The sequence below is a fragment of the Vanellus vanellus genome, assembly GCF_965231255.1.
Source record: "Vanellus vanellus genome assembly, chromosome: 5".
NCBI lineage: Eukaryota > Metazoa > Chordata > Aves > Charadriiformes > Charadriidae > Vanellus > Vanellus vanellus.
This window is the reverse complement of record NC_138910.1, coordinates 7,888,301-8,012,263: the sequence shown is the minus strand read 5'-3', so window position 1 is coordinate 8,012,263 and position 123,963 is coordinate 7,888,301. Positions and strand designations below refer to the sequence as shown.

Below are 123,963 nucleotides of genomic sequence, written 5' to 3'. Positions count from 1 at the left end.
TGAATATATAATGTGAACGAGGGGGATATATTTATTCCTCCTCAGGTTGGATTGATGTAGTTTATTGCATCCAAAATCAAAGATGGTAAAAAACCCAGTTTATGCAGATTATAATATTCCCCTCCTCTGAATAGCATGAGATAAGATGACTAACACACAGGTTCCGTCACTGTCTCTTGCCAATTTCCAATACTACTTTAATCTTATGGTTTTAATCCTGTAAAAGTAGTTAACAGATTAAAGGTTTATAGCAATGGATGTCACGACCCAGAGAGGCAGCTGCCTCCCGTGGCTAACATTCCAGGACAAGAATTTTCATAGATGTAGAAGACTAGTCAGCTGAGAGCTTCCATCTATTCTGAATGACCTAAGAACTAAATCTAACATAAAATCAAATCGTTTCCAAAGGATGCTGCATGACTTGCTTCATTTAATAAACTTTTCCCATAATAACCAAAGAGAAGAAAATGTAACAAGAGGTAAGCATGGGGAACACAAGCAATCCAAAGAAAAGGAGGGGAGCGATACACTGATTAGGAACAAGGCCCAGCAAATATTTAATTCTTAATCAAGTTGTAAACTTGAGTGCAAATTGCCCTAGAAGGAAAAATTACCACATTTAATAAGCCAGTTGTATTCTAATCCTGAATCTGATACTTACCTACAATTACTACCAGGCAGGCCACCCTTTCTGAGTATGTTTTCCTCTCTTAAAATGGGCAGTTACATATTTTTTTTTTTATCTGGATGTGCCAATACAAGCCACACAGATAGAATTAATGGGACTTTGGAAGCGTCAGAGGCCTCTGATGTCTACGGTGGGCACAGAATTCATGTATTTATGCTTTGCAGTCCTGTTTGTTACTGATTTTGTGCTATTTCATGCTGTCTCTAGTAAGTGAACAGTGCATAAACTCATCTAACCAAGACCATTTGTACCTTCCTGGCTTTTACGCTTCTGCTCCTTTTGGTTCCTTAAAACACACAAGACTGGGGACTGTGTACAAAAAAACCCTGAAAGTAAATTTGTTCCATAAATTTGTATCATGTTCTAGAAAGCAAATAAATGCACTTTATGGCATGAAACAGACATTGTATGTAAAGAAGGTATTCTCAAGAAATCTTCTAGTGCTCTAGTGTATTTCAGCTTCCTATCATTTAACATTAAAGCCATTTTTAAAGTAAATAGTGGCAAAAGGAATTAAGTGGGGACTTAAATTATATTGCAGTAATTTAATACACTTCATTTGGTTGGGAACATGTCATAAATTTTTAAGCTGAGAAAAAAGCACTGGAAGAATAACTATAAAAGCCAAACAAATTTGGCTATTACGTACTCTACCAAAGGCTGCTATTTCTTGACTTTAACTAATATAGTTATATAACTGTGCAGAATGCATCCCTGAACTGTGAACAGATTCAGTGTTATTTGTGATACGACGGGGAAAATGATAATGCAAAATTAAGAAAAAAAATTTAAGCTCCATACTCTGGGAACACTCAAAACCACACGGACCCATGGTTGGTATAAAGTGAAATGTTGGTAATAGGCTTCTTGCATCTTACCTGAGACTCCTCCCTGAGCAAATTTAACTTACTGTAACCTGAAATCCTTTTCTTTCACTCCCAGATACACTTAGAAAGTGACATAAGAAGAAAAGTAGCGGAATATCTACAAAGAAATCTAGTACTGTGGTGTACTGAAGACTGTAGCACTTAGGTGTTTCTACCTGCGACCATCCCTCATCCTACTGGCCTTTTGTAGAACACACCTTATGTTTCAAGATCCAGGTGGTAGAGGACGCAATACACAGATGGGAGTTCAATTTTGCCAAAGCACGAGTAGAACTGTTTAGCTTGATGAATCAAATAAGGTACTTCGATACGCAACATGCCTTTCACGGTATGACCATTTTTAATGTCTTGTGCTATTCAAATAGCTCTATACACTCTTCCTATCTAGTAATACAAGCCAATTCTCCCTCTCAAGATGGAACAAATAGTTATATTCTCATGCGGACACTCATTTGTGCCTTAAAACTTCACATTTGACACCATTGTTGTTTTGAGTTAATCTTGTACTAACTTGTTTGGATGTCTGAAAGGGAGTCGTAATTAAATTGCAACTATCTTCTTTTACAAATACCTATTTTAGCTCCATGACATATTTTACCTAGAAAATTGGTATGGGCTGTAATTGCCTGTATTTAGCCCTGAGGCAAAGAATATTTAGATGAAGTTTTGCAGAAAACTGATCAAACCACTTTAATCTCATGAAAAATTATGGTAGCTGGAATTTTTATGTATTTCCAGCTGAGAAAGGGCTTATTTCAAACCCTTCAATGTTTCTACAGCTCAGTCTTCATGAAGGTTGATGTGCTGCTCCTATTTACATTTAAACTGTTTGGAGGTTGGGTACTTTTGGCTATTGATGTCAACAAGTATAAACTTAAAGTGCACAATGTCAATGTGACTTCATTTTGGAAGCCTTATTTCTCGAGTGTAGACCAGAACCCTTAAAAGAGCCTAATTTCCAAAACATTCTGAAAATTCAATCCCTTTAAGTTCTCTTATTCTGGAACCTGAGAGCAAACTCACTATTCGCATCTGAAAAATTCAGATGCAAGGTCCACTGTAAATGAAGCTGCTTCCTGGCTGACTTGAAAATGTATGCAATTATGTCCTTATTACAACATGTATGAGCCTCCTTTTAGTTCAGTGTCTGTCTTGTGCGTTTAGGCTTGTAGGGCTGGAGTTTGGACCTGACTCTGTTTGGCAGCCCCTTATTAGCAAGGTTTATTTTTTGTCCTCTTGTAACTAATTGACATTTTGCCATGTTTGTTTGCTCTTTGTCAAAGTTTGTCAGGTTGAAAGTGGATCTTGCTTAAGAGATGATTAAGAAGCATTAAAATTTGGTCCAGGGTACAAACACTTTAGTGTTTGCTGCTTTTTTTCATTTTTCAGTCTTGCTGGTAAAGCACACGAGCCTAGTCATAATATGGGATGCGTGCAACTGCAATGGACTGTTTTTGCACTTCTGAAGAGAAACCTGAACGTCAGACAAGACTAGTGCTGTAAACCAAAGAGCTATAAAGGAAAATCTGTATGTTGCTGATAGTTGTATGCTTTTAAAACTGGTATAAATTATAAAAATAAACTGTGCTGCTGTGGATAATGCTTAACAGTGAGGTTTATTCGTAATTCAGTTCCCATGCCACATTTAACTGAGAATCTGAATTAGACTAAGGATTGATGATAATACACTGTGCTGACAGCAGTGAAATTTTCCAGATACAGGTGCAACAGCGGTGGAAAGCATGCCAGAAGCTGGGCGCAATATGGACTAGCTTCAACCCTACGTGATCAGTTACATCCGAATTCTCAAAATTACATGACTTTAAAAAGAAGAAAAAAAAAAAGCAGTGATATTGCACATCATACGTGAATTACAGCAGACCTCCATTTTGAACTTGAGGGGAGACACTGGCATTCTGCTTCTTTTTAATATCTTAACTTCTGCACTAGATGGAGGGTTAATTAGGGAGATCGGTATGCAGCACATCCTTGCCCTTCTTATGGTTTCCAAATTAGTTACTCTAAGAAACAGCATTATTAAGTGTGCTATGATAGTCTATCACATTGATTCATAAATCCTAGGAAATACACCAGAACTTGCCTCCATGTTTACTCAAATTTGTTGCCTTTTTACTTATCTTAAACTGATACTTTGATTTGTTAATGAACCATTGATTAGTGTAAAGCAACAATGCAATTAAAAAAAGTAATTATCTGATAAAAATATCGTTTTTAATCCAAGTAGATCTGTGTGGTTTTGGGGGAAAAAATTAATCTCTTAACATGGAAATTAATGTTTTGCATTGTTTCCCATATTGATTGCTGGAGTTGGTTTTGTGTATTAATCTTGGCAAACTAGCTGACATTTCCACAAGAATAATAGATTTAATATACACACACACCCCCCCAACACACATAATTTGCCTGAGTCAGACGGGGACTTGGCAGCACACCAAGGAACTGAATTCTGGGTAATGCTTCAGCTATCATATTATTTTTCCTTATTTCCTAATAAAACTTTCTACTTACTGGTGACTCCTCCCTTTTCCTAGGCCTATTGAAGACCTCTGCTGTTTTCCAGGGACACCTGCTCTAGGAGCTCTCAGCTCAATTACAGCAGCAGAGGCATGTGCAACAGCAGCAACTCAGGGACCCTACAGTTAAAGAATTATACGTTTAAAATTGTAATTATTTGAGAGTGTAATATAAACAGTTCCTGATTATGTAAAAGATTTTACACCCTCGCAAAAGTTACTTATCCAGTCATTAGTAAGCCTTTCCACTTTTAAGTTTAAACAAAATGTCTTCCTTGCTTGAAATGGCATAGACATTTTTGAAAATCGTATCTGCAAAATAATTTCCAAAAAATATATTGCTCAACACTTCACTCACCCTTCTCAGGCAACTTGGCTTCCAACTTAGGGTTTCAAATGACATGCAATAAATGCAAACTACAAGCTGGGAACGCCATGAGAATTAGTGCAACACATGCAAATTCTTCATAGAGTTTAGGACACTAATACACATTACAACGTAACCTCTTTGTCTATGTGCATGTGCATAACAGAGATGTCTTTTTGTTCTTCTCCAAAAAAATGATAGTTTAATTTAATACTATCCAACCTTTGGCATTGTTCTTAAATCTGTTTTGTTCCATGAAAAAAGAAAATACAAAAAAAATACTAACATCTCAGCGGAAAACCTACAGCGTTCTGATGGTTACTTCTTAAAAAACTTGAAGAAGCACAATACGTGTATGCAAAGCTTACCCAGTGACGAGGATTGCTACAACACATTTTCCACATGCTGCATCTTGACAGAGATAAAATATTTTTTTATATTGTTGATAACATTAATTTGCTTCTTTTGACAATAGCTTTGTAGGTTTTTTAGTTGTCATTATCCAGCGACTTTTCTAATTAAACTCCAGGTTACACAAAGTACAACAGTGAAAAGCTTTCCAGGCTGACCGACTGTGTATTTTTTGGCCTTCGTGTTTGACAGTATCTGCCTCAGCAATAGTTACCCAGAATACATAGGCACAGTCCTGTGTTTCAGAAAAACGTTGTGCAGCTTTTTTTCCAAAACGTTATCATCAGAGCACTTGTAAGAAATTGTCCTGTCCTCGTTACTGTGAAATCTCCAAAGCGACTGTCTACCTTTGCTGGCTGCACCCCTGCTAAGCACTAAGGCTGTGCTGTAAACACCGTGCCGCCACAGCCTCTCACACAGTCCATCCCACCAGGGAGCACGGACAATGTCTTGGCCTCATCCCATACCACTTGCAGAGGATCTGTGCATGCCAAACTCTCTGCTTTTAACATATCTAGTGTGGATTCCTGTCAAACAGTTACCTCCTCCATCATTTTTCTCCTCTGTTGCACCCTTGACTTTCCCAGGGTGGATGCTGGGGCCAGGGTTGACTGAGGCCATCCTGTCCTCGCAGCACCCCCACCGCCGGCCCTGGGGCGCAGGAGGTCGCACCCTAGGTGCGTGGGCCCCTTTCTCCGTGCAGCTGCCGCCGAGCCTGCCTCAGCCATTTCGCGGCAGAACCCAGCTGAGGGTCCGACGCGCTGTCCGCGGCAACACGCGAAGCACCGAGGCGTCAAGATGGCGCCCGGCTAGGGCGAACCCGCCGCCACCCCGCGCGTGGCCGAGGGGCGGGCGCGCGCCGCGCCCAGGCGCCAATCAGAAGGCGGTGGGCGGGCGGTGGGCCGGCGGCGCACGCGCGGCACTCGCCGTTGGTGGTGTGGCGGCGGCGCATGCGCCTGGTGGCGGCTGGCAGCGCCCGGCGGCACCATGATGTGGTTCGGCGGCTCCATCCCGGCCGCTATCGCCGCCGCCAAGCAGCGGAGCTCGGTCTTCGTCGTGTTCGTCTCAGGTACGGTATGGCCCGGCCCGGCCCGGGGAGGTGGGGGAGGGTGGTGCCGGGCGCTGGGCCCTGCTCGCCCCCGCACTGACACACCGCCTGCCGCCGCGTCGCGGCCGGGACCGGGGGCCGCCGCCGCTGAGGCAGGCCTCTGGGCTGCTGTACCGTTCCTCAGGCCGGCCGGGAACGGCCCCGGGCTCCGGTGGTGCCCGAGTGGAGCGTAGTTGCCGGCCCGGTGAGGTGCCTTTCCCCACCCCGGGGTGGGCCCAGCCCGCCCGCGGCCCTGTCAGCCGGCGCCGCGCGTTCGCTCGCCCCCGGGCGGGGCTCTCCGCAGGCTCCGCAGTGCCTTCGCCAGCTGTTGCTTCCCCGCCTCCCCCTCCCGCCGAGCCGGGATTTCTGCTGTGTCAGTCCGAGTCCCCGCTGCCCGACCCGGCCCGGTGGTGCGGGGCTGTAGAGGCGTCCCAGCCCCCGGCCTTGCCCTTGCTGGGGTATGTCGTGGCTTTACGCACTGCTCTGGGGCAGCGAAATTTGTTGTTTCGCGTTTCCCTTTGTTATATCCGTGCATAAACCCCCATTCAGGCTTAACTGCTCTAACTTTTCTTAGCTGTGTTCTTTTTCTTTCAAATTCCTTTTTTTTTTTTTTTGTTCTGTAACTGAATGGTAATTGAAGAAACCTTCAGAAACTGGTATTGTCTTCGTGTCCGTGGTCTTTCTGTCTGGGAAAATGAGAGTGGGTAAAGGGAAAGGAGGACATTGGATGTCTCTCTAACGTTTTGTGTGTATGTTGTTTCTTTTCTTTTTGCTATTGCCTTAAGTGCTTGTGGCTTGAAGTCTTTCAGATGCCTCATGGAAAAACAAGCACACTAAAGGTGTGACTGCTGTTGTTCCCTTAAGAATTATTGAACCGTGGGATTCACTTAGCTTCAAGGAGAAGTTCACTCCCAAAGGGGGTGTGAAAAGAAAAGTGAAGAGCAGCTAAGTTCCTTTGTTGACACAACTGTCCTTATACTCGGAGAACAGCATTTTCTACTGGATATTAAGCATACTGCTAGAAATCAAGATCGCAGCCCGCAACATGCTGTGTTGGAGGAAGGGATAGGGTAGTGTATGCAGGCTTTAAGACAGCATTTTGAAGCCCACAAACCATCATGGCAGGTGGGTGCTGTTATGTGAAAGCCTTTAACCATTGGATATTTTTTTTTTCATAGACATACTTTAGTGTGTTTACATACAGTACCTGCCTGGTAGCTATCTGCCTTCATAGTCAATGAGATGATCACAGTATGTTGTGTAAAATTAAGTGGAAGGCTGGGTGGTAAACAACAAGAAACTTCCTGACACAGGTGTTTTGCTATACTTAAGATCTTCACGTGTGAAATGTTTTGTGCTGTGACTTGTGTAAAGGCTGATTTTCCCCTCAACTCCCTACTTGGGGTTAAAAGTTCTCTACTAAATATTTTGGATGTTTTAAATGCTCTGTATTGGTTTTATGAGGCGAGCTACAGGGGTGGCTTCTGTGAGAAGCTGCTAGAAGCTTCACCTATGTCCGATAGAGCCAAACCAGCCATCTCCAAGACGGATCCGCCTGGCTGGAGCATATTTGCTGGCCGGACTTGCGACCCCATGGGGGACCCACGCTGGAGCAGTCTGTTCCTGAAGGACCACACCCTGTGGAGGGTACCCACGTTGGAGCAGTTCACGAAGAACTGCAGCCTGTGGGAAAGACTTGTGTTGGAGAAGTTTGTGGAGGACTGTCTCCCATGGGTGAGACCCCGTGCTGGAGCAGGGGGAGAGTGTGAGGAGTCCTCCCCCTGAGGAGGAAGGAGCAGCAGAGACAACATGTGATGAACAACTGCAGTCCCCATTCCCCATGCCCCAGTGCCACTCAGCGGGAGGAGGTAGAGGAATTGGGAATGAAGTTAAGCCTGGGAAGAAAGGAGGGGTGGGGGGAAGGTGTTTGAGGATAATAATTTATTTTTTTATTTCTCATTATATTACTCTGACTTATGATTGGCAATAAATTAATTTAATTTTCCCCAAGTCAAGTCTGTTTTGCCTGTGACAGTCAGTAATTGGTAAGTGATATCTCTCTCTCGTTATCTTGACCCACGAGCCTTTTGTATGTTTTCTCTCCCCTGTCTGCTTGAGGATGGGGAGTGATAGAGTGGCTTTGGTGGGCACCTGGCATCCAGCCAGGGTCTACCCACCACAAAGAGTTTTTTAATAGTAATTCAGTACCTATGAGTATTTTGAACTTGATACATATATATGAGGGGTTGAGAAGTGCATGTTGTAACATTTCCAATATTTTTTATGAAACTAAATTTCTACACAAAACTAGCCTTTTAGATGTTATTGTTGACTAGGTGGATGTAGAAATATGTAGATATGCATAGTGGAGAGAAATTTATGATTGCAGGTATGTCACCTTGTTTTGATGTTGTAGTATGCTCTAAGGATTTGTTTTGTTTGTTGTTATGAGTCCTGAAAAAGGGAGAGTGTTACTTTGGGCAGCCATATCTCCAAAATGAACGTTTGAGAGCTCTGCTGAGTTTTGGTCTACTTGAGGAACCGTGGGATCAGAGCAGATGACCTGTGATGGAGCTGATAGTGAAGCAGTTCTGTTATGTCTGCTGGGAAAGGGAACTGGGAAGCCCAAGAACTTACTTTCTCACACTGTGTGGAAGCAGGTGTGTTTGAAGGATGCCAGGTGCTGAAGAATAGTCGGTTTTTATGCTAGCAGTGACTGGGTTTGTTGTTAGGGTAGATCCATGTTTAAACCCACACCGTTGGTGGTGATCATAGGTTTGAGTCTTTGCCCTATGTGCTTGCCCACAGACACCAGAGACAAGCATTTGAAAGCAGCTTTCTGAGCAGGAAAACATGCTTTCAGAAGCGTTCAGTGTTTCTGTTTTGATTTGCATACTTTGTCCAATAATGTATATGGGGACAAAAAATTAATAAAGAAACAAATTTAGTGAAAGAAATGAAAAATATAAATTAACTGTAATTTTATGGTGGCCACTGCTGAGGATAGCTATTAGATACAGCCTTGACGAAAACTACTGAATTCTGGTAGGTCCAGCTCTGTTTGGTTTCTGGTACCATCTGTTCTGTCCCTCTCTCTTTGCTGCACTTCTCTAAACAAGCACTAGAAAATGAAGACCTGGCTTAGTCTTTCTGATTCTAGAATGTTTTCCAGTCAAGCAGGGAATAATGTGGCTATTTATCTTAACAATGAGGTGGTGTTTGTGACTGCAGTTGATTGCATGCTGTTCAACCAGGTTTTTTTCTTTAATGTTTTTGTTTGCAGCTATAATCTTAACACTTCTTATTTCAGTTTTTAAAACCTTCATGGCATATTCTGGTGATGCAGTTGTGTAAGCGTATTAAAGATTGTATTGAATTCCTGGGATGTTGAAATAAAAGGGGTTGCTCCATGCTCTCCAGGCTGCTTGAGGTAAAGCATATCTGTCTTACAAAACTGATTTTTAAAGATTAAGGTGACGTGTTAGATTAGAGGCTTTCATCCATGCAAAGCAAGGAAGTTGTGTTTGGGGACCAGACAAGTTACTTTGTGGCATCAAATAATTGCTGGTAGGTTCTGCTGCTGCACAGGGAAAAGGGGTTCTGATACTGAAATAGGTCTGGTAAATGCCTCTGTCTGGTTGGTAGCTGTTGTGTAGATGATTTTCTAGCCCGCGGAGTTAAAAAACTTGTCTCATTGAGATATTAATTTAAAGTTAATTGTTCATTTGTTATGAAACCCCCTCAGATACCTCCTCTGTTCTGATTGGGGTTTTTAACGTTATTCTTTCCAGAAGTTAGACGTGTTCTGACCATGAAAATACAAGGTCTGTCATAAAAAATGCTTTTCAGAAGTGGAAAAAATGAAGGGAGGAGAAAAGAAAAAACTTAAAGCTAAAATGTTTGCTTTGCTTTTTAGTAACATTTGTAGAAACACTCCTTCCTTTGTTCATAACTTTATTTTCAGATTCTGTTTTTACAAAGCACTGATTTGCAATCAACACGCTATTCGTTAGTATTTTGTAGCCAAGCTGTATCAAAGCACTTTTCAAGTTAAATATGTGAAACGATGCGAAGGAGGAGGAGGTGAACAGCTTAATGTCCTGGCTTTCTGTCATCTCCAGAATGGGCAACTCTTTCCGAGTAGTTATGAAATGTTGGACATCGAGAAGTCAGCTGGGCTTATCTTTCTTCCTCTAAAAGGAAAACACTTTTCCCTAATAACTGTGTGCTGAGGAATGGGGGGATCAATGTCCTTTGACGACTTGTGATATTTTTGAATAAGTTCCTCGTAGAGGAAATAAATCATTGCAGAAGAAGAGTCTCTTCCAATTATCTGAATCACCTGGCCAAATTTAAGAGATGAGCAAGTTTGACTGCGAATTGTGTACAGGCCTTTCTGCTAAGTGAAATAAAGTGATGTTTTTGAGAAACAAGAAAGCTGAGAGTCTTGGGAACTGGGATTCTAAGGCTGTTGCAATAGCTCAGGGTTTAGCAAAATTATGAACTATGTCAAGTTCTGTTCAGCTTGAACTCTTGACTTTTCTGATGCTTTTCCTGTGACCTAGCAGTTTTCATTTCAGGATCTAATTAATACTACAAAACTGTAATAAATGAACCTTAACCACCCAAATGAGAAAGGGTTATCAAAACAAAAAGATGTATGAGAATAAGGAAGTATTCTGTGGGTAGTCGCGATATTAAACTGTGCTTCATGGCATAGAGCTTTATAAAATGTGAGTTATCAGCATTTTCAGTCATGGGTCCCATCTCCAAGACTGTAGTGTGAACAGTCTCTGACCTGTTTGTGTCTTTCAGCATTCTTCTACAGCAGTTGTTTGTATGGAAAAGTTAGTGTTAGGCAAGTATTTAGATATTTTTAGTAGCCTAATCGGATGAGCACATGTCCGTCTGAAAAAGCGTGTGGTGAAGCAGCTGCCTGTCTCTGAGTGTTTGGAAATGGGGGAGGAGGCCAAACCACCCTTGGCAGAACAGCTGCATCCATTCACCACAGGTGGAAGCACTGCACTTAAAGGAAGAAGAAAGGTTCCTACATAAAATATCCTAACCACTTACTTGCTTATGTAGAATAATAATAATAGAGATAAATACTTTCTTACTTGCTCCAATGCTTCCAGGCAAAAATCACTGGCTGGAAAACACTTTTCCAAAGTTGGGGTTTTTTTGATATGTGTGTCTCTCGGAATAATTGTGGCCAGACAGTCATGGCTTTAAGACAGCAGTGCTTCACCAGGGGACTCCACGTGTAAATCCTGATCTTTAACAAATGAAAAATACTGCATGAAATCGCAGCTAGGATGAAACAAATGGTTTGTTGTTGTCATTGAATAATGGGCTACTATACTTCTATACTTGTGACTCAGATTCTTCATCAAGACTGCAGTTGATTCCAAGCTGCTAGGAAGTAATACAGATTGGAGACAAACAAGCAGTTTCAGGCCAATTTACTTGTTGAAAGATGGTTAATATTCATTGGAATCTATTTATTAACCTGCATCCTCACTAAACTGGTACTTTGGAAGATAAATGTATGATTGACATGTTTCCTCTGATTAAAATAACACTTCTGAATCTGTGGCCCCAGCGCACTTTTTCATACTTAAGTAGCTTCTCTTTTACTGTTATTCTTGTTCCTCTGTGCTCCTCGCTCCTATTCCTCCTCTCCTTCTCTTGCTGTTCATGGCAGGAACTAGAATACAAAACTAAATTACAAATAATCCTGCAAACAAATGTTTCTTGGTTTGTGGTGTTTGGTTTTGGTTTTGTTTTGTTTTTTTTTTAACACTATCAAACTGAAACCTTGTCTGCTGAATTATGTATTTGCAAGGAGTGGAAAATATAGTTTTACCTATTAGCAGCTGGTGTACCAATATGTAATTAAGTTTATAATGAGAGGTAAGCAGTAGATAGTTTTAGCATGTTGGCAGGTCAAGCTTAATGTCAGGGAGAAGCAATGGTTCCCTCTGTGCTGTGGGATCTCCTTGTGTATTATGAGAGTATACTGAAGTAAAATACAAAAGCATAAGCATACACGCTCTAACATGAAAATGAGGTCCGTTGGTAGTTGTGCAATTAGATGATGCAATCAAGCCAATCTTCGGACTTGCCATCACCTCCATTTCGTCTATCTCTGTTCCATCTGTGTGGTCCAGTCCCTTCTGCTCCCTTGGATCAGCTCACCATGCAGTTGAATGACTGTGAAAGCTGCATGCTCGCTGGCTTGGGAGGATTTTTGTTATATATTAGGTTTCTGGCATGTTAGCAGGGTGAATCAGCTGGAGTGAATTGTCTCCAGAGTGTTAAAAAATAAAACCTATAAACTGACTTGAAAAAAATCACAAGGGTGTCTTTCAAGGGTGATTTCAAGCAGTTAAAGCAAATCTAAAATCAGACCAGAGACAGTAAGTTGTGGTGGGTTTAGCTTCACACATATGCTGTATCTTGCAGGTGAGGATGAACAATCTACCGAGATGGCTGCAAGGTGGGAAGATGAGAAGGTGACTGAAGCTGCCTCAGATGGTTTTGTTGCTATTAAAATCGACACCAAAAGGTTTGAGCCTATTCTAATTCTGTCTCTTCTACAGTCTTTCATTGATGGTGATGGGAGTAAGAGGCTTTTGAAGTCTGTGCCCTGATTTGGAGGTAGTCTAAATACAAGGTTCCAGAGCATAAGTGAATTCAGTACTCCTGAAGCCACTAGAGCCTGAGAAAATTCCAAATTTCAAAATTTACTGTTGTGTTCTGCAGAATATTCATTGCGTATTTCGGACTGTCTTTTAGTACCAGTGAAAGAATGCTTGAGGCTGTCCTTATTCAACAGGAAGAGACAGAAAAGTTTCATGTAAAAGAGCTGGAGTGAGAATGCAAGTACTCTGGAGGCAGTTCTTGATTTGCCAAGTTACATAATGAATTTAAAAACTCTCATGAATTCAGAAAGATAAGAATCTGTAAAGCCCCAGAGAAAATGTGTCTGTGTCTATTGTAACACCTAGAACAGAGAAGCATTGAAGTTCTCGGGTAAATTACTCGGCTATTTTTGTTATGTTTAAATGTTCCAGTCCATGTGCAGAAAGTGCATTGACATTTCCCAAACTGGTATTATTCTGAAACGCTCTACAGACGTTTTGTTAGACTTACTATATTATTTGCACTTAATAGATTAGATGTCTTTTTCCTGAATTGCTTCTTAGCACTGTTTCCCTAGATCTTATGTAGTCAACTGTGATAACCAGGGATTGTCACCATGTCAGCACTTATGCAAAATGTTAATGAGAAGATGCAATGCAAATTTGCTTTTAGTGTTCTCTCAAGTATTTAAATAGTTTTGTGTGTGGTAGTAGGACAGTTATTTTTATGATGAAAGACTTAATCTGAAGTTGTTGTGAACTAACTGATTGCTCCTCCTAAATGTATCTTTTCTTTTAAACAGTGAAGCATGCCTGCAGTTTTCTCAAATTTGTATCCTTTGAGATCAGTTTAGATGCTACATTATGATTACAGATAATTCTCTGTACAAGTTAAATACTGTTCTTAAGACAAATATTTATAAGCAAGATTACTAGAAATACGTCTTAGGGCACAAAAATAAGCAATAAACAGTGTAGATAAAAGGTACCATCTATGTATTCAATTTACTGTCAGTTCTTAGAGAAAGTGAACAAGTTGGGGTTTTTTAATGTTAATCTTCGTAATTCTCCGAATAGAAAATTACCCAAAGCTTTATGTAAACAAAATAACTTATTGGTATTACTAATCAGTATTAGAAAACAAACAAACAGTGCTTTAAATTATTAGCTGGAATTCAGAGTTACAGAGGAGGGATAACAAGTAGTGGACTGGGTTCGATCAGGTACACAGCTATGAACTTAAGTAAACATCTACTTACCTTAAGTAGGTCGCATATAGCTCAGGAATTCTGTGTGATGCTGAGCAAAGGAATTCAGTACCTTGGATTTTCTCGCTGCTGTAAAGAATTCATTATTGTCTACATAACATTGTCTCACAATGAAACAACATCTTTCAGGTCAAAGCATAATCAGTTGTCGGATACGTGCGTGTTGGAGAAACATATTTTGGCTTAAAATATTTCAAAGAAAAGAAGGAATACTAATCAGTTGTATGTAATGTTTTCCAGCACTTTTGTTAGTACCTTTTTTTTTTTTCTTCCCTTGGCACTGACTACTGGTGACCGGGTGGAGATAGAGTATTGGGCTAGAAGCTTCTGTAGGAAAGACTTCTGCTTTTCCTTTTCAAGTTACTTTATAAACTTTTGTCATTTGTTGCACTTAACTGTTGCTGTGCAGATCCTGTAGTGTGCGTTCCATCCAGTTTTTTCATAGGAGACAATGGAATCCCTTTGGAAGTTATTGCTGGCAGCGTTTCTGTTGAAGAACTTGTTAACAGAATCCATAAAGTTAAACAGGTAATGCTTGCTAATGGGCTGCATCTTTCGGGTTGAGTTGGGTAGCACATGCTTAAGACAGGAGATGTCCCTGGCCCTTAGCATGTGCCTTGGGGAAGTATGAATTACTGGTTCTATGTCCTTCCAACAACAAAAGCTGCAAACTTAAATTCGGTACACAAATTAAACAGGTTTGAAAGCACTGTGCAGAAGTGCTATGTTGGTTTTTTTTTTTTCTGTTTCACAGCTTGTTTTAGATCATCTGTGTAACACCTACAGTACTGAAGAAATATGGCAAGAACTCTAACCTGGAGTGACATACCAATTACTGTTTCGGTTCATGTGTGGCTTTGTAATGCTGTTTTGTAATGCAGATTTATAAAATTATGCTATGGAACATAATATAAATGTAGATAGTTTTAGTACTTTGATTTCAAATGTAAGGCTAAAATTAGGAAAAATACAAAATGTGTGATCGCATTGCACTCAACAATGTGTGATAATTTTAGTTTTATGTTTTAAATAGGACTGATTTTCCAAAAACAGTTTAGTCTTGACCTGTGAACCTGTGAAAAATATTCAAAGTTTCATAGTCTTGGTTTTTTTCCCCACAATTTCTTAGATGCACACAGTAAAAGGGCAGCCTTTGGAAAATGGAAGTCAGTCATCTACTCCCTGTCCCTCCTCTCAGTCTGATGGTGCTCCAGAAAATACACAATCCAGAGCAGTGGAGTTTTGTGACTCTCCTGAGTCTCTTATGTCTGAGACAGTAAGAACTTCTGCTGGTAATGGTTAGTATTTTTAGATAAAGGCTAGCTAATTGCTTTTGAAATAATTTTCCTTTTCGTAAATTGTCATATGATAGTACCTAAAAGGCAATGTATTGAGCGGACTTGTTGAAGAAAAACTTGGTTATGCCAGAATGCTTCTTCCAAGTCTAGAGGGAAGAATAACCTGTCATTCTGCTCAGTTTTAAGGAGTGAGAAACCTATGGTTTATAATACAATAAAAATTGTGTACGCTTTCTTGAAATAGGATTCAATTTTAAAAGTTTATTTGGGTTAGTAACCTAAAACCAAATTGTTTGGGGGGTGTCTAAATAGCAGAACCTCATATCTCTTTGAGTTATCCTAGTTGCTGGAAATTATGGCTATCAATAAGCATAACAATTTTTTATGGTAAGAAGTATGCTTTTTCTTATGCATTACTTTCTTGTTAAATCCCTTGAAGATGGAGCAAATTCAGGTCAAGCAAGCCAGGAAGCAACTAATTCTTCAGATGAGCAAGTGAGTGATGCTCAGCCTGTGAATGATCTTACACTCAAAGTGGAAAGGTAAGTTGTCTTTTGCAGACTTCCTAAAGTGTTGTATTTGTTTCTCAGTTGAGGCAGTTTTGTTGGGTTTGGGGTGGTTTTTTTTTGTTTTTGTTTTTGTTTTGTTTTTTTTTTTTAAAAAAAACAGACTTTTGGTGCTTATTCTGTTACCATCTGGCAAACATTTAGGTGGTCTTATTTTTGTTTAGGTGTCTGTGACAATACTAGGGTTGATATAAAACCAGCTTTTAAATTAATCTCATTTTTCACGTACTCTGAAAGAAAAGGGTAATCTGGAAAACTAAAAATGTTCTCCTTACTTTCATGTAACTTGAATACAGACAATATGTTTGCTGCAAACATATTTTTGAAGGAGTTAAAACATTGAACTGAAAACACTTGAAACTGGGGTAATAAAGTGCTAACCTAGGTTTTGTACAGAAATGCCATCTTATTTCTTTTTCTTGTCTATTTGATGACTGTTTGTAGTCTAGGCATATTGAAAACACCAGAGGGATCCTATTCTGAGACTCTTTTGTTCAGTAATGAGGTCTGAGCAGTGCTAGTTCCGGTATTTTAAAGTATGGTTACCAGAAACATCTGGTTCAATACATGGTCCGTTGGTAAAATTGATTGGTTTTAAATGCAAGATTTTGTGTACAAACTTGTTTTTAGCATCTGTAAGACTGATACTATTTGTAATATCCTATGTAAAACCCATAACGCATACTTAGTAAGTAGGATTATTTATTATGCTAAAATAGGTTTTAAAACTTTTTCATGTTTAATTTCAGTTTTCTTACAAAGGTGTTGGGCAACAAGTATAATTTTTTTACTTACTACTGATAAGTAAGCACAGTCAATATTTTAAAATAAATACCAAAGTTCCTTTCTAAAATGTGCATTAATCTTAAATTATGCCATATTTGCATATATCTGGAGCATTTATTTCAGTGGAAAAGAGGCAAAGCTCTGCAGTAATTACCATTTTTTAAAAAAAAAAAAGCAAACCATCTACCATACAAACAACATTTTTCTGATTATGTGACTTCTCATGCTGTTTGGTCATGCCTGCCCTTTCCCCAGGCTTAAAATCAGTCCTCATTCTAAGGCACCTTTTTGGATAGATGAGACAGATGCATGTGCGTCTATGTCAGTGCTGTATATTATTTGCTCTCCTTTTTAGGCAGTGATGTGGAGAAGAAACCAGATGGCTTAAATAGCTAAAAAGAGATTGAGATTTAATGTTTCTGTTATCACAGATCATAAATCGTATTTGCTTATTGTATGTCTTACAAGTTGATTCAACAGAATATGTAAGATTCTTTTACTGAGTGGAAAAGGACAGAAGGAATATGTCAGAACTCCATTAAAAGTTGGAAACTAGGTGGTGAATCACCACTTCATCTTTTTATGGATGGTACACCCGCGTGTGAATGAATCATTACTGTTACACTAGGTATTAACACTGTGTTACAGTTCGTGTTCATTTTCATGTGTTCTGTTCTTCTGTGTTTAAAAATGCAGTATCAGTTTTTAACATTTTAAAATTTTCACAATGCAATTTAAAGACTTTTCAATTTATTTTTAAATTTAGAATAACAAAAAAGCTTGAAGAAAGACGGGAAGAGAAGAGGAAAGAAGAAGAACAGGTAACACAAAAAATTAAAACTGCTTGCAATTTTTAATACCCTTATTTGTATAAATGCTTAATTCCTTTTTAAACAAACGTACTTCAGTCTTGTCTTACTCTTGTCCAAGGCAATTTTGTGGTCCAATTTTTATGTCTCGGTTGTTTATTCAGAAAGAAATTAAGAAAGAAATTGAGCGGAGAAGAACTGGTAAAGAAATGCTGGAGTACAAAAGACGGCAGGAAGAAGAATTGACGAAACGAATGTTAGAGGAAAGGAACAGAGAAAAGGCAGAAGAGAAGGCTGCTAGAGAGCGTATAAGACAACAGATTGCAATGGTAAGTTTTTTATTTTGGAAGATAGTGTGCTGCTTCTCTCTCTCACAAGGGCCACTGGTGTACTAAAAGGATAAATTTTCTCATTTGATGAAACTTTGAAATATTGTCCATTTTTCTGTTTGGAGTCCTGTGGCCTCATATTGTAACAATTTATGTGTTTGGGGTTTATGTAGCATTTCCCTTGTATAAAATGAAGCTTCTGCTTTCATATTCATGATGATCTCTTCTGTCTGAACGAACATACCAACTTTTCTGCCAAACTGCTTGAGTCCAGTGGAGAATTACCATTTAAACATAAAACTAATTGCAATTTAAGCATAGTTCTGAAATGGAAGCGAGGGGATATTTAATTGTGGAACACGTAGAAGAACACTGATCTCAAAATGGTGGTGAGGATTATTTTCTAAGTTTGTACATAAATGGATATAAACGATTCATAACAATTGAAATCCCTCCTCATTATTAGGTTTTGGCCTAGAACACTTAGAACTGTAATCGTGTAACTTGTCATAAGACTTTTTACTTTATCTTCACTGGAGTGTTAAACTTGCATGGGAAGATCATCTGTTAACAACTATTTGCATGAAGTGACTCGTTGAAAAGTGTGTCATCTTGGCTAATGACACGAGCTTATGGATTTTGGCAGTGAATAATTCTTTGCAGCACTACTGTCTTTTCTCCTAGTTGGGTACTGAGTACAGACCATAGCTCTCTGTTTTAATGAATATTAAGCTACAATATATGGTGAAAACTAAGGTTTCTCTTTGGTGCTTTCACAGGATCGTGCTGAGAGAGCAGCTCGCTTTGCAAAATCAAAAGAAGAAGCAGAAGCTGCGAAAGCTGCAGCTCTTCAGGCTAAACAGGCTGAAATAGAGGCCAGAAAAGAAGCATCTCAAAAGGAGCGAAGGTGAGTTGCTGTAGAGAAAGAAATGTAGGTAAAGAAAGGTAAAGAAACTTCACAAAAACTTTTAGAAGACTTGCTATACATCATAATCTATTAATTGATGCTGTGTTGAACTGTTAAAATAGTGGCATAAAAAGTTGGCTTTCTTTTATATTATTTGTAGCTATTTACATGAATATTATGTTCTCTGATAACTTTCATCCTTTTGACATTGCTGATTATGAAACACTAACCACCTTTTCTTTTTTGTTATTTTAGTTAGATAAAAGCTTTTTCTGTCTGATTTTTTTATTTAAATACCAGGTATAACAGGGCTAGGTGGGGAACTAGATAAGGTGAGGATGTGATAGATAATGACTAGAAAGAACGACTAGGTAATGTCGTAACTGCACGGGGGAGCATGATGTCAACCCAGCCAGCTGTTTGGCTGTGTGTCCAATCAGCTTGGATTCAGCAAGGCTTGATTGGGCTCATCAGCTGTCCATGTCAGAGCTGTCTCCTGCTTGGCCCAACACTGCTGTTCTAAGACATATTGTAACCCGTAGAGACCTTACGTGGAGTTACGGAGCCACTGTGAGTCTAGTACTGCCCCTGACAGAGGGCAGGTACAGGCGTAGCAGCCTGTGTTGGTGTTGAAGCATGAACAGTAATACTGGGCCGTAGCTAGTTGAATATAGAAGTACTTGCCAAGCCAGCTTACATATCTGTGCTCTCATAATACAACTTCTTGAAAAAAGAACAAAAGTAATACAGGATACACAAAAGAAATACGGTATAGCTTTCATTCATCTATTCATTTTTTGCATGATTAATGTAAATATCTTCTTTGAATGATGGATGGGTCTTGAACTGTGATTAAAAACCAGAGGAGATGTGTTGTGAGATATAAGCAGGTGGATAGCAATGGTGGATCCAAGCTTATAACCCATCTGCACTGCCATAAGTAGGATGACTGCCCCTCTCTTCCACATTTCAATACTACCAAGCTAAAGCCCCAGGAGCGTTTGTAACTGCTCATGTGCTGACTGACTCCGATCTGTGTCTGCAGTGCAATAGCCAGGATTCAGTTCCGCCTACCAGATGGTTCTTCTTTTACTAACCAGTTCCCATCTGAAGCACGACTGGAAGAGGCAAGGCAGTTTGCTGCACAGGTAAATTGGTGTTCTGTTTTCTTAGCTACATGCTGATTACAACTTGGTGTAGGATCAACTAGTTGTTGATCGTGGTGGAATTGTTGTCAACTGCTTTCCTTTTGTTTATTTGAAGGGGGTTTTGGTAGCAGCCTTTTTCAGTGATACCAACTGCCTTTATTACTGCAGCATATCATTAGTTAGAGATAGTAGGATATGAAAAATCCTTCATTTCTGTATATGAAGATGACTGATAGTTTGATACAGAAGTGTTGGGTCAGTACAGCAAGGTACACTCAACTGGCAAATCTGCAGTTGTTTGAAAGTGTACAGTTACAAATAAAATGTTTTCTTTGTGTTTTCACAGACGGTTGGTAATACTTACGGTAATTTTTCACTGGCAACGATGTTTCCCAGAAGGGAGTTTACCAAAGAAGATTATGGAAAGAAATTACTGGAGCTAGAGTTAGCACCCAGTGCTTCAGTAGTGTTGCTGCCGGTAGGTATTGGTTTTCTGTTTGTTTCCTTTTTGTTTCCTTGCGAACAGCAGTACTGTAGCTGTGTATCTGCTATTAGTCAGACATGATAATATTTGGCTTGAATTTTGGTCTTTTCTGTGTCTAAGACAGATGGCAAAATTACTTTAATTTTTGTCAAGACTGATGTGGAGGAGGACTTTTTCTGAAGCAGATAAATGATGGCATAGATATTTGTCTAACCTGTAACAAAAGGAGTTCACTTGTGTCTACTGAGCTGCTTCTAAACTATGGACGAAATACTCTGTCTACAAGAGCATGACTTTAATATCTGATTGGTTTGCTCTATGTGTTCTTGTCCAGGCGGGAAGACCTGCTACTTCTGTTGTTCAGGCTTCAGGCAGTGATCTGTGGAAGTTCTTGGGCACAATACTTTATCCCCTCTTAGCGGTTTGGAGATTTATTAGCAACTTCCTGTTCACGAGTCCACCCCCCTCACAGTCTACTGTGAGATCAGCTCATCAGCAAGACCATTCAAATCCTTCAGCATCTAGCAGCGCTGAGCAAAGCAGGTAATCAAAACTGTTCAAGGCAGCTGTTTCTCAAACTGCTTGTGGAATCGTTTACAGTGTGTAGTGGGGAACTGAGCTGTATCTGTCTCTTAACTGCCACCTTTTCTTTGCAGTTTGTGGCCATCACCCTTCCATCTGGTTAAAAGGGATAACCTGGTGGCTGGTAAACTGCATGGCAGTTCTGACTGGGATTTCTTAGTTTTTACATATATGATTATGCAAGATCCTTATTGTTTGCTTCAATTTCCAATTAGTAGAAAAAACATTCTTGCAGTCACTTATGAATAGGGAGTTCAGCTGTAACTACAAATGTGGGCTTCACTTGAGCTGATACTGTTTGGAAGATAAACATTTTGAAAATTGGATGTCAAATTGTTATGGTATGGTTGCGCAAGAAACTCAAGCAACTGAAGTCTGATTTTGACGGTTAAGGTTTTGTGTTGCCTAGAGAATGAGAGATCTGCTGTACCAGGAGAGTTGCTGGGCTGTTTCGCATGAAGCAGCCACGTATTGCTTCAATGACAGGGGCTTTCCAGGGGAAATGAGATTCTGTCAGTTTGTCTGACTGCCAAATGCCAAATTTTCAGCTGGGTATTGCTTCCCAAGGAAACAAAGGGCTGAAGAAAACTATTATTGGGGATAAGAGAAGGAAGGATGTATGATTTGTATTTACTGCATTCACTTCTCTTGTGTAATTGTTACTGGGGAAACTGTCAAACCTCACTGTCATTTGTACCCTAGGCAAGCAGTCAGGAAACGAGTAGTGGAAAAGCGGGGAGAAGACTTCAAAAAAGAAGGCAAAATATATAGACTGAGGACTCAAGACGATGGAGAAGATGAAAACAACACTTGGAATGGAAATTCTACACAACAAATGTAGTTTTGAGTAACTGCAGTAATTGCTGTCTGGCTTTTTTTTTTTTTTTTTTTTTCTTATTTGATCTAAGTCAACTAAAGCTTCTGGACAAGTGGGGCTTATTTCACACTGACTGAATTACTTAATTCTTTTCCTGCAGTGGAGTATGGAATAAAGTCAGCGAAGTCAGAAAAATCAAGTGGGCATAGCTGAGGCCTAGAAGCAAAGAGTTAAAAAGACTGAAAATCTCCATCAGCTTTCATAATCATTACCCTACTGCCAGAGAAAGGCACTTTTTAATCTATAAATATTCTGCTATATAAATTTAAGGGCCACATATTAATATAAAGGTCATGGTAGACAATGACTGATTAAAATGAGGGTTTCAGAAGCACTATAGTAGCAAATCAGGTAACTAATTTATGTTTAACTTTTTTCTTGCTTCTGCAACTGCAAGCAAAATCTTGTAGTTTTTAATTCCCCAAGCACTCAATAAACTATTTTCCAGAAAACATAACTATCTTCTCCTTTTAAAGTTCCTCTGAAATCTTTGTGTCACAAGGAAGCAAGCAGTTAGGATCATACACTGAAATTTAAAATATAGTGGACAAAGTTTTTGTTGCAGGTTAAATGACCTTACTCAGGAGTTGTTCATATCATCATGGAAGGATACCAGCTTTCCCTCCCCCCCTCCACATACTGGGCATCTCATTGTTAGAGACCTGAATATTACAGGTGTTCTGTCCTGCTTTGGATTCCTGGTTAAAGGAGATAATTAAGTATCACACTCTTCAAATGGGAAGGCATAGTACTAGGGCTACTTCCATTTTATTTTTTTAATAATTTATGGTACATAATTCAAAAAAATACTGTAGATGACATAAAGGAAAGCAGAGGGAGGAAACAATCTGTGCAGCAGCTGCAATAGAACATTCAGTACATTCTCCTAGCCTAGTTCTCACCAGTATAGACACTAACTTGTCTTAAAAGCACTTAGAAGCAGTAGAGCTGCTAGGGGCTGCTCTTGGGTCCCTTGAAGAGACCTGCATCATCCAAGGGGAGATGATGAGGTGAGAACAGATTAAAGTTCAAGTTCAGAATCCTTACACAGATAGGAACAAGCAATTTAACTTTTGTCTTTTAAGAAATCAAATTAATAATGCCTGGGGAGAAAAGAGACGGTTACTGTAGAAAAAAAAAAATTCTTTCATATTTTAAAGTTGGTAAGCAAACAACAAAATGATGAAGAGTCATCTCTGAGGCAAGACACAGTTGCAGTAGTTTGAGCAGGTTTCTTTTCCTAGTGCTATAAGCTTTTTTTATAAAAAGCAAAATAAACACTTTAGCAAGTGGAAGCTTTACAGTTTATGAAGTTCCATGGGTAATCGCTTATGAGATCTCTTGGATAACTTTCCATATTTAAATGCAAGAAGAGCCAAGCCCAATGCTCCAACTGCAGAAAGAGCAAAAAGCACGTACAGTGCTATTTCTGCACTATGTGATGTTAAATCTAATCCCAGAAAGTGCACACTGTCAACTGGTTCTGGTGCGGTGGCCGTTGGTGTCACTGTCCATGGGAAAACAAAAAGAAAGTATTAGTAAACAGCTTGGGGGCAGCTCTGTCACACACGTGTGTGCACCACTGCTTCCTGCCTCGACAAGGCTTTACACATGGCGATTCAGTACTCTGGCAGTAGCTGTATTTCTTTGGGATCAGTGACTTACACAATTCTAGCTCAGAGTAAAGGCACAACTGAGGCTTATAGTGTAACTCCTGAGACTCCAGGAATGGCAAGTATTTTCAGGCAGCTGTGGACATCCCAAAAAGCTGATAAAAATGATTATTTAACAACCCATTACTAACAGTGGATGCTGTTCAGTGTACTCCTCTAGTTCAGAGAAAGTAAATGACAAAAGAACTGGTATTTCCAAAGCCTTATCCAAAACACAGATTCATATAAAGTATTAGAAAGTGTTTAGAAAAAATGTGGGGATCCTGAGTGCGTGTAGTTTGGAAGACATCTTAGGCAGTTCTGTTAAATTATTCCATTCTACTTTTTTCTGATTATTTGCTGCATTTTGGAAGTGGGCATGTATCGAGGTGCTATCACATAAAATTCAGTCATAGCTCTGGTTTTGCATGCAGAAGACTGTTCCACATCAGTGTCTTCACTGATGGTTAGCGTGCTATTGGAGCCCTTAAAAAGAATACTGCAGAAGATGGTGGTGTCTTTAAAGACTACAGATTATGGAAATATTTTGGGATTAAAATCAGATGTGCACACACACAAGGACAATTTATGCTGCATCGCTTACCTTCAGGTTCCAGGTCCAGACAGGGATGTGGGCCCGTTGCTGGGTCTGGAAACCCGTTGCAGTTTATGATCTGCGAGTAAAACCTGGCAGAGGCCTTGGGGTGCCGTGGCAAATTGGGGTCTGTGAAATTCACATGATATAACCCAAATCTTTCATCATAGCCCACTGCCCACTCAAAGTTGTCCATCAGTGTCCACGCGGTGTAGCCTCGCAGGTCAACACCATCGAGCACAACAGCTGTTACCAGGACCAGAGAGAACAGGTTAGTTTGCAGCCGGGTGACAGGAGGTGTCACCACTAGGCCAGTGGTGGCATGAAGATGCTCCAGGATGTTACAGAGCAGCTGAGTGGGGTGAGGTTATTGCCACTTCAGCCTCATTGGTTTCACCATCTCCCCATTCCCATCTCTCTTGCGTTGCCTTAGCTCAGTTGTTTTGAGGTAGTTCAGCTGCCAAGTTACAGCTAAGGAGTGACCAGGGTAGCTCAGTCAGCCTGCTGGTACTGGAAAGCACTTTTCTCTGCCTCAAAAATCAAAGCCTTTGTCTGATAAACAAAGGTTTAAGAACAAAGAAAAGCCATCAACATGCAAATGTTGCCTAAACAAGTGTTTATGGGGCCTTGTTGCTAAAAGGCAGTAAACGAGCACTTTCTGAACATCTGGCCAGCAGCTCCCAGTACATTAGAGAAGCAAACTGAAAAAGCCCTTCCCCGATGTTGCTTGACCATTACTATAATTAAAACCAGTTTGTGGTTTGTTTTTTCCCTCTTTTTTTTTAAGAAGATGCAGATTTCAGACACAGCAGGAGTCAAACTAGAAGTCAAAATAGGTATTCATCAAGTAGCAGTACCTTCTCTTGCCAGATGCAGCTACACAAGGAGGCTGCAGTACCCCTGCTGAACCCAGGGCTTGTTCTTCCTTCAATTCACCTTTCCCTGGCAAAGCCGTGGCTGTCCACGGACAGTTTCTGAGAACCCCAGAGGTGCTCAGAAATGGACACGGGGTAAACCCATGTGAGTGGGTAACTTGCAAGTGTGAGGGCAGTGGTCTTTCAGCTCTTCACAACTTGCTTTGCACACGTCAGTCTTGTGGTAAGACGCTGCTACTCTCTAGAGATTTGGAGAATCAGATTTAAATAATCATTCCTACCTTTCAGTGCTTCGTTAATGTAACTCCGATAGTAATGTGTTCGCCAGGTGTCATTGAAGTCTAAGGCTCCCCTTTCTGAGACCCCATTTTCAGTCACGTAGATGGGAGGGTCATTGTACTCCTCCTTTATCCATCTCAGGAGCTTTCGGAAACCAAAGGGTGTCACCTTTAGCCAGAAGGAACCAGAGTTGAGCCAGCTGCGGTCAGTTACTGAAGCTGCACCCCTGTGGAAGAGGACACAGTGATGAAGGGACCAGTCCCAAGTGCCTGCCACTGCGCCTGGCACTCCGTTGCCGCAGGACTGAGAAATACAGTGCCGGACTCTGCAGGAGACTGAACCAGAGGTGACGTTGTGGCAAGCTGGTGAAAGCACAGCAGGCTGAGGTGGCTCTGGTGCTCACAAGCCTCTAGAAAACACTTCTCATACTTCGCTTTTTATTCTGCATAAAAGACCTGTGGCTGAGGATGTGATGATGTTAGCTCCTCATCTTTGTCCTTTGACACCATTTGTACTGTTCAATGTATAATGCAGTGTTTGAGCACACAGAATTGCTGTTTACCCCTACTCCAGGGCTGAGCCCAGTGTCCTTCTACAGGGCTAAACGGCAGGGGCTGGGATGCAGCAGCAAAGGGACGTTTTAATAATTTTATATACTCTCTGTGGAAACGTTTCAGAAAACAGCCAACGTTCACCCCTGTGTGTGGTCCCACCATTATCTTAATTCTCATCAGAAAAACTAGTAAGCTCCTACTGTTCACCTTTTGAAGCTGGGGAAAGAAATTGGTATCTAAATAAAAATCTTGACTTATGTATACTTAGCCATGAAGTGATTTAGCTATTTAGGCTTTGAACTTATATTGGCCCAATGTGAGGGAACTAACAACTCTTTAACAGAAGATGGAGCGGTGTCCATAAACCAGGATAATCTAGCAGTTCAATATGCAGATCGGGGGCAGGAATAATACTGTTTATAGCCGATCCCAAACCATTGGGAGACTCACAAGTGCAGATCCTTTAGTAGATCCCCTGATTTTCTTTGTTTTGTTTTAAACTTTCATGTTTATCATCAGGTCTGTAAAAAAAGGGCTGTTGCTGGGCTTCTGTGAAAATAACAGTATCATCACAGATACTACTTGGGGTATTTTCCCTGTTATTGATTATAACAACTTAAAATATCTGTCTCATGGCTTTATTTGCTATCAGTTTACATTGCTCAGTTGGCCCAGGCTGCAGGTGCACATATTTTACTTGACCCGTAATTTATGTTCATCTCTTACCTATCAGAGTCATAGGACAGAACACCAGCAGGATAATTTACGTTGTATGTTAAAACTGTAGTATAATGATTTAGACCAAAGTAGTCATATGTGCCTTTAATTCTTTGCTTTTCACTTTCAGTAAATTCTGGAAGCCTGCAATAGAAAACAGAGAAAAACATAAACCCCTCAAAATGTCAGTCTTTTCAGGATTTCCCCTTCTTTTGCTCCCCAGTCACATTGTATAAACTCAACTAAGCTTTTGCTTGAATATGCAATTCATGCTGCCTGATCTAATGTTCTCCGAGAGAGGAACAGACATTCCACTGACCAGAAAAGAGACATCTGATGGCTAGAGGCCCTGCTCATGGCCAAACAAGAAGTTAGTGGTAGAAACAACCTCAGTGCAGAGCCGTTGCCGGGCTCTTGGGTCCACCAACCATTAAGTAACGCTTGTTCTGGAGCAGGAAACAGAACTAAAGACAAGGCTGCTATTTACCAGGTCTCTGTGTTTTATCTTGCTGTGCTTGAGCTCAAAAGTACTTCTAGTTAGAGCAGTCAGAAATTCTTTTGCCCTAAGTGCATCTGTGAAATGGACACATGACCTTTTTCCCTTTAGACATGGGTTTCTTCCCAACTGTAGGTTCCAAAAGGGTTAAGTTTGCACAGGGTCTGCCTTCACTGCCCCAGTTTGTTGAATATAACATTAAGGTGTCTAAAAGACCAAAGGAAAGGGGAAGGAAGATAGCTAACAGATGTATAAATGGAAAATACAGCTCAAGAACCTCAAACTACACTAAGCAACCCCTTTTTCTTCAAGTGCTTCTTCGTAAGCGTGTTCACGTAGGGCAAGAGGCTCTGATGCAAGGATATAAAGTGGCTATGAGCATGAGTCAGGACAGTGCTGATAAGAAATGTTGGAAGCAAATAAGCTCTAGAACAGGAAAAAAGAAAATCAAAGAAGGTGAATGTGGGGCACTTCTGGAATGGTGACTCGGGGACCTGCTCTACTCTTCAGCTGGGTGACCAAGGAGGGAGGTGGAACACAGTGGCTAAGGCCCCCAGTCATGAACAGATGCAAAGAGCACTGGAGATGTGCAACACAAAGCTGTCCTCGGTGGTAGTAAGACTTCACAGAGGTCCCTGCCTTAGAGAGTGGACGTGACAGCTTGCCTCATTGTTCCTTAGAAGACAGGAAAACAGTGTGTGCCCAGTCACAAATGCGGTGGGAGGAATCCATGACTACCAGTTCAGTTGTCATGTGCTCACCACATCTCTACGGAGACCCAGAGCTGCAGTGTTCATGGGCAACCTCTCTCAGCCCACCATCCTGCAAGAGCATGACTAGCTCTGACAGAGGGAAGCATGAAATGGTGCCTCCCAGCAGCCAGTGACATCCAGAGGGTCCTGTCCCTGCTCAGGGGAGCTGTCATGAGCCCCTTCAACATACACTGCACTCCTGCTTGCGCGCCCTAAAGGTGCAGGCAGCCGTCTGTGCTAAGATGGCTCGGAAGGGCTTCACAGCAGCAGGGGAGCAGGCATCAGCTACAAGAGGAGCCCGTCTTTGTGTGACAGCAGTAGTAGTACTTGGTAGGTCGTAGCAGAGGCTGATACAGGGTTGTCTCATAAACTCTGGCTTCTACACAGGAAACAATAAAAACTTCTGAGCTTTCTCCCTGAGAAACACACTCCATCCTTTGAACACACACCGTGTGTAACGCTGGTATCCCTGTACCAGTATACCACAAGCACAAAGGGAGGTACCATGATCCTTCTGGAGGAAGACAGGAAAACCCAGGAGAAACTGGTAACTAGGCTCTGTGTGTGGACTCTACCATTTAATCCCAAAGTGCTTGGCTCCCTTCAGAAGAGAGGCCTCCTCAGAGAAGAACATCCCCCTTTGGGATCTGCAGCCCTACACAGAGTAAGAAACGGAGTCAGGAACATCCAGGGTACCCTGGAGCAAGGAGTGAGGTTTCAGCTCTTTTAGCTAGAAGAGGGAGAAAATCCTCCTGTGAATTAGGTCCCTAGGCAGCCCCCGCTGAAAATGCAGGCAGTGCTCCTGGCAATTTGGTGATGCTTGAGAGCTTTCAGTCTCACACTGAGGACAGGACTTCTTCCCCAGACGGAGATGCTGAGACATATTATCTCATAAAGCAACACACAGCGACTTTGCTGTCTTATTAATGGCAGCAACCGCCAGAGAAGAAATAACGTGTCATAAAAAGTGCCTAAGAATGCAAGTGGTTTAGGCACGTATAAAGGCATAACTTGAATCTTGAAGAGACCTGCCATTGCTGCAGAGCACACCTGACTCTTCCACCATCTCCCTCATTTCAAAACAAGTGGGCTTTCACATTTTCAGAGGGGAATGATCAGGACTAGCCCCAGATCTAACGTACCCCATTAAATTGCTATTAAGTGAAGAGGGAACAAAGAGCTTTCCTTATACGTGCCTAGAAAGAGAGAAAAAGGAAAACCATTCATGGAGCACTGCTACCACAATAATGTTAGGCATAATAAATGCGAATGGAAAATAAGAAACATAATTCAGAGGGACCAATGAGTTCCCAGTGCTCGATTTCAGTACATAGTTTCAAGAAAAGTTAAAACACATGTACCATAGTCATCTGGTAAAGCACCGTGTCTAAGGCAGAGCGTTTACTGTATCACTCTGAGCTGCCAACTTACTACCCCAAAGACATGTTATGTGTAGATTTAGTTTGCAAGAGAGCTAAAGACAGGGAACAGGCAAAATGTATTCTGTGAGAATACAGTAAGACTTTTTTACAGTAACATTGCAATAGAATCACTGAAATTTAGCACTTCTGTCAAAAAAGCAGGTGTAAGCACAGCAAGTAGAACAAAAGCAGATATGTGCCTGGGCTCTTACCGGGACTTCTTGAGACCCTGAGCCAGACTGCGTTCCCGAATCCTTGTTTTCATCACTTCATTATAATCACCATTTTTGAAAATGGGATGAGCAAACCAACCTAGAAGAAACTAAGCCAGGAAACAAGGGAGAAGGATAAATCATGTATCAAACAAGAGATGTAACCATTTCTCTTTCATGTGCTGCTTTATAGGTAGTACCTGAATTTATAACAGAGGCATATGGAGATACCCAGGGATGCCCGTATAATGGCAGTAAGTTTAATAAGCTTATGTCACTACTACCATATTTTGTCTCATTTCTGTTGCATACTTCATCAGCCACCAGAAGAGGGTGATACATTTCCTTGCAGCGATACCTCTGGCTCACCTTTTTTTTTTTTTTCGTGAAATGCTGACCTGGGTTCTGGGCATCTCCAGCACCCAGAGAGGGGGTGCCACCATGAACAAACCCAGGAGCAGCAGAGAGACCTGTGGCAGGGTTCATCCATACCTGCAAGTACCGTCTGGCAGCATCGATGTCCTCCTGGTTGTGTGGGTTCCTTGGCTCTGCCCAGTCAGAGTTGATGGTGATAGAGATTAATCCTCCTTGTTTTGCCCGGTAGGTCTCATTGTAGACGTGCCAGGCTTCTGCATGGGCCTTTATTAAGTTATGCCCCACCATGTAGGGAGCTCGCCCTGGCCGAACGGAGATGCCTGCAGAGACAGTGACAGCACAGACAGTGGAGCAGTAGTTCCCAGCTTTCTCACTGGCTGCTTCCCAGGTTAACCCAACAGCCAGGACACCCAGAACTGCTCGCTAGTAAATGAACAAACGTGCAGCACCTGGTGTCCTTGGGCCCAGCCCTGGGCTTAGATTGCAGCTTCAGCAGAGACAGCTGAAGGCGCAGCTGCGGTGGGCAGGCTGTGCAGGACCCCACACTGCCTCGTCCTCCCCCTGCAGCAGGACATGGGCTGGTTCAGCTCTCTGCCCCGTGCAGGGCTGTCAGTCCAAGGAACAGGCTGCTGCTGCAAGTATGGAGAGCAGAAAACTGTGTGTTCAGGCCAGCTCCCATCCCTCCCCTTCCCCTGCTTCTGCCCTGCAGCTGAGCTTGGCCCTCCTCCAGCTCTAACCCTTCTTCGCAGTCCCTGGGGCTGGTCTGGAAATGGGGTCTGCTCCAGGCAGCAAGTGTAATCCAGAGGTTGCAGAGGAGGGGTGGATTGGAGGGGCAGAAGAAGGAGGATGGGTTTTGGAGGGGACAGGCAAAGAGAAAGAAGTACCTGTTCACCACACCACAGCAGTCCAAACCCCATTTATCCCCACCACACTGTCTTCCTTGCCCTACCTTTGCAAGCCCCTAGCATCTACCCTGCAGCAGCATAAAACAAAGTTGAGTCTACAGTGCTGTGAAGGCTCTGAGGTTATGCCCAGCAGTCTTACCTGGAGCAGCTGTGCCAACACCGTAGCCACAATATGCAGTGTTGTAGGGTTCATTGAGGGTTATCCAAAATTTCACTTTATGTCCCAGTCTCTGGAAAAGGAGCTCAGCATATTCCTTAAACCTCTGAACTATAGTATCATTCTCCCACCCACCAACGTTCTGCAGCGCCTGTGGGAGGTCCCAATGATAGAGGGTTACCTGTGGGGAAAGACAACAAGAGAAAGGACTCAACCAGTCACTCTTACTTTTGGAAATAAGGACAGTAACCCGGCCTTATTTATGAACATAAATATACTGTGCTTTGATCTGCAGCTACCTTTTCCTAATGGTGTTTGATTTTGTAGAGATCACTCATGTACTCAAATAAAATACCTTTTTGCCAGTGATGTTCAGTTTCTGTAGGACATGGGGAAATGACTCAAACTCTAGGGACTGCCTGCTGGTGAAGATGAAGCTTTTACCAAAAGCCACCACAACCTTGTGATAGCAAGAACTCATCAGTGAAGAAGTGCTGCATCTGCACTGACTCTCCAATGAAATACAGTCCAACAGAACACCTGTTTGGGCTGGTACATCCTTTGGACCAGTCTAGAGCAATGCCATGGAGGTACAGGTTTGCTCAGGCATGATCTGATGGTTGTGTAGATATTCCTGGGTTGTCCCCTGTATGGTATGCATGCACAGGTATGCAGCGTTTGGTGCAGCCATGTGCACTCTCTCCACATACCACATGGTTTGGGGAGCACAGGGACAGCCAGCAGTGGGGAAGCAACAGGCAGAAACGGAAAAAAGCTACATGTGCCCAAGTCTATAGGGACAGGTCAGATTCACTCAGCTGCCGAAAGAGCCGATTGACGTAGCGGTGAGGTCACTGTCCATTATATGTGATAAACCATGCTGATCAGTGGAGCTTCCTGACTCCTGGGAAAAGAATAATGTTACACCCATCTCCAAGAAAGGCAAGGAGGAGGATCCTGGGAATTACGAGTTGGTCGGCCTCACCTCAGTCTCTGGAAAGATCACTGAGTAAGTCCTTGTGGAATCCACTTCCAAGCACATGAGGTACAAGAAGGTAATTGGAAACAGCCAACAACAAGGTTAATTTGATCTTTCTGGGTAGCAATTTCTAACATATCACTATATTCCCAGTGTATTTGACTATGCAAAAAACATGTTTCCTTGCAAAACACAATGAAAGACAATTTCTCCATGAAGGAGGGCGTGGATGGAAACACACGTGCTCTGAGCTATAGTTACCGGATTTAGTTACCTGAGGCATAATGTTAGCTGCCAGCAGAGCATCGATAAGCCTTTCATAGTAGTTCAGTCCCATTTCATTGATGTATCTGGTGGTCCCATCTGGGAGAACACGGGACCAGGAGATTGAAAAGCGATAGTGAGACACCTTGAGGCTTTTCAGCATTTCCACATCCTCCTCAATCTTGTGGTAGCTGTCACAAGCTACATCTCCAGTGTCATCATTACTGATTTTCAAAGGAGTGTGAGAAAATTGGTCCCAAATGCTAAGTCCTTTTCCATCTGCTCTCCATCCTCCCTCAATCTGTAATTGAAGATGGGGGGGAATTGTTAGTAAACCCCAAATTTAGGTCTTGGCCTAGCAAAGATTTCAACATGCTAGTCTTTGTGGCTCCACGCAATATTTTGACTTATCAGCTTAAGACTAGAAATAGCAATGTTTTTGCTGTACCAAATTAGTAAGACCCCTTGAGCCTCCAGGCAAGACATATTAGCAAAGTACAATGTCACAAAACAGGCATTGTTTCAGTTCACCTGCTGCTCCCTGTTGACTGGCTCTTGTGAAGCCCATGCTGCTGTCTCAATTCCTATGGTATAACCATGCCCTCAAATATCTCCAAGTTCCTCCCTTTTACAGCAGTTATTATGCTAACCCCTCAATTACGGTAAAAACTAATGTTGCAGAAGCTGCAGGTGTCTCATCCAAAATGAATTAACTGTCCACAGATATTTTAAGAGTTCATCTCGGTTTCCTAACCTGATATGCTGCAGTTGCTACACTCCACCAAAAGTTCTTTGGAAACTCTCCATATAAAAATTCATCTTCTTTTGGTAATGGGATACCATTATTGCGGATGATTTCTGCATAGTACACAGCAGAACTCTTTGGGGTTCTTGGCCTGTTGAGATTGTCAAAATCAACCTGGTGCAATCCAAATCTTGGATCATAGCCATTCAGCCATTCGAAGTTATCCATAAAAGACCAAGCATTGTATCCTTTCAGATTAACTCCATCCAACTTGTAAGCTGAAAGACCAGAAACAAATGGAAAAGCATCAGTAGTATAATCGCACATTAAATAAACCACAAGAAACTCATATGCAAACATATACACACTTCTGGCTTCGTAAAGTTGGCACTGGTCAACTAAGATCATTAAGAGACTATTTGGAGGATACAAAGTACAAACGGTCATGCAAAGCGGATCATACAAAGAAACGCTATGCTTATATTATGTTCTGAATATTTAAAGACTGGTATCAATCACTTTTAAAAACTACTCTTTAGAGGAATAAAGTAGCCAGAAATCTAGAGAGGAGATACACAACACCAACAGAACAAAAGCAAACACTGGTACCTTTTAAAGCTTCATCAATATATGTTTTGTAGTAAAATATCCTGGTACTGTCGTCAATATCTGATTTGGTCTTTATCCCCACCCCATTCTCAATTACGTATATTGGGGGATTTCCATATTCTTCTTTGATCCAGTTCAGTAGCCTCCTCAGCCCCCAAGCCACAGCTCGATGGCCAGTAATAGCTGAGGAAGGCCAGGAGATGTCAACCTTTGTTAAAACTTCCTGGTCATACTCGTAAGAGAAGGGCCTCAACCGTGTCGTTGCATGGGTTACAATTTTGGAGGTGTAGGTGTTGAAGCAGAAAACATCTGCCGTGCCTCTGATGTATTCACGCTCCTCCGCTGTGAAAACCGGTAGGCGAGATGATGGCAGGTTCTGGAGTTCACTCCTGTTCCCAACTTTCCACTTCATAACTTCGGGGTAGTCTCCATTTTTGAAAATCGGGTGTGTGAACCACCCCACCAAAAACTGCAGGTACCTGTCTGCAGCTTCTATGTCCCTGGGGTCACTTGGTGTCTTCGGCTCAGCCCAGTCAATATTGGGACACAGAGCAATGACCCCTCGCTGACTCGCTCTGTATTTGTCATCATATGTGTGATAGACCCTAGCGTGAGCTTTCAGTAAGATGTGGGCAACCCGGTAGGGAGCACTGCCAGGGTCATTGACATTGGGTGGAAATTCCCCAGTGCCATAGCCAACCCAGGCAATGACTTGGGGTTCATTGAACGTAATCCAGAACTTCACCCTGTCCCCAAAGGTCTGGAAACAAAAGTCCGCAAAACTATCAAACAGGTCAATCAGCGTGCTGCTCTCCCAGCCACCAATGTCCTGGAGAGCTTGTGGCAGGTCCCAGTGGTAGAGAGTGACAATTGGAGTGATGTTGTTTGCAACCAGTCCATCAATGAGACGGTTATAGTAGTCAACTCCGTGGCTGTTTATTGAGTTGTTCCTTCCGCTGGGGAAAATTCGAGACCAGGACAAGGAGAAACGATAGTTCTTTACCCCTAAGGCTCTCAGCAGGTAAATATCTTCCTCCACCTTGTTGTAGCTATCACAAGCTATATCTCCAGTATCATTATTCTTTATATTCCCTGGGACATGGGTGAAGTTATCCCAAATGCTGGGTCCTTTGCCATCAGCATCCCAACCTCCTTCTATCTGGTAGGCAGAAGAAGACACACCCCATGTGAAGTCCTCTGGGAATGTCCCATAAAAGTATGTGTCCCTTTCAAAGTCTGTTTGAGATGAAAACTTATGCCAGACAACCTTTGCCTTGGAGGGAACTTCTGATGCTGGTAAATTTGGCAACTTTGATGGCATGGGTAGGTCAAACACCACTGGCGTAGAAACTCTGTCCAAGACTTTGGATGGGAAACCATTTTTTTCAATAACACTGGAATAGAAATAAGCAGATGCCTTGGGAGTCCTTGGTCTGTTACTATCTTCAAAATTCACATGATGTAGCCCAAATTTTAGGCTGTACCCCTCTGGGCCTTCAAAGCCATCAACCAGGGATCGAGCAATATATGACCGAACATCAACTGCGTCTAGTTTTACCGCTGTTACAGAAACAGTACAAGACACTGTTATTCATTTGAACATTTTCTGAACACAGCATAGCATAACGTAAGCACCACAACTGGGGGTAACAATGTGATAAGCCAAACGCCTATGAATGTTGATGGAGTCTTTTAGGCAACCTCCCACCCAAAGCACTTAAGAGTATCTGGCAAGTAAAGCAGTCAGCACTGTAACGGGAGCTGGTCAAATGCTTAGTGATAAAAATGCATGAGAAAAGAAATAATAGTCAAGACATATTTGAGTACAGGACACTTGTGCCACTGGTATCCCTTTCTCTGTGTTCTTGTTTTCAAGCACAATTCATCAGCTTAGGTATATGGTGATACACTGATCACCAACAAATTTAATGCAGCATATTTAATAAAGTTTTTCTGACAGTATTGATTTGTGTATCTCAAGACAGTATCGGTCAAATCTCTATTTGAAATCTCAAATCTCTATACCTGCCCAGAACTTCAGTCTCTAATATTATTTTTATAGCAATTGATAAGCAGTTTGCAAAGATACAAGCATACCTTGACCCTTGCCCAAAACGATTGAGATGATACAAATATCTCCTTAAAAATTCTAACCTGAAATTGTACAGATTGCTGTCAGTTAGATCTGCTTAATCAGTAAAGACATTGTTCAGTCCTGATCTATGTAGGCAAGAGCCTGTCTGCAGTCAAACCATCTTCCGGGAAACTGAATTATAAAAAAACACTGTTCTCACTGAGGGACTGACATTAAGGTCTAGGTTCCATTAGTCCATGTATATGAAAAATCTATTCCCATATCTAAAAAAAACAGAGACTTCCATATCTGGACACCAGATAGGCTGATGTATGTGAAGTCACACTTCATATACAATAGGCAGCTGACCTCATATCACTATGCACGTGATGACGTTCTAAAGCTAACCGCCGTGGAAGAGATAGAATAACTAGTTGCCATTATTAAAAAATAAATAATTTAAATTTCTCCATACCTTTTAGAACCTCATTGATGTATTGACGTAAATAATCCACTCTCAGAGTATCATTAATAAGATCCCCTGTGTCTTCTGTTGGCATACCATTTCCTGCTATGTAAATTGGGATCTTTGTGCCTGTATATGCCTGGGAGACAAACTTCAGCAGCCTTCTTAATCCCCAAGGGACCACATGGATCCAAGAAGAGGCTGCCTGTGGCCAAGAAGGATCTATATACAAGGAGAAGTTACCAATGCCCTCGTAGCTTGGTGTGCAGGTCCTATTAGTCACAGCACTGACCAGGCGGGAAGTGTAATGGGAAAGACCAAAAAAATCTGCAGTCCCTTTCACCCAGGACTTCTCCTCTTCTGTAAACAGAGGCAGCTGTGCAACTGTTGTGGAGCACTGCTGGTTTACTTCCTCGATCTGAGCCTTCAGGATATCTGGGTAATCACCATTAACAAATATAGGGTGAGCAAACCAGCCAAGCATGAACTGGAGGTACCTCTCAGATGCCCTCAAATCCTCAAAGCTGGTTGGATTCTTGGGTTCAGCCCAATCTGAGTTCAGCACCAGCCCCACCTTTCCCTGTTGCTGAGAGCGGTATTTGTCATTATACAGGTGCCAGACCTTGGCATGAGCCTTGAGTATTGTGTGAGCCACCTAGGGGCAGAAAGCAGAGGAATATGTGACACACTGCTTTGCACAGGAACACTTAAGCGTTGAGATTATTGCTATGTGAGAATGTTGTCTCCATCCAAAAAAAGAAACATTGACAAAACAAATAATCATGGCAAGAGAGTGCAGTAGGTTTTGGAATAAGCGGAAGAATCTGGCTATCCATCAACACCAGCCTTCAGGATAGAAAAATAAAATGAAAACATCTAGCATCCATTAACTAAACCATTTTTTGCAAGTATCATAAATCCAACAAGCAAATAGTTGTCTCAGAGGCCACATTAGGCTTGAACATAGTTATAGAACAGAACCATCAGAGGAAAAAAACACAACAATGGCCACTGCAGGATCCTAGTTATTCTTGTGTTCCTACCTTGTAAGATGCTACTCCGGGATCAGTGATTCCTGGAGGATGCTCTCCGGTGCCATAGCCAGCATAGCTGATAACCCAAGGCTCATGGAAAGTAATCCAGAACTTGATCCGATCCCCGAAAGTGGAAAAGCAGAAGTCTGCATAGTTTACAAAAGCATCTATGATACTGTCATTCTGCCAGCCACCAAGAACCTGAAGAGCTTGTGGGAGGTCCCAGTGGAACAGAGTCACCATGGGCTCAATATTAGAGTCTAGCAACCGGTTAATTAATTGGCTGTAATAATCAACACCCTTGGAGTTGATGGTCTTGTTAGTGCCAGCAGGGAAAATTCTAGGCCAGGATACAGAAAATTTGTACAGTTGAGGATGAAGACCCCTAAGTAGGTAAACATCATAGCTGGTTTTATAGTAGCTGTCGGATGCCACGTCTGCTGTTTGGTTCATGTAGACATGACCTGCATGCCCAAACTGATCCCAGATGCTCTCTCCTTTCCCATCCTCTGCCCAAGCTCCTTCAATGTTAAAGGCACCTGTGGATGTGCCCCAGAGAAAACCACTTGGGAAAGTATCTTGCAGAAAAGAATCCCTCTCCAATTCAGACTGTTTAGCAAACATTTCCCTAACTGTTTGATAGCAGGAGCGAGGGGCATGAACAGCATCTGGATTCTCCTGTAGAGTATATGTTTTGCTGGAAATAGAATAAAAAGTAGTTAAAATCTCCAAGGTGGATGCTAGTGCCACAAAACTTGCAAACACAGAGGATAAAAGAATCATTTGCTTCCTATTCAGCTTACATAAGCCACTTAGGGTATAGTTCCTTTTGCCATCTGATCAATCCAACCTGCTGCCATCCAGCTAGCAGATGAAGGTGGAGTGCAACAAACTGACTGCAGAGCAGCTCAAGAGCTGTATGTCTAATGCATTTCTTTGCAGGTACAGTCTCACAATTCAGTACAGCTATGTCAAAGGTGCAAACAAAATCCTTGCAGTGTGTAGCAATTTCACATGCTAAAACCACTCTCATGAATTTCCGTGGGATAAGCCAAAACTCATCAATCCTGCTTCTGTAATCCTTAGCATCTCCTTGCAAAATGAAATCTGTAGGCACAATTGGCTTCTCTTCTAGGGAAGTCTCTATTTTATTTTATTTTATTTTATTTTACTTATTCATTTTTAACTGTTTTGCTCTTGAAAAGAACAGAAGCCTTGGAGAATCTACTTGTTGCTATTGGCTTGAGGGTGCAATCTGGGTAACCAAGGATGAGAGAGAGGATTACATTGCCTGTAACAGTAGGATAGAGGATTGCCTGTAATAGCAAGAGACTGGTCTCAGCAGAAAGGCATTCCTTGCCAGTCCTTTCAGCAACGAACAGCAGACTTTACCACTAAAACTGTCTTGTGCCTGCCTGCACATAGGTTTCTAGAGGACACCATTTTATTACAGTATCTGATTTAAGGGACAAAAACCGTACCTTAAAACATGAGATGATGAGAAGTCCAGGAATTCATTAACATCATACCCAATCATACGCGTCTCTTCTTTATTAATAGCTGAAAACAAACAAATGCTAAGTGATGGACTCAGTCACAACACAGATGCCACGGACTGCATGACACTACTTGTACATACAATTACACCTTTAGAAACAAGGTGCTTTTCATAACAGCTATTTTTCTCAGATCAAATATGTTGGGTTTTAATTAGATATTTATAATTTCATGTTAAAAATTATAGAATCATAGAATCATTTAGATTGGAAAAGACCTTGAAGATCATAGAGTCCAACCGTTAACCTAGCACTGCCAAGTCTACCACTAAACCTTGTCCATAAGCGCCACATCTACATGTCTTTTAAATACCTCCAGGGATGGCCACTCAACCACTTCTCTGGGCAGCCTGTTCCAATGCTTGATAACACTTTCAGTGAAGAAATTTTTCCCAATATCCAATTGAAACCTCCGCTGGCACAACTTGAGGCTGATGAAAATGATAAGAAGCTTTGGGGTATATTTCCTGCTTCCCCTCCCTCAACACTCATCATCCACCCTAAATTTTCCAAGAAGGCTACGAAAGAAACCGAAAAGTTATTTCATCTAATAGCAGAGGTCTGGACTGGACAATTTTGAATTTACTCTATAATTTGCCATGCAGAGCTTAGCTAAAAAACTCTCTTCCTTCTTGAAATATGTCACTCACCTGTGACAATGGCAGCTACTGATATGAAAGGATTCTCTTCCGTGGAACCACAATCAAGGAACTTTAGACTAAAAATCAAGATGTCTATGTCCTTCCAGACATTCTGCAAAACCAGAAGTCAGAGACTTGTATGAAAAGCAGCACCAGCCCACTAATAAAACCATACTCTTGGCATTTGTTGCTTTTAACACAGAATAGGAAATACCTAGAAGACTGAGAATCGGTGATAAAGTTGTTCAAAGTTAAATTCATAAATTGACACAGTAGGCATTAAATACCACCCACTATTTTTCTCTGATCCAAAAAAAGCCCAATGCAAATCAAAGCAGAAACCCTAGAAACTTTCAGTGTTCAACCTCTCACTGAAAAAGCACAAGGAATTATGTCCTTTTTTGCAAGTTTACTTGGTAAGGATTTGTTGCCACAAATGTTTGACCCGCTTCAAATTTTTAGGTTAATTGAAGCATGCTGAGACCCTAAAGGGAATGAGTCATATGGGTAGCTCCTTATTCTGCTATTCAGTTGCTTGATGACTCTCGTCTTATGTATTTTAAGAATGCAATTCACTACCAGAGGTTTAATATCAGATACTAGCCTATAGCATCACTGACATTGTTGCTGGCATGTGATCTAATCCTTTCACAAATTCATCCTCATTAACATTTCTAGCACTGCCTCTACTGATGAGGAGTTGCAAAATTTGGTAGTACCATTGCAGGACCCATGCTAGAATAAAATAGTGTCTTTTCGTGCAAGGGTATTAGCCTGACAGCTTATCAAAGACTTAACATGTGAAAGAGAAGGTTTTTCAGTCCTGGACAAAATAATTATGCCATTCCAGTTGTTAATACATCAATAATGAGCACTGACCAAGATGAACCTTTCCAGCACTTTCGAACACCTGTTTTTAAGTCAGAATAACAACAGAGAAGTAAGTGAGCAGTATGCAGCTGTTTCCTAGTGTAGCTGTTGTCTGAGCTCTACAGTGAATCAGAACTGTTTAGACATGCATGAAGAAACATGAAATTCCCCTTCTATTTATGGTCTGTTGTCTGCTGCTATAATTTTAACACTGTGCATAATGTTACCTGGAATACACTCAATTTCTTGTAGAAATCTGTTTCATTTCCGCAACAGTACTGAAGGCTGAGAGACAGAAAGTCTACTGAATCCTGGAAACAAGAAAAAGAAAAGAATTATCCTGGATGCAAAATGTATTTTTTGCAGGTATTACATTAAAAATATGTAAAGTTGTAAAATGTTTGATGCAGATACATTGCTGGAGTAAGAAAGCATACAGCTATATGGGACACGTGGACTGGATACTGTATGGGAAGATGCATTTTGTATCTCTCCTTCTAAACAAAGTAAAATTTAAACAGCTAAATTAGATTCTAGGAGTGTTTTATGAATTTTATATTAAGGTTTACAGATGATTTTTTAATTAGTAAGACTGAAGAAATCTATGATTAATCAGACAGAGAAACCTTTGCAACTATGTGATTCAGGTAGGCCTTATCAATAATCCTTTGGGGAAAGGTCACTTCAGAAATCTTTAATCATTCCAAAGTACAAGCGCTATTCCCCTAGAAGTTATCATGTTCAAGGGAATAGATCATATTCTTTTATTAAACCAGCTGCTAAAGTTGGAAAGAAGCTGATAAGCTTTCAGTTTATTTTTCAGACCAGGTTTTTTTCTAGTCTAGTGAGCTCATTTAATAAAACATCTTTCCCCTCCCTACAAACCACACCTTGCTTATATCCTTGAAGTGTCATGCCTACAATATTCCTTACCCTATTACTAAATTTGGAAGGTTTGTGAATACAAGCAAAAAACCTGCACTGTCATTTGTTCACTACACCCTACATCAACAACCTCTAGGTGAAGACTACTAATACAGCATTTGGTCTTTACAGAAATTATGTCATTGTCTTTGTAGAGATTATGTTCTCCTCATGTTGTGCCATCCCTGTGCAACTAGGTCGCTTTTAGCACAGCTCCATCTGTGTTTTAACTATTATAATAAGCAGATTTTTTAAATAGCAGTTATTTAAAATAAAGTATCTATTTCTTTGGTGGTGCATTAAGTAGACTTGCAAAGAAAATAACAATGGGCACACTTTTTGCAGACGCCTTGTCATTTAAGCATGTATATTGCTAAAATTGCCAATTATGAGATCAAATGTGTCTCCATACATCTTAATCAGTGCTTACTAGCCAGGAAATGATGCTGAAGTAGTTTTTAAAATCAACGAGCTTCACACAATCAAACTAATCAAATAAATAAAATGTACCAAATTGGTGAATTTGTTAAAATTTTATATAACTTGCAATATGTCACTTGATCCTGTATATAAAAATCAAGTTAAATGAAATCAAATTTATATAATTTTGGAAATAATTTCTATTAAGGAGTTACCTGAAGAGAAGCTGAAAGAAATTCTGATGAAGCACTATCCAAGATATGACCCATTCCTAAAGCAACGGACAGTTTTCCACCTTGAAAAAAAAAAAAAGAGGCAGTCTATTAGTAGTGTGCTAAGGACAAACAAAAAATTTCAGTTCACTTCCATTTTTTTAAAATCAGTTGAAAATTTTTGAAGATCTGTATCATCAGACAGACCCTAGGTAGCTGATTTCAGAATACCCACTACAATTTCAATGAAGAGTTGAAGGTAGAAATTCAAAGATGGAGTTCAAGAAGTCTTTGTCAATATATCTTGTGTTATCGTGACGGCTCAAAACCATTTTAGCGTTGTTGCTTGCAGGAAGGCGGATCTGAATACAGCTATCTATCTAGTGGGTGTCCTTCCACTCCATGCATAATTATAAGTAACTTCTTTAATTTTCATGCTTTTGTGGTGGTTCTACAGTGGTTATTTTTTTTTAATCCCTTCTGTGCTGGATGCTGCTGAGCTGCTGGGAAGCTGGGAATCTGGGCGGACAGGCTACATATAAGGGAAGCTGGGCAGCTTCTACAGTGTGAATTGTACTGCAAAGTATTTCTGACAAATGCAGGAATTGAAAACAAATAAATTAATTAAAAATTTGAAAAAACAGGACTCGCCCAGCTCCACCGGTTGTCTGCCTGGAACAGATAAATTCCAAGCCCAAAGGCAGCAGAGCCAAGAGGACAGCTGCTTAGAAAATCCTGGGTGCCCATCATAGAACAGGTGAAGTTCTCTTGCTCTGTGTAACACGGGTAGAGTTAAGATTTAATTACTTAAAAATCCCAGTGTCTGCAATGTGGCAAGTCAAACAAAGGACTTTGCAGACTTCATCACGCTATTATTAAGTCTCAGCAGACTTCTTGTGCCTTGTTTCTTCATGGTTTGAAGTACATTTCAGGAAGTTTTTAGTCTTTCCTCTATGAGTCAGGACAAGATACACAAAAATACATCTACAAAACAGCTTGACTATTATAGCTTTGTCATTGTACACAGCAAAAAAAAAAAGAGACTGTATTTGAGTAACTTTGAAGCATTTTTAACTGATAATCTATTTTCATTTTAAGCTAAAAAGTAAATATTTTGTTTCATGTTGGTTTATTTAACTGTTTAAAGTTAAATAAAATAATTTCACTTCAATTAAATGAGAAATGTCATTTTAAACCACAATCTGTTTTGTTTAAGTGGATTTTGTCAATACGTTTTCAAGGATTTCCACCTTTTGGGTGGAAAGCTGATAGTTGAATTTGATGTGATTCTTCAGCTAGATCTGGACCTCCAAAGCTGTATGCCTTGGGAACACATCATGCCTTAATGAAAAAGCCCACACCCATCGTACATAAGAGATGATAGCACAGCCACTGACTGATGGCATGATCTTCCTCTCTTAATTGAAATAACAGCAATTGCAACCCCAGTTTTCAATGACATTGAAAGGTGTAATAAGGCTTTCAAAATGAGATGACTGCACAGGAATCAAAGATTCTTAAGTCTCAGTCCCACTTTTATTATAGAACACATTTAAAGTTTTGTATATGAACAGTATTAGACTACAGTTCATCAGGGGCATCTGCTCATCTTTAAATTAAGAGCACATGGACAACAGGCCTTAGAGAAAAAGCATATAGAGATATTACAACGTTTGGTTTTGAAGTACTAGTTTCTGCTGCTCAAATTAACCAGAGGCTATTTAATACTTTCCTGATGCTTGAAAGATTAAATATAAATACACACACATACACATATATATTATCCCCAACTTTTTTGGCTATCATTTCAAGTAAAATGCAACTACTAGTAAATTATTAAACAATTATCAAAATAAGCGCTTTGAAGGAACCTGTTACTCAAGGATTTCTATGTAATTCTGAGAGCACTGACAGCATATTCACAGAAGAGATTGCACGGAGCATTTGCCATTTAATCCCATCACAAAATATTTGTGAAAAAGTCATGTAAAAAAATTCCCTGTCCCCATTCTCCTTACTTGCCAGCGAATATTTCTTGTGGTAGATGGTGTAAGCTCTTTCATGAGCAGCAGCTAGGGCCTGGGCTCGGTGCTGGGGATCGTCGTAAGGCAGACTTTTAAGGACCTCTGGCAGGTCACTGAAGGTGAGCCACACATCGACCAGGGACCCAAAAACACGGAAGCTGAACTCTGCATATTCCACAAAAAGGTCAGCAAAAACATTGGCTTTCTGACCCATGGCCTGCACGACCACAGTGCTAGGGACACGCTGGTGATGCAGAACTACCACCGGCCTGAGGTCTGCAGCAACCAGGGTCTTGAGCAGCTCCTGGTAACACTGCACTTGAGCTTCATCTGGCTTCCTGGCATCCCCCTTCGGAAGAATACGTGCCCATGGCAGGAAGACTTTGTAATGCGTCACCCCCATCTCACGAAGGTGGGAGAAGTACTGGGGCAGCTCAGAAACCACAAGATCTTGTTGGCACACGTAATCATGGTCTTCAGCCACCGCAGGGCCCTGATCTTCCTTGGGTAGGACTTGGTTCTGTAGATGCCATCGATTTACTAACTCGCTGGATAGAGGTCCAGCAATGGCAATGAAGTTCTGAGCAAATTCCTCATCTATCCCAAGGCTGGGAGAGACTAACAGAAAGAAGATGACTGTCTTACACACCAGCTTCATTTCTGGACCTGCTTCAGAAACAGTTATTCCACACTACTTATATTACAGTAGAAGTAATATTTAACTGGAATTACCGATTACACAGCTAAACGTTCCCAGAACTAGCTGACACCGGAGTGATAACAAATCAGGACTTCCAATTAATAGATGAGCGAACAAATAGGCGAATACAAAACCCACTGTGAAACAATTAGTTGGAGAAAGGTCATGTGGAATCATTTTCTGAGACGCCCAGGTTCCCCTTTATGCTTGAACATCAATTGACATTTGCTGATACTGCCTCCATTTCAGAGGAAGATAAAATAAGTAGACAGTACTTTTCATCTCTTCTTGGCCTTTTTTGGCCAAAGAGGAATCCCAGGACAGCTCTGGATACAGAAAATAGCAAGAGCAGAGTTATCTGCATTGCTGGGGCTTGGTGCCACTATGGCTCAGGGTGGGCAGGCCAGCAAGAGGCATGTTTGCACTCTAATTCTTGCGTGCATAAAGGAAATCTGAGACATGGCATCTTATCCTCTTGAAAAATGTGTCCTTGTGCCAGGTAAAATGGAGGAATTTGAACAATATAATTTTATTGCTTTCCAAAGTACTCCTTCCTTCAGCCTTGAGAACATGTGCTCTCTCAGCAGGGTGGGCACATCCAGATCACATATCTGGATTGCTGCAGGGAAGAGATAGTTCGACTGTGCTATATTCAAATACAGCAAAACTGAAGAGCTAACATTTACCTGAAGCTGCTGTCTGTGTTGCCTAAATACAGAACATGTTTAAATCAACTGAACACAAAATTCTACAAAACTATATTGAAAAGTTAGTTCCATCTCCCAGTTTATTTCCTCTAAACCCAACGTTTTTGTCTAAAACATACCTGGAATCATCTGAGCAACTTACTGCTCTGTCGAGCAATATTATCTTTAAGTTACAGTAGAAAACATCACTAAACTTTTGCTGTTACTCAAATAGCCAATCTTATAGCTTATACATGGATTGTAATTTGTGTACTTTGACCCAGCCACCCAGGTGGCTCTTTCTTTTTTTCAGGAAGCCTTGAAAAGCTCACTGAAACATTGCTGTTCTGAACGACTAAGTATTGTGGTTGCCCCCCCCCGCCCCGGCGATGTTTGAATAACAAGTTTGAATAGGCACTTCACAGCACCACCTGCTGCTTATTTTTCAGTAGAGCAGTGTCAACTCAGAAAGAGAACACCCTTCCTACCCTATGAAGTATATAGAACTGGGGAAGAAGCAGAAAAACTACTTAACTTTCTCCATGTGAAATATATTTAGTATCAAAGATTGGGGGGAGAAGAGGAGGAAACACAGAATGAAGTAGAAACATCTTCCTGTCCTTATTTTGAAAGTAAATTATGAACAATATAGAATAAAACGAATAGGTGGGTGGCAACTTTTAATGAAATGTAGCATTTGCCAGAAGCAGTTTATGAAAGAAATTAGTGGAGAGAAGTTACTGCAGCTAGAGTTTGTATCCAGTGACAGAGCAGCGTTCTTGGTGGAAAATATTTATGATTCCTTCCATTCCATAAATGTAACTGTAATCTTTAATTATATGCTTCGTTAGACTGAGGTAATCTTTCCAAAGCTGGGGGAGACTAACTGGAAGAAGACAACTTGTCATACAAACCAGCTTTGTTTCTGGACCTGCTTCAGAAACAGTTATTTCACATTATTTATACTTACAATAGATAGCTGTTCTATCTTTCATGCTATTGCAAATGTTTCTTGGGTGATAGTATCAGGTTGATATGACAAATATTCACATATTTTTAATTCTTAATAGATTATTTAATAATCCCATAGCATACAGCAAATATTTGAGAACAAGAGAAATTTAAGTAAAACTTTTGTATACAAAAATCTACAAACAAGTTCACGAATTTAGCCTTAAAAATCCCTCAGAGATTATGGCAGTTTTCAATTCACTTACAAGTCAAGGGATTCATGAAGATGGGGCTTTCTGACCTCCTGACTTAAAGCCTTGCTTTGGGCTTGGCTATTTTCAATTATTTATTTTACATATGCAACAGGAGCATACACATCTTTAGTCCATCTAAAAAGAAAGAGAGGCAGAGTTTCTCGTTACTCGTTACTAGAAGTTGAAAAAACTTCTCCACCCCCAGATAACTCCAGACATTTAATAATCTTTTATTTATGTTAATAAGAAAAGCAGTAAAAACCTATAGCATAAAAAGTTTACTAAATACAATAGAAGAACAATGCAAAATTCCTCATTTAAAACAGAAACCCAGAATTAATGACAAAAGTAATATATAAGCGTGTCATTTCTTTAAAAATTTTCCAAGTATGCTCAGTGTAAATGAGCAATCGTGCACATTCCACAGTAAAGCATTCATATGCATTTAAGATGTTAGCTATACAGCAACCATTGCAAAAATGCAGAGAATAATGCATTTTCCAACATGTAACTAGTCAGTTCTACAGTCCAGTTCTCAACCCTTAGTCTTCCAGCAGATAGTTTGGGTTGACAACCAGGTATGGATCCTCATCAAAAGTCTCCTCTTCTCTGGATCCTCTCAGTCCCGACTGGGACAGTTCTATCAGAATGTGGTCCTGCAACAGACAAAAATTTGTATTCAAACAAGAACAAGAAAGGTTTGTTTGTACTTTTTGAAAGGCATCTCCTTTTTAAACTGGTAGCACCTCTTACTAATGAATTATTTAACCCTTTTAATTGTGAACTCCCTCTTTAATAGGTTCCTAATCTTAACAACTATGTTCAGTGGAAATCTCTTATATGTTGTACGCTTTCTGGGAAGACTTCAATCTAGTGGCTTTGTACCTTTCAAAATGAGAAGTATTTTACATTTTCATACTTCTTCCTCCAAACTGCCCTAGTGCCCCTGTGACTTAAAGCTATCTCTTGAATGTATCCTAAGGTATAACTAACACTACAGAACTACAAAAAAATACCACTTACACTTCTATAGGGACATAATATGGTGCTCTGAACAATTACTTATACACATCTCTAATTTATTTCAGTGTTTATAATTATTTTAAAAATATATTAAACAAAGACGACACACTGCATCAGTCAATAATATGGAAGCACAAAACACATTTCTCTAATTAGCAATGTATTCTATTAAAAATGAATCATTGCACTCTGTAAGTTAAAACCCTTTTTCACTATCCACACATCTCTATACATACATAATGTGTAAGTCGGTGAATGACTCTCTCTATGATCTTCTTTTTATTTATTAGTTCTTCTTCAGATTCTATTTCAGATTCAATTTCCTTTAGATACCAATTAATAAGTTCACTCTTCTTTAATGATAAATCATCCTCTTCTGTAAAGAAAATAATTTGCATAAACAGCAGCAGTAAGATACCATTCAAACCGTAAGAGAAAAGGATTTCTATGTTAACATCTACAATGCTGAAGAGAGAAACATGCAATAGCCCATCAGACTTTCTTCTGTTTCTTAAATCAGCATGTTTTGTACAGAAGGCTGTCTGATCATGGTTTAACTAGAGATACCTGTCTGGATTGAGAATTGGAAGCTTTCAGTTCTACGCATCCATGTGGCTTACAACTTAAAATGGGCAGTCTAGCAACTGCCTTCAGCTTCAAGAAAAAGCAGTTGTAAAGAGTTACAGAACTTTCCTCTAAGGGCAAAAGAAAATCACTGTCATCCAATGCTGAAGACGTCATCCTTCTACAAGTACTCAGCATTTTGAACAGATATTGTAGTTTCTGCACTCATCCAAAAACTTTGTAGCATTGGTGTATGCTATCAGACATCTGCTGCATTTCATCACAGGAACAGCCTCACTGCAACTGAAACATTTTCTCTCCCCAAGACAAGATACAGCCATTGCGAAAAATTGGTTCAGTATATACTTTAGCGTGTGGTTGCTGGCATACATTAAAGCTTTTGCTACAGTTTTCATTACTGCTGACTATTCTAGCTAGGTTAAACCAGCATATGCAACAAATCCTTTTCTGGATCTGCTTCTGTAGAGGTTACTCTGTAACACGTCTAAAGTACTTCAGGATGTTAAGCAGCAAAGATTTTACTCACACAGTAATATTTACCAAACTAACACTGAAAAATGCACAGGAGGAAGTGGCAACTGTTGTTCAAGGATCTGTGATCATAACCTTCTATCCAAATTTTTTAATACATGACATGCTCAAGCCCTTTCTTGAAAGAAACTGTCTGAAAGATACAGCTTTCTTCATAGCTGAAAAACTCCCTTGTGAGGTTCAGGTGAATTTGTTTTAGTAAAGAGCCAATGCACACATGGCAACACAACTCAGGGTCTACCATCTTTTTAATAAACAAATTCTTACCTTCTTCTGCTTTCCTGAGGTGCAGCACCAGGAGATTAGAAATTCGTCGATACTCAGAGAAGCCCAGTCTAAGAGAAGCTTTGGGTGCAGCATCCTTGTTCGTGTCCTCAGAATGGCCGTTGATCCCATTGACAAGACCATTGGCCCCAGCTGGAGCTTCTGCCTCACCTGTTTGGACACATGCTCAGGTTTAAATCTGCAACATCTTTTAACTGTTTAATACTTTGAGCCACTGAAAAGTGTTGCATTGACCAGCCAGGTGAGTGGACCCACAAAGAGGCTGAAGAACTAAGAGAGTTAAGAATGGGAGTCAAGATTCCTCGATGCTATTAGATGAGAAATAGTTGAGAAACTGCAGAGAAGCGTATACTCAAACAAGGTAAACTGTGAAGGATGGAAGTACTTTCCTTTCTGAAAAAATTCTCTACAAGTACTTTACCATTGACTCCATCTTGGTCCTCTTGATCCTCCATTTGTTGTTCATCCTCTTGGTCTAAATTGATGTCAGGAGTCTCAACTCTAATGATGGACTTATTTAAAAGCCTGAAAGCTTCCTTCACGTGTTTCGGGTGAACCTGGGAAAGATTTCAAAAAACATGTATTAAATAGGCATAGTGGTTCTTCTAGTGTTAAAAGCTTTTTTCCCCCTAAGAGCTCCAGAAACTTGCCCCTGACTGTCAAAGGGTCTTTCTACCCATCTCACCTGATTAATCCCAAGCAGTAGAGACTCTGCAAGTCAACCTATACCCCACTATAAATACTCTGAGTTCACATAAGGTTATGGAGGCAATAAGCAGCCTGATGGATCTTTCAGGCTTCAGCAATCATGCGGAGTCAATAAAATTTTTACTTAAGCCAAGAACATTTTGAAGAAAGATCAGTGGAGCAAGAAACATGAAAGAAATGGGTCTGCACAGAGACAATATGAAAAAAAAAATTGTAATTAACGAGACTCCTCTGGAATTGAAAAGCAAAAGTTGAAAAAATCATCTCTAGCTAAGCCATAAGCTCAAAGCTATCTGTTTCTTTATAAGCTGAATTTAATTAAAAAGAACTCAACTGGTGTCCTTCTTACACAATCAGTAAAAAAGTTTCTATCACTGCATGCATCACCTAACCCCTAATCAACATTTCAAAAAGCCTACTGAGTTTTAAAGCAGGGACTAGATGAATAATAGTCATACTACAGTTAATAGCCATAATACAGTATGTGTTCCAACATTGGTTGACATGAGGACGAGCTCATATCACAAACACAAGTACTCTTAGCTTCAGACACGTTGATGAACATTGGCTTTTTAGACTGAAGGTGGAAGAGAGCAGTGGGAGATTACAAACTATGCAAGATTAGGAGAGAGACACTGCCAACAGCCCTGTCTGATACTAACAGATGATTATTCTTCCTCTTTGTCATAATTTGACTGAGAGTGCTGATACAACTGGAATGCAAAACCATGCATGTTCTTGGTTCGGACCAGCTGATCTCAGTTTTACAAGACATACCTTAAAAACAGTATTTCTGGCATAGAAATTCAGACTGAGTATGACCACATCACAAGTGAAAAGTAGGTCACGGCCAGCAGGTCGAAGGAGGTCATTCTCCCCCTCTACTCTGCACTGGTGTCCAGTTCTGGGCTCCACAGTTCAAGAGGGACAGGGAACTGCTGGAGCGAGTCCAGCGAAGGGCAACTAAGATGATTAAGGGCTTGGAGCATCTCCCTTATGAGGAAAGGCTGAGAGAGCTGGGACTCTTTAGCCTGGAGAAGAGAAGGCTGAGGGGAGACCTTGTTAATGCTTGCAAGTATCTAAAGGGTGAGTTGAAGGAGGATGGAGCCAGGCTCTTTTCAGTGGTTCCCAGTGACAGGATGAGGGGCAATGGGCACAAGTTAGAACACAGGAAGTTCTGTTCAAATACATGGAAAAACTTCTTTACGGTGAGGGTGCCAGAGCACTGGAACAGAATGCCCAGGGAGGTGGTGGAGTCCCCTTCTCTGGAGATTTTCAAGACCTGGCTGGATGCAGTCCTGAGTAATGTGCTCTGGGCAATCCTGCTTTAGCAGGGGAGTTGGACTAGATGATCTCTAGACGTCCCTTCCAACTCTGAAAATCCGTGATTCCGTGAAAACGTGATCCAAGCTCTCCTCCTCACCCACAGGATTTAAATATGTATGGTACCATAGTCAAATAGCAAAGCCAGAACTCCCACAACATTTTTATAAATGTTTACACAAACTTTCATCAAAAAGCTGATACCTCATCACAACAGTGCATACGGGCCATAGCTTCAGACAGCCGAATCATGCTTTCCAACTGTCGCACTGTGATTCTCCAGGACGACTTTGTCACTCCAGAGCCGTCACGCTGCCGTAGTCGTTTATACTGCTCCACTATAAAGTCCTCAGACTCCTTAGATATCTTTGTGACATGAGACAGTATGACAGTTTGCCATGTTAAAAGTATTAGTTTACGTTCTTTACATTAGAATGGCAGTTCCCAGACTGCTTTTCTCTGAAATATTCTATGCTATATCCATACTATACATAAAAATAATGACAATCATATTATGTTAAAATTATACTGTAAAAATGATTACAGTAACAATATTACAATAAGTACATTGATACTTCAATTATTTTTGACAATTTCTATTTTTCTTTTCCACCAACTTGCTTCATGTCTGTCTCTACTAGTTTGTTCTATGTTTATTTACCTTTCATTCTGCATGCAAACACACACACAAGCATACATTCAACATACTAACACCAACTACAGCTTTGTGTACATGCTTTTCAACCTGAGTCTATCTGCACATACACAGACCCAAATGGAAAGCAAACTCCCCACCACATGGAAATGAAATGGGAGTTTTCAAAAGTCTATGAGGGAGGGTGTCCTCCCATTCCATTTGAAAAGAACTACGTTAGAACAACCTCTCAAAAATCTAACACACAGCCCATCCAATCTGCTATTTGGATAGACCACAAAAATTTGTACTTTGAGCAGTTTCCCATGTTCTGTATCTTACTACAAAAAAAGCAAAGAAATATTGAGGAACAATACCCTTTTAAAATAAAGCCAAACAAACTGTTTGATTGAGCAGTAAGTCAATAAAATACAAAACTCTCTGCAGCAGCCGTGTTGAGTAACCCATGCCCTTGAGGTATGAAAAAAACTATGAAATTACCCCTCAGTTGTTCTAGACAGAGTTTAAGAACTGCCACCAAAGTGGTTAAGACTACTGATTATAACAGTTTCATCTAGGCTGGCTGGGTTTCTGGAGTTAAAAAAAAGTACATGGTTCCAAAATATGCTATATTTCTAGATAATAACTGAGTTTACAACTCCTTTCTTGAGAGAACACTACAGTAAGTGTCTTTGCATTTGCTAGAACAAAGCATGATAAAGAGTCACTATTCCTTTGGATCACCTCATACAGAGCAACTTATCTAAGAAAGTAGAATTACCTTTGGTTTAAACTGTCTTGCAAACAGCAGATACCTTCTGATATCATCTAATGAATAGACACGATCAACAGATTCTTCCACTCTGGAATGCAGATCCACTATGCGTCTGGCAATGGCATAATCTGTAACCTGGGATATTATTACTCTGTCAGATCACTTTCACAACATCAATGAAATATCAAAATAACAGCTATATTCTTCCTTCCCACTCCTTTCCCTCACTTGCACTCCTCATGGCTATTCTTTCCAGAAGCCAGGCTCTTCCAGAAGACCCAGGAGAATGCCCTGGAGGTTTTTAACACAAGGAAACATAGCAGAGAAGGGATAAAAGGCAGTTTTAGGATTTATAACCTCTTGGAACACTCCTGTGTTACAAGTTAGCCATAAAACAGGCAGAAAGCAGCACTTTAGAGCGTGGGAACTGCTTTCTTCCTTTTCAGCCTACTCTGTCTCTTTCATCAGTCCCTTCTCAATTAGAATAATCACTTTGAGCAAAACAGTAGAGAGAAAAGCACTGAACCAAAATTAATCTCTGTATCTATCTCATGCGTTCCCAAGGCAAATGCCACACAGACAGGTGGTAGCAGTCTTAGCCTTAGTGACCAGCGACTTGTAAAAATGACTAAGGGTTTTAAGTTTGCAGGTCAAATCACTACAAGATGAAAAGGCAGTATCTTTGTATTCAGCAGAGCATGTTCAAATTTGTACTGCCAGCTTTTAACTTTGCAGACAGAGGAGCAAAGCAGAAGCAAGATACTCTCATGAATTGAGCTTCACCTAAAATTTCAGAGGGCTACCAAGATGGTCAGAGGGCAGGAGCACACGAAACATGAGGAGAGGCTGAAGAAACTTGGTTTGTTCAACTAGAAAACTGCCTCATTGGCAAGTATAGATGTGACAGAGCCAGATTGTTCTTAGAAGTACAGATTGACAAGAGGCAACCAACACAAACTGAACCATGAGAAATTCTGATTAGATATAAAAGTTATTATCTTTTAAACATAAGAGAGTTGTCAAACATTGCAGTAAGGGCTTATAGAGGCTGTAGAATCTCCATCCTTGGAGATACTCAAAACTCAGCAGATCAAGGTCTTGGCAACCTGTTCTTAATGATCTGCTTTGAGCAAGAGGTTAAACTAGAGACCTCCAGAGGTCTTTTCTGACATAAATTATTCTACAATTCCTTAAAATTACCTCATTACATTCATCCACAAGGATGAAGAAGAGATCAAAGCGAGACATGATGGGAGCTGACAGGTTTATATTCTGTTTCAGTGACTTGGATCTGTCATAGCGCCCACCAACTGGGTTTGCTGCAGCCAAAATGGAGGTCCTGGCATTCAGGGTAGCCTGACAATGAAAACAAATAAATTATAAAAAAAAAAGAATTATATCTGTGACCACTTGCTAAACCAACTCATTGCAATTCAAATGGGTCAGCATAACATCTTTTAGATGAAGTTTCAATGGAGGTATTACAACAATCACTCCTCAAAAGCCCAAACTCTTCTAGCTAACCCTTTCCCAACAGGTCTCTGCCCCAAGACACAGTTTGATGAATCAATATTTTAACATTGCCACACTCTTGCCAACAATACTGAAACAAGGCCTTAAAACTGCTTTTCACAACACCCTGTTTTTAACAGTGCAAATACACACTTCTACAAATACACATAAATCTATATCCTCTTTTGGGGTTACTTCAAAGCTAGAATTTTTCCATTTTCTGTTTTCTACCCGCTACTATCTCTTTTTTCATTTCAGTAACATTTCTGATTCTTTGTAGGTTGCTTGGCACAAAAATTTTTCAGATAAGTGTTCTCTCTCCTGCCACAGGGAGGCAGCTGCAGACCCGACACAAAAGTTTGCCTGTTGACGCTGGACAACCAGTCAGGTGATCATACAGACTACGCAAGCAGAGGAATAGCGCAAGCTACCTTTACTCCTGCTTTAGTAATGGATATAGTCTGCTGCTCCATTGCTTCATGAATGGCTACTTGATCCCGCATGTCCATTTTGTCAAATTCATCAATACAACAGACCCCCTGCAGCGGACGAATAAAAAATATTGTTACCCAAATTCAATCAACTTTGGCAAAAAAAGCACCATTAAGACAATTCGGGTCAATCATCAAAACAATTCCAGGGATGCAGGAACCTCTCTAGTTCCTGGACTCACATTATCTGCCAGCATCAGTGCTCCAGCTTCAATGACAAATTCATGAGACTCTTCATCTTTTACAACAGCTGCTGTTAGACCAGCAGCACTGGAGGCTTTTCCGCTGGTATACACAGCACGAGGACTGAACTCATCCACATGTCTATGGAGAGAAATTACAGTGAGGAATTGTGTTGCACAAACTTTAAAAAGTCAGATTAAAACCCACAGAAACAAGGTAACTGTAATGCAGTGTCACTTTCAACCTCTCAGCCAGGACTTATCCCTTCCTTCAGGAAGCAAATAATATTTAGGTAGGCCCTCCTACCTCTAATGATGTTTGAGCAAGCCTTGGAAACTAATCCTTATCTAACTGCAGTCTATCACAGGTCTGTTATTCACTTGTGGTTACACCAGCAGAAAAAAAAACACCCAGACCTGCTTCCACAATTTTTTCGATGATTTCACAAACTAACACTGCTCCTCGCAGGTCAGGTAAATGTCAGCACAAGGGACCAAATAGCTTCATAGCAGGAAGCAGCAAGACTGACCACAGGCAGCCTAAGGCAGCTTTTGTGGTGCCTCTATATTTCTGAGTCGCAGTTGTTGAAGGACCTCAGTTTCATGAAGAACAACGCAGAAGTAAATGAGCAGCATAATAAAATAAAACCATATTAAATAGCGTTTCAAATAAAAAAGCATTATAGCATAAGATGTAGCACAAAACATAATTATTTCATAATTATTTTTAAGGATTAATAGCTGTCTATTTGTCCAAAGTGTTGGGACCTACCAATTTAGACTAAGCTAAAAATAGAAAAGAAAAAAAATATTTCATCTATCTCTGATATTTTAATATATGCAATATTTTTTATATTTTTAATATTCAATGTATTTTGAAAATATTTGGAAATCCATACTTTCATAACTAAAGAACAACAAAAAAGTTTTAATTCATTCTTTGTTATTAACACGGGGCTTGTTGAGTTTGCTTCAGCCCTATTCAAGCAATTCAACCACATCTAAATAATTCCTGGAAAATGTTCTCAAATATTTTACTTTCCTTTCCTCTGTTTAACTTAGAGAAGGCACAGTACACATTTATAGCTCTAGTCACACTGGACAGTATTTAAATACTGAATTTTAATGAGATGCTTACTTCAGAAATTGACTCTTGGCTGTACTTGGATCACCAACAACACAAACATTGATGTCCCCACGCAATGAAGTGCCTTCTGAAGTGGTCTTAGGAACTCCTCCAAAAAGCATCAGCAGAACCCCACGTTTCACTTCATCATTACCTGCCCCAGAAAAGACACTCAACTGAAAATCCAAAGAAAACACCACGTTTTTCCTATTTAAAAAAAACCCTTCAGCCCACTAGAATTTTAGAGCATTTCGGCACATCCGCTCAGAATTTACTTATTTGCTAAACATCCACTAAAACTGCATTTATGTGCTTGATACAGTTTCAGGGAAGAATGACTCAAAGCAGCAGAATTCCTTTATGCTATAGTGGCTCAGAATATGGACCAAATTCAGCTGATCAAACTTTTCAGACATTACCAACACAAGTCCTCAAACTAGCTCTGAGCCAGAAACAACTGCAAACATAAACACACACACACACACACACACGCACAACAGCATACAAATATTTGGAACCCTTAAATCGTTTGAAGGACACCCATAAAAATTAAAGTTTATATCCAGCTGTCAACTGTAGGGTTTAGTAGTAGATCACCCAATAACAAAACCAACCATTCTGAGCAGTCTCGCAGGCCTTAATGATTAAACACAGCAAGTACTCAGGAAATAGTTTCTCCTTTTCTAGCATAACCAGTGCTGGAAGGGGGAATTTGTGGTAGCTGGCACAGGGCTTTCAAACTTTCCCAAAATGGCACTACCCAGACATCAAGAAGAAGTAATATTTCCATATGAGAAACCTTCCCTCTCTGAGGCAACAACTGGACTCATACCATGGATAGTGGGGAAGAGGCTGGTGCACAGATTATGGTAAAGGTTCTTATCTTGGCTCATTTCAAACACCTTTTCCCACTCTTTCACAGACATTTGGTTTTTAATGCTTTCTGCAGTCTGTTCTTCATCTCGGAGCTCTTTTCCACCAAACTAAACAAAGGAAATAGAAAGAAATAAAAGGAATAAAAATGGTCACTACTGAATGTGAGTACTGCAGACAGGTTACACACACTTGCTCTATAAGCTGAGTGGGAAGAACACATTCAGAAAAGCCAGAAGCTCATCACCTTATACCTTTAAGAACCAATAGGCAATTTCCTAGGTGGGAAAATCAATGGAGTATAACTTCAGTTAGTGAGAAAAACCCAGGAGAAATGTTTGTCCAGAGATAAAAAAGAAAGTAAACCAGTACGGCTTCCTTTGGCTAAAATTTGCCTTTGTAAGCATCCTTCATTAACTGGAATTTACAAGGTCTTTCATTACTCTGGAATGAGGCGGGAAACTTCTACACCAAGAAAATAACAGACACTATTTTTATGCTATGTGATGGTGAAGCTGCTAGCAGAATTATAGATTAAAATATCATACCATGCTAAAACCCAGACATAGTCAGCATTGCTTATTATGTTGTAGTTACATCCTAAGATGTTATGTGATAAACCAGGGGGAACAAGAAGGATCATTGTTTTCCCTGTGAAAAAATGAAGCAATAGGATTTCCTGGAGGAAAAGGAGATGCTGCAGAAATGGATGAAAGCTGAATGGAAATAAATGGACCATTTAGCTCTTTAGAATAAGTTGGTAACATTGGTAAATAATCACATCTGTGAAAACTGCTACGAAAAAATAAGAAAAGAAAAAAAACCTGCTATATAAATCCAATCAGAATATAAAGATACTCAAATGCACAGGAAGGTGGTACACATACATGTTGAAATTTTTAACCATTCCCACTCCCTAATTTGAGGTAAAACAATACAGAGCAGATATCATCAAGAGCTTTAAATTTATTTTCTTCTCAGACTCACCCGTGGATTTGTTGGTGCAACGTAACAAGCTAGAAAGACTAGCTTATATGACAGCTCTCTGACTCCAAGGGCACGAAGTCCTCGGATGCCTTCGGTTTCATAGCCCTCTGTCCCGCTCACCCGGGAGCCAGTTTCTGCACGCACCCCTGCCATTAAAGTGAGAGTCAGAACAGCAGTTCCCAGAACAAGTAGGAAGGATATGTCATCTAGGTCATGAGCAGTAGCAACAAACCTGGTGTTGAGAGCTGGGACACATCAGGCACAACAATCAGCGACCCTGTGAAGTCACATTTGTCACCTGCCTGAGCAGACTCCACTGCTTCTGCACGCAAGATGACTTCCACGCTGCGAGGAATGCTACCGCGTGGCAGCTCGGCCTGTGTCTCCTGAATGCGAACCTGCAGAGGGGGAGACCATTAAGCACTTAGCAGATGTCACCAAATTTGACACTGCTTCAAAAGCTAAGCTTCCAATAAATACAGTAAGTAAGCGGCATTTGCTTTCCGTCATCCATGTCAATCATGAAATCCCTCTTACAATAAGACAAACAAGTAAAAAAACCCTTCACTAATCAGTATCTAAGATGAGGATGTACAGGGGCCACAAAGACAATTCCGAGGTCTAGGAAAAGCAACTTGAAGAGTCTAGTTAATGTGACTGACACAAAAATATTATTGTGGGAAGTGATGTGCTGAGGATTTGGCAAAGTAAATCAATCTGGAAGAGCAAAACATTGCAGCTACTAAAGACACCTCTTTTCATACTCGTATAAAACAACTACACGTGATGCACCTGTGATAGAAGACTGACAACAACTTGAATACAGGGGCTTTCAGTAGCTTACTTAGACAACAAATGTCATGCAAAAACCCCTTTGATGCTTAAAAGCTTAAACATAAGCCTTCCATGGACAGAGAGAAACGATTTTCAGAAACTCCAATGCCTTTTCTTGAGGTTTTTTCTTGATGTTGACAGAACCAAAGTTAATTATCTTCTGTGTGTAGCAGTACAAACGACACCTTTCAACTACCACAAGAACACCACTGTTCATCGTCCTCCTCAGCCTCACCACTGTACCTTTTGGAAATCAACAAATCTTGATTTGTTTGTGTCCAGCAGGAATCTCCTTCTATTGGCACAGACTGGGTTTCTGCAGATGTTTGGCTGCGTGTATTTAAATTGCTGTTCCACATCTTTAATCACTGTCTGGCAGTCGAGGCACAGGAAGGTTCCACTTACAAGCTCAGGATGGACTGGGTGGGTACGTACCACCTGTCCACTGATACGCATCAGTGAGCCAATTTTTGCTGATGTCAATTCTCGAATTCTGTTCAAAAGAGAAATTCATAGAGTTCAAATTCTTGAGTTGACATTTTTAGGCCTGGGGTACTACCCAAATACAAAGATGCAACATAGTTTCATCCAGTCTGTAACTAGAGAACAGTTGTAACAGACAAAAGCAGCAAAGTTACTAGAATATTTTCTCATTTTATGATTTTACGTAAACTTTTAGATTAATACTAAAGGTCAAACTAATGCAAAAGTTACCTCACTGGTGCTTCAAAAGCAACATACTCTAAATCACTTTTTTGAATTAGAGAAGTTACATTTATTTGTGGAATATGATGAATGTAAGTACCTGAGTATGATTCACAAACGAAAAACTGTATCCAAAAAATATCCTGCACAAGATCAGGAAACTTCTTCACAATCCTATTGGTCAACTGTGTATTTCAGGCTATATAACCAAAACATTTTCAGTAAGCTTTGACACTTTTTCCCCAGTAGTAAAGAAGCACAAGTTTCTGGAATTAATAACTGTCTTACTTGTGTCTGGTAGGTAGATCTTGGAATGCAACATAAAAGTCCTTGTTTGAAGGAATATTTCCATGGTCTCTAGCAAAAGTCTTGACTGCTCGGCAGAGGTAAGGGTAAACCCTGAAATACAGAAAAAAAGTTCAAATTTTATAGAAGCTGTCAAAATGCCTTCTTTGCTTTAGGCTACATCAAAGGCTTGTATCATACAATTCCAGGTTCTGTTTTTTACTGCCTCATTATGTAAGAACACACAAAGCTAATATAAATATGCTACATATGAAATTACTGCATAATAATAACAACGCCATTTGCTATATTGCCTGAAAACACACTTTAGTCTCATTTTATCACATTTTTATCCTTATATTAAGAAGCAGATGCTCAAAATAAGCCACTGGCTCAATAAAGTATTTTCAGAGCAAGAAGTTCTAGAGTTTCTTCTGTATTCCCATACTGACCATCTACCTCTACCAGAATAAATGCAATTGCCTAGTTAACTAATGGTTTCCAGAGAGGAATCCATTAAGAAGTAAGTTTTGATCCAGTAAAAAAGAAAAATATTCTTAAATGTAAGTGTGTGCAGGATACAGAAAGCAGATAAACCTCTTGGTTTTTTACATATAAGACGTTATGGGCCTGAGACTGGAGCATTGTGCATCTCTCAGGTAATCTCTACACTTTACCTGTAAAATTCCTCCTGAATAGTGGTAGAGAGCTGCTGATTGAACTGCTCCAAATCCGCAAAGCTCACAATTAAAGTGTTCCGCTCTGGCCGAATCAGTTCCTCAGCATCACGCAAGTATTTGACCTCCCCATCGCTGTTCTGGAACCTGAAAGTGATGCAGGAAAACGTTTCATAGTTACATATCACGATGCAACTGAATATTTCTGAATTCAGGAGAGAAAGAGAAGGATTGCACACGCTGAGGAGCGTGCATGAGAACGACAGCATCCCACAGTCCCTTGAAAATGTCTTTTCCAACAGTATTTTCCCTCCGCCCGCCTTGCTACAGCTGTTATACCAACACCCCAGCGCAGACGGACTGGGCCTGCTTTTCATACAGAATTTTATTTATGGTTTAACGATGACTCTGTGCCAGCAAAACGGGTTTTGTCCTGTGCTCCTCAGGGCAATGTTAACAGTTTCCCTTACCTGCTGCTGGGGGAGGCAAAACACGTCAGTCGGACGTATTAACGTGCTAAAACCAAGCCACGAAAGTGATTTTTTCAGCCTGGCTGTCACAGCACTGTGTTTAACAGGGCCAAATGTCCCCTAGCAAAGTCCCGCCGAAAGCTCTCTGGAAAGGGTTTTGCCATACAAGGCGACACCTCACGGCAGGGCAGTGCCTCAGCGGCGGGCCCGGGCCATAAGGGGCGCTTTTCCGACAGAAACACGAGGGATCGGGACCACAGGCCCTGACAGGATCTCGCTCTCACCAAATGGCGGCCAACCCTCACCCCCTCTCTGAGGCGCTTGCGGCCCTGCCCGCCCGCCGCCAGGCCCGGCCCAGCCCGGCCCGGCCCGGCCCCCATCACTCACTCCTCTAAGAAGTCCTGGAACAACTTCTGGCATTTCTCCGCCACCTCATCGCGGAGCTGTTGGTGCTGCTGCGCCGCGCCCGCGTCCCCCGCCGCCACCGCCAAGTCCATCCCGGCTGCCGCCGCCTCAGCCCCCTCAGCCCGGTTCGCGCCACTGCGCACCCCACGTGCGCCACCGCCCCGCCACGTCGGCCAATCGGCGGCCGCCATCCCGCAGAGCCCCACCGTACCGGCCAATCGGCGACCGCCGTCCCGCAGAGCCCCGCCTCCTCCGGCCCCGCCTCTCGCTTCCCTCACGGGCGTTTTCGCGCCAAAGGCGGGGAGCGTTTCGCTGAGTGGGCGGTCGGGCTGAGTCTCCGGCTTCGGAGGGACCCGCCTCAGGCGGGAGCGGGGCAAACTCGACCAGGTCTTCGTGCGGACGCCGTTCGTAACGTTGCGTCAGCGGCTGGCGGGGTATGAGGTGACGTTTGCCGAGTGACGCCACGGCTGGCAGCCATTACGGGATGGCTGCTGGCGGGCAGAAGCTGCCTGCCAGCGGGAAATGTTTCGATGGCTGTGGGAAGAAGTCGCTCAGAAGCGCTCAGCCACCTGCAAACCTGCAAAAAGTCATTAATCTTTGCTGAACTTGAGGTTGTTTTTGTTGTTGTTTTTTTTTTTTCTGTAATTGAGGCGGCTGAGGGCTGGCGCTCCCCGTCTTGAACCCCGTCACAAACTGCCCGCAGGAGCGTTACCTCGTGTTGCGCCGCACTTTGCCACATGGAGAACGGGGTCTTAATTGCAAAAAACAAATGGTAAAGGCCGCCTGGCAATTTGTGGGTCAGGATTTTTTTTTGGGTGCAGAGGGGTTGAGCCCTGCAGGGTTCGCCCCACTGCAGAGGTCGGGGCAGAGGCCCCGGCTGGGTTGGACGGGTTTGAAAGTTGGTATGTTTTAAGGCAGGTTGCTGTGCTTTGGTACATATTACAGCTTTTTGAGGGTTGGGTGTTTTTTTTTCTTCTTTTTGAAAATAACTAAGGGCTAACGAGGTGGTAAAATAGAAGAAAAACGGCCCAACTGTTTATAATTTATGCTGTGCTTATGTGCTCCTCTAAATCCAAAGAAAATAAGAAATTAGCAGAACTCAATAACTTCTAAACAAACTTGCAGTGAATAAATTCCATATTTTGTGAGATTACACTAGCAAAAAACATGCACAAGCACAAGTTGGTTCTGAGGCTTGTTTATTTTAAAACAAATAGTAATTCACCCTGGATAATTTCTGCTGTTTTTTCATAATTTCTAACAACAACAACAACAAAATCTACGCCCACCCTGCATGCAGATAATGATAACAGCCAAACAAAGAGCAGTAAATAATTAAAACCTGTTTGGGCAAGTTGTATACTCTAGAGATGGCTGTCAAGAAAACCTGCTGTTTCTCCAGGCGCTCTCATTTTCCCGGGCTCTCTGTTTTTGGCAGAGAGGAACGTGCTCTAAGGGGACCCGTGGCTGGCTGCAGGTGCGTGGGGTGGACCCCCGTGGCCTGGATGAAATCCTGCTACCATATGGGAGGTGCTGGAACCCCAGTAAGAACTGGAGTCCAAGTGGTGTGCCACAGTGGGTACTGCTTTCTCCTCCATCCCTCTGGCAGCAGAGTACAGGCCAGTGGAGGGAATGTCCAATACACCTGGAACTGTCCAGCCCCAGGGTGGAAGCACAAAGTCTTCCTGCTTTTACTCTTCCTTTCCTCTTCCCCACCAGTACGCAGCCGTGTGGTGTTACCCACCCCCACCCCCAGGTGTGAGCAGCCGTGGGGAACCAGTCCCACACTTCGCTGCCAAAAGAACAGCCCGAGCCCTCCTTCCTGCTGGGCGGATTCAGAGAGCTCAGGGAACACAGATGGGTTTCACAGGAAAATGTTTTAGTTAAACTGCAGAAGCAAATGGGAGCTTTGTGGTGTTTGTTTTGAGCAGATGACTCCCTGGCTATTCCTTACCAATATCCTTTATAGTTCCTTATTTGAGAAAAATTGCATGACTGTAATTACCATCTGCATATCATGAAAGAAAAAAAAGGGAAAACATTTTAACTGGTGGAGAAGCAGCAGCAATGTGGACTCCATGCTACGCTTCCTGCAAGTTGCTGGAAATAAAGGACTATACGGGTTTGATTTTTCCAGAACTACCAAACCAGAGTCACTACCTATCAATGCAACACAAAGTTCCAAAATGACTATTTGCAAGGTTTCAAACTAAGTTCTAACAATGCGCAGCTCCCACTAAAGTATCCTGTTAAGATGACACTCAGGACAAATGCATTTTGATTTATGATCATAATTATTTTCAGCTAGCTGAGAAAACTGCATGAAAGCATTCTGCATACAAAGGAATCACGGTCTCCATCCGAATTCTTGTTCTTGTGCAGCTACTGTGAATAAATCAAACTACAACATGAGCTTTAATAACTCTTAACAGAATTAGGATAAGCACAGTTGTTACAGCAATGTATGCACAAAAATTGCTACCAAATTTACAGCAAGAAACATCGTTCTCAGAGTAATTTTTTTTTTGGTGGCACAAAATCTAAGTCAGTAATTTTGCTCCTTATTAGAAGGATGCACTTCTGATGTGGAATATATTACCAGTTCCATATGAAGTAATTAAATTAAATTAATTCCAGTTGGCTTAGCTGAATAAACAACTGTTTTGAAACTTGGATTCATCAGTAATAAGTCTGTGATGATAAGCTGTGTTTATAATCCACTTAGCTTTGTAAAGTACAACTGGATACACTGTAAGATTTTAAAGTTAATAATTTGGGGGAGATTCCATGGTAAATTAGTTACAACAGACTCATAAGCAGAGCTGCAAAGTATGTTATTCCTTGAATTGTGTGACTTCTAAACAAAGTTTAACTTTTACGTTTCCAGTACTTTACCTAACTGACCTTTAGTATGATTGTTTTCTAATGGAGAACTCTTGCCACAAAACATTAAAATTAAGTCTTGTTCAATGGCAGCTGCAAAAGATGATTTGCCCTTTTGTGAAATTCTACACAATTTATACACAGCCTCACTGACCTTTTTGTAGCATAACCGATATGTGACTTCTCTGACATTTAAAAATCAAGGTACCAACAATAACAGACTGTCTAAACCATACCTCCTACTGAAAGCTCTTTGTCATGTAAAATGTTAAGCAAAAATTAAGTCAGAAATTACAAATATGAATGAATATTAAAGTAAGTCTATTGCAGTACCCAAGTAAGGATTTTAATCCTTTGCTCTTTGGCATCCATACTTAAAATTTTTTTTTAAATTTGAAAAACAACTATCAGATGCAGTCCATAAAAGGAAGTTTCAAATACACTGGTTCTTCTCCAAATGCAGGGCACATCCTTTGGGTTGGGAGGAGGAAGAGAAGTAGCTTTGCGCAGCACTGCAAATTGAGGAGGTTGAAGTAGGTGATTCATTTGAGAAAAAGGATGTCTACAAAAAATTTTAGTTCTCTGACTTACAGAAACACCACATTTCTCTAAATATACAACGGTTGGGCTGTTCACAGCACTTATAAAAGAAAAAAAAATGAAATGGGTTGACTTACATTATTTGCTTCTCTTTCATTGGCAACAGATACACGAAATTCTTGCCCATTTGTTTTGTTTGTTATCCTAGAGGCTGGGTCAGGCAGGAAAACACATGACCTGCTCACCGTCCATTTATCTTCTGAGAATATTATATATCCCTTGTGTATTCCATGAATGTGTGTAACCTTCTATCCATTCTCCAACAGTAATACAAAATAAAGAATACAGGTCTATGGCCTGTATACAACTTTTTTTTAAAAAGGGAAGAAGATAGAAAGAAAATAAATTTAAAATCTAGGCAGTTACTGCATCATTAAAAAAAAACCCAAACCCTTATCAATTCATCATTATCTTGTGAGGATACAAAGCAAAAACCAGAAAGACAAATATTGTGTCTAATTTACTTTGAGAGATTTATTGCAATCTATTTTCACAATTTCATATGAAGACTTTTTGTTAAGAATGTTCTCACCTGCTTCTCTACCTGACACTCATGTAAATTAACAACTGGCTGGTTTCCTCCTGGTTTTTAAATTGCAAGCATCCAGTTATTTTAACTTTGAGCCAATTCTGTACTTCAGAATATTCAATCTTGCTGACATAAGTTAAAAATGCAGAATTTTTATTGCATAATTTATTAAAATGTTTAGAAACATGATACAATTTAATGTGACACTAGAATACTAACTCAAAGTATCACATTTTCATTAAAAATACGCACAGTTGCCAATACAAAGAGTCTTGATCCGTTAAAATATTTTCTTTTAAATAAACACCTAAGGATAAAAAAAATTATTGTGGCACTTTAGTAAACGAGATGTTCCTTTTTTTTATTGCATACTATAATGTTCAAATCAATACAGGTTCACCAGTAGCAGGGGATATGCTCGCAATCGTATCATGTTTGCAGGGCAAATCATCTCAGACTTTCAAAAGCAGCTCATGTTAGGGTGTCAGTCGTTTGGGATCCCGTGGGAACATGGAGGTCTGACGAACGTTGTGCAGCCCCAGGTACAGCATGGTTACTCTTTCCAGCCCTACAACAAATTATAAAAACCCATCAGTATAGTCAGTCTTTTGTTCGAAACTCTCAGGAAGCTAAACGTACTTTATACCTCCAGCCAGCCTCACGTAGTAGGGTGACCAAAGACCGAGTAGCTAGTCTGACTACAGAAAGGAGCCAGAACCAAAAATCAGGGATTTTACATACAGTGCCTTCTGCCATGAAGAGGCTTTGTGTGGAACATGTATCAATAAGCAATGGTACTAGAGACTCAACCCTGCTCTGAATCACGTCGGACTTCCAAGAATAATGGTATAGAAAACTGAAGTGGGAGGTGGGTAATTGGGAGAACTGGATCTTGAATACAGTAACAGAAGTATAGTCCAAACCAGTCTTAATAGCTTCAGAGTTAAGTGCCATAAGCAACTCCAGTAAAAACCGGAGAAGCTTATCCCAAACCCTCTACGGTACAAAACTGCAGATTCAGTAATATGTACCTGTGTAACTATCTGCTGATATCTTTATGATAATAAATATGTCACTGGTCATTATGTTCTTTCTTCCGGAAATCTTAGAGGTTATGTGTGTACTGTAGAACGTGGAAGGATTTCCTAATCCATGGGGCACCCCAGCCATGCTGAGATGAAACCCAGATGCATACTAGTTTTCACGGACTGCCCTACTCTGTTATGGTTTCCATCTGAAACAGCTACTGTGAATTCTTACAGCATCTCCTGTTTGGTACTTGGCCTGGCCTCTGGCATGTGCCATGAGGAGCGCTTACTCTGCAGAAGAGATGTAGCTTCAGCTTCCTTGAATACAGTTCTGACTGGCCTAAACAATTTTGGATCATCTGCAAATCCTGCATCTCCTCTGATCACAATTACTGCACAATCATCGACACATCTTGTAGGTATTTCAAAACAGTTGTCTCGGCATATCACAGATCTAATGCATTTACTGAAGGCACGCACTTAGAAAGTTGTTCTGATAACATGCTGGGAATGTACTAAATATACTTCACAAAAGTAAAGCAAATGCAGAAAGACTGAATCAAAGAAATCGTGTTTATTGATCAGGAACTACAAAGTGTCCTATTTCCATATGCATGAACATATTTCATGCTGCTAACGAAAGCAATGGGCATAACTGTAAATTGTTATCATTAAGATGCCTAAAACATATCTTTTTTAAAGTTTTATTACGTAAAATGCACCCAAGACATGAAGCCTCAATACCTTTGCTGAAACAATTAGCATCAGCCAAACTGATCAGTGACATTCAGTCAAATCACTGAATAAGACAGAAGCAATCACTTATTTCTCCTCACTGCAGAACATCTCCATCAAATGCACTAGGAGACCAGTGGCTTCCGGAATCAGTAGACTATGATAAATCCATACATAATACAGTATTTTCTTGCTTCCTTAAACTTTCCTTACTGGTGAAATTTGAAAGTGATGTGCTCAGCTAATAAATCGGCATTTTTTCTTGTGATCACCTACTTCTTAAACTTACCAAACTACGCCATTAATATTTTGCCTGTTTTACGATGATGCTTACATTTTAGCTTCTCTCCTTAAAATTTTCCAGGAAAACATCCCCACACTTTTACCTTAACAAGGCTACTATTCTGAATTTTATATGGAACCCTGCTTGAGACTGAGCCGTTTAATTTAAGCTCAGGCTAACACAGAACAAAATAAAATACAGATACTTACCTATTCCACCACCTGCGTGTGGAGGTGCACCAAAACGAAAGGAATCGATATAAGCCTTTATCTTCTCCAAATCTAGGGAGGAAAAAGATATGTTTCTCACCTGCTTAGTGAACCCTAAACCAAACACACAAATGACTAGATGACTGCAAACACAACAAAAAATTTACCAATTTAACTTACAAACTGACAGTGGGGTTTTACTCATTAAACGTATAAATTATCCAGGACTATCTAGAAATTATGACTATAGCAGTTTTGGTTTATAATTTTGTTGATAACTTAATCAGGGAAGAAATTCAAGAACAGAGTAAGAGCTATGCCCAACTGTTTATTGTAACTTACAGAAAATGGTGACTTCTTGAATAAACTGCAGTGAAAAAGCAAAGATTTAGCAACTATTTTTCTATCTTGCTACAGTGAGAGCTACTCCTTTTTTGCTACTGCTGACCTGCCACTTCACTTTGCCATTCACTGAAAGCATAATTTTAATCCACGTTTTACCCTCAGTATCTCCACCTGATTTACTCTTTTACCCTTCTACTATTAGCTGGCCTTGTCCCAGCTGAGTCTTTCGTGTTTTGCTTTGTTTTGTGTTGTGTTTTTTTTTAAATTTCACCAAGGGAGACTTCTTGCTTATTTGTTCAGTTCAAGATTTAAAGAGGAGAGCCAACCAAGATTCTGCTAGAGTACTCTGTAAAAAGTTTGTGAGAGTACAGAGAAGCATGACTGAATGAGACTTGTCTACCCTCATTCTGTTGAAGGCATTTCCTGCATTACATTCGACCTCGGAAACAATTCCTTTTCATCAAAGTGTTGCTGGGAAACTAACTAGTTTCTTAATAACCCCACTCTAGATTAAAATGATTAAACAGAATTAGATGGATTAACATTATGAATTAAACAGTACTGTGATTTTAGCACTACTGCCATATAGCAAATTCTGTCCCAAATTCTTTCTCTTAAGGAAACAAATCCAATCATGATTTATATTCTTTCAAATTCAGTGTCATGTTGTTTGACTTGTTACCGATGCCGTGATGCTGGGCTCTTTCTGTCAGCAGCTGAGGATCGTGAATTCGCTGAGCTCCAGACAAGATCTCTTCCCCTCTCATGAACATATCATAAGAGTTAGAGTTTTTCTGGAAAAACAAAGATGAGTTTATTTCCTACCTACAGTTGCTCTATACTTAGGTGGCAAACATGCACCTCTCAGTAACTTCACTTATGAGATCCAAAGTTGTGGAGTAAGAGTGCAATGTATTTGCATTCTGCCCGGGAATTACAGCTCATTGGAGCAAAGTGGCTCCTCTCATTAGACTCGAGTTGATTTAAAAAACTGAAGTTCATCCACACGTCCTTTGAAAAACCGTTACATTTGCATGTAGTTATTTCAGCAAAAGAGGCTCTAAAGATATTTACCCTGGATTTAGGAATAAACTGGGGAATTTCTAACAATGTTAAAAAGCGCATTTTCTGTTAAAGTGTCTGTTGCCTTGGAAGAATGTTTTTGCCTCTTCTCAGTGATGGCAGCAGTGCTCTGACCACGGAGGTCTCTTCATAAAGCCCAATTTTAGCTAATTTGTTTCTTTTTGATATGTTTTCACCAGTGAAGAGTAACCGTAAACATTTTACAAGTCATGTAACACTGACCTAATCTTGTTATCAGAATTTTAATTATAACAGCAGATCATATAAATATAGTTTATCTATTTTGTCAAGTTATCCCTACAGAGAATAATTGAAACTACAAAAAAGCCCCATTGACAACAACAAAGAATTTTACTTACAGGGTTTACTGGGTCTGGCATTGTATAAAAAGGCCTCACAGCAAGAGGGTATTTGTCAAGAATATAGAAGTCTGTGTCATACTGAAAGAAAGTAATTTAAAACAGTTAGTACAAGAGAAAATGATGTACAGAACAAATTACAAGAGGAAGACACAATCACTGAATCTGTGAAATAAAAAAAGATCTCCCAATAACTTCCCACAAATTTGATAGCACTATCATAAAAAATAAGTTATCAATAAAAGCAGTGTATTATTTTTCAATTTTCCAATACTACTTCTAGTGTAAACTTAGAAATGTTTAGCAGTAAAATGTCTTGCTGTAGCAACGGGTACTTTTTTTTTTGCCAAAGATCTCATCTTCTTCTATAGATTTGGTTGTTTGGTTTATTTTCTTAAATTATCGTAAGAACTGGTTTTGGAATGTACTATCCTGTTTAGTGTACTCAGTATAACAGATGATAGAAATAAATACAAAAGATTGAAAATGGTTTGAAACAGCTTATTAATGATAAAAACAAAACTGTCAGTAGATTAAATAAGCAGCAAAATGGGAATGCAGTCAGACAATTAAAAAATGCTTATGCTAATCACAAACTCTTCACAATTTCTACATGTTCTGACATACCATATTCTCAATCAGCACGTAAAAAGTTGTTTTACATGAAGCAGGCATTTATACCAACCCAATGACTTCATGACATCAGGTTTCAGATTCAACGACAAATTTATTTATTCTAAAATGTTACCTTTTCCTTTACCAGGCGTCCCAGGAGCTTTTCATTAGGTGTGCTGAAAAAGATTACCACCATTAAAATCAAGTGATTTACACTTGCACCGTTTATATACTTCATAAAGCTAAAAAGATTTCAAGTTACATATCTGCTGCACCTCGCCCTTTATAAAATCTAGTACTTTTTTCTGAATGTTTTGGATTGTGCAGACAGAAATTTCAGAAATAAAGGATATTTATTTCTGTTACAAAATATTTTGTATTTGTCCTAGAAATCCCTTAAATTAACTGATACCTAAAGATATTCTTGCTTTTAGTGTAACTACTTCCTAACCTCCATATTCCGATTACTGAAGAATTGTGTACTCTATTTCCTATTGGCATACACCTTGTGCAGCCATTTCTTCTTAGGCACAATAAGTGAGAAACAGCATAAGCAGTTGCTGAGGAAATTATTTTGCTCTATCAAACTCTTACAATTCAAACTTCTTTGACGCACAGATAATTTAACTGTAAATTCACACATTATCCTAATTGTACTGGATATATTATGGGAAAGAACAGAAATGGTTTAACTTAGTGTCTTTAGAAAACTTTAACCAGTTAATTAAACCCATCTTTCAGTAAGTCAATGGGAATGCAATTCTTAATCATATTCCTGAAAGGTGGAAAGAAGAAATGTGAAGGTCTCACTGAATAGAAAGACCTTCAGACTGAAGAATCTTTTTGTTTAATCCTATTCAGAGACATGTGACAATTCACATGAAGGACTGCAATTGTTAGAAAAACAAATGCTTCTTATCCTTAGAAGGTTCGTTACTCTCACTTTATGCTGTAAGTTATTTTCTTTTGGATTTCAGAGTTTGTACGTATAGTCTATATTAAAATAAGGCCTTTTTTCATATCCATTCATTTATTTGCCAAGAGATCTGGATATGAGTACTGTTTATTTCTCTAAAAGCCTGTGGTTCCTTCTTGAGGGCTGTCAGTTGCACAGGACAAAACTGACGCTTTACTACCACTTTCACAAGACTGACATATTTGTGTACTGCCAAAGTACCTCAGATCTTCCTCATCACCCATCTCAACACCAGCTTCCCTAAGCATGGCCACAGCTTCACGGTATTCCAGCCTCAGAGTTGGCTCCAAAAACTTAAATGGCTCACACGGGAACTGTTTGTTCACTGTCTGAATTTCAGTTTGGAATCTATATACAAGGCAACAAGAAGAGAAGCAAAATATGAAACAATCAAGAAATGTACTCTTCTGGCATCTAACAACGATTTTGCAATGGCAAAACAATTTTGCCACAAGAGGTCCCTCTTGCAACATAAAAAACTGTTTTAAAGCCCCTTCTGGAGAAATTCTGTACAATCCTGATGAAATGTTTCATGTAAGTTAATGCATCTACTTCAGTGATATACATGTTAATATTTTACTACTACTTCTGTTTTATTCCTCTTGTAAGAAATAATTTACTAGGTCAAATTTTCACAGTAAAGACTTCGAGAAATCGTCCCTTTGATTTGCAATATTTACCCAGGTTCTTCTTTGATTTGAGTAATATCCTATTTCAAATATGAAAGAGAAATTCCCTTCTAGACAGATGAAAAGATTTGCATTTCTGCTGGCAAGATAGTCTAATTTGTAAGCAAATGAAAACCACTTCCTAAAGTTCTGGCCAGGCTTTTTAATGAGTTAGACTGTGAATAATGGAAAATAATCTTTGCTGCTTTCAGTAAATTTGATTAAAAAAAAACTTTCTTAGATAGTAAATATTAAAATTAATTTCAAAACAGAACAATCAATCTACCCATAGTGGCACAAAAAGAAGGATGTTTTAAATTAATGATGGATCATTTCTGTTAGGAAGTCCATTCAACAGTAAACAAGAACTTTTCTTAGTGTAGGCCAGCATCTCTAGGAGATGCAACTTGGGCTAAAAATCGACAGTTTACTGGCCTATGGCTTGAACGAACTTTAAAAGTCAGGCACAAAGAAATAGTTAAGAGCAAAGCAAAAATGTTTGGTTTTAAGTTCTGTTGTAAGTCAGATTACTAATGCCTATCAGACGAGCTGAGGATTAAATGCTCACCCATGTCATACCAGAGTGCAAGAGATCTCAAACAAATGAAGTTGCTCATGAAACGGAAAAAGCTCTCATTACCTTTCCTGAAGTCCCTTGAATATCTGCACCAAGGTATCTGCAATCTCATCTACCACTTCATGATAGTGATAGTTAAAAGCCATTTCAATATCCAGACCAACAAACTCAGTCAGGTGTCTGTGTGTATTGGAGTCCTCAGCTCTAAATACTGTAAAATTAAACAACAGAAATTCTAACTGACCTGAAATTATCATTCCATTTTGAAAAATAACACTGACAATCAATCACATCAGCATATGGATCAGGCAGACAATGCTGTCTTTAGACATGACAATTCCCACTGAAAAACAAAAAGAAAACTAGCTGCCTCAGAGCATCATTTATAACAACAGTGACAGCATTATTGTAGCTGTGGTGCTCGAAGGATACAAGACAGACAAGACTTTAGAGAGCCAGTATCTCTTGTTAGACCAACAGACAGAAGTGGAAAAAACAGACAAGCTTTCAGGCACACAAGAACTTTCAGATTTGAAAACTGCCTTTTTCAGAGGAAATGGACTTGTGCGTGTGTGTGTGCTCTGGGTGTTTTTGTTTTTTGGTTTTTTTTTTTTTTCAGATATATGAGTCTAATATAAACATGTCTTCCTATAAACCATGACTCATTTATTAGTAATTAACAAGAAATTTAAGATCTTCTGAATTACCTACACCTTTTTTATAAGCTGTTACTGACTTGTTTTCCAGCTTAAATATCTTTAAACCTGTCTTTGAGGTCTTAGAAAAAAAATGCTGTAATATCACTTAAAGAGGCCACATCCTATCGGCTTTTGAGAAAGAGAGAGCACGAGACTGGAAATTATTAATTTTTTATTGTTTACTGACAGCCCAGTTAAAAGTATGCGTTTTCTAAATAAAGTTGTTTGGTACACGTACAAAAGCAAGGGATAAGTATATGTTAATATGCAATCTGAAGTACATAAAACCTAGCTTGTCTATTTTAACAGCTTACTACTGGACAACTGAAGGCAATTAGGCAACCCCTGGGCATGGTTAATAGGAAACTATGGCTTCAGTAATCACAGTGGTGTTCCACGTTTTACTAACTTCATCATACAATCAATTTCCAATGCAACTCTATTCGTTCTCCTCGCAGAACAGCTGGCACTGGAGAAGAGTAATCCACCCTTATTTCAGCATTTTAGTTTTGTTCCAGCAACTTTGCTACTCTCATTAATCGCCCCAACTGAAATTTGTGCTTGGTAAGTGAAACTATATTAAGTGAAACCATTCAAAGCTTTCAGTGTGCCTGTTATCTTATTTGTACCGCAGCTGCTAAAAGCCATCACTGCACACTTCACACTTTGGATAAACCAACGCTTTTCTTACCTGGCCCAACGCAAAAAACCTTTTCAAAGTCAGCACATATACACATCTGCTTGTACAGCTGTGGGGACTGAGCCAGGTAGGCACTGCTTTTGAAGTATGAGACAGTAAACACATTGGCTCCTCCTTCGCTGGCAGCTGAAAAGCAAACGCTTGCAGTAATTATGGAAATCAAAATGTAAAAAAAAAATCAGGGGTACAATAATAGACTATTGCTCTTACATTTAGAGATCAGGAGGAGATTTTTCTTCAAAGCATACTCCTATTAATGCTGTTTTGCAGCTCTGTTTAAAATGTTACTATTCCCAGCTGTCCTTCCCCTTCGAGCGAGAACAGCAGGGAACGCGTGCTTGTACCACCACATCTACTTGCAGCCCAACACTTCTGTGGAAACCAATCTTTATCAGTGACGTAGGCTTCCAGGGGTTAACTGCAGAGGCTGAGATGAAAGCGCATATCCTGTTTTGCCAGGACCATCCTCTCTAACTGAAGGCATAAGTATCTCTCAGATCCAAAACTAGATTTACCAGAGGACATCTGCCAAAGGTATAAAGCTTTTTCTCAGTTGGAGGCAGTTTTCATAGAAGGTTACCTTGAGAGAACAGGAACCAAGAACACGTGCATTTGAATCCCTTACTGCAAACTGCCTACCAAAACTGAGTCACTTTACCTTTCCATTCCGCAGCGTGCGATATGAGAGTTACAGTTGCCTGACTTGCTAACAAAAGCACGCCAGAGTGAAAGATTGGTTAATAATCTTTGAAAGTTCTAATGTTAACATAACTCTAGCTAAAGTACTAATTATTATTATTACTAGCCATTCCACTGAGATTAACATTTCTTTCATTACCACTACTCCCACTGAAATTCAGTGAATATTTACAGTTATTTTTGACTACAGGTAACTTTTAAAATCCCAAATCTTAAACAGCTATGATATTTAAATTTGAAATTTAGTAAGGATCGCATCAATTTAGCTTAGTTATTTTTACAAAATATGATCTCATTCAAACAATAGGATGCTTGCTCGCTTGCTTTCAATGGTACACTGCACAGTAAGAATAACAGAATAACACACTTCCTCAAAGGTCCTACGTAAATAAACTACTTGGGAGTCTTTAGTACTTCATGCTGTTTCAATTGTCTCTGTAGAAAAAAAGTTATCTAATCTTATAGTTCAATGATAATTGCCACGTTGGAAGAATAGTTGCTTACATCTATTTTGTTAAAAAGCCCTCTTTTATCTCAGTCAAGAGCTGTCCTCAAAAATATAAATACAGAAGTGTACAATTCAGTAGGCAAAATGCATGCATATAATGAATACACATACAATGAGAATAATACAAATATTCTGCCCTACATTTTCTTAGCAACATCAACAAAACCTCAAACACCAATGTGATGGAAGAAAAACATCCATCCGTAAATCAAGTAATTTGACTTTGAAAACAATACAGCAGCTCAACAACAGAACCAGAAGCAAAATCTACATTTTCAGACTTTTAGTCGGGCTGAAGCTGTTACGCCACACTTTCAGAAAAATGATCTGCCACCTTCTATTTAGCCATATGCTCATTGCTAAAGAAATGACATATTGTATATAATGGCATCATCTTTTGTACCATGATATGTCTGTTGTAACTTCCTTATGATGGAAGCTGCTTTTAATCTAAATTAGAGTGTTTTTTTTTTAATACTGGGAATAGAACTGGCAGCGCTCAACATTGAGAACACTGATTTGAAGAACAATGCATATGATCAGACGTGTATTTAACAAAATTAAAACTTTAAATGCATTGCAGAGTACATAAATCAGGTATAAATGATATTTGTCTTGTCATTCTTATAACACCCAAAGCCAGCAGAAAAGAACAACTTTGATACCTGCTAGAAGTTTGCTATGTTGCATCTAAATTAGAAACAGAACTTACTAAATAAAAACTTACTAAATTTTTGGCAGATAGGCATGCTCAGCAACTGTAAAAGAAGCAGACCTGTAGCTGCTGAATCACATATACAATACCTGAAATGATTTTGGGAGTCTGAATTTCCACAAATCCCTTGCGAATAAGAGTTTCTCGGAAAAGCTGACAAATACCAGACTGAAGGCTGAAGATCGCCTGACTAGTGGAGGTCTATAAGAAGAAAATAAAATAATGAATCCTAAGTTAGTTTTTCCTGACTCTGTTACTTTTTCTGGACAGATGGAAGGATGAATCTCTTCTCTTAGGAACACTTCCTTATTGTAGTCGCCTAAACAGAGAAAAGTGCAGATTGGTAATTGTTTATTACACAAAAAGAAACAGCAAAGGAAACAAGAGAAACTCCTTGTTTCAATTTATGGCATATTCAGTTATAAAAGAGGCACTATAGTCAATTCTACATTTAAAGAATCACTGATTTATGAGAAGTGCTTCTGCAAATAAAGGTTTTACAGTAAGAAATTGAATAAAAATACTAAACCTATTAAAAAGCTTTCAGCATATTGAACTAGAACAGCTGCAGTAATATACAGCACATGATAAAAGCAAAACCCTCCATAACTTAGGTATGGTAGAAATGTTTGTGTCTATTAAAGGCTACCAAATACAACGTTTTTCGTGTAAAAACACAGCCACATGTTAACATGTTAGCCACATGTACACCACTGCCACAAAAACATCTCAGAACTCCCAGCATTTAAAACAGTCCACATAACACCTGATCATATCAACTGCAGTTCTGTCTTTTCAAAATTTACTCCAAAAGTACATTTAGCTGAAAACAAAAGTAGATTTAGATGAATTGATCATTTTCATTTTGTTTACGTACGTGACACAGTTAAGCTACTTATCTGGTTAGCAAATACCTACGCTGTAACACTCTTGGGCTTTAGTGTGAAGAAAAAAAAAAAAACCCTTAGTGAATGCTGAAAACACTGCAATACATCAACACTGAACCCATATCTGATTTTGTGCTTGCAGCATTTAAGACCTGACAGTTAGCAACCTAGAAGCGTATATAAAACCTAACGAATTCTTGCAAACAACTAAGAGAACAGTTCTTTACGACAAACTGCGTCATAGCACTGTTTACTTCTCCTTTCTGAAAGGTACCCAACTTTTCAGTTAGGGTAAGAAGAGCCTTGTGGGCTTTTTCACATGACTCCTACCAAACCACAAAACAAAAAACCCCCAACCAAAACACATTATATAAGCACCCAAATTTAGACAGTCAGTCAGTACACATGTTGAAATAAAGCTACATCCATCATCTCTGCAAAATAAAGATATAACTTCACTGAAAAAACAAAACAAAACAAAACAAAACAAAAGAGAAAACTGTAACAATACTGCAGATCTGTAGTAATTTGGACTTTTTTGCAATTTTAGCTGACCGATAAAGTATCTCAGGAGTGTAAGCGGTTGAGACTAGTAAATAATCGCTAGCAGCTCTCACTGTCTGATGTAGCATTAACCACAGCCGCTACTCCCACTACTTTCAAAATGAAGGAAATGAGGTTTTGAGCAACAGTTACAAAAGTACCCTCAAACTTTTTCACCTTTTTAACGTGGGTCTCCCAGAATCAAACACATGCTAAGACTTTGCCTGAGTTCTGGGCATAATTTGGCAATGTTACATCAAAGCACCAGGATGATTCAAAGGGACATTTTATTTCAATTTGTTTTTCTCAACCATCTCCTATTTAGAAGGTGAAAGATATTTTCTGAGAGATGACAACTTAAACAGTCACATTTAGGTTTACCAATACAGTTTTTGATAAAATAGTCAAATTTCTAAAAATGCTGAGAGACAAAATGTGTAACATTAAATGGGATAGTAATAATGCCTCCTCTGCCCTCCTGATGAACCAACACTGGTTTCATGCCAGAGCAGTAAGAATGCAGTTCTAAATCATACAGCCCTAGGAAAAAGAAAAAGGGTTGCTAAACCCAATCTGAAAGCAATTGCTTGGTCTGACCTAAAAGTGTGCACAGAAGCACAGCCAGTCAATAACTATCACGGTTCTCCACTAACAATAGTTCTTCAGGTAGTAACTCCTCCTGGATTTAGTGAGGATGGAGAGCAAAGACTCTGTCTTCCTAAACCCCTCTATAAATTATGCTTAAAAAATAGTATTTATGAAAGCAGCCAAATTCACAGATCTGAATGCTGAAGCTTTTATTTAACTACAGACCAAGGGAAGAACAACCAGCAATTCTCAAATTAGATCTGACAAGAACACTCTTCTTTCTACCAAAGGCAGCCAAGTTTCAGTGCCCATTCATTCAGAGACTGTCAACAAGGGTAACTGTTGAGAATTTGTGACACTGCAGTCTCCTTCTAAGAATTAAACAGAACAACAAGCCATTTGAGAAAACCTCCTAAAGAACCTGTTCCTCCAGGGTTGGTACTGGGACCAGTGCTGTTTAACATCTTTGTTGGCAACATGGATGTTGGGATGGAGCACACCCTCAGCAAGTTTGCTGATGACACCAACCTGTGTGGAGCAGTTCACAGGCTGGAGGGAAGGGATGCCATCCAGAGGAACCTGGACAGGCTGCAGAGGTGGGCCTGTGCAAACCTCATGAAGTTCAACAAGGCCAAGTGCAAGGTCCTGCATGTGGGCCGGGGCAATCCCATGCACAAATACAGGCTGGGCGGAGAACGGATCAAGAGCAGCCCTGAAGAGAAGGACTTCGGGGTGTTGGTTGATGAGAAGCTCAACATGACCTCGCAAGATGTGCTCGCAGCCCAGAAGGCCAACCGTATCCTGGGCTACATCAAAAGCAGTGTGGCCAGCAGGTCAAGGGAGGTGATTCTGCCCCTTTACTCTGCTCTCATGAGACCCCACCTGGAATGCTGCGTCCAGCTCTGGAGCCCATTTGAGCTACCACACTTAGGTACTACACAGCAACCTGAAGACAGAGACAGCTGTCAGAATGAATTGATTTTTACCTTTACCTTAAATAAGATTTTGCCATGGCATTCTTTTCCTGTAGCATTTATGCTAATATGAACTCTTCAGCATACAAATTGACAAACTATCTTACTTGAGACTATGGCAAAGACAGTGAATATTCCTTCAAGAGTTAAGCCAAAGCAGAAACAAACTTAAGCTACTTAAATGCTGTTGCAGGTAACAGTGTTAATGTTTTAACTTGGTCTGCAGAGTTGATTTTACAGGAAAATTCATTATTTTTAATAATCACCTTTGTTACAGGCAGCAGAAAAAATGTTTAGCTAACAATGGTAAAATATGAGTTTTGGTCACAACCTCACTCTAATTTCACCAGTGTGTTTATTATTTAAACGCCACAAAGGAAAATATTCATAATAATAGAAGCGAGCCTATTTTAACACTATAAGCAAGATTATAAAAACAATTATCACGTTTCATTCAGCACAAGCAGCAGTGTGTCGTCTCAAACCAGGACACGGTGTTAGACTAATAGCCATGTAAGTTGCCAGAGACCAACAAATGGGTTTCAGTAGAATTGAGGGCAGTTAACACTTCATGTGATCATATCTCACAGAGGTGCGACTGAGGCACAGCCGCGCAAAGTTGTGAACTTTTCTTTTTACTCTCACATCAGCTGTAGAGTTTGTTCCACTCTCATCTCAGTTTTGCTTTTCTGTTTGCCTGCTCTAACTACCTGCCTTCCACAATGAACAATATACATAAAGTAGGCTAAAGAAAAAGGGAAAATAATGTAATCTATACTCTTTTAAGCAATATACATTATTTTAAATAATGTAAATATTTTTTCAATTCCTCTACTATATATATGAGAAATGAAGGTTTTGCTACTAAATAGTATTTATGTTAAATAACAATTTTTTAACCCCAAAGTGACTGAAGTCAACTTTTATTCAAGTTTCAATATTACTTAGAGTATAAGAAGATACAAACATGAAGTTTGTTGTCTAAATGACTGGGACTGTGTTATGTCTTCACTACCAAATCACTACCCACCACAAAATAAACTGTACATCTGCTTGTTCATTACAGCTTGAATTCAGTCAGGAAAACCACAGCTTTTGCAATGAGTAAATTGAATTCAACACAATGAAATCAAGTTTGAAGTAATCAAGTATTTTGAAAAAAACTGCATTAACATCAGTCTACAGTGGACTTATCATATAACATAGTCTGACATCCATAAACTACTAAAGACACAGTTTAATGTTTATGCTCTACCCTGAGCAGTTTAAACAGGGTAATAGCGACCCTAAAAAGACCATGCTTTGGTCTCAATGAGCTGTGCATTAGCAGACAGAATTACAGCATCAGGACTGCAAAAGGTGTATAACTCAAGTCAAATTTGGACAGATACCGTTAAGATAAAAACCCTGCTGGACATCAAAAATAAGCCAGACCAAACATCAGTCAGGTCCATTGTTAAAACTGGATGAACCCGAATTGCTTTTGTCTTCAGAGGAAGACAAACTAAGAAGCAAAACCCCCAAATCAGTGTTTCACTTGTCTTTTCTTCATTGTTTTTCATCTACCACAGATCTTCATGAAATATGATTTCTGTAGGTGTACACATGGAAAGTCTACACATCATTGAATACTTCAGTTAAATTTAAGAACAGTAGAAAAGATTAGATTTTAAAACACAATCAGTGCTCCTATTGGCCTTTTTTCAGTTGTTGCGATAAAGGAACAGTAAACCAAACATCTCTACAATCAACTGGTTCGACTTTGATTAAGCTGTCATGAAAAGTAGATACTTAGGTCAACAGTGGTTTCCTCACGGTCACCTGCGGTTATGTGAAAGAAAATATGGTCTATACAGGGACTCTTCTTTCTTCTTACCAGCTCTCTTGTTGCTACACACACAATTTTTCTAGTCCACAAGTATGGGATCTGTATTTTATGCATTAACCCATTTGGAGCAGATTCATTCTTCCTGAGTCATCATTCCTTGGAAAGGATTTTTAAATCCCTCCACCCTAAATAATCATAATTTTCCCTCCATACATCAGAATAACAACTACAGCAATAGCTTGGGATCTTGGCATTTAAGTATTTCCCATCCCTAACCTCAAAAAAACCCTACCAGATACCTCTGGGAGATCTCTGTCAGCAACCAAAATGCAAGATCGTTAAAAAATACAGTGCACTACTCAGTTTATTTTCACACATACACAAGAATGGAAGCCTTGCAATCTTTGTAGAATACTTTGCATATTACATCTTCACTAATGCAATTTCCTTATTATTAACTGCACTCTTTGTATTGCATCAAAATCAAACCCTCCTTGGTATACATCATAGCTGGATGGAGCGATGCTACTTTTGGAAATCCAGCCCCTTTCATTCATGCAATAACTGAGTTTCACAGCTCTGCTTTATCATGATTTGGACCTATCCGATGAACTCATTGGTTAAACATTACTTAAAATTAGTTAAACTACTTAACTACTTTGAAGACTATTTAAATGGACAAAAATAATTTTAGTTCCACACCAAGGACTTTTTTTAGTCTGAGTCTAGCCAAGATCTATGCATAGTTTTGTTAAGTCTTTCTTGTAAAAAACAGTATCTCTATTTTTGATGTTCAATGACCTCCTTCTTCCTTAAAAACTGGGGCAGTGAGGAAACCAGAACTAGATGGTACATATATCTGTGGTTGGACTTCCTCCCACACTTGTAGGAACAGGTCATCATAGCATCTCCGTTAGGACTATTCTGTTAACATTTCTTCCCTGCTGCCCATGATTTGGTTTTCCTAGAAGGAAGAGGTAAAGGAGAGCGGTGGCTAACAATGGTTTCAGATATCTCTCTGAGCTTTAAGACAACGTGTCTTCTAATCTTCCTTAGAATATGCCTACTTATGCAGTGCATTTGAAACACTAAGGACTCTCTGAAGTCCCATTTGTACTACAGCTCCAGTCTATGGAAGCAAATCACTGAAAATCAATTACTGCTTTTGGATCAGGGCTTTTTTCAGTTATTTTGAAGGACAAACTACCTTCGTGTACCTTCTCTTGCGATTCCACTGCATACAGTGCTTATGATGTGCACATACATATAAGCACGTGTATTCTCACTGTGATTTCTCCTTTCTCCATTAAACACCTTTTCTGCTTATTCAGGTCTCCCTTTAAAAAAACAGGTCAAGGTAACACACAATTATTTAGAATCTCCTTTTGTACAAGCAAAGCTCCTGCAGAACAAACAAAGCAAACTTATGAATAGGCATGAGCCTACTGTTCCAAAATAATCTGATTTTGTTCTGAAACAAATAATGAAATGTGCAGCAGTAAAGACACACAGAAATGGGAAACAGAGACAAAAACTTTTCCAGTACACAGGAGGAAGGCAAGATAGATACCTAAGCCTAATCAAGGGAAAGCTGTGGCCAGGTTACATCCAGCCACAGGTGCATGCAGAGGACGAGACATAAGGCACTGAAATACTGAGATTTGACATTTCATCCTTCCATCAATTTTGTAAAAAGTTAACCTAAATTCCTGTTCAGCATGAAATAGCTGTTTAGCACCACACTGCAGCAGCTATTGGAGCTAAGGAGAGAAGCAGCTTCTGTAGAAGGAAGAGTTAAGGTTCGGACCTCAAAACAAGGTGCCAAACATTGCTGAATAACTGGTGTACCAACAATGGTTGGGACGTGTAAGTTAGAAAAGGTTACAGCCTCATGTCAATATGAACGGTTAATTACTTACACGCTTAGTGTTAGTTGCTGTTTCATTAAAAAAGAAGAAAAGTTCTGTAAGTGATTTAGTAGATACTTTCTTGGTGCTGATCAGAAAGAGTAAATATTTGGGAGGTATATGAATTCACAGAATTCATATATGTGTTTGTATGACCTGGATGAAGAAGGGTGTTTCAGAGAAAAAAAAAAAAAAAAAGGAATGCTGTGGAAGAAACAATGAGATTGGTATCATGGCCTGGTACAATTTCACTTGTGAGACATAAATTATAGCACCTCAATGACACGTTAAATTCTAAACTTCCACATTATACTTCAAAACTGAGCTCTTACTACAGTTTTTAAGTATCAAAGACTACATTTGAGAATAAATGTCTCTAAATTGTCCCCATTCAGTCACCTTTGACTTTTGTAAATAAAAAAGCCCAGATGTACACAGCCATGTACCAAATCCTGAATGTTCACCTTTAAACTACTAATACTTGTTCTTTGATTAATGTCAGGAAAGGTGAACATTTAGGATTAAAAAGACCTACGTTTTCACAATGCCACTCACAAGTAGAAAAAGATATTGTTTATTTTTCCTATGGCCAACAATACACTTCCATCAAATTCATGACTTTTATTGCTTCATGGATTAGAAATGTGAAGAATAAACACTTGCAGGCAAGCATGCTACACAGCATGTTCCTTACCCTCAGATCAATGACTCTGTTGTCCAGTCTTGTATCTTGGTTTACAGTAGCTCTTCCATCCTAAACAGTTGTGAAAAAATACATAATTAATACATACACCTCAAAAAAAAGCACCCCAAAACCAAACAACAAACCAAAATCAATGGTGAAAAACATCCTCTGGCTAACAGCCAAGGGCTACTCCTAAGTTCAGTAGAATTTCTAGATCGTTCTCGAAAGAACATACAGCAAATTGGCAGCATGGCAAAGCTTAAGGGGTAACTTCTCCCTCGGGTCACAGGCAGAACCCAAGCGTTCCAGAAGACACACACACAAGACTGCAAACCCTCTGGGTTTTCACCTACTGCGATTCAGCAGACATCAAAGCTATATAAATTTCTAACACAGTTCTGGATAACAAAAAGGAAGTAAAATGCAAGCCTAACAAAGCCCCAAAATCACTGCATTGAGGCATCTTCCTGGCTTTCATGTTTTTGTTCAATTACAAAGACAATAAAAAGCATTGAGGATTCAAAGTTTTCACCTCCTCTCCTTCCACCTCTGGACGAACAGCATCATCCAGCTGTAAGGGCAGTCTGGGTTCAGCTAAACTGATCACGTAGATCTGAAATTGAGAAAGGAACAGAAATAGCATGATACTCAGCTCAAAAAGAGGTGTGATTTACAAAAGGATATTTCTGGCAGAGACTTGAAACAGTGTTTGCATAGGGTGTTAGCTGTTAGACTGTGATTTTATTCAAATACTTCAGATACATGAGTGCATTCTCATTATGATACTGGAAGTGCTTAGTTCTTATTTTCCTTTTGAAAGATTAAAAATATCTTTTTCTCTTCTGGGAAGCATTGAGTTGAGCAAGTATACACTGCCTGAGGGACAAACCTATTGGCACGAATGCCAGGTCTGAAACTACTAGATTTCGCAGAGTTTTAGGTTCCAATTCCAGCAAGATCATCCTGTTGTTCTCATTGATGCATTATTTTACTTATCATCTGATTATATCTGAAAGAGCCATGTCAGATTGAAAATTTATGAGATACCTAAAATACACTCAGAGAATGAAAAACACCTTGCCTTACACTCTAGTCATAGATGCAGTGAATTTCAGAAAAATCAAGCATATGATAAACTACACGTATAATAAAACGTTTCTTCAAAATCTGTAGATTTTCCCCAACACTATTAACTAAAATTTACCTTACTGCTGTAACTCTAATAGCCAATGTACTCTGCTCTTGAGCTGACTGTATTTCAGCTATACTGTAGGCATACAATACGCTTTCTATTTAAACAAATTATTAAGTTGCACTTCCTTCAGCCCTACAGCACCAGCTACAGGAATTTTAGATTTCAAGAGCTTCGATACTGTTAAGCCAGCGCTTTACTTTTGCTGAGAGTTATGTATTCCATTCCATTGTACTAAGGGGAAGATTGCGAATTTCTGATAAAGAAGAAACTTCTGACTTGCACTTAAAAAGAAGCAGACTTTTTATGTCAGTACCTGCTGCAGTAAAGAAACAAAAACTAGAATTACAAGCATTCCTAGCCAAATTATTCTAGTGAGATACTTTATTTTACTTGGTATTGCAATTCAAATAGCAGATAAACCCAGGAAATTCTAAAAATCAAATCTCTTACAATCAGAAATGTTTCATGTTTACGTATGATACATGGAAATTTGTAGTCTAAAGCAGTTTATTTCTCTGGTATGGGACTGGTTACTGACAAAGTTTATATACGTAGACAGACAGCCTACACAGATAATCTCTCAAACAATTAACCAGTGCTCCATTTGCTCAAAAATTTACCCTTTGAACGTGAAGCTCAACATCTTGCTGAGTACAACCTCCGATTTTCTGATGTGCTTTCCTCACAACAGCTTCTACATCCACAATGCTCTCTTTGTTGATGCTGTCAATAAAGATAGGATAGGAAGCTTACTAAATTTCATTGCACACTGCACCAGACTCAGTACCGAGCACTAGGACGTTCATGCACTGCAAGGACTGTTGGAACAACAAAACAGAGTTAAGGCGTTAGGTAAAGTTACTTGTTATATATATAGCAACTGAGTAATGAAGGACTCTGCTAAAATATTCCCAGCCATAATAAATTCAAACTGGGATGGGAGACTTGGGAGGGGAAGAATTATGATTAAGCTTAGTGCTCACTCGTTCTTTGTTGGTGTATACACAAACTGACAAGTTGCACAGTTCCTTTTCTAGGCCACATACACTCTTGTATGTGTCAGCTGATGCAATTATCTGAAAGATGAGTCTTAACCAGCAGAACAACAAACTGAAAGGAAGTCCTAGATCTGGAGGGGAAAATCAAAACTGACTGAGCTTGTTTAAACTACATGACTTGTTACTGAAAGATGCAAGATGCTTCTAAGTCATTTCTCTACAACAGGGGACATTTTAATTGCTCTCTACTAACAGTCACAAATAGTACATTAAACCACCACATAACATCTTGAAAGTCTTCCAAAAATATGATATAAAGTCTGTGTGCTATAAGCAAACAATAACAAAAGCTTCTAGAGTCATAGGTGAGAAAATCATTTGTATGAGCAGTTTTTATTTAGGCATTTAAGGTACTGGACTTTAAACCAGTAATTTTCTGCAGATAATCTCACCCTCAACGGAAATATATTTTCACTGTCTCTTTGCTAGCCTGCTTACAAAAAGCCAAATATCAGAAAATTTTTATTTCCTTTTTATGAAAAACAACTGTTACAATTAACTTTATCTTTCGCTTCTCAGGCCTTCTTGGGAAGACTGGAAAGCACTTTACATACATCACTTGACCACGTAAGCCCTTAGAAAGCAGGAAAGTGGCAGGCCCACAATTTAACTGCCAATAATAGGTGAGCAAGGATGTCATTGGACAAGCTGGCTGCTACTGATCTCAGTAAAGCAAAGAGCAATTCACAATCTTCAAGTTCACAAGGTTGGCTTTTTTTTTAGTAAAACCCCTCTCAATACCCAAAAAACCCAACCCACAAACCCCATACAGCTAACTTGGAGGGTGGTAGGGTAAATATTTATATGCACAGGAGGTGTTACTGAGGGGTAGTAACCCCCAGTTAAAGGAGGTACGGACAGAGTACAAGCAGGTACAAGCTACTGCTGATGGTAACTATAGTACTAATCACTTCCATCTGCATCAGTTTATTGCATGGAGTAAGTCAGTCTAAGAGCTGTGAACAAAATCCAGGTATTCTAGCCCTACAGGCTTTTTGCATGGCTACAGTAAAACCACATGAGAAACTTACTAGTATTGAGAAGCTTCTCTTTAGAAATATCTAGGTTTGGAATTAGTCATTCACATTTTTAAAGTAAGATTTTCCTGGCTAAACAATTAAGTTTATCTTTTTAGTTGATGATGGAAAACATAGCTTTCTTCTCTGATAAAGCCCAAGTGGTGTGGCCCAGGAGCAGCTGAGATACAAAGCACCCAGTGTTGGTAACTACGACTGCTTGCTTGCCCTGCTCTCTGCTGTTCCTGAAGCATCCGTATCAGCCCTAAGAAAAGTTAGATGGATCTTTGGTCTAACCTGGGACAAACATTTTAATGTTATAAAGCTGAGTTCAAATTTAAGTTATCCATTTTTGAATAAAAATGATCAAAGTTTTGAAAAACCTGATGATATTAAAGTAACAGTGGAAAATTCAAGCACCAAAATTCTCAAAACCCAACAGCATCACTGTAAGTAAGTTGCAAGTAACTAAAAAAAGCCAAATCTGAGCATTTTAGTTGAATACACTATTTCTTTGATGATAATACTTTCAGGTGATAGAACTCATTGGCAGCTGCTCTGAAAGTTATACAGACCACGGTGCTTCATATGCTTGACTTGCTTAACCATTAGGTAATTCCACATACTGCATAAAATTTGTTAATAGTACGTTTTTCTGGTACATTTACACTTTAAAAGAGCTACAGTTGCTCAAATCAGTATAATGAACAAATGACTAAATTTGTACAAAGCAGAGGTCAACGGTAGGCTTTAAATCAGAATTCATTTAGTTAAGGGTGAGCCACCATTCATCTCCATTATTTAAGCAGAGGCAACAAATTCAAGAAAGACAAGGAGAAATGACACAAAGTGCTTAGAAGCAGGCTCTCTTACAAATGACTCTGTTTAGAACTCCTTAAAAAGACTGAGGCAGCAACACAATGCTTTGGATGCAGGAGAACGGGATGAAAAGAAACACACAGAGAATACATATCCTGCTAAAATAGTATTTGGCATAACTATAAATTCCCTTTGCTTCTCAAATAAGCAAATGTTTAAAAGAATAAAAGTTTTACTCTTGTGCTAACTTTTTTTTTCCCCTAAATGGTTCCCCTCTATTTTTCCCGCTTCCTTTTTCATGACATTTTGCCAAATGCCCAGAATACACTAATGACACGAATAGCAGTCTTCATTGAAAATATGTTTCTGATCTGTTAAAAAAAGCCCTCTCATTAATAATTGTAAATAAAAATAATATTTTAAACTTACTGAAGCAAATTCTCTGCACTGTGAAAAAGCAAATAATACTTAAACGTAGATGTGTTGTATCAGATCACTGATCCCATGGCTGAGAACTGGTGTTAGTGGTCATTACAGAGCTTTGATCAGAACATGTATGGAATTCAAGACATGCAAAATGGTATAAGTTTAAAAATACAGGAAGAAACTGACTTTTACATCATTGTAACTGTAACATTTCTTTGCAAACTTGCATAACAAGAACTTTAAAACTTTGCACTTGTGATTAAATGTGCTTTTTCTCTCTTTCTAAACTGAGGTTGCAATTAAAATGGTATGTTTCTTGGTCTGGAACAAACTTTAAATCTGTAACATCCCTTAATCATTAAATCTGCCATAGTTTTAAGATGTATTTCAACTCAGTTCCTACCTATGTAGATCCCTGTATCCAAATATGCATAAAAGTGCCTGGGCACACAAAACCACAAATTTTCTACTGCATATGACCATCTTTGTATTTACAAACATTCGTCATTTACTCTAAACTTTCATTTGATAATTGGAAAACACGCTTTTGCTCATTCAGACTACGTAGCTAATCTCGTATGGAAGTAAAAGCTCGTGTTTTGAGTTCTGTTTGAACTGCGTTTAGCAAGATCTAGTGCTGGAAAAATCTGAAGTTCCTAACATAGAGCATCAAATGTAAACTACGGAAACCTGGAAGGTGCTGCTTTGATCCCAACAGATAGTTTCAAGAATGTTACTGAAATGGTAATTTCAGTTGAAGTTACAAGAAATAAGATGCTTTAATTAAATGCCGGTATTCTCTGCTTTAATTGAATGCCGGTGTTCTCCGCAGCACTAAGTCATCTAGGTGATTTTTTGATAAAATTCCCCTGGGTAACAAAAAAACCCCAAACAAAGCAAAAAAAGCGAACATGCTGGCTAAGGCCAAACCACGACAGTAGAAAAGTATGCCAATGCTATCACCATTCCCATGAAAAACAACAATATTTCTATCTGTAATTAATATTAGAAAGAACTAGAAACTAAATTAGGATGCATAATACATTACGACAGATGCCATCATTATATTATTTAATCCTTAAGCTACTTTAGGAATAGATTCATAAAGTCCAATGCTAAAAAATTCCTCCATATAGCAAACTGCTTCTTTATATGTAATGTTCCTTCTAAAAAAACAAGACTATAATTACTAAAATGTCCACTAGATGCCTTACGCCCCTCTTAATTATATGCATGTCTATTAGCCAAGACTTTCTCTTTTAACCACAGGATTGCATTATTGCAGTCTGTATGACAACAGCTTCATGTTGCAAGCTGAACCCCATGTGGGCCTCCCTAAGAGAATCACAATCAACATTTTCTTGATCAAAAGTCTGACAGATTGGAAGAAACTTGGTTATTTATAGGCTTTAAATAGAAAATGTTTTACTTAATGGAAGCATTTATACTTGTTCAGACATTTTCTTGTTTTTTCTTCAACACTGGTTTTTGTAAACAGACACATTGTTATATTAATACATTATTAAATCTAAAAATATTAAATAATAGTCATAAAACATAATAATCTATGATCCTTTATCTGAATGTCAGTGTAAGCTGGAGGCAATCGTTTACTTTGAAAAAATGAGTTCACTTTGTAAAAAGTATAAACATTTTATACTCAATTCAGTAAGAGCAACTGTAATACTGTCTACACAAATACAATAAGTACCCATTAAGCCCTCTGAAAGGGTGGTTAACTGACATCATCTACATGAAGGCCACGTAAACACCTATTCTTATTCTCTTCATTCTAAAAATATAATAATATGTTCCCTGTACCAACATTCTAACACCTGAATGAACCTAGGTATCTTCTTTTAAAGATTTTCAGTAATGAAATCCACTACACATTTTTAACCATTTTCACTGAAAAAAAAAATCCACTTTATTTCCCTTCAGAATCTACCTAGCTTCACCATCTTTCACTGCATCTTCTCTTAGCTTTGTATCTGCAAAGAAAGAACCCTCCATTGGCAGAAAATCTTGCATAGGTACCATCAGACTGGGATTTAAATTACTTAGTAATTTCTCTTAGATAGAATAGAGAGTTCTCTTTAGTCTCACAGGAAGGCAGATTTGCCTGACCACCTATCGTTTCATCTTGCAGCTTCACCATCAACCTTTTCCAATTTGATATATATTCAGATACAAAGACAACAGAAGTGGACAAAATATTCCAGAAATGGTCAAATGACTGGCATATATCACATTTATGGCATTTTATTCCTCTTTTTCAAAACTCAAGAGATCTCTTAGCATAGTAGGTAAGAGAACTGCATGGACTCCTGTTAAGTCAGTTATCTGTCTATCGTGATCAATTTCTCGTCACTTACTCTCCTACATATTAATCCTGAACATACACAAAATCTGAACCAACGATCACAAAGGTACAAATTCACACTGAAGAGCATCAAAGTGATTTCTCTAAATGAACTCTGGTTACTATATCCTCCTAGCTCCTAGTTTACCGTTCCGATTTCTGTGTCACCAGTAAACTTAACATCTGCAATTTGACATTTTCTTCCAGATCACTGATACAAAAATTAAACAAAAATGTATAAAGAAAATATTTCTGCAATATCCAGCACTTTTCCTGGTATCACCAATTTATCTAGCCGATGAACTTATGTATATTTTTCCACATCATGACATATTTTCATATAGGTTTACTCATCTTTTATTATTATTTTTAATCTCTTTTCTGGATTTTCATTCTCTAGCCTGCTATAAAGAGCCATCAAGTTACTTCCTGAGCAAGGGCATGTTGTTTGGGCAGCCAAATTAGAATCTGTTAACCACCTATCCCAACTGCTATATCATATCACCTGGTTATGGTAGCAGGGAAGGGGGTGGAAAGGCTTAATGCTGATACAAAAAAAGAGAAAGAAAACCAAAACCGACCACACCCAGTACTTTATGGAAAAAAAAGCAGGTTGATAAATCACTAATTGAACCACTTAGCACCTCTGCTGGCTGAAAGAGACAATTAACTTTTCCTCTTATACAGGACTAGGCTGATTTTTTTTTCTGATGAAAGAATGAAGAAAAACTCCACAGCTGCCAATCCAGTATCTCAACTAGCTCTATGCTGGTGGCTAAATATGTTTTGAAAGTTAAACTATAAACTTTTCATAGTTAAACTCACAGAAAATTCTTTGTCAAACTGAGTTAAACCAATACTAAGTATCTTTCACTAAAAAGAACTCACATTCTTATGATAATGGAGATAATTAGTGTACGAATGTTGCTAGACCACAGAAGGTTATGAAAGTTCTTGGTTTCCATGTGCCAATATCTAAAAGAGGAACTGGTTTGTTTATTATTTATGAAAAAATGTACAAAAAATGCTCCTTATTTTATCAGTTCTCATTAAAAAAATCAAGATCCAGAATTTCACAAACTATTTTAAAGAAAGTTTTGGACCCAGTATCAAAATATGAGAAAGCAGCACATTGAAAATAAAGTTTATTTACTAGCAGTGAAAAAGTTTAGTTTAAAAATTTAATTGAAATGTATTTAAGTTAAATGTTTTCTTCAATAAATGTGTATTTCCTCATTTAATGTGTAGGAAACCAGAGGAGATGATGAAAAAATACACCGAGAAAGGCAGAGCAACAGTAGTTATTTTTAGACATCTAAGACCAGCCTCAGCTGCTAGTAATAATGGCATCATTCCACAGCAGGTGAAAACTAGCAGGAAAGGGACTGCAGAGGAGGCACATACTGTTGCTGTGCTTCAGGTGTTACCCACATGGTGACCACAAGTGCACTTAGAAGTCAAGGAACAGCAGCAGCCTCTGAAGGACAAGAGGCACCTGCAATGGCGATATCGGACGAAATTGTAGAAGAAGATAAAACATTGGAAAAAGTCACAGCATGGCAGGATATTGTTCAAATAGGTTTGTTGGTGGGAAGGAATCATGAGAATGTGATTGCACTAATGCTGTTAAAAAAACACCAAAAGCAAACCCCCAAAAGAAGACCCAGAAGGCTGTAGCAGAGAAAGTTCTATCATTCAAAGCACGTGATGGTAAGCATGTAAGCATTTCAGAAGCACAAATAATGAGTAAAACATGCATACTATAAAATTATAGAGGCTGAAGCATCAGGATTTAGCTAGAAAATGCTATCACAAAAAGGAGCAGAATGAAAGGTCAAAACACAGTACAAACATCATGAGTCCAACTACTCAGAGGAAATCAGGTCTGTCATATCAAGAAAAGTGGGGAGATGACTGGGAGTTGTAAAGAACCTAAGGATGAGGTTCCATCTGATTTAACAGCTCACTCCTGCCAGAAGAGAAAAGAGCTTTGGCCTCTACCCTTTCCACATACCCTTTTCCACCATTTACCATTCCTTGTTAGCTCTGGACCTCCATGACCTAGTTTAAATCACTAACCTGACAGAAAACTGAGTAAAAAAGGAATAATGAAATAAAAAAAAAAAAAAGTCACCTAAGGCTTACAAGTGGCAGAGTCAGCACATGGAAGAAAAGAGTAAGGACCAACTTCCCTCTCATGAGCTCCTAACAACTGAGCTCTGTCACTCATGAAACGTAGGAAATTCACTTGTGGAGGGAAGAACCGTGAAGAAAACTGAAGAGAGATGCTGGAGAGAACTGGAGAATGGGAGAGTGAGCATCACAACTGTAAGAGTTGTTTCACTGTTCTGTAGCACAAGCTCATCCAGAGAGTACAGGCAGACTGTTGGTAGGTTAGAGGGAGATGAATTGGGGAACAAGTAGATTATACACTTAATTCTTTTCAAAGATTCTAAGCGCTGGAGAGAACAAACTATTTCATGAAGAAACAGAACACTCCACTTTGGCTCATAAACACCTGTAAACAGCATGGTTCACACTGGCACTGCCAACACTAAGCACCGCCAAACAACAAACACTGCTGGTTCTGTTTTCCCGTTGCCTTGAACCTCATCAGCAGAAGCATTATCCGAACCTTCTTAACTTGGCTTCTGGAAGTCTATACTATAATGAATCCCTCCTCTCCCTGGCATATTGAAGGTTGGAGGCTGTAGCACTTTTGCAGCTAATTAGTGGGGGCTCCCTTCCCAGGCATGAGAGTAGTGCCAAGAACTACACAGAAGCAACTCAAGTGCCACATGTTAAACGTATTATTGCACCGAATTGATCCACATTTCTATTTGTGAACAAGTAGATATACATGATTAAAAGCTCTACTATAAAAACACCTTTGTCATGCAAGCATATTTTGTGCTGGACAACCTGAAAGCACAATCTTGAGGCAAGTCGCAGGGGAAGGTTTTTTTTATCTTTAAGAACGAAACAAACGAAATAACTGAATTTAAATTGCTGCAACAAACACCTGTTTAATTGGCAAGTCTAACTATTACCCCCCCAAATATTTTTGAAAGTAACTTAAATCCCTCATTAAACACTCTAGTGCCAAAAATAAGGTGTAAATAAGATTAATTCAGTGCATAGAAGCTACTCTTAATTTCTTCAACTCAGTAAGCCACTTACAATATAACTTCTTCACATCAATTCTAGCTATAAAACGTATTACTACATTGCACATCTCGTAGAAGAAAACCCCTGAACATGTGCAGACGCACACAAACACCACACACAAAATGAAGCGTCCCACTAAGCTCAGCTTGCCAGACTTTTTGTTAGCCAGCTTGAAAGTAAATGTAGGTTGTCTATGGCGAGAGAATGCTGCTTCAGCAGTTCAGAATGAATTTCAAGCCTGTTCTCTGTTTTATCTTTTGTCAGTGTAATGTATTCAACGCAATAGTGAGCTGACAATTTAAATAACTACATTTTAAAACAAACGAAGCATTGATGTTAATGTGTGAAAATGGTCCCAACCCCTGGGAGTCCTGGTTCCCACCATTGTTTACTCTGACAACAGGATATAATTGCTTACTTACTTGGCAGCAAACTTTACCATCTGCTTGCTTGCATGCTGTCCCACAGCCACAAGAGCCTGGATATTAAACTGCTGCTGACGCAGGACTAAGAAACACTGCTTCCCTGAATACAAAGGAAAACAACGCAGGTGTATTAAGGACAAGTTACTCGAGGTCTTTGTGAATGAGGAAAAAATGCTTTACTACTTTAATATTAAACTGAGATGTGTCTCTCTCCTCTGCTGCACCCCCCGCCCCCAAATAGCTACATCAAACTAGTCAGCTCTGCATGTACACCACCCTCCCCAACATCGAAATAAATCAAATAATTCTGCCTTACATCTATAAACACGTGAATAGAAATTTTCTAAAAATAACAATAAGCCTTCCAACATAAATAATATCTAGACAAAACAAAACCTAGAAATCATATCTTTTTAAGTATCTATTATTCTTCAAATTTTCTTTCAAGAAGAAAATCATACTTTTCCTTGTTGGTTTGCTCACAACTACTTCAAGTCTACATTATTTTAAAAGAAGTTTTTTCTCATCTTCTCAAGTTAAAGCTGTGGAGTTCACTTTACAAAGCTGCTCTGAGAGTAACAGGCTTGATTTTGCACCACAGGGACTAAACCAACAATGTTCATTCTATAATACACCACGCATTCAGAATGAAGAGGAACAAAAGGAGTATTGATTCCGGTGAATGACAAGAACCTAAAAGACTCAAGTAAAAATTCCTGTAAGAGCAATTTATTCATGAACAGCTTAGGGAAAAAGAAGTTAATAGGAATTAATAATAATTTACAAAGAACATAATGCACTTTGTTGACTTTTAAAATGGGTATTTTCAAGTCAACAAAGCTCCTTCTAATCTGTTTAGCTGACAGTTACAACCACTTCATATTTCTCCTCGCATCTCTAATAATTGTTTACTCCTTAACCTAGACTTAAGGAAATATGGTGATTTTAAACGCTTCTTCCTCAGAGAGAGAAATTAACAACAAACACTTCATTGTTGTACCAGTATCTGATAAAATGCATCAATATCATTTTAATTCCAAGTTCTGACTCATAACATTATAACATTTCCATTAGAACAGTGAGAATAGGAAGAAGCCAGAAGCTGTTATAGATAGCTATTTCCCAGTTATAGTTGACTTAGACTATAAAACATTAAAATCAACATATATCTCACTTTAACACTGACACTAAAAAGCCAGTTGTCGTTTTAATTTGTAATTATGTAGATTACCATTCCTGACACACAGCTGCAGAAAGTTTAAACAGTATCAGAAGATAAATTTTGACACACAATCTGATGGAAATAAAAGCAAACATATAAAGCTAGTACAAAATATTATTAAAAATGAACATTACAGTTATTGGAAATAACTAACCTTGTCCTGCAATTGTGATTTCAGAGATGCAACAAAATTAATTCCATATTTTCAGAAAACAGAGTACAACTATTTCCGTATTCCAGAGGCTGTGATATCTAAGTGAAGAAGCTAATATGAAATGGATGTACATATTTCTCTCAGGGAAACATTACGCCACAAATTTAAATTAGAAAAGTACAGGCTTCAGAAATCAAATAGAGCCTTCAATGGGTATACATGTCTGTGTTTCAGATCCAGTAAGCCAGCAAACGACGCACAATTTTTCCACAGGACACAATCTGCTAAGTTTCTTTGGAGAAGCGAGGTGTATCTCACATCTCAGTATTTCTCAATTACAGTATAATTTGGTAGAGTATTTCTTAGTGTGCTGGTTCTGGCTGGGGTAGGGTTAATTTCCTTCATAGTGCTGAAAACAGTGTAAATAACACAGGGATGTCTTCATTATTGCTGAGCAGTGCTTACACAGTCAAGGCCTTCTCTGCTCCTCACCCCACCCCACCAGCGAGCAGGTTGGGGGGCACAAAGAGCTGGGAGGGGATGCAGCCGGGACAGCTGACCCCAGCTGACCAAAGGAATATCCCATACCATAAGATGTCAACCTCAGTATATAAAGCTGGGGGAAGAAGGAAGGGGCGGGGGGAGGGACATTCGGAGTTGCAGTGTTTGTCTTCCCAAGTAACTGTTACATGTAATGGAGCCCTGCTTTCCTGGGGATGGCTGGACGCCTGCCTGCCCATGGGAAGCTGTGAATGAGTTCCTTGTTTTGCTTTGCTTGTGCGTGTGGATTTTGCTTTACCCATTGAACTGTCTTTATCTCAACCCACGAGCACCCTCATTTTGACTCTTCTGACTTTCTCCCCCATCCCACCAGGGGGGAGCGAGCGAGCGGCTGTGTGGTGCTTAGTTGCCAGCTGGGGCTAAACCATCACACCTAGAAAATAGTATTTGTCTCCATAATTTCAGTCACAAATGATTTCAGAAAATAGGATTGAAGTTTCAGCAATGATGTATTAGGTGTTCAAACAAAAAATGCACAGCTGAAGACAGCTACAATGTCATTCAACTAGTATATATTTAAGGAGAAAGTGGAGAAATGGAGGGACTTGCTATCATAATAATCAGAAGCAAAAGTTTGGCAATTGTACTTAATCCCAAACACTTGAAGTCTGATCAATATCTGCATCATAAAAGGACTCAAATCTTTTTGTCATGAGTAAGAGTAGCTGTTTTGATGAGGAAAGAGGATGTTTTGTAGAATATAACCAATTCTAATCACACAGAAGATAAGTGATCAAACAGACCTCACTGATAGGAATAGTTAAAATATCAAAGTTACAAAGATTGTTGGAGGAAACAGAGCTTTTCCCAAAAGCGCTGAAGGCATGCAAAATAAAGTATCAAAAAGACAAGCTGTAATCAAATCTACTTCATGATTAGATGCCTCTCCAGTTCAAGAGATGGAAAAGAGGAAGCATCAGAATGAGAAAAACATTGGGATTATGGCATGTTCTCCATGTATTTCAAAATATTGACATGGTATTTAAGTGAGAAGTGTAACACCAACTTTACTCACATTCTAAAGTTAACTACTCTAAGTTTTTATAAACCAAACCAATACTGTGTCCCACATGAATGCCTAAAAAGATGAAATGTTTCAAAAGAAATTTGGTTAAAAAGGTCTGACTCAGTCTAATGCAAGGAACTTTTAGTCACTGAACAAATAAGACACCACACAGAGAATCCTGTCAAAAGTAAGCACATAAAACCAAATAGGAGTCCATTTCCTTTCTTAGATGTAAGTACCAAACGGCACAAGACCTTATGAGAGAAAAGGATGTAAGGAAGGAATTTGTATAAAGAGTAAAACAGGTTTGGTCATATAAATTAATACATTGCTATTTACAGACATCTGCCAGCAAAGAGAAAACTTTGTATGGATTATTGTAAAATTTGGTCCAATATTTAAATTACTCTTGGTGGTACTCTTATTTTCAGACCTACTGTTTTGATGTTTTATAAACCTTTGCATTCATAAACCAAAAACAAGTTCAGGTCTAACATACTGCACAAGTCCCAGCTGCCTGGCAGAACCCAGACTGATTTCCCAACTGCTCTTCAATGATAAACACGATCAGTAGCTTAGGCTGGCTTTAAAATAAGGCCAGAAATAACATTTATTCAATCTATGATAAAAACCACAGGGCCCTAAGCACTTTAATTTTAGTATAACCCACAGAAATTCCCAACACCCCATTATTTACACATCCTTCAGTTAATTTCCATCAGACTTTGTGAGTGGCTCGCTATATGAGACAGCTGGATTCTGCAGTTGTTCACATTCTTTTTTTTTTTTTTTTGGTTTATTGGTCAGAACTAGACAGGGTTAAATAAAGGATATGTTGGTTATTTAGGAGTCAAATTCATGCTTCTGAGAAAAACTAATGCTATTTTAGTGCAAGATTTTCCTGTTTCCTGCAAGACTTTCCTTTCCATAATGGTAGGAATAGCACCACGATGTGTGTGGGAAAGGCTAATATTACTTTTTACTCTGAAACATTTGCTTTTCTTGTAAGATTCTTTCCCCCAAAGCTTAAGTAAACAAGCATACAGCATTCCCTAGCAGCATTCCCTGAACGTCAGAATTGTTCTGTGTTGTCAGACCAGGAGGGAACAAGAAGCACAATCAATAAATTGAGAACACTTCATGCCCATAATCAACTCCTTTTGCTTTCATTCATCAGGTTGTGTTAAAGAGTTTTGAAAATATTTCATGAAAAACAATAGTCTTTCCTGAGGTCAAAGGTGAAGGATGACAAACAGCTTCTTGTAAGTTAATATTGCCATGTTACATCTCTGACTGAAGTAAATGCATATATCATGCAAGACACGGTATATAAATACAATACAGAGACAGTAATAAACAACCGTTGAACTTTATGTTGTTTTAAAGGTCTGCATAGACACCTATCTTCAATTTACCAAATTCTGTTAATAGTTGGAACTCTTCCTACAATTGCAAAAGAAAATGCCATAAGGATACCCTTATTTGTATACTGACAGTAACATTTAAATTAGATGAGTGTCTCCTGTCTGAACAGCTTCAATTTGTGATGACTAAGCCTTTCCCAGCTTTTGGGGTTGACAATTTCTATACATAGCAAAGAGAAACTTCCATGTAAGACACTACAGAACTACTGAGGAAATCACAGAGGACTCCGTAAATTTAAAGATTCTAATACAAATTAAAATGTGCATCAGATGTATATATTTACATACTGTTCTTTATTTACCTGACTGCAGTACACCCATTAAGAGGGACATATTTTAAGAAAATGAAGCCTCAAAAAAAGAAACGAATCTGGTACCTGTGACAATATTCTGTACTGGATTCTCAACCCTAATTTGTATTATTCCCAATTCTAAGACTACCGTTGAGTTTAATTCATGAAGATAATTTCTTTATGCTCTTTTCTTTCAATTCTCGGGAAGAAAAAGTATTTATATCTCACTACAGAGCTGCCAAACACAACTGAAACCAGTACAACAGTTGTCAGCATCTGATGTCAACTGAAAAGGCCAAAGCCTGTTTAAGTTTGCATATGGCAAACTGATCTCCAGAGAGAGATTCTGATTCCAGAAATATGGCTGTCAGACAGCCAAGTATGACAGCCCACACTACTGAGAACCTATAAAAGGATTTTCCCTTTGTCTTGTTAAAGAAATATAATGGTTCTTATTTTAAGTTCAAATCGATATAATCAGATACTGGTAAGCGAAAGTAAAAATTTTGACATTTTAACACAGATTTTTGCTTCCTATCAAAGAAAAGGTATAGTGAAAATATTCATATGCAGCAGACTAAATATGGCCTGTCTGACAACTGATACATTTATAATAAAAGTACATTTTACAGAAGCAGCTCGTAACTTTTTTACCTCACAACTGTTAACACCCAAAGGAGAATGACTATAATATTTTAAAATTCCTATTATTTACAATTGTCCACACATTGTTTAGTAATATGATAAAACCAAAATTCACTTTTACTACAATGTAATAGTAATACCTGATTCCCACTCAGCTGAAAACAAAATTTCCTTTTCCCCTCTTGGGAAAAGAGAGGTGAAAAAAAGAGAAAATAACCAGTCAAAGTGAACACTGAGTAATCAGGTGGCAAAGTTTTCTTGTATGCAAGATGTAACTAACAGGTCATGAAGCCAAAATAAACATTCAGGTCATGCTAACACTATGAGGAAATAAAAATAAAAACCCTGGAGGCATCTCACCTTTAGCTCTGCTTGTATGAATTCTGCCACGAACCCAAACCACTTCATCAGCCTTCTCCACTGTCAAGTCTTTTATTCGAATCAAAACTCTATCTGAATTACAGGAAAAAAAAGCACATTTTAAAACAGGTTTGGATTTTTTTGAAGCCAAACATTTTTCACTTTAAATTCCAAATACATTTTCTATCAGTGCTAAAATTTAAAATAAATCCAAAACATTATTTTTTGTACCTACAGCATAACAGATGTACTGAAAACACACAAGATCCCATTCCCTTTCACAGTTAATTGGACTTGATCAAGTAGTTTTAAATTGGTTCAAGCTTATTGTTTTACTTATACAGCAGGGTCAAACTGCACTAAAAAAAAAGCAAGCCTTACTGTAGTTCACGGATGGCAGAACCCTGCATGACTACAATATTTTTGGTAAGACTTCACTGTGCTGCACTGTGCTACCTGCACTTAGTGTGAATTTCTGCTAGCCAAGGGATGTCTGCCCTGCTCCACTGTGCAACATGAAAGTTGCTATGTTGAATACAGCAAAACAGAGGCTCAGAGGTGACCTGTATCTACTTAAGTGGGCAAATATCACTGTAAAATTATTATTATTTAAAATAAAGAAGAGAAAGAAACCACAAATAAATGTGCATTAGAAATGAAAATATTTATTTTGATAAAAACAATTGCATTTTGGAGCAACAAGAGTATTACTGTGTAAAACCAGTAAAATTTATTTTAAGAGAGACTCTCTTTGACAACCTGATCAAGCACGATCATTGTGGGAGCCAGAATTCATCAGAAAGAAGCCTTCAAATTCTGTGTACTCAAGAAAGCTAAGTAACAATAGGAATGCATGGTTTGGAAAGGACAGATTTTGGATAGTAAAGGAAAAAAAAAATACCAAGGAGAATATTTTTAAACAAATCAGGAATTTAAAAATTGCATAGAACCATTATGAGCTGCCCATATGCTGGCTGCATGCCGCTATTCCTTGAAATGCACTCATTTAATTGTATTATTCTGTAAATTTTTGGCCAAAGATGTTTTTGCACAGTCTCAAACACTTATTTCTTGTATCTACAAATCAGTTAGGGGATATACATAGCATTGCATAGAACCTCAACATTTCTAACAGCTACACTTACTCATTTACAGTTCATATGTTGTTAAAAACACTGCTTATTAGACAAAAAAAAAAAGTCTTCAAGGAGATATCAATCCTTATGAGTTTCTTCCAACTTGAAATAGTCTATGATTCTATGATATGAAACACAAGCAAATTCACTCTCTCTGACTTTCATCACAAGATTTCTCCCTTGTTTCAAAATAACATTAAAATCGCTAAGACACTTCCACTCTAGACTTTTCCTACCAGTACTTTTCCAAAGTTTGCCTACCCCAGGTTACCATCTGCCATTCTGGACTCCTTCCCCCTGTCTCTGAATACCAGTCACAGCTTGCCCTGCAAGCCTATTATTCAACACTGGGAATTTTTGGGGGGTTGAAAATATTTATTAGCTTATGCTCAGGGTAATGTTTTTTCTTCATAGACACACATCAAAACCAGAACGGAATGAAAGTGCACAGAGGAACATCATAGGAACCTGACTCAAGTATATTAATAATATGTGTGCATGTGTGCACTGGGGAATGGAGAAAGGGGAATAAAGATGTTATCACTTGCCAGCAACTTCTGATGTTCAAACTTTATCAGTATAGTACATAGGAAACATGCAACCAGCACAACCCATAAGCTTTAGTATTTCTAAGAGTTTGATATTCAGACAGTTAAAATTACCTCAGTCAACTTAAAACTGTATTGTTAGAAACTTAAAACATTTTCCAGGCACAAGTCTAAAGACAAAATGAGGTGTTACCCTTTTTATGAATCCTCAGTGTTTCAGGAACCATCTGCATTAGATAAATATTTTTAAGTCTTTTGGATACATAATGGTTCATGTTTCATCAAGACTAAACAAGACACCTTTAACACAAAAATTTTTATATGGTATGAATTATTGAAAACTATTTCACCTTTCATAAAAAGGGTAATAAAACAATATCCAAAAAGAAACATCATAAAGTCAATTTTTCCAACAACAGATCACAGAATCGCAGCATGGCTGAGGCTGGAAGGCACCTCTCGACATTATCTGGTCCAAACCCTGCTCAAGCAGGGCCACCTAGAGCCAGCTGTCCAAGATCGCGTTCTGATGGTTTTTCAGTATCTCCACGGAAGGAGACTCCGCAACCTCTCTGGGCCACCTGTGCCAGTGCTTGGTCACCCTCACAGTAAAAAAAATTTCCTAATGTTCAAAGGGAACGTCCTGTGTTTGTTTGTGCCCATTGCCTCTGCTCCTGTCACAGTGCTCCACTGAAAAGAGCTAGACGTAGCAACTGTTACATTATTTTGTTTCTCTCCTTCAACACTTCCTGAATCTAGTCTTCCTTTCCTCTCATTTCTAAAATGCCAGTAGTTCATAATAATGTCTACATTTGTTAGTCTAAGCAATCATTTGTCTTTGTCGCTCATTTTCTCTTGCCCAACCAACATACTGTAGCTTAAATCTTCCCTCTGTACTCTCACATATCATTTCACCTGGGATCCCTTTCAGTTCATTTCTGTCATGATTAAAACGAAGCTTCTTGCTCTCACCTTTACAGTCCTCCCACCATATTCTTCAGACTACCACCTATTCACTCCTTCACAAATGCAAGCTGTACTTAGATTTTCTGTCTTCTTGCCACATAAACACTTCCAGACATTTAAATAATGAAAAAAAAGGATGTTTTAAACTGTGCTACAGTTGCAGTGAAGACAAGAGAACAAAGAATTTAAACAAAGTTCAAACAAAGAACTCTGTATGTCTGAAATTACACTTCCAGTCCCAGTTCAATGTGCTATCTCACCTTCATTGCCATTTTGAATCATGTTTAAGGGGAAACTGTATTTTTTGTTTCTTTCACATATAGCACAATCTCTTCAACTTACTAAATATCCTTATCTTTCTCTCAGAACTCTAACCTCTTTTAAACATGGGAGAAGAGGACAAAACCCCAAAAAGCTGTCTGCGTTATACAAGACAAAATCACTTTTCCACCCGCAGACCCCCATCCCCAGCCTGTCACATCACTCTGTTTACTAAGTTAATCTATCTTGCATCATGGAGTTTTGAACAGTATGATCAATATTTCTGCTGTCTCTGTAAAGTGCCAATGTCGGATAAATTTGAAAAAGAGAAGATAAGTTTCATTAAAAAACCTGAAAGCCAAAAGCAATATAAAATGAAAGCAGCTTCCAGGGAGGGGAGATGAAAGTAATGGGGCTGAAGGGGTTAAAAAGGGAAAGGCAAATGGAGTTTTACTAGCAATCATAGCCTCAAGCAGGCATGAAGGACAGAAAGACATGATGTAACAGGAAATGAGAACATCAGATAGCCAGGGCAGCCAGCACCAGCAGAAGACAGACTGAAGTGCTCCAAGAATGAAGGCACAGGTGTGTGTGAGATCAGTACAGCAGGGTGGAGCATCTATGCAACAACTTTGTGGACACATGAAAAGTTTTCATTTGCCTGCAGAGAAACAATAAGCCTATCCCTCAGAAAGGGAGAATAATTTGCTCTGATCACTCTAAGCTTTTTAACTTCCCATATCTCGCCAGTGTCTTCAGGACAGTGCAGCTACTAGAGCTGCAGAAGTCCAACTGAGCACCTACCCACGTCTGTGCTGTCTGTATTGGCTGTTGGCTCCAGTCACCAGACGGTATGCGGATCTGCACATGTCATACCACAATTCATTATTCTGACTTAGAAATGGCATGTACCCACACAGACTTCAGAAACAAACAAAATTAATACAGTACAGACAGATGGGAACACCCGCATTTGTGCTTCCCCGCCAGCCCCTGCCCCAAGCAGCAGTTCCTCCAAGACACTCAATACAAGCAGAACACTTTGGGGGAAAGCATACAGATGCTTCTGATGCCAAGTGATGACTTCACCCTCCCACGAGTCCTTTGATAAGAGCTCTCCCTGGCAGGAACTACCGAATATTTAAATAAAAGAGCATTAGTCTCAAGGAAGGGACTAGGTTGATCTTGAACTTTTTTATTGTAAGCATTTTGTTTTTTATTGTTACCTAATTTTGGTGTTCTGCATAACCATGTTCTAAAAACCCGAACAGCAGGAGTGTTACAGGTTGTATTTTAAGACCAATGGAAAACCTACTCAATCTTTTGCAAACAGTGGCTGAGACTTTTTTTTTTTTTTAAACAAGGATCGAGGGTCAAGGGGACAACAGATCTAAATACAGCATTCAGACTTTTACATATCATTTCTTGGGGCTTTTGCCATTTTCCTTCTCAATTTATTTTTTTTTCTCCACAGTGTTTTTGAATGTTTCTTTTGAATATGAGATAGTTGGCATGGTAGACTTTCTCCATGAGTAGGATTTGATCCACCACCTCAACCTGCCAGCTTGGGCCTCCCACACAGTTGTTTGATATGGGGTGTGAAACTGGCAGAGGAAACACAGGTTGCAGAAACTCTAGTGAGCCAAATGCAATCACAGAAGAGTGCAGGAAGAGGAGATCCAACAGGGCAATCTTTCAGCCTACAACAGGCAGTGCAGGTTAACCAGTCAGATGCTAACTTGGAGAAGTTAATTTTTTCTTAATATTATACCTTTTAGGTTGTGACTGCTTCTTATCCTGGCTTCTATCAGAAATACTGATACGTCCTGGCTTGTATCAGGAATAGTGTCGTCAGAAGGACTAGGGAAGCGATCGTCCCCCTATACTTGGCACTGGTGAGGCCCCACCTCAAGTACTGTGTTCAGTTTTGGGCCCCTCACTACAAGAAAGACATTGAGGTGCTGGAGCATGTCCAGAGAAGGTCAACGAAGCTGGTGAGGGGTCTGGAGCACAATCTTATGAAGAGCAGTTGAGGGAACTGGGGTTGTTTAGCCTGGAGAAAAGAAGGCTGAGGGGAGACCTTATCGCTCTCTACAACTACCTGCAAGGAGGTTGTAGCGAGGTGGGGGCTGGTTTCTTCTCCCAAGTATCAAGTGACAGGACAAGAGGAAATGGCCTCAAGTTGCACCAGGGGACATTTAGGATGGATATTAGGAAAAATTTATTCACAGAAAGGCTTGTCAAGCATTGGAACAGGCTGCCCAGGGAAGCAGCTGAGTTGCAACCCCTGGAGGTATTTAAAATACGTGTAGATGTAGTGCTGAGGGACATGGTTTAGTGGTAACTTAGCAGTGTTGGGTTAACAGTTGGACTTGATGATCTTAAAGGTCTCTTCCAACTTACATGATTCTATGATTCTGTGACTGCAGACCAATTTATGGCTTGTTATGTGGTTACACATAACTACAGATGGCTGTGCTCCTGCCCCTTCCAGCAGTCATCATACTCCTAGCCAACTTCTTTCGCTTTGCTAAGCTGGCTAAACAAGTTGTTACTATTAGCATGTTGAAATGGATCAGGAGAAGACCCAGCATCAGGAAGAGGGAGACCACAGCACCCAGCAGTTGGGCTAGCTTACAATGTGATTTCAACTTTAGTTCCTTTTCTTTGACAGCTAGTATGTGTTCTATTCAATAATAACTGTTAATACAGTCTGTAGTGATTTTGTTGTCCCGTTGCATTCTTGACATAATGTTCCCCTTCAGTTGGTTTCAACCTATGATTGCTTTTGTGGCTCCTCCTTTTCACAGCATTCTGCATTTCCCTTCCCAAGGGAGGTCAACCAAAACAACCATTCAGAGGAGAAAAAAATCACCTAATGACAGATGATGTTCCTTTTTTATATTTCACTACGAAGAAGTTACAAGAAGCCAGTCTATTACCTTCCCTCGTTCCTGTTTCATGCACTGCATAATATGAAGATTAATATTTCTTGGGATGTTGGCCTGGGAGATCGTTCTCTAGCTGACAAGTCTTTCTGAATCCCAATTCCCCATCAGTAGAAAATGTGGATTTCCTGAATCCCCAGTGGTGTGAATAATGATAACCCCCATAAATATTAATATATAATATTAATGGATTTGGTGTTCATATGCAGGAGTAATGAAGGCTGCAAAAGCAGACGGACATCCTACCCAGAGAGACCAGCTGCAGCAAGCCATAGCAGAACTTATTCCAAACAAAGAAAAAAACTGACATCTCAGGACTCAGTACGTCATAAATAATAATAATTTAATCCAAAAAAAAGTCAAGCCTGCAGTGATGGAGAGAGACAAAAACTGACAAGCTATGTAGGGTGTGGTTCAGGCAAGGACAAAGACTGAGATTCCATAACCTCTCTGGACCCAGCTCCAATATCCAACCACACTCATGACTTTTTTTCCCTTTTATCTAATCAGAATTTCCTGTGCTCCAACTTGTGCCCATGACCTCCTGTCCAATTACCACACCTTCAAGAGTCTGGCTTTACCCTCTCTACACTCTCCCATTAAGTAGCTTTAAGCAGCAATAAGATCACTCCACAGCTTCCTCTTTTCTGGGCTGAACAGGCCCAACTCCCTCAGCCTCTCCTCAGAGATCCTGTGCTCCAGGCCCCTAAGCAATTTGGTAGCTCTCCATTGGACTGGTGTCGAAATGTTAACGTCTTCCTTGCACTGGAGAGCCCAAAACCGGACACAGCATTCCAAATGCAGCCTCACAAGTGCCAAGTGTATTCAAATAAAGGGAAAGAATGGCATCAGGATTTGAATGAAAAAGTTTGGTAAATATTTTCTCAAACAAGTACTAAAGATATCAAATATATAACTTTTTTTTCCTTTTCCGCCCAGCTCTGATTTATAAAAAGGTTTTTTTTTTTTGTTTTTTTTTTTTTAACTGACCTGGTTTCTCTTGGGATTGTATCATTGATGACACTCCATATCTTTCCTTAGCATAATCCTAAAATGGAGGTGAGAAACATATATCAAAGAAGCATACAGAAAAAGATGAACAAAATCATTACAGATTTAACTCAGGTAATACAAAACAATTAGCTGTAACAATGAAGTCATGAAATTGTGTTTTAGACCCTTAGAGATATACAAGTGAGAGAAGATAATTATGCCCTGTAAGAGAAAAAAAAAAGCCAACAACAGCAAACATGCATTGGGATCATTATTTGCTACAGAGAATTTAGTGTGAATACCTCTATAAAGAGCCTAGTCATAAAAAAAAAAAAAAAAGAGTCCTACAGAAGTAGACCTATCGCTAAGTATTTCCTTCCCATATTCAGGCACACTAAGAAATCAAGATCTTGTGTAGTTATGACAGCCAAAGCAAGCTTGACTCATGACTAACACAAGCCTTGGTTTACTTATTTTATTCTATTCAATACATGAACCTAAATTAATTCTAAATACTTTATTTGGGAGGGGGTCTTCATTTCTCTGCTTTTGATGAATCATGGCCCACATATAATTTTATGCAAACCACTTATACTCAGAATTCCTTACTGCTGATGCATTTTTGGCCCTTCAAGAGCAAGCCAAATTGATTTTACGACAAAATGAACCGATGCTCATTATTATTGTTTTGTTTCTTGAAGAAATACTTGTCTACAATTTTTCACCACCAATCCATGATCTTCAAGTACAAGAAACACCTGCCAGGCCAGCAGGAGCCACCGCTGCCCCTGCAGAAGCGGTGTGATGCAGAGCAGCTGCCCAGATGTTTTTGTAGGGGACTGCAAGGGGGAAAGGGCACAGGGACAGGGATGGGCTGTTTCTCGTCGCTCAAACAGGGCCTCCTCCACCCGCACACGCGGAGATGGGACCCCGGCGGGGCTCAGCAGACGCTGAGTGACCGGAGAGGGGCAGAGCTCATTCTTCAGTGAACCACGAACTGACAGGGCCCAGGGGAGGGGGGAGGTGGACAGGCAGGGCAAAAGCAAAAGGCAGCTCTGCCCTCGGGCCCGGCCAACACTCCCCCACCTCTGGCCTGGCCTCCCCACCCCGCAGGGGCCACCGACTGTCCCCTGGGCGCCGGCCCCTCGGGCGGCTCCAACCCCGCGCTAGGCCGGACCCTGCCCCTTCCCCCTCTGGGGACAGGCAGCCTCGACGCCGCGCCCGCCTCCTCCCTCCCTGCGGAGACCCACATCGGCCGCCGACGACTCTTCGCTCTCCGGGCGGCGGTCCTGGCCCTGGCCGCGGGCTGCGGCGCTCGGCATCCTGCTGCGGCCGGCGCTGCCCCTCAGCACCTGGCACAGCCCGGTTCGGCTCGGCTCGGCCACGCCGCTTCCGGCTGCCCGCCTCTCGCGAGAGCGCCGCGCCTGCCTCGCGCCCGCCAGCCTATCGCGAGAGCTGAGCCGCCAGCGCAAGGCGGGGCGGGGCGGGGCGGGGCGGGGGGGGTGCGCGAGCTGCGTCCCCTCAGCCGCGCCCCCCCCCCCCGCTTCCCTCGCCTCAGGTCTGAGGGAGATGTCTTTTCCCGCCCTACCACAGGTGGAGCTGTGGTTTGCCCCCCCCCCCCCCTCCGCCTCAGAAGGCGATCAGCCGCCGAAACGGTCGTTGTCACGAAACTGCCGCCGTCCTGGCGAGGCTCAGCGCCTCCAGCCCTGCCCTGCCGCTGAGGGGAAAGCTGCCGTGCCGCGGCGGAGGTGTGCGGGTCAGGGCAGCGGGTGGGTTTGGCCCTGGCTCGCCCTGCTGCGCAATCTGGCACGTTATGGCCCGAGGTAATGTGTTGGGCTCCGAGGTGGCTAACTAATGTGCTCGGCTCAGCTTGGTAGCCCAAGCAAAGTGTACTGTACTTTCGTCTCGCTGGCAAATTTGGCTTGCCAGTGCTTACCCTGCTAGCAGTTTAATCTCCTGTCCCCCTGCCAATCCCGCTGTTTATTATTAGTTAGCTAAAACCCAAAGTAGGTCTGGTAATTGGGGGGGGGGGGAGTGAACGTCAGCACAGATCCAGGTGTTTCCCTGCAGCTGGGTGTTTAAATCAATGCTAGGGCATTGAGGCCGCCGGGCTGCGCTGCAGGTGCCAACTTTCAAATGACAGAAATCACAGTTGCAAGCGGCTGTTGAATGCTATGGCCATAGACTGTTTATTTTGTGCGGGACGAGAAGAAGGAGTTAGCTGTCCTGATTTAAATTGCAGTTTTGAATTTTCACATTTGACTAATCCCTCTTGCGGTATCGATTAGAGTTCTTCGTTTCCTGTCCTACTGTTGTTTATTTTACAGCGCTTTGTACTGCGTTGGTTCAGCATCTCTTCTCGTGGGAATCCCCTTGTAAAGTTCCCCTTCTGCCTCTGTCTCAGAGAATTGTGCACTTCACCATAAGACCGCATAGCTTTCACAAAATCCTTTCTTCTCATGCAAAACGCTATTGCAAAGAATTAAGATCCAGTAACAGAGAACACAAATCACAGTCAGTTTTCGTACCTCCTGACCACAAGAAGCAAAGTTCTGATAGTAGGGTATGGTGTAGTGTACTTAAATGCTAATGTAGCGGTAACAAAACACGTGGATTTTTTACAGTGTGTCAGTTGTGTCTTTTCTGTTACCTGTCACTTAGAACACAAGGCCGAGCAGAACCACTGCTGAACCTTAACTAACAGACAGATGCAAATCTTGTGCCTGACCACGGAATAGACAGTACAGACCATCTGCACAACAGAGTGCTCTGCAATTCTCGGCATTTCACTGACTTTGCTACGAAATTCAATCAAAACAAACCAACCCTGTAACCCTTGTTTTTATGCTGGTTGCCTTCCAATAGCGAATAGCATAATGAATAGTTCCTCTGGGGCAAGTAACCTGAAGGTGGTTCTGAAGGAAAAACCCTTTTAATATAATTAAGGTATTAACCAAAACCAAAATATGGCCATATAAAGGGCACTGTAGCTAATTATTCCATTGCTGAACTTTCAGAAGAAACATTTTCCAGAGTTTATGCTCTCAGGTAATTTGTCCAGAATCCCTTAGTCTTGCAGTGTAGAAAGATGTTTTTTGAACAAAATTCTGCAATACACTGAAAATAGAAAAATATTTTTAGGAAGAATTACTAATTATTTCATATTTGGTTAAGTAAACCCCTCGAAATTCTCCATTTAATTTGGGTCTGCAGCAAAAATTTATTTTTCCATATCCATCTCACTAAATTTATTACACATCTTCTGTTAAGAAAACAAAATACTATGTGCAGATGATATAGCTCATCTGCTGCACCTTCTATTTCATTGCACTATTATTGAAAATCATGTAATTGGGGCAGTACCTGCAGTGAACCTTAGAGTGTTAAGTAGAAGCAAAGCTGGTGCTGGGCCTGGGTGGGAGGCGGAGGAGCTGGGGGACCTGCTGGGCGGCCAGCGAAGTCCCCTGGGCTTTCCCTGAGGATTACCAAATGGAAATTACATCACCCGCAGCCAATCGGGGGGCCCCGGGGGTACAGCTGGATGGAAGCCATATTCCACTTAAGTAACAAGACATGACATACCATGTGCTAATGCTAAATAATTTATCCCTCAGGCATATAGTGAATTGCAAAGCCAAGCTGAGGCCTGGTCAACAGTTTGTAGTTTAAATTAAAATTGGCTTTTCCATCTTAAAGGGAGGGAGGGGGTTGTCAACTGTTGTGATCAAAAATGAAATGCAGAAATCTGGGGTCTTCTCCTCTCCTCTCCTCTCCTCTCCTCTCCTCTCCTCTCCTCTCCTCTCCTCTCCTCTCCTCTCCTCTCCTCTCCTCTCCTCTCCTCTCCTCTCCTCTCCTCTCCTCTCCTCTCCTCTCCTCTCCTCTCCTCTCCTCTCCTCTCCTCTCCTCTCCTCTCCTCTCCTCTCCTCTCCTCTCCTCTCCTCTCCTCTCCTCTCCTCTCCTCTCCCCTCCCCTCCCCTCCCCTCCCCTCCCCTTCCCTCTCCTTTCTCCTATTATAATTGGATATAATCAAAACACTTTTTAGTGATTTTAGGGATGTACTCCACATATCTCTATTAACATGCAGGAAAATCTTAGGGCAAGTTTTAAGTCACTGGGAATAATAACATCCAATATACCCTTGAAACTTAGGTGTTAGCACGTGTAATATCCTAAACTGAAGTTATTCCAAAATTTGGTCATATATGTATTTGTGTTACAAATGTTATATGGGTGTTTCCATAGCAGAGTCATAAATATGTCTCATTAGGAATCCAGAGCCATTTGCTTGCTTCTGCTTAGGCTAAAGATCACGCCTAGTCAGCCTCTCTTCTGGATAGTTTGAGCTAGCAGTTCACAGAAGCTGAGTATGATGTTAATCATGGCATTTTGTTGCCTGCTGTTGGCTACTGGAACTTGCAACATAACCTTTCCAACTCAGTGGTCCAGCTAAGCTTGGCCAAACCTTTGACATACTTTTGTTAAAATACAGTGCTGATTTTAACTAAATTAACTAAATTTAAATTAACTAAATTTTAACTAAATTTAACTAAACAACACTTCCGTTGAAACCATGAGAAGTTGAAAGTAGTCAGCACCTTCCATAATCTATCCTTATGTAGCATTTACAAAAATCGTGGCTCAGATATTCTTTAATCTTGCAGTGTACTATTGATCAAGAAATGAACAGTTAAAATATACATCATGTTGGTGGGAAGGAGACAGATAGGAATTGCATTTAAGTTATTTGAAGATAAGAAATTAAAAGGACCTCTGGTCTGTGGAATAAGTGAGAGTATATTTACCGAGTCTCTACATGTTTGGCTAGTTAAAACCTGGAGAGCATGAAGTGGTAAAGAGTTAAAAGGAGCATGTGGAAAAAAATACAAAACAAATTGGTATGTCTCTGAAAGGTCTTCAGGGAATTCAGCTTTATTGCCACAATAGTACGCTTTCCAGTATGCAATTACTTGGAAAGGGATTTTGAAGATTTCTCTTATTTTGGATGCTTAATTTAAGTAAGAGGTTGCATTTGATTTTTCCTTTCCAGGTTTGTTTACTTATCTAGGTTCTTGTATGATTGTCAGGCCAGTATCCAAGTTCCCCTTAGATAACAAAAAGAGAAAAAAAAAAGCCACTGAAAAAATGCAGCAGCAGCAGCTAAAAATTTAATATATTATTTATTTTTAAAGTTATGTAAGTTCATAGTGTGCATTCTGTGATGGGGAAAGCTTTTCTCTTAATAATTTTCAACCTTGGCAAAAATGCATTTTTGTAATCGATCATTCTTTTTTTACTCAAACGTTTGTACAATGAGTAACAAAGCCTTTGCATCTAAATCCAAGTAGGAGCAGAATTTGGCAAATCTAATTCCTTCCTGGATTTTCGCAGCTCTACTTCCTTTAGGAAGTTTTTAGTCAATGGGAAACAAAGGCTTATTGAAAGGATTAAAGTTACAACTATTCTTTTGTTTTAGAGCTTCAATCACAGTTTTCCTCTAGTAAACAACATTTGCAATTAATAAAACTTCTAAAAAAACAGGAAATTTGGGGAAGTACGTGCTTATGATAAGCAGCAGGATTTCTTTTAACAGAACGCTATACAAAGGTATAGTCTTTTTAAGTTAAGACAATGATAACAATTGAGTTTCTCAATGCATTTAAAAAGTGTTCCTTCTGATAAACAGAAGACAACATGCTCTACAGTCAGGGATGGGTGATGCATTTAAATAGGATATATCTTGTCAACAGTTTATTGTGTCCCAAAATTATTTTAAATAGCTGCAAACAACTCACATTTCATATCATGCATAAACCTCGTAATCATGTCTTACACAATGAAATATCTATGCCCATTGGACATACAGTACTGCATATATTTATGAACTATTACCCATAAATTGTTTATTGTTTCCTTTATATGATGCTTGAAAGGCATTTGTATAGCAGTTATCTGTGCATGAATAAGAACACATGGAATATTTAATCTTTATAATTTATCTTTTACTGGGTTGAATATGAATATGAATATTTTCATGTTTATGTCAGCTATATTTTTCTTACTCACTTTATGTGTTTACTCCCCAGGAATTATCTCCTGTCATAGGTAAACTGAGGGAAACATCGTAAGGTTGTTGACGGCCCTCCCTGGAGGGCAGTGCAGAGCTGTGGGATGATTGGGACTGACTGTTGCAGGAGACATTTCACGAACAGCTCAACTATTGTTCTCACCCAAGTGTCCAGTTCTTTTTCTGGTGTGGCTTATGTCCAAAGGGTGCTGAAAACAGCAATCTGGAGAATAAAGGATCTGCGGTTCCAACCGGCCCCTTAAGCGCAAATGCATTGTTGTTTCTTACATGCCATTTCTCATTTACAAAAAGCATCTTAAGCCATGGTCCTTCTGATGATAATTTTTACACTTTTATCTCACATGTAGGCAGATTTCTTCTTTCAGGTTTTTTCAAGTAAATCTTCCTGTGAACTGAGAATATTTTTGCTACCATCTAACCCAGAGTCAACTTCTGGTGAAGTTATAAACCTTTAGAAACAGAATGTTTTAATGGGTATCCTGACTCAGACTTTGTTTCAGCAGCAGGAACAGTGCTCTGTTATCAGTAGAATGTGACTCAGCCACCAATAGTAAATCTGATCTTTGAGATCATCCATTAAGAGTAAGTGTTCTTTGTTGCTGTCTGAAACAAACAAGAAACAGAGACGAGTCATCTAAATGATTAAATGTGGCACAGAGGATGTTAAGTACTATTTTTCAGACATTTTCCAACAGCAGTCATGAGCTATTTTGTAAATAAAGTGTGTTACTGATTAAGGGTGCTACACCAGACATTCTGCATGTATACATTGAATCAGACTGTGAAGATAGTCACATAGAAATTTGTGGGTTAGTGTAAATGGACAGACTGATTCCTAGAGGAAATAAGCGTTAGCATGAGAACAACAGCTGAACTAAAATCCCATAAGCCAGGAAAAACAGCTACACAATTACACTAACAGGTGGTTGGTTTCAAAACAAATTTCAAGGTCTGACAGCTCTGTGCACCTGCTTTGGGCTGATTTCTTTTAAGGACTTGGAATTGGCATGAACCATTGATAAAAACCATAATTCTTTGTGTCTGAGAAAAGTAATCATTACCATATAGTGATGATAAACTACTAAAGCCTGCTAAAAGTAGTACTTAGCCAAAAGGTAATATAGGTCATTCTGTACACATTGTCATTATAGCTCAAGCTTTTCTCTACCAGAGAGCTTCAGGCAAACCCCGTTAGGATCAAACCTGTCCTTCTGTAAACTGAGATACTTTCATCTCACTAGGGTGGTGCAATTTGAATTAGGTATGGCTTCAGCCTTTGCCTTCACCATCATAAGAAAAATCAAATTTTATTTAATAGGGGATTTTGACAGATATTCAGCAGATTCTGTTTCAAAGGTTGTACTCTTTCTTCTAAATTTCTTTGAATTGTTAACATTTGGGGAGTTTTTTTTCTTTGCTTGTATTTGTTCTCAGTTTATAGGCATTTTTCTTGAGTTTTGGACAAAAGAAGGATGGTCATTTTCATTTTGGGGAAAAAAAAAGAAAACATGCTTTTATCATTTAAATGTCTGTACTGCTTGTCCTTTATGGGTGGCTCCCACGTGTCAGTAAGAAATAGTATAAATGTTAAATTTGATCGGAACAGATGGATAAATGTAGCATTTTGGGTAGAAGTTACTTAGTTTCTACAAAATTGAAATTAAATTTTCATAACAGTTTAAATACCTAGAAAATCAAGTTCCTCTAATTTTCAGGGAGTGGGATTACATACAGTGCCAAGTTTATCACATTTCTGCAGCATCTGGGCCTTCATTTTGAACACCTCCCTTTGCAAACCTAATGTGTCATGTTTTTATGTGATGCAATCCTGAATTCTAGAAATGTGTTTTGTTAAGTTTCTTCTAGAGGGAGCAGGAAGAATATGATTCCAATTTTCAACTCTGAGCAACTAGTGTGGTTAAGGGATATGCATACCTACAGCCTAGTACATTCTGGCAACACCAGAGTGACCTGCGCACTATGCAAACTGTAGCTACTTTTCACTGCTGTACTTCCTCTCTCTTCTTGTCTGTTGAGCAAAACTTGTAGGCATTTATAAACTTTACGGTGTTCAAGATTGTGGAGAGTGCATACAGAACTGCTAGTTTAGTTCTTTATCCTACTGTGGGGGTTTCCTTCTACATTTTTCTGCTTTTTATAAGAAGTAAAATGGTAAGTATATGGTACACAGCCTGTACCAGAGAAATACATAAACAGGGTGATTAACCTGGCACATCCCATCTCCATTTTACAAATGAAAATGCAAATTAACATCATAAGAGGTTTTTGTTTTAGCTGTACTTTGTTCAAAATGACTAAATACATTACCTGACAGCAGGGTTGTGTGTTTTTTTCTGAAGATTCTGTTTCTCAGACCCTGATAGATTACTCCTTTTTCTTTGGATTGTTGAGCACATTCCTGTTAATTTTGCTTGGCTGCTGTATGATTTAACTATGTGACTGTCAAGGTCTATCTGTTAGTTTTTCATATTTTTGTAGTTACATTCCAGATTCCATGATCTGTAGACTTGAACCTGTCTAATGGAAAATAAGATATGAAAGATACTAAATTACACCTTGTGAAACAGACTTAAAATGTACATCTTTCAATTATTTGCTGTATCAGTTATCTAGGTTTGCAGTGGTTTTGCCTTTGTTGTAGTTGTTCAGCTAATAAAGACTGGGGTGCCCATTTTTTTTGGTTGTCAAGACAGACACTAGCACAAAGCCAAAACCTCAGCTGCCTTCCTTGAGGAGGAGGAGTTAGCAAAGCTGAGCGTTAGGTTCAAGAACTGGGTGCAAGGTTTTATCATTTGAAGGATCAAGTTACAGAAAAAAAAATTAGAGAAGATCATGTGGATGAAGAACCTGAGGATCTGCAAATTTTCCCTCTTAAATATCTAATAGAAAGCTAAGGACAATAGTCTTTTCTACCAGTGAGCTAGTAGAGACTGGCTGTCCATAGTACTGTCTTAAAGGTTAGCTTATGTGATAACCTGCTTATGTGATAACACCTGCAATTAAGTTCAATGTGAAGCCACACCCTCAGACTGAACTACTCCTATAAATGCAGCCCTGTCCATTTCAGACAAGATCATCCAGGTTAGTGAAGCTCTGCTGCTTGTTTTAATCTAACCTGGCTGACCATACTGGAAACACAATGGGACATGCTCTTGTGAACAGACAGCGTAGATAAGGGTTAGCAATTTCCACTGAACTGTAGCGTGATGAACAATTGAGAAAGAGCCAGTGGGCAGTAGCTTGTATGGTACAGCTGTTTGCAAAGGTATGTTTGTCTATGGCATGAATCATTCTGAGATGTGGATCTTGGGCTTTCTGCATTTGGAGACTACCACTATGTTTACTGCACGACTGTGACTAACAGTTTCTTTATCCAGTATGAAGGCTGCTTGGAGTTGTGTTGTATTCTAATATATTGGTAGATTTCAATCTGCTATGGAGTGATCCTTTATCACTTTCTCAGAGTGTGGCTCTAAGCTTTTCAGAAGGTCAGGACATCTCAGGACTTAGCTTTGAATGCTTTTCTCAGAGACCTGGCTGTTGAAGAGTGCTCAGATTTTAAATTGAAAGATGTGACCCATTTTGCAGAGGAAGAAGAACAAATAGAACTGGAAGTGGGAAGGTCACCTTGAATAGCACATGAACTAGTTCTTAACAGGCTTTACAATTGCTTTGTTTCTTCCTCTCCTAGTGTTGTAAACATGACTAGCCAAAGGAAGACCTTAGAAAACAACTCAAGGAAGCTACGAACACTGTTGAGAAAGCAAAGAAGCCAGCTGGACCGGTTAGTGTTAAACACAACATTTTCTGATAGTTGTATTGGATTGATCTCTCCACATTTCTCAGTAGCTACACATCACATATTTGGAACTAGTATAGTGAAGCAAGTGAGGGTATTCTCATACAGAAAGCTTACTTTTTAATGCATAATAATAGGATGGGTTCTGTTTGTAGTCTTGCTAAATCCCTGGTAAATGGACAGCTGCTTAATCCAAGGTTGAACAGAAGAGGAAGGTTTTAACACATCCTTTTTTCGCTTAGAGTTTAGCTACTGGGCTTTCTGCTAAAGGACACCCTCTCATTTTTCTTGAGCACAATTACCTAGAGCAAGCACGTTCGTCAATGAATTGAGAAATACATGGGGTTTTTATGTAATGGCAAAGTTCTCAACCTTATGCTTAGGAGGCTGTATTGTTTAGAGGGAATGTTGAATTGCTAGTGGTTTGTGATATTTTATATTTGAAGAGTCAAGGACATGGAATAATGATGACAAGTCATAGGTTAAACCTCTTAGCAAGAATAACTTTGTAGATATCAAATCTATCTCTTCTTAGTTTATGATGTCTAAAAAAGGTGTTGGGACTAGGAGGTACAGTTGGTGAATATAGGTGGTATATCTGTGTCTGTAATTTGAAGTAACCATCATGTATTTTCAGAGTACCTCTTGTCAAGGTCACTGTAAGGTTGTGTGGCATCCATGATGCCTGTCCCAGCTTTCCTAATTGTGCATAAGTAGAAGGATGAATTGCTCAAACAACATGCAGCACCTTAGTTGTCCAGGGTGGTCTGCACAAGTGTTTGCACTACGTTCAGTACATAGCGGGAGGACTTGGTATTTCCTGGCTCCCTGACCACTTTCCTTTTCCTTTAATTCCTCCACTGAGCAGCCTGTGTCGATTTCCACAGTGTATTAAATCTTGCTTGCAGACAAACATGGTCATTTGGTACCTGTCAAAGAATGGCAGTAGGAGCAGGTGTTCCTCTGTCACTATGTTCTACCTCTTGCCACAGTATTTAATGTCTCCCTTAGTATTTTGCTGCCTCCCATTTGAAGTCTGAGACATCTCTGATGTAAATCAGAGGATGTTTTCTTTTCCTGTTATGTCTTCAAGAGCCCAATTGTCCTTGCATGCACTAACTCCCATTTGTAAATAGTAACTCTGTCTCCATGGTTGGTTAGGTTGTTGAAATGCATTTCTCATTCTACACTTCATTTTTATTTTCAGAAAAGCAATCTGTGGCTCTTTACATTAGGAGTCAAGGGAAGGTTTTGCTGGAACATGTTTTACAAGCTGAAATATTTCTGACAGTAAAAACAAAATTTTCATCTCTGTTATGGGCTGGGATATATTAGAATATAGTTTTATCCAGAATAATTTATCTCAAATTGGAGGGAAATTTGAATTCTGAGGTGATATCAAGTGATGTTTAAGTCATATATATGCACAGCATGAACAGAAGGAAATGGTTCTCTATGAGAGACAGCAAAACTGAGCAGGTAGGAAGAAGAATGCAGATTTTGCAAAGGGAATACAAAAGAAAACCCTTTTGTGTAAACAATAATAATAATAACACAGACATAAATGCAGCAAACAAGAAAGGATTAAAAAAATTTAGTTAGTTATACTTGGTAAGCTGATTGAGCTAGAATTGCCATTGTATCAATTGCCTTGGACTTTGAAACTGAAGTACATTAAACAACAAAAATGAGAAAAATGCCTAATAAACTAATTTTGACTTTGAATGTTTGAGCCAATGAAATGCCTTTGTTTCATGTATTTATTTGTTTGTGATGTTATCTACAAGTGGTGACTGATTTCTTCCTGCACAATATCCATTCACTACAACTAAAGAGGGATGGGACATTCAACCCTTGTTTTTGGAGTGAGAAAATAAGTTGTGCATGCGAAGAGAACAGACTATCTGTTATTGCTGGGTCTATCCCAGTGCTTCTATATAAGGCTCTCAGCCTTTATAAGTTATAAATGTCATATAACTTTTTCTAGAGTAGGTTGAATAACATTTTAAATTATGGTCTAGTGATACAAGTTAAACCTGTAAACTGAGGTTGACATAGAGTAGCAAAGGAAAATAATCTCATTTTAACTATCTCTGTAGGTGGTACAGTGTTCTCCAGAATCAGTGAGCCATTACTTGATCTCTAATTGTCCTTCATTTTCCTGTGCCGGGAGCTATTAGAGCAGGATTTAAATTGTGTCTGTATTATATTTCTGCATTCCATAAGGAATCAAATTTTTAAATTGTCGCATAAAGCTCCTCAGACACCTCTGCAACTTCAGACAATAAAACCTTCTAAAACTTAAGGTTTTTGGAATGACCCATCTCTTTGCAGATAGTGTTGTTATTTTAAAGGTTTTTTGGTTGATTCCAACCCCAGGACATGTTTTCTGTGCAACGTACTGCTTCAAGCTCATGGATTTGTAATTAATGGAGAAACCAAATTCATAAGGCTGTTCAACATTTAAAGTATCATAGTTCAAACTTAAGAGACAGTTCATGGCAGCAGTAATACTTTTTTGTCTTCACTGCAGTTACAAAAAGTGATTTTTATGTGTTCTTATTTGATTCAGGTGAATCCATGGTCCCATCATGAGCCCTGTAGCTTTCTTCTGTTCTGCTTTCTTTGTCACAAGCCATTTTCTGCTTAAGTGGTTAATTGTAGGTTTGCTTTGGAAGAGTGTTGGTTCTGGCTTATTGTCTCAAAAGCCATAGCCTTAATCCGAACAGGATATAGCCTGGAATCATTTGAAATCCTATTGCTTCCAGTAACCTTGAGGAGGCTCATAAAAATATGACATGAGCTCTGAAGAGAGACATGGAGAGATCTGATTACAAATGGGTAAAAAAACTTTCTGTCCAGAGCAAGTGATTAAGCTTCATGTCTCCGTTTCCAAAACCACCTTCAAACAAGATCAAAATGATCCCTAGGATTTGCTTTAGCTATTACAATCCATGGGTTAGATTGCTGTATTTTTCCATTGAACAGCAAAAAGCGTATATGATATAAATGTATATGATATGTATATAAAATCATTCTTCTTTTTTCCTTCATTGTGATATTTTCCTAGTCTCAGTTGGGTTTTCCCCCCTCTCTTTTCTCCTGTGTCTCTTTCTAGAAATTCCTCTCTAGATTTTCTAAGTTAATTTTTCAGGAATGCTCTCAGGCAAAAGTTCTCAATGGTACGAAGTCAGATAGATTATATTTTTTTTAAAAAAAATATTTTTTAATATTTCTTCTTCCCTTGATAGTCTTTATATGTTTTAGCCAGCTTGGAGAGATATTGCATTTAAATATATGCATCATTAGTGAAGATCTGTGTGTGTACAACTGAGAGCAGAATTGGCTTAAAGTCTGCTTCAAAAGGAAATTGAGTAGGATCCTGCAATCCTGACCTGTTTCCCTTTCCAACAGCAAGGAGCTGAATCAGAAGGGAACTAATGAATTCTGGTCGATTTCCTTCAGTGCACCAAAGCTCTTTAAACATATACTGAAGAAGGGAAATGAAGTAGGATTAGTCCATTTCCCTTTGAAGCCAGCTGTGTGTTCACAGTACAAGTACTGGAACATTATTTCACTTGCCACTTTCTGGCTGTGGGCCAAACTGTAGTATCATCTTGAATTGACGCAAAATCCGAAAATACATAGGGAAACACATAGACTGCCTCTGCACGGGGAGTAAGAAATTGGTATCCATATGGCAAACTGGCTTGTGTTGTTATTCTTCAGTTCTTTACTTGTTTGGCAAAGGATGATCTAATTATTTTTTTCATTAGCTTTGCCATGGCCATAAGCTTTTCTGGTGCCTTGTTTTCCCTTTTAGGTTGACTTCAAATGGGAGTGTGAATTTTTAATTTAATGTTAAGACATTTTGTTGTTTCTTTAGTGCTATTAAGTTGTCTTTTTGAGGGAGAAAAGTCCCACATGATTCATCTTGTACAGAGTGTTTTTGGGGAGGAAGGATGTTTGAGGAGTAGTATAATACTGAAAGTTGCATATATGTGACTCACACAAATACTAACTATTGTTCTGCCCGTATATAGCACCTTTCTTTCCAGAAAGTCCCAAAACATTTTGTAAATAATGAGATTGCCTAGCACGTGAAGCTCTCAGGGACTGAAATATTCTTTTGGTCCAAAAGGATGAGACTTCGCCACTCCATTTGCGTTTAGTGTTGCAGAACTATAGCTACTACAGAGTTGAGCAGTTCTGATCCTTTGTGTAGGAGATAAGCAAAAGATATAGAATCTTATCCACAACAAAAGATATGGAGTCTTATCCACAGCAATATAGACATAAAGTACACTGGAACAAAAAGTGGCTGCAATCTCCTAAGTACTGTGCCAATGGGAAGAATTGGAACATTTGGGCTGGGACCTTTCTTCTACAGAGCTATTGGATCTCTGTGTTTTGCAGAGTCTTTCTTGTAATGTGTCCACAGATACTGCCCCTGGTCTTATCTGTTACAGGACATCTGTGATTTCCATGTTTTTCCATGCCACTGTGGTTTTTGCCTGTTTAATTACAGCACATTTCTGAAGGCACAAACTAAGCTGACAAATATGTTGCCCTGATGGCATAAAGGAGGCCGAACCAGGCAATTACTGGTATGGCAGTGTCAGCTGGCGGTTATACTTTTTTCACAGTTTGTGTTGACGTAGCTATGCTGGCAGAAATGTGTAGTGTAGTGCTGACTCTAGGGATCAGTGGATGAAGATTCTTGGCTGCCCTTAAAGTAGATGCACACTAACCAAATAAGGGATTTGTAGATTAGGACTGGGACTTCAGACTTGGTCCAGAAGTGAGAGGAGGATCGGTGGAATACCCAGAGCACCAGAGCAATATTAGACTCTGTCAGGCCGAATACAGTGCAGCTTCTCTCTGAGGTTCATGTTTGCTTGCAGGTTGAGTGAGCTGCTGAATTGGTACCAGAACTGACAGAAGGCAACTAACATAAGCAACCTTCATATTAAGACCATGCTAGCAATAAATTTAAGAAAGCTAGCAATAATTATAAAGAGACTTGCTTCCTATTCTGACTGCTGTTTTTTACCTAATGATAATACTGTCTGTAAAAGACCATGAAGGATTGTGATTGCAGAGCTAAGTTCAAACCACAGAATCTGAATCTGTATGGGCTGGCCTTTTGAGAAGATTAGGCAGTCCAAAATTAAATCCATGGATAAAGCAGTGATCTTTCTTCAGGCTGTGGAAAAACCAAAGGAATTTCTTAGTTTGCTGTTCTTTGTTCTCAGGAAAGCACAGTGAAAGGAGGAAAAACAAGAAAAGGCTATGCTTGCATTCCTAAAGAGGCCTTTAAAAAAAAAAACAAACCCACCCAGGCAATGAAGAGTCAGGTAGGAAAAGATGAATGGCCTTGAGAATTTACATGCAAAACTGCCCTTATGGGAGAGCTACAGAAAAGCTTAACAGATCTCTATAAGTCCTATTAACTCAGCCAAAAGCTAACAGAAAATTGTCAGTATTCTACAAAGCCCAGTGAACAGTCCCAAACGCAGGCACGCAGATTAGACATGCATGACTTCTGGGGGCCCTGAGATGGAAGGGGATGCACCCGATCTGGAGAGTGGGGAAAAAACAAACAACAAAGAAGTGCAGATAATTCAGTACTCCCTCGCCCTCTACTCTGGAGATGTTCCCTTTTGTGTCTAACACAACAGAGGTAGAAATTAGGCCACAGCATCACTGGAGCAGACGGGCACTCTCTGTCTGTGCAGCAGCAGCATGTGCTTCTTTTCAGGGAGTTGCCTGGCAACGGAATGCTGTCCGCCTGAGTAACTGCAGGAGCCCATTGAAACCCACCGACGGGCAGAGGGAGGGGGAGAAAGGAAGAAAGAAAGGAGGAAGGGGGAGAGTGAGCTCACCAGTTTAGAAATTTCTGGCAGCAGAGTCAGGACACTAAGAATGAAAGGGAGAAAACAAACTAGGAAAGGGGAGAAAAACTCTTGCTATTCAGGAGTCAATCTCTCCAGAGATCTATAATTTTATTTCATACATGTCAGAGAGGGCTCTAATTTCACTGATTTTATAGAACATGTGAGGATGCTCACGCCCAAAGAATATATTACTTCTAATATGTAGAATCTGCATGCTTCTGAAAAGCAAAAAGTGGTTGTGGAAAGCTGAATGCCTGTACACAACCTTACTGTAGGTAATGAGAGACATCCTCCACGGCAACTGCTTCCTTTGTATCGCACTCCAGGTGACTGGGCTTTCAGGCCAGTAAGCTCAGCTTCTATTAGCCCAGTGGGACAGGACATGTGGGCTCCTAATAATGACGTCATTAAATACTGTGCTGGGGACTGAATCTATTATAGCGACCAACAATTAGATTGCATCGTTGTGCCAAATGACTAATTTCTATTAGTGTGGGAATTAGTTAAATATCACTTCATCTGGGATTTTAAAGAACCTAAAGGAGTCAAGTGTTTCACTCTCGCTGAATTTCAATTGCATATCTCCCAGGGAAAATTAATGAGCTGAGTCCTAAGAAGCCTTGCTGTTTCCAAAGGAGCTTGGATTTATTGTTTGTTGTCCAAGTCTCTTTTCCCCCTCATTTATAGATACAGAGTATTCTTTTTTACATGCAGAAATATTTATCAGAAATTTCAGTTATTAACAGGTTGGAAATTTGGAGTCCTTGCTCCTATGGAACAAGCTTTCAAATGATTCCAACTAACGTCTCTTGTCAGAGTTGTGAAGTTAATATTTGTGAAGATGGACAACTTGACCACTTTAAGAGTTAGCAACTCACTGAACTAAATGGTTAATTCTCTCGGAAGTCAAGATCAGATTCAGGAAATGAGCACTGAAACGGCCTTCACTGGAGGCTGTTGCAGTATGCTTTCTTAGTGAAAACTCAAGCCCTGGAGAAAAAACTGGAATTAGTTAACTATCCAAACAGGAAATGCTGTATTAAATTAGACCAATATTCCATCTGATATGAAGCCAATTTTTGACAGTTACCAGAAGCACAGGAAAGTATATTATGAATAATTTGGAAAAGGATTGCCTGAAAAGGGAATCTCTTTCAAATGGTAATCTATTGATGGTAGGATTATTTTTTAAAATGTAAGGCTTAAAGAAAATATATGTCAATATGATTGGTTATTGTAAAAACTCTAGAAGAGCCCTAAGTCCCTACAGACAAATACATCTATTATAAGTTTGAATTATTTTTCTACAGTGAACAACTTATATGGTGTGTGCTGCCAGGAGCTCTGCTCACACTAAGTTGTTCAATCGTTGGTTTTCCTCTAGGTGTGTATAAGAACGCTGCTAGTTGTACAAATGTGCTTAACATATTCAGATTAATTGGACAGTCATTATTGTACAGGAGACTGATGAGTTGTTAGGGATTGAATATACCCTCCAAGAATATGGATATGCTGTCATACTGGCCTGTTGTGTGAAGGCCACTGTTCTGCAGCAGCCAGCCACTTTTGAATTTCAGGAATGATACTAACAGATTTAGCTGGAAGCAGCACGGATCTTTTCTCGGTTACATAATTGCTTGATGTTTTATGGTGAGAGCAGGGGAAACTCTCTTCGCAAAAAATACCCAAAGAACTGGGAATAATATTTCCATTATATCTGAAAAATTGTGTCCTATGAGGTAACCAACCCAGACAATTACACTTTTTTCTGCATCATGAGACATGAAAACAAGCTGTAGTAAAATAAAATTTAGATAAAGGAAATAATTTTGTTTCCTTTGGAAAACAGAATGTAAACTGTTTTTCTTTTCTGTTGTTGTTGTCGTCTTTTAATAACTGTTGTGATCGTTTTAGAAACAAGTTAGAATGTCTGGGGAGAATTAACTATCCAGGTAATGGGTGGTTTTTACAGTTACAGCAGTATCTTACAGGACACTGAAAGAAGCAAATCTTTTGGGATCAAACATCCTATGTGCTTTCTTATGACATTCATACTTTAATTCAAAAGCGCAGTCTTCTGGGGTATTTTTTAGATTCTATGTTGCTGCTGTCATCAAGCATATCATTCCTATTATTCTCAGTTCACTGGCTTGTGCAAGAAACAGTTTTTCTCCTGAAGCCCAGGAAATGGGCCATGTTGATTGTTCATCAGAGAATACAACTGAAGTTTAGCTTTGTGTTTGACTGCAAGAGAATTTTCTGTAATCAAAAACTGTGTATCCACTCTATATCTGAAAGTAGGATCAGAAATTCCCAGGTTTTCCAGGATATGTAATTATTTCAGCCATTCTGATACAATAAGACTGAGCTCAGTCTTTGGTTTTCTCTTATCAGATTTGCCATACTCTACAATACAATAAACGCCCACACAAAAAACAATGTTAAAATAAGGTTAAGGTAAGGACATATACTCACAAAGGAAGGAAGTTCTGAAATACTGTTTTCATTAAAATCTTCACTCAACAAGCAGAATGTTATCAGAAGATGAAGGGTCTCTGGCTGAGGACTGAAAGTATCCTAAAATCTTTACTACTGTGGTATGATCTTTAATGTACAAAATGATTCTTCAGTGATCTGCTCCATCTTGATAATCCCATCCACTATCAAAATGTTATTGCAGTAGATTAGTTGCAATACTTACTGTTGTATATTTTATGCATCAGTAGTTTTTTAATTTGATGTCTAGAGACAGCATTGAAAGCTGAGAGCCTATATTGAAATCTGAAATTCTCCACCTTTTAGAAAACTCCTTTGATCATCCTGTTATGTATTTTAAGCTCCTAAATGCCACCTTGAGTACTTGATTTGAAGGCTGTGCTGTCAATTGTTATTCTAACTCTTACATACCCACATTGAGCTATTGAGTTTTGTCGATACATAGAATTCCAAGCACAATTTCACTTGGACATCACAAAAAATGCCTTTGATACAAATCTAGTTCAATTTGATGAGGTTTCCATAGATTCCACAAATATGATTTGACACCTAGATTTTTTTCTTTACTGACTCCT

General features: G+C 39.5%; 4 protein-coding genes across 4 annotated transcripts; 1 reads left to right on the top strand and 3 right to left on the bottom strand.

Moving 5' to 3' along the window:
- The first annotated feature begins 5,832 nt into the window (after window positions 1-5,832).
- UBXN4 (UBX domain protein 4) lies at window positions 5,833-22,123 on the top strand. Its single transcript, XM_082484345.1, has 13 exons — window positions 5,833-5,956; window positions 12,440-12,542; window positions 13,422-13,450; window positions 14,296-14,414; window positions 15,016-15,184; window positions 15,624-15,726; window positions 17,303-17,357; window positions 17,510-17,674; window positions 18,454-18,581; window positions 19,627-19,729; window positions 20,076-20,207; window positions 20,548-20,756; window positions 21,498-22,123. The coding sequence occupies exons 1-13, from the start codon at window positions 5,875-5,877 to the stop codon at window positions 21,634-21,636; spliced, it is 1,536 nt and encodes a 511-aa protein (XP_082340471.1). The 5' UTR covers window positions 5,833-5,874; the 3' UTR covers window positions 21,637-22,123.
- Window positions 22,124-22,970: 847 nt separating this feature from the next.
- On the bottom strand, window positions 22,971-44,138 carry LCT (lactase; the record flags this gene model as incomplete). The annotated part of the gene is made up of 17 exons (XM_082483436.1): window positions 22,971-23,179; window positions 23,929-24,165; window positions 25,076-25,299; window positions 26,354-26,488; window positions 29,226-29,335; window positions 29,718-29,920; window positions 30,645-30,843; window positions 31,916-32,206; window positions 32,660-32,928; window positions 33,260-34,819; window positions 35,809-36,454; window positions 36,843-37,530; window positions 38,315-38,393; window positions 39,040-39,142; window positions 40,128-40,211; window positions 41,460-41,539; window positions 43,475-44,138. The coding sequence occupies 17 exons, from the start codon at window positions 44,136-44,138 to the stop codon at window positions 22,971-22,973; spliced, it is 5,781 nt and encodes a 1,926-aa protein (XP_082339562.1).
- Window positions 44,139-46,295: 2,157 nt separating this feature from the next.
- On the bottom strand, window positions 46,296-60,574 carry MCM6 (minichromosome maintenance complex component 6; the record flags this gene model as incomplete). The annotated part of the gene is made up of 17 exons (XM_082484623.1): window positions 46,296-46,727; window positions 47,331-47,470; window positions 48,478-48,645; window positions 48,917-49,052; window positions 50,731-50,892; window positions 51,942-52,070; window positions 53,136-53,291; window positions 53,879-53,986; window positions 54,121-54,262; window positions 55,259-55,400; window positions 56,079-56,229; window positions 57,107-57,252; window positions 57,339-57,504; window positions 58,184-58,433; window positions 58,934-59,044; window positions 59,608-59,754; window positions 60,465-60,574. The coding sequence occupies 17 exons, from the start codon at window positions 60,572-60,574 to the stop codon at window positions 46,614-46,616; spliced, it is 2,478 nt and encodes an 825-aa protein (XP_082340749.1). The 3' UTR covers window positions 46,296-46,613.
- A 3,850-nt stretch (window positions 60,575-64,424) lies between these two features.
- DARS1 (aspartyl-tRNA synthetase 1) lies at window positions 64,425-106,474 on the bottom strand. Its single transcript, XM_082483905.1, has 16 exons — window positions 106,341-106,474; window positions 105,088-105,145; window positions 98,239-98,331; window positions 92,571-92,673; window positions 83,920-84,022; window positions 82,637-82,717; window positions 82,114-82,173; window positions 74,782-74,893; window positions 72,762-72,896; window positions 71,436-71,583; window positions 70,329-70,475; window positions 69,285-69,327; window positions 68,537-68,617; window positions 67,777-67,888; window positions 66,750-66,821; window positions 64,425-65,062 (listed from the first exon to the last, which is right to left on the bottom strand). Exons 1-16 carry the CDS (start codon window positions 106,410-106,412, stop codon window positions 64,971-64,973), a joined length of 1,512 nt encoding a protein of 503 aa, XP_082340031.1. The 5' UTR covers window positions 106,413-106,474; the 3' UTR covers window positions 64,425-64,970.
- Window positions 106,475-123,963: the final 17,489 nt, after the last annotated feature.

Bases quoted from the DNA above. Each gene is read 5' to 3' on its own strand.
- UBXN4 (XM_082484345.1), top strand. From the start codon at position 5,875: ATGATGTGGTTCGGCGGCTCCATCCCGGCCGCTATCGCCGCCGCCAAG. The intron at 5,957-12,439 runs GTACGGTATGGC...TGTATCTTGCAG, and splicing joins CTTCGTCGTGTTCGTCTCAG to GTGAGGATGAACAATCTACC. The intron at 20,208-20,547 runs GTAGGTATTGGT...GTTCTTGTCCAG, and splicing joins CTTCAGTAGTGTTGCTGCCG to GCGGGAAGACCTGCTACTTC.
- DARS1 (XM_082483905.1), bottom strand. From the start codon at position 106,412: ATGCCGAGCGCCGCAGCCCGCGGCCAGGGCCAGGACCGCCGCCCGGAG. The intron at 82,718-83,919 runs GTAAATTTTTGA...TCTCAATTTCAG, and splicing joins TTGAGCTTCACGTTCAAAGG to ATCTACGTGATCAGTTTAGC. The intron at 66,822-67,776 runs GTAACAAGTCAA...TTTCCTCCCTAG, and splicing joins AGCCCAGCATCACGGCATCG to ATTTGGAGAAGATAAAGGCT.